This window comes from Toxotes jaculatrix, chromosome 18 (genome assembly GCF_017976425.1).
Source record: "Toxotes jaculatrix isolate fToxJac2 chromosome 18, fToxJac2.pri, whole genome shotgun sequence".
Taxonomy (NCBI): Eukaryota; Metazoa; Chordata; class Actinopteri; family Toxotidae; genus Toxotes; species Toxotes jaculatrix.
Genome location: NC_054411.1, coordinates 11,343,788 through 11,482,284, shown reverse-complemented (window position 1 = coordinate 11,482,284; position 138,497 = coordinate 11,343,788). Strand labels below are relative to the sequence as shown.

Genomic DNA, 138,497 nt, shown 5'->3' with positions numbered 1-138,497 from the left:
TGAGTACTTGTGTGTACGTGTGAATGAGTGGAGGGATCGAATACATGGGAGTGGAACACACTATGAGCCCCAGCAGGGTTGTCACACCAACCCTGCCCCAACACAGCTCCCTGTGCTTCAGTGGAGCGCTCCACCCCATTACCTGGAAAGGGCGGATGTGTCTATGTGCTTGTGCGTGTGTGTGTGTGTGTGTGTGTGTGTGTGTGTGTGTGCGTGTGTGTGTTTGTGAGGCAGGAAGATGTGCTTTGCTGGACCAAACCAAAATGGGTCACTGCGAGATATGAGCCATTTCACATCTGTTTTCCGACCTCAAAACACTGCACCTTTGTTGAAGAGAGACAGGTACTGAATTTCTCCGCATCTGCTTTTAAAATACGCAGTCGCACTGGAATTCAGCCCGCAGTGTAAATGAGAACTTACCAGACACTCTCGGTTCTGACTGCTTTGCTTTTGTCTTCTTCTCTCATCCTATCTTCCTCCTGCATCATTTCTTTCTTGTGCTCCACACTCTCCCTCGCTGGAGGATTCTGACGGAATACCAAGTAGCTCTGCGGCCCACTTTACAGGACCCCAACTCCCTTGTGTGTGTGTGTGTGTGTGTGTGTGTGTGTGTGTGTGTGTGTGTGTGTGTGTGTGTGTGTGTGTGTGTGTGTGTGTGTGTGTGTGTGTGTGTTTGCATGTATGACAGAGAGACCTGTAGAGAGAAAACAAGAAAAAGTGTGTGGGCACGGCTGAGGTTATCAATACGATGGGAACATGAACCCAAAGATCATCTCTTTGTTCTTCTTCTTCTTCTTCTGTGTCTGTATATCTCACTCCCTTTGCGCTCTGGAAGGTTAGCTGGAGTCCACCACCAATGCCCCAACATACACACACACACATATGTGCACACTCTTACACATACACACATTCACACACTGCGGGGGTGTTGCAGGCAGTCCAGCATGATCAAGAAAGCTCACATCAAACCTGTTCCCTCACACGCACACAAACACACTGATGCTAAATGCTTGCACGTATGAGCACTTATTAGCAAACACTTGTATTCGTGTTTGTAGTCACCAACCTACACACAGGCTCAATTGCGCATAAGCACACAGACACATGGCAGGTAATGAGCAATCAGTTTTTGTTTTTCTGATTCTTGTCACATGCCCAGGTATCCACGACAACCCCCGCCAGAGACAAACATAACCTATATGCTCGATTACGTGTGTGTGTGTGCCTGTCATTTTCTCTCGCTCATCCCTCTCTCCTTCTCCATCCCCACCCGTCTCGTCACTCCGTTACCATGTCAACAAAGCCAGGTTTAGTCCTTCAAAGGGCAACGCTCGGCAGCTGTCCGCTGGAGGTGACCGCACTGAAAGACAGAGGGAGAGACAGAAAGGAAAGATAGATGGAAAAGGAGATAAAGGAGAGTTGTGCGGAGGAGCAGAACAAGGGAGGGCTGAATGATTTTGGGTCAAGGCTAGAAGGCTGGAAAAGAGAGAAAAAGATATTCAAAGAAACAGGTCTACAGGATTTGTCCTTTCACAGCCCACATGCTCATCATCCGCCCATTGTTCAGTAAGAAAGTGAAGTGATTCAGTGTTATGCCCTTGAACGCCTATAAAGTGATATATGTAGATGGAGCAGGCTTAAATCAAAGCTTGTCTTTCAAAAGAGCACACAATGCTGACTTCATGCCGCCAGTTTAAGTCTGGAGCGTGAGGCAATGAACACATACAACTCTCCTTCTCCCTTCTGTGAGGCACAAACCGGTCAATGTGTAGTTCTTCAAGATGCAAGGAGGAAAAACAGATCCTCCACTCAAGCTTTTTCAAAACAAGAGCATGACTGGCTGAGCTGGATTTTTACAATTGCCAGTATTCACACAAACAGTGAGGTGCTCTTTTTCCCAGGACCCAATTAACACCAAGCGATGGTCAGCCGTGGCTGCACAAATGAAATAAAAGAAGCCACCACAAATCATATCTCTGAAATGTCAGCTTTTAAACAATCAATTAAGAGATTTCTGTTTTCATATTAAATTCAATTAAGTTTGTTTAATGGCTTTCTGCTTCGATTTCTATGCTGCTCTGACTGGATGTTTCATGCATGAGATTCGCCTCATCAGCTTCATAATCAATCTCTGACTGATTTTTAAAAGAATTTGATTATGTAAAGTTGAATTTTCTTTTGAAAATGTGTTGGAGTCAATACAACCTACAACCATGTGATTTTCCTAAGCTGTAATTGTGTTTACGTACGCTTGCTTGCACATTTGTTTACGTGGGAGAATTTCCGACTTCCAGCAGGTTCCCACCATACAAATGTGTGGGTGTTGCGTGTGTTCCTGTCATGTGTCTCCTTTGAGACCCCTCATTGTGCTTCCCAGGTTTACTTGTGTGATCTCTTCATGCCACATGCATACTCAAGGTTTTTTCACTTGACTGAGTGGCTCTGCCGTTGCCATGGTGACCATGGACCCTGTTTTCGCTCCTCCTCTTGTTGTTTTCATGGCGTAACACGTCCCAGTGTGAAGTTGTTCCTTTCCGAAAGGTCACTGGACATCACCGACCTGTCAGAAGGGCGATAGAAAGGTATAGATGCACATCCAGTTCAGTGTTCTTAATGAATTGAATTTCTTCCTTTTTTTCGTCCCAGAGACAGAGAAAGGATGTTGTTCTACAGCAAAGAGGGATAACATCGCCTCTGCGCCCTGCTTTCAGAGCCAAATAGGAATTCTAAACCTAAACCGCAAAGCAGATAACTGTGGTGGCTGATGCATTTCTCTCTCACTCACAGACAGACACATCTGCCTCGCTTTCTCTCTCTCTCTCTGACCTTTATTTATTCTTTCATGCTGAGGCTGCAGCAGTGTGTGTGTGTGTGTGTGTGTGTGTGTGTGTGTGTGTGTGTCTGTGTCTGTCTATCTGTTTTTCAGCAGTAAAGAGTTCCCTCTTCTCTTCCTCCAGGTTTCTGAATTTGAGTGATGTCTGTTTCAAGCGTGTGGTTGGTTTTCATGATCTTGTGTGTGCGCACAGACATTTGTGTCTAGAGTGTCATCTTCATCAGAGATGAAATAGACAGCCATGTCTGTGAATGCCGATGACTCATCCTAAAACCCCAGAGACAAGACAGTTGCACCTCACATACTCATATACGCGCGCGCACACACACAGACACAGACACAGACACAGACACAGACACACACACACACACACACACACACACACACAAAGAGACCTTGTATTAACCGGCCTCCCTCACAGAACCAAAATGGTCTTCCAGACTGACCTGGGAAAGGCTCAGTTTCCTCCCTTTTAGACGCTATTGAGCCGTTTTTAGCCAGAAAGCTCAGTCAGACACCTTCCAACAAAAACCAAGTGCTGCATTTAATGAAGGGGGACAGAGAATTTGTTAGGAAAACACAGAGCCTAGTTTTCATTCACATGCATTTGGCAGCATCGTTTGTTTTTTTAAACTGTGATGCCAGTGTATCACATTGAGTTGGACCGAGGGAGGAAAACAGCCAAAAAGATGGAGACGATGGAAGGTAGAGGAATGAAAGAGTCAAGAGGAGTTCTCTGTTTCTTATAAATCAGTGACATTGAGACCCTTACATTTATGTAGGACATGACCATCTTGACGTAGTGGATGTTCATTGGATGCTTACATGCACACTACTCCCTCCCTGTCAGCCCTCCAGTCGAGTTTATTTGCCACCTGTCCAGTGGCCTCAAAGTGCCATCTGTCCATCTGTCTGTCTGTCTGTCTGTCTGTCTGTGAGTGTCAATAGCTGGTCTCCGCCCCCTCTATGTCTCTTCCTATAATCTATGTGACTGGCTGCCAGTGACCCCCTGTGACCTCCAGCTGTGTGTCATGACAACGGGACACTGACAAATGTCAGAGCAGATATTGGCTTCCTCCATCTCCTAAGCCTCTCCCTTGGGTAGGAACCCACCCACACAGCTTGGCCAGACACTGCAGAGGAGAAAAGGAGGAGAGAGACAGAGAGAAGATGTGTGTCTGCCCGTCCATCTGTCTGTCTGTCCTAGTGTGTTGAACCTGCGGTTATCAAGTAAAAGGGCACAGAATCCACTGAGAGGGGAGGATACAGACAGGCAATCTGAATAGTTGGAAGCATCTGAATACTCTCTGTGCCTTGTTGAAGTGTGTGTAATTAGGAAGGGGATAGCAGCGTGCTGATTGGGAGCAGCGGCAGGGCGGGTTGCTGTGTTATTTTGGAGCATGCTGTGTTGAGCAGGGTGTTAAAGGCAGATGTGTTAGACATGAGTGTGGTGCAGGCGGGTGGGGGGCATAGAGTGTGGCATGTTTGGGTTATTTTCGAGTGCGTTGTCGGGTTGTCGAGGAGCATGTGAGCTGAGCTTTGGTGTCTGTGGTGCTGGGGCGTGTTGTGATGATTCCGGTGGTGGTGGTGAAGTGCGACTGTTTGTGAATATGTGTGATGGGGTGAGTGTGTATGTGTGTGTTTCCTCCCAGGCCGCTCCACCTCCCCAGCAAACTGCCTCTGCATGCATAATTAACCAGGATGACTGGGGAGGTAAACACACAGGGAGACGTTCCATCCCTCCACTCTGTATGCCTCCATTTATGTGTGTGTCAGTCTATGTTTGTGAGTGAGTGTGTGTGTGTGTGTGTGTGTGTGTGTGTGTGTGTGTGTGTGCGCGTGTGTGTGGGGGGGGGGGGGGGGGTATCTGAGTGTGTGTGTGCACATTTGCATGTGTGTGTTTGTTTGAGTCAGATAGACAGAGAGCAGGAAAAAGATTTGAAGCGAACGTGCTTCAGAGCCAGAGATGGAAAAAGAGAGCTGTTTCTCTCTTTTTGTGCGTGTGTACATGTATGTGCTTGTGTGTGTTTGCGTGTGTGTGTGTGTGTATGCGTGTGTTGAGAGAGAGAGAAGATAAATCCCATCTCAAGCTGCCTCTGAAGATGATGCGATGAAAGAGAGGGAGAGAGGATAAAAAAAGAATGAAGGGGGGACTGTAACCAGTCGCAGCTCTGCGCATTATGAACCATCCAGCGGAACAATCAGATTCACCCTCCTTTCCTCCGTCACCCTTCCCTCCCTCCCTTATGCTCCTCTCCTCCTGTCCTTCCTTCCTGACAATATTTTTTTTGACAGACAGACCCATTCTAATGCTTGAGATCTGAAAAAAGCCCTCATGGGTACATTTTAAAAAATGCATATAAGACACACAAGAGAATACACAATGACAGAAAAGCCGGTTGTGAGGGCAGCTGCTTTGATAAGATTTGAAGTGGGCAGAGCCCAAGGTAATCAATCAAGCATCTGGCAGCTCATGTTCATCTGTGGAGGTGAAGCATTTGGCTAATTATGGACCCCGCCGCCTTGTAAGCTTGCGAACAATCTACCATTTTGCATGCATATGTCTCTGTGTGTGTTGAGTGCCTGTACGTGTGTGCGGTGATTGCAACAGCTCATATTTCCCAGGAGCCCAGGTTGTAAAGCCCACTCAGTAAATCATCTATCCTCCTCTGTCTTCCGCGCCCCCTTGTCCTCATCCTCCTCCTCCTCTTCAAACTTATCATTCCATCACTCTTTCCCTCCGCTTGCATCCCCCACCTTCAGTCTCTCCCCCAGCCTCAACTGACTCTCTCTCTCTCTCTACCCTCCCATTAGACCCCCAACACCTTGTTGTCTTTCCCCTTGCGTTGCCATTCCCCTCTCTGATCGCGGCACAAGGCCAGAGAGAAAGATTTGAGAGTGAAAGAGAGAGAGAGCGATAGGAGGAGGATGAGAAAAAAGGAGAAATGAGAGAGCATAAAAGAGAAAGGTACCCTCTCAGCACAGATAACATTGTGTTGTGAGACAGAAACAGGCAGTAATGGAAAGAAAGAAAGGAAGGAAGAAATAAAGGAAGAAAAGAAGGGAGAAAACATAAAAACAAACACACTCGCAACAAAACAAGAAACAGTCAACGTGGGTGTCTTTCCATGTGTGCAAACGAAAGGCAGACAGTGAGCAATATGTGTGTTTGCTGCTCCTCCATCCCTCTTCCTCTGCGTTTGAGCAGCAGCAAAATCAATGCAAGCTCCACCTAATAAACAGACAGACAGACAGACAGATCAACAGAGAGGATTTGGCGATCTCAGCATGTATCCGTCGTCCTCTCTCCTCTCTGACCCCTACTGAGGCGGAGAGCAGCGCCATGTGACGTGGTGCATCCACAAATACAGCAGTTGGCCAACTACACAATGCCGGGGCTCTCTGTGGAAGATAGAGGTGGAAGGAGGAGGTGCATTGTGGAGGTGGAGAGGAGACGTGATTGGAATGCAGACCCCACTCGCGTACACACATGCACATATGGATGTTTGAGTACAAGAGAAAAGACAGAAGGAGGAGTGAAGTGAATTGATTTGGGAGAGGGTTTGTTTGTTTGCTTGCTTTGTTTTGTTTTCAGTGAGAGACACAAACAGTAAAAAAAACCCCATTAATTATTCTTCAGAATAGGCTATTGTGGAGAAGAGTGACAGTAACACACTCAAATGTACAGATGTGACCCATGGCATCACAACACTTGATCACAACAGAGGTGCGCTCCTCGGTCCGTTCTCTCTGCTGAGCTCGGCAAGCTTGGTCTGGCAGAATCCCACCCCTTGTCTCCTATAAGCATCTTATTTAGGTCATTGTGTAAATAAGCATCCTCAAACACACATTCACACACGCACACGCACACACACACACACACACACAAACACACACACATCACCCAGGGTGAAGCACAAGTAGGCTGCAGGCAGGGGAGATAGGAAGGTAGGAGGGAGGACGGAGAATCTCCAGGGGAATCTATAGGTGTGTGTGTGTGTGTGTGTGTGTGTGTCTGTGTGTGTGTGTGTGTGTGTGTGTGTGTGTGTCTGTGTGTGTCTGTGTGTGTCTGTGTGTGTCTGTGAGTGTTGTGTGTTTGTGTTAGTTGTATATTTGTGTGTATATTTAAGGGCCTGCCAAAAGCTGTGGACCTGCATACATAAACACAAATAGACCTACTCTTTCTCTCTTTCTCTCTCTCCCTCTCTCTCTCTCTCTCTCTCTCTCTCTCTCTCTCACACACACACACACACACACACACACACACACACACACACACAAACTGTGTTTCAGAGATGAATAATGCTACTGTGCGTCTGGTGGGATGCACCACTGTCCCTGGGGCGGGTTGAATGCTGGGATATTGTGGAACTGGAACTGGCTGACACACACGCAAACACACACACACACACACACACAGGCACATCGCTCTGTCTCCAGGTGACTCTATTCCTTTTATAGAGCTAGAGCTCTCTCCACCCCTCCTCTTTTCCTTTCTCTTTTGTATGAATGCATAAACACACAATCACAAACACACACACATGCACAGGCAGTCAAAAGACTACAGACAAACATTGCCACATGCACTCACATACTGGAACAAACACACCAAACACAACACACACAAACAGACTTTATGACGTCCCTACTGGTATATCGAAAGCATGCACGCAAACACACACACTGTAACACTTCCCACTTCCCCTTGAAGGAAATTGGAGTTTGCGTCTTTGAGGGAGAAGACAGGGAGGAGAGAGAAGAAAAACAGGGCTCAGCTGAACCTTTTATGAAACACTGCATCAAAGCCAAACCAGAAAATATCGCTTTGTATTATTTGCTAAGGTAATAAATTGTGATATCTTGGAGTGGTTCGAAAACTAAAAGGGGGTAAGTCTAGGGATCATATCTGATCCTGAAACAGTTATGAATAATGAATCATACAAAATCAGCTGGTTCTGTAAGTGAGTTGAGTTCAGACTCAGAGCCAGAGTTATGACCCGACACAGACACCCCTCAGATGCCATCTTGCTGCTGTGACCTGCAGTATTTGAACATTTGCCTGGCCTCAATCGTGGACCCCTACATATTCACACACATACACAGAGGTGAACAATTGTTGTGACTACCTATTTACTTATGACGGACAGTTAATTAAGTTCCCACATGCCCCTCGCCCTTTTTCCTCTCTCTCCCACACCTGTCAATCACAGCACCAGAGACTGCATCGCGTCTGCCCCTCCATCTTAAGAGGCTGAAGCCAATCCTGAAGTCTGCACTATTGTGGGGCCATTTTATTCACATACACAAGAGGGCATAAACACGCACACACACACACACACACACACATGCCCAGTTTCTTCAAATCTGGACTGTCTGTGCTATAAGCATTGTAAATGACAGTTATTGATGAGAAATCAAATAATGTTCCTGAATATATTTGGGTTGTGGGTGAAAAAAATCCACATAATGTATCATATCTCTACATGGGATCTGCACACGTGTGTGTTTGAGTGTTTGTGTGAATGAGTGTGAAAAAAATATCATTTTCAGTGATTCTCAGCAAGGAGGAGAATTCAGCTTTGACTCCAGGCGGATGTTAAAATAGAATTAGACATTGAATATGAAAGGAGAAAATGCAGAGTGGATAAACCGTAGGCTCAACAGCTCTAAACCTCACAATTTCTCCCTCTTTTCTCTCACTTCCCCCTCTCTCCCTGCCTTCAGAACCCCTAACCCCCCTCCCCACTTCCCCGTCTCACCTCACCTCCCCCTCCCTGCTCTGGCTACAGACGGAGAGAGTAATGCAGTCCTTCCGTGAGCGCAGCGGTGGTTACCACAGCAACCAACCCTGCTTCCAGCAGGAGCCCCATGAATTATCCCGCCTGGAGACCTACCGGCAACACCCGCATCATCCCCACCCTCAGCACCCACACCCAGGTCCCGGTCCACATCCAGGTCCAGGCCCAGGGCACTCCAGGTCAGGCTATGAGGCTCATTCACTGGCAAACCCCACAAGCATGCCTCCAGCTGGAGGACCAGGAAATGGAGGAGGACCCAAGGACTGTTACAGCCAGCAAACCTATGCCTACCCAGGCAATGGTGGAGGGAATGGGAGTGGAAATGGGGGCTCAGCATCCTCACAGGCAAAGAAATCATACAGAGGAAGCAAAGTGCCTCCACCAAACCCCAGTCAGCACCTGCAGGGCCCTGGGGGCTATGGTAACCATATGGGCCCTGGGAATTACTCAGCCCAGTACATGAGTGAGGGCCACCTCCAGCAGAAATGGGAGGACCCAGCCCAATTAGCACAGTATGACCAAGAGATGGTGGGGCGTATGGAGGCTGGTGGCACCCCTGCACCTGGTTCATCCCAGTATATGGACCAGAACATGCTGGGTCATTCCCAGACCCAATGCCACCAGCCCTCTACCCCTGCCTATACTAGCCCCCACCACCAGTCCCACCCTCCTAACCCTGCCCCCTCCTCTCTCATGTATCCCCAGAGTCACCTGCACTACCCCCAGCACTCACCCTCTCCTTCACCATACATGGAAAAATGCAGTCCTATGCCCCACTGTTATAAAGGTTACAACATGCCTCCGAATTCCCAGTATGGCAGACAAATGAGCAGTCACAGCAATCTGAAGCAGGGGGGTTACAGGTCGACCCAAAACAGTTATGGTTACCAGCAGCCTCCCTCCAGAGGTTATGAGCAGCAAGCTCCTTTACAGGGAATGGCCAACCCCCAGGAATCCCATCCTAAATACCAACACTACAGCCAACCACAACAAAACTACTGTCTCTCAGAGCTGTCCGTCAGATCACCAGAACAGTATTATCAGACTTGTAGCCCCTCCTCAAGCCACTCCCCCGCACGCTCTGTAGGGCGTTCCCCTTCGTACAGCTCCACCCCTTCACCACTAATGACCAATCCAGAGTCATTTCAGTATGGCCAACCGCCCATGACCCCTGGGGCAGCATCCTCCTCTTCATCCTCTTCAGCTGGTATGCAGGAGCAAGCCAGTACCAACACCATGTTGATGCCCCCACGCTCACACCCGTCACCCAATGTGCCCCATGCTGCCCCGCACAGCTACAGTTCCACACCGCAGGTCCCCACCATGAAAGAGCGCTTTTCAGAGAAACTGCTGTCAAATCCCAGCTTGTGGAGCCTGAATGCCCTCACCTCTCAGGTAGAAAACATCTCAAATAATGTCCAGCAGCTGCTGCTTTCAGAGGCCCTGGTGGCCAACAAAAAAGGCAGTAAGCGCAGTAGTGGAGGGAGCAACAGCAGTGCTGGAAGTGGAGCATCCTCCAAAAAGGGCGAGGAGTACAAAAGTCCTCCTTATCCAGATGGTGGTGGTGGAGTTGGTGGAGGCCCCATACAGGACCCTTACTCCACCCCACAGCACCAGCCGCTGCCCATGGAACTCCATGAGGGAGGCTACTCCAGCAGTAGTGATGAACAGCTGGACAGAGGCTTCTACTACTGCGGCCAGGGCCGAAGTCCAGCACAGGCCCCTAACAACACACAACTCAGCCTGGACACAGCCTCTTCATGTTCCATGACATCTCCTGATGATATGTCCACCAGGTCTGGAGACTCAGGTTTGCACAACCTTACCCCTGACCCTACTAGGTGTCAGTCAGGGCAGGGAGGAGATGACATGAGTACTCCAGTGAAGAGCATTTGTGACGAGAGGTCTCCTACAAGCATTACAATCCCCAGTCCGATGAAACAAGAAACAGACTCCCCTTCAGATATACAGCAAATCAATGAGCCTGTCAAAGAAAATTTTGAAGAATCAGCTTGGACAGAGAAATCAGCTGACAAAGAAGAGGTGACAACAGAAAAAACTCCTGACCATGACAGAGATTCAGACACAGCTAAATCTACAGAGAGGCTGGAGAAATGCCCTACTCTCTACAGCAAAGTAAACAAAGAGGTGACAGAAAAAAGCTATTGCTATGAGGAGACAGTGTACCAAGAGGTCCAGAGCAAATATGACCCTGATGCAAGAGACTCAGCTGAAAAGTCCCCAGCAGCTCTCTCTGACTCCAGCCACAAGGAACACTTTGGCCAGGAGATAAAATCAGAGGCATTTAAATCTGAGTCTCCAACTGCTTCTGAGAGCTCAGTGAAAACATTGCCTTTCATTTCTAGAGGTGACCTTGAACAGGATCAATATTCTATAGAGAAAGAGGACAGCTCAGAGAACACCTCTCCAACCCCCCAAGTTGGGGCCTTGGGCGAGAGTAATTTAGACAAGAGAGAGAGCAGAGATGATGAGGATGAAGAGGAGGGGGAGGGCGATGAAGAAGAAGAAGAGGAAGAAGAAGAAATACAGAAACAACAGCAACATACTCTTTCCCCTCCTCTGTCTGCAGACGTTAAGGAGGAATTGGGGGAGGGGGAGAAAGTGAGCCAGTCATCGACTGAGGACCACATGAATAATAGAGATGGGCCAGAGAAGCCTCCTGGAGATCTCTGCAGTAGGACAGAGAGTCAGAGTACTGAGCTCCACAATGAAAATGAGTTTGCAGGTGCACCTGCACATCCAAATGCAGCAGCAGCAACAGCAGCTGCAGATACTTCTGCAAGAGAGACAGCCATTGGTGACACTGCTCCTCAACCCCAGTCTGCTATGCCAGTCTTCTCAGCTCTCAATGACAAGGTGATGCCGCCAGCTCAGACCAGAGATCATATTGATCACAGTGATGCTAAAGTGCTGGAGCCAGACTCTCCTCAGCTGCCAGGGAAGTCAATACTTCCCTCAGCCCCCTCCTGGGCAGACACTCCACCCTCCCCAAAAAAAGGTGATGAGGACATGGAGCCAGGCATCAGCTGTGCCAGTGCTGTGACCCCCTTGGCCAAGCCAGAGCCTGTGGCCCCATCTGCTCAACCGAGAGCCTTTGGACGTAAGCATGCCAGGGGCAGAAGGAGAATCATGCATTCAGGTGTGGGAATCAGGCGACAGCTAAGCTTGGAGAGGGAGGGGGAGAAGGAAGAAGAAGGAGCCCCCTCGCCTACACAGAAACCCTGCATGCCTCCAAGCAAAACTGTGCTATTCTCAGATCAGATGGACCTAGCTCATCAGGAATCTATTGTGAGCCAGACTCCCAAAATGGTAAATGATGGTTTTCGGTCGAGAATGTGCACTCGCTCATTCAATGCACCAGACTTGCCACCCAAGGTTGAGCCTCATGTGAAAAGAAAACCAGGCCCAAAACCAGGTTCAAAGCCTGGGCCCAAACCAGGGCCAAAACCTGGACCAAAACCTGGGCCAAAACCAGGAACAAAGCCAGGGCCAAAGCCAGGGCCTAAACCAGGGCTAAAGCCTGGACCAAAGCCTGGGCCAAAGCCTGGACCTAAACCAGGCTCTAAACCAGGACCAAAACCTGTGCCAAGTGAACCAGAGCTGCCACCGAAAATTGAGACTCCTGTTAAAAGAAAACCAGGACCCAAACCAGGTTCAAAACCTGGGCCAAAACCTGGATCAAAACCTGGACCAAAACCAGCTTTAAAGCCAGGTCCAAAACCAGGACCTAAGCCTGGATCCAAGCCCACAGATGTTTTGCCCCCTGCTGACTCTGCTCTCATTAAGGCCCCAGTAGGTCGTCCCAAAGGCTCAGTTTCTAAAGCAAAGCTAGTACAACAAGAAGAGACCATTCAACCTTTGACAGGACTGCAAAGCAGGGGCAGGAAGAGCCTAAAAGCCACAATATCAGAAATAAACCAGGATGTAAAACCAGAAAACCAGGAGGAGAAACAAGCAAACCGTGAGGCAAAGGCACCAGAGAAGGAAGGTAAGAACATGGTCTTGAGATCTAGAAAACCCTCGCAAGAAAAACTGTCTAAAGAAAAGGAAAAAATCATACGGGAAGATATTCTACCCCAAACACTAACAGAAATTAAAACCAGTGATGTTTCTTCGAACCTAGAAGAGCCTGTAACTGTAGAACAAACAGTCCCTAATGCAGTCAAAAACACAGATGTTCCAGTAGACCCAACTGCACCACTTGCCCCATCAGTCCCAACTGAACAATCTGAAGAAAAGACACCACTGCCACTAAAACGGAAACCTAGTGCAGAAATTTCCACCCCACCAGTAAAGAAAAAGAGAGGTCCAAAGCCCAAACCAAAACCTTTGCCACCTCAACCCCCCCTGCTGGAACAGGTTGTCTCTAAACCTAAAGAGAAAGCTGTTCGGGGGCCCAAAAGAAAGCGAGGGCCACCCAAGAAAGCCTCTGTGGTCACTCACCCAACCAAAGACACTCCTCCCAACATCAGTGAAACTGATGTCACTAGTGATGTGCCTGTGGTGCCCCCTCAGTGCCCCACTAAGACAAAAGTTCTCCCACCACGAAAAGGCAGAGGACAGAAATATGAGGCCATGGTGCAGAAAATCACATCTCCCAGCTCAAAGAAACACCTCCCTGTCCCCCAGATAGACAGCAATCTAACTGATGATGTTACAACCAAGGCTTTGTCTCAACATGTCTTAAAGGAAGGTGAGACATCTATGCTCATAAATAGCACTGAGCCGATAGGGGGAGAAGTGAAAGTCATAGACTCTAGACAAGAAGGAGTGAAACAACACGAAGGGGCAGTAAGAAAAGAGGAGGTGACACAAGAAAGAGAAAAGCATGAGGTGAGTAAAATAGCATCAACACCAGATGAGGCGAGACAAGGGGTGGAAGAAGAGGCCTTAAATAAGGAGACAAGACAGGAAAACATTAAACCAGAGATACAGCAGGTGGTCGGCGCTGACAGGGTTTGGAGTTCAATGGAGGCCCCAGCCGATGTCAGGGTTCCAGGAGAGTGGACACAGCAGGCTTCAGAAAGTGTGTCTACTGCTGCAACTAAGTCCTCCAGAACTAAAAGGAAGAGATGGGCAATGGTGGAGAGTACAGATGCCTCTGTAGTAGCCTTGGAAGCAGGGAGCCTAATAGTTACAACACCAAGGCTAGCCAAGCAGAGGGCAATTAAAAACAACCATGAGATGCACCTAAAACAGAGGAGGAAGAAGAGAAAAGGCCAAACCCCTCTAGAAGAAACAGAGACAGCTGAAGAGACAAATATTGAAACAACAGAACAACAACAGGAGAGGGTAGAGGAGAAGGTATCCCCTACAGAGTCCACAGTACCTCTGCCAATCAGCCCAGATGAGATCACAGAAGCCCCCCAGGTTCTCAGCACAGAACTCATCCAGAAACCTAGGAGAGGCAGAAAACCATCAGCAAACCCAACCAAGAGGAAACGAGGTAAAGCCTCAATAGAGCAGATTCCTGGCATGCCAGTGAAGGTCCACAAAAAGCCTGGGCCAAAACCTGGGATGAAAGATGCCATGGAGGTCATTGAGGCAGTAGTGAGGGCTGCAGGATGTGAACAGGCTGAAAAAGAAGAGAGGGAAAAAGAGGAAATGGAAAGAAGGGAAAGAGAGAGGAAGGAAAAACCGAAGACATGTATTATGGGTCCCGTAGTGACAATATCAGAAAAACAGACTGAGACAATTTCTGTGAAAAGAATCAGGCGCAGACCCGTTCATCAAAATTCTAAACTGTCTTTCTGTCCTTATGTACGGATTAACAACTCCAGAGATTTTTCCTCCTGGTGTGCCATAGTCAACAAGCCTGAAGATGCAGTAATATTTCAGAGACGTAGAAAAAAGGGCATACTCAGAATGAGGAATCCTTTCACAGTTGCAAAGGTAGTACCACACACTGCTGCCATGCTACAGGGACCCTTGGTAAACAATAATCTAATTGGCAGGTGTCTTACATGCTCCTTGTGTGGAAAGCCAGCAAATTACAGAGACTTAGGTGATTTGTGTGGACCCTACTACACAGAGGATGGCATTCCACGGAAAATTCTGACGATCAGACACACAGAATCCCTCAGGGAAGAGTCAGAGAAGAGCAATGACAGCAACTGTAGCAGCAGTGAGAAACCAGGCAACTCCTCAAAGGATGAGGGCGAGGGCAGCACAGAAAAGGAGGGCAATACAGAAACGTCCATTCAGGAGGGCAGTAGTAGCCGGCACCATCACTGGCGCCACCGACGGGCAGAGAGAACAGAAAGAACGGGTCGGGAGGGTGGGTCACGAAGATTAACTCTCCGAGAGAGGTTCAGGAGGATCAAGCAGCTCCAAGCCATCAGCACAGGGGCCTCAAGTGACCAAGAGGGCAGTGACAGCATGTTCCAAAGGCTACAAGTGGAGGCAGAGGCTAAGGAGCACTGGGCCCATGAAAACTGTGCCATCTGGACCAAGGGGGTAATTATGGTCGCTGGGAGGCTATATGGACTGAAGGAGGCTGCCAGCAACTCAGCCCAAACGGTACGATAGCAATTACCACCAGTGAGTCTTGTACTATTCTGAAATGTGTGCATCCTTATGGACGTTACAAGAGATACTATGAACAGTCACTTTTGACACTTTTTCCTCTTTTTCTCTCTACCCTTATGTGCCTCTATTGGTCAATTTGTTTCTTTCTTTATTGGTCTCGGTCCATATGTCCGTCTGTCTGCCTAACCCCAGAGCTGCTACAAGTGCCAGATTGTGGGGGCGTCCCTCAGCTGCTGTTGGAGAGGCTGCTCTCATAAATACCACTATGTCTGCGCCAAAGAGATAGGTAAGAAACCACAGCCAGAGCGGAAGACAGCAACAAGGGATGAAAAGGGAAGAAAAGCCAGAGAGAGGGAGGAGAAATGAGGAGGGCAATTGAGAACGGGAAATTGAACGTGGGTTGAGAGGGCAAGAGGGAGGGGAATGAGTAAGGTAGGTAGAAAGAAAGGATGAAAATGAAAGCAGAGGGAAGAAAGAGAGGGGTGGGAAAGTGGATGTGGGTAAAATGAGAGAAGGAAAATACATCAAGAAGTAACATTATTGAGTGCAAGAAGAGATGTCTAAGAGTGCTAGGGGAGAGAGAAAGAGGAAAAGAGGGAGGGAAAGAAGGAGGGAGCTTTGAATAAAGGGGATGATGAGAGGAAAGTGGGACCCTGGTGTGTGCAAGAGGGAGAGAGGGAAAAGATAGGAGGGAGGAGGGTGTGTATGTGTGCATTATTGACCACAACCCCTGTGGCTCCATCCATCCATTCTGCTGTCTGTGGATTGAATGTGCATGTGTGCACGTTTGCATGCGTCTGTGTATGTGTGCCTTCCTGCCCGAATGCTTCCCTACGTGGGTCTTCCAACCATGTTGCTTATGTATGTTCCCTTCAGAGCTTATGTGTGTGTGTGTGTGTGTGCGTGTGTGTGTTCCTGGTTGTTGTTGTCAATATAAGTGAGTGTCTATGTGTCAGCACATGTGTTGTATGGCTTCCCCTTACATTACCTCATGCCAAGGAAGTACAGTGTGAGGATTAGAAGGCCTGCCACGTCTGCCGAGCCAGCACAGGGAGCAGAGCGAGGCCCTTTTTAATCCTGCTGAGTGCACCAGCCATATCTGACTGCCTGCCTGCATCGCAACTCATCCACTCAGTCTCTCTCTTTCCTCTGTTGCTCCCTCTTGCTCTTTCTCCCTCTTCCTCTTTCTTTCTCAATTTTCATTTTAATCCAAACCTCTGTCATTTATCTGGGTTTTTCAAGGAGGTTTGTAGGGGGCTGATGTGTGTATCCACCTCATTCTGTGTGTTTCATTTATTGTTATTGTCTATCTGTGACACTTAAGCTTATTCTCTCTTCTTCTTCTTCTTCTTCTTCTTCTTTTTTGCTCTCTCTTTCCCTGCCTAGGCTGCACATTCCACGAGGATGACTTTTCCATCAAATGTCCTAAACATGAGGTAAGAAAATAAAAAGCTCAAAACTAGTGATGCATACCAGTCTTTCACATGATCCATTTTGATGGCTCAAAATCATCTACTTCTACTAATTGGCACCAAAGGTTTAACAGTGAGAGATATTAGTAATGTCTCTTAGCATTTCCCAGGGTAACCTCTCAGATAGTAGTGTTTCATATGTGTTTAGGAACAGTAGGTCTGAGTAGGGTTTTGTTCCCATCACAGCACTTACAGCCTCTCTGCTTTAAGAACCACTGTGCCTTTCGATTTTTTTCTCCCCTCCTCTTGCCTCAGCCCCCCGCCCCCCTCACTCCCCTCCACTCTTCATCCCTCGCCTCAGAAAAAAAAAATTGAATTCACACATTGCTGTCACAAGCAGCCGTACCATGGCTGGATAGATGATACAGCGCCGAACAGAAAACACAATTGTCAGCTCTTGTAAAACACAGACAGAATCAAAGAAGAAAACCTGAGGGTTCAGGGTGATGTTCACTGTACACTGGCATCAAGTATCCTACATCTGTGCCAGTATATAACCCATAAAGGCCAGGATCTCATCTTAGACTGACCCATCTTTTGTTACCGAATCAATATGTACTCAGTGACCTTGGCAAGCAAACCCATATCAGTCGCCAGTAGCTGTGTAAACACAGTTATGTGCCTTTTGTGTATTACTGTCACTCAGCACCCACCGTTATGACTGCAGACCACTGCAATTACAATGGGACACCGTTTTCATGTTATTATGAACGGTCCGCTCCACAGTCAGCTTACCTGTAAGACAGACACCATCTGGTGGTAGTGTGTTTACACTGCAGCACAGAAAAGGAAGGTCAAATGCAGAGGAGGGTGGTGGGAGTAAAGAGGGAGAGATGCTGACATTCAGCAGGGAGCAGCGGTGCACTGAGGCAGCAATGGTAGTAGCCTCCCTTCCTCCCTCCCCTCTCTGCATCTCTCCCTCCCTCTCTCCCTCTTCCTTTCCTGTTCTCCTCTGTGCAGACTGACAGGGATGAAAAGCTGGCTGCTGATCAAAACACCCCACCCACCATCACTGCCTGCTATCCTCCCCACATGCTCTCTCCACCCTTTCTCTCTCTTACTCTCTACTTCTTCCTCTCGTTATTTTCTCTTTCCTCCTCCTTTTTTTCCGTTTCCCTTATTTTGCTCCTGCGCTCCCCTGCTGTTCCAGCTCCCCGTCTCTCACTCTGTTCACCTCTCATCTCCTGTGAGCTCCCTTTTCCATTTTCAGTCCTCCTCCCTTGATCCCTCCTCATCCCTTCCTCCCTCTTTCTCTCTCATCTCCTCTCTTCTCCTCTCCCTGTCTCTCCTCACCTCAACTCCCACGTCTAAGTAGCAGAAATAGAGTGTGAGAAACAGAGAGAAAAGGAGAGCAAGACAGAGAGAGATTGTTGTTAGCGGGCTGAGGCAGAGCTGTCATCAGCTGAGGGATCTGAAGGTCTGTGCGTGTGGGTCTGTGCTGTGCCAATTTACGCTGAGCAGCCTAATCAAAGGGAAGAGCAGACACACACGTACACACACATACACACACGCAAGCACGCAACCGCCCCACCCATGGGTCCCCCTCAGAAATTCTCCCTGTGTTCACTTGCTTTCAGGGCTGAAGCACACATATCGATGAAATTGCACACACATGCTGCCCTCAGCTGCAGATACCCCAGTGCTAAGGGACACACACTGTGTGTGTCCACACAGGTTCATTAACGGGTTACCTGTAAGCTCACACACATACACATAGCGAGCAGGAGAGAAAACAGACGGGGAAAGAGGGAGAAGAAAAACTGACTGTTTTGTGCTGCGGCTGAGTGGGAACAAAAGACGAATGGGGGCAGTTACATCAGAGAGCGACCGAATGAAAGAGACAGAGATAGAAAGAGAAAAGAAGGGCAAGAAGAGCACCAAAGGGAGAGACACTCAGTGATGGAGAAGTAGAGAGAAAACAAGTGAGACCGAAGGTGTAAAAGAATGAGTTACTCAAGGGAGGTAAACAGAGATAGAGGGAGTGAGGGAAGGGAACTTCAAAGAGGGAGAGGAAGAAAGAAAGACTGAAAGAGAAAGAGATAAACACAGAGAGCAAAGCTGCTGGTCTGAGTCCAGGGCATAAGGATGGGCAACTGGCAGTTCAGAGGAAGACAGAGAGTGAACGAAAGATACTGGGGGGCTGCAGAGGAGGATAAGGGGAAAGAAAGAGCTCCACCACCACCACTACACCAGCGCAATTAGTAGGCGTTCCTGCTGTGTCTTTCACAGCGGAGCTGGTTCACTGGCCAGCTGCATCCATCTCTCCACTCCTGCACACTGCAGCCAGCTCGCTTTCATGTCTGCACTCTGCAGATCTGCACAGAAACGCTCGCATACAGTCTCACACAAAGACGCACAGACAGCACGTACATATAGGTTGAGAGTGGCACGCCTGCACAGGAGGCACCTCCACCTGCAGTACACCTGAATGTATATGTAGTCCATATTTTGTGTTAAAACGTATACCAACAGATCATTCAGGCTGAGAAATTACAGGAAATGCTATATGCAAGTATTTTTGTGAGTTTAAAGCCAATGCACAGAGAACCTCTGGCACAATTCGTGCTTTTCCTTCCTCTCTGTGTATTTGTGATTTGTATTTATGTCAGTCTCTTTTACCCTTTTCCTACAGGACCTGTAAGATATTCTAGTGTACCACCTCCACCACCAACAACACCACTTCTCAGCCAGGCAAGCACCACTTATCCAGCAAGGCAAAGGAAAATGCTGTCCTAACGGCCACCTATACCTAAAAAAAAAAAACATGGTGACGACTGATGATGGACAGGCACATCGGCCAGCAGGGGCTGTGGGAGGGCAAGAGGCTGCGCTGAGGTGGAGCTCGGAGCAAGACAACCCCGTGGAGAACAGCTCCACAGAGAATAGGTGCTCCCTGAACCCGGCCTGGAAATGCATTTTCTCAACTGAGCCCCTTACTGGAAGGCAGAAGGCCGCAGCACTGCTTAACAGGAGGACAGACCGAGCTTTAGAGACTGCGTGCCTGTGGGCCCAGTGCACAGGGGGGGGCTGTTTGAAATGCAGAGTGAGGAATGTGTGTGTGTGTGTGTGTGTGTTCTGCCTTCGGATGGGTTGCTATCATATTCAGACACCTGGCGGACACTGATTGGACAGGAGCATCCCTCTGGCCACCTTGTCTGTGGGCCAAGAGGCATGTATGCGAGTGAGTGTGTGTGTCTGTGTGAGAGTGTGATAGTCACAAAACACTCATTCTACAGCCACATCATCAGTGTGTTTGTGCATTTGTGTCTGTGTGAGTGAAGAAGTGCATCTCCAATTCAAGATGTCATGCATCAAAAATATACAGCAGCCAACCACTGGATGTACTATCTCAATGTGTGCGTTTGTGTTTAAAACAAGAGACAAAATGAAACAAAAAAGGAAACTGTACATCATGATGTGCTTTCCAGGTTCTAAATATTCTGATTTTGAAGAGTTAAGAAAAAAATGGACGCAGTATTTTAATATAATGCTCTTATCTTCGGAGATGTATTTTGATGTGCATTATGACTATACAACATCATTGCGTCACCCTTGGTATATGTCAGGCTTTGTGTTATCCAGAGATTAAAAAAATACATATGAAAAAAAAAAGAAAACTCTGTTTAAGAGTCCATTCAACTGTGTGCACATTCAGTATGTACAGTAGACGCTGCCATTATCACTTGACAGGTTGCAGATCAGGACTCCAAGGGTCCGACCGGGAGTCAGGTCATCTCACTTCATATCTATGTACAGTTCAGAAGTATTACTGTTAAACATTGCCATGATGTATAATTACTTCACCTACCACAGCCGTGCAGATGTACATTCGATTCAGATTTCATAACACACCTGTCTGTTTGTGTATCTCAAATGTAGCCTCTCTCACTCTGCCATGCTATGTAACAACGCCCCGTACAGGGTGTCAGTACTGGTCCTATCAAAAGGAGACATATTTAAGTATTAGAGCATAAAAGAAAGTGCAAAAACGCCACACCAAACTTTCTCTTTTATGAAACTCATTATTTAATGGTGTATATAAGTATTTGATGCTGTTTAAATGTAAGATGTGATGTACTAATATAATTGTGTATAGTATTTCCTAGAGATGTTTATTTTCTATAAAATGGAATATGTTATTGCTTATAAAATGTTATTAAAAGAATCCATTGATGAAAAAAATAACGACCTTTTTTGGGAATGTCACTTAAGTTGGAGCATGCCGTTTTATTGATTTTCATGTCTATTTGTTTGGAATCGATGACACAGCATCACTTTGTTTGAAATGTTTTTTGTAACGCCAATGTTAAATATACCAGCACCTTTCAATGCTGCTATGACCAGTGCCTGCTCTTTTTGTCTTTACTACATGTGCACAGACTTTAACACATTGGAGACACAATTTGGATCAGCATATTTCTTAAATTGTGTTGCTGTGCAAAGGGGTTGGGTGGGGGGGGGGGGGGGGGGGGCAACAATATGGTACTCAAGTATGCACCAATTAAAAGGAGCCACAATGGAAGAGTCATAAAAGCCACATTTTCCATTATCAGGACACTTAGGCACAACATAAAGATATTAAGAAATTTTATCACTACTGTCACATTTTAAAGCTTCCAGTCTGGAATGTATGAATGTTAATCATTCAAATTAGAAAAATAAATGCCTACTTTAACAACCTCAATTTAAGAAAGCAGATTATGGGCAACTATTACAATTAATAAATTATTATTATTATATATATATATATATTTTTTTTTTTTTTTTGATTTTGCTCACAGAAATCATGCTGGACAAAATAATCGTGCTTTGGCATATAGTGACAGATGAATCTATTTAATTATTTTTCCCAAAAAATAAAAGTTTGATCCCATTTTACACTGTAAGCTCATGACCTACTTGCATAATTTTGAGGTTGGTGGAGGGAGACTTATCTACTTTTATTACCATCTAGTATCAAACTGCATTACCCGCGTTGCAACGACAGCACGGCAAAAAGCACTATAGTCTTCTTTACAAAAGGTTTTAATATTTACATTCAGAAAAGGATGAAACCGAACAACAAAGAAGAGATGAAAAGATGTCTAAGGACACATGAACAATACCTTCAGACGTGGTTGCACTTCATTCATCTCAAACCATCTTTGAGTCTTTCACATTAGTGACACTATAAAAACATACTGGTCCTGGGGACAAAAAAAACACATGCCAAAGTTTTTTTTTTGTTTACTTTTTACATTTCTCAAAAAATTAATAAACAGTGTTTCTCTAGGAGCATGAAACTATAATGACTGAGAGAACGAGTATTGCTCTTTATGTTGGAGCTACAAAAGAAGGAGAAAGATTCACTACAGGCCCTCTTTGGGAAAAACACAAAACGGTCAATTATTTTGACAGCGACTGCACGACTTATGTAACTTGTTGCAAAGGTGCCAAAGGCTGACGATACAGTTTGAATTGTCAGTTGGCCATGCCAATGTTGAACGCTGCCAACTTCTTTTGATATCATAGTTGCATACGTGTGCAACAGTGCAAAAGGTCAACTGAGTCACACCATGTGACGCAAATGTCACCTTGATAATTTGACGCCGTCTCCATTTTGACACTCATCACCGTTGCAATACAGTACGGTAACCACATTATTTGGACCTGGTCAAAACCTACCAAAACCTACCAAATAAAACAGAATTAAGGGAAGAAAATAAGCATTTTTCACTCTGCTTATGCAAAATACTGCTTAATCAAAGTTCATACAGATTATAAATACATTTTAAAATATATACACAGCAAAACAAGAAAAGGACCTCTATGAAAATAACCTCATAAAGCCATATTATTACTTATCATTGAAATCAGCCTCATAGGGCTAGTGCAGATAGAGACACAGAGCTTATACAGTGGGTCACCTCGCCTCAGATTATCACCAGTGAAACATGATTCAAATCAACTTCAACACTATCTGAACAACCTGCGGAGTGGCTTCCCACTGAACAAGCCCACGGTCGGACCAATCCGAGTTTGGTCGTTTTCCTCCCACGCGCAAGAAGATACCTCACTCTGCAGCCAATCAGAGCTGCCCGCCACTCCAACCCACTCCTGCCTTTAGAAGGTGCATCTATATCGAAAATACTGGGAGTGGGACTATACCGAGTAAATGCAGAACAAATGCTGTATCTCTTTCATGCTTCACACACAGCATCGACACACAATCAACCGGGAGGACGTGATGGCTCCTCTTTGTGGCCAAACTGTGGCACTGCAATTCAATCTCGCAGGGGATTTAGCTCAATAAAAGGGAAAAATGCTTCCTGTATTCTGATATTATTCTGTAGAAACAACAGTGTGAACTCTATAAGTGCCTCCTCATGTGGGGTTGGGGTGGTGGGAGGGACAATCCACGAAGAAAATGCTGTCAGGTTGATATGAATCTGTTTAATAAATCTGTTCAATAGCTGCACGCCAAAATGCAAGAGAATGCATGGTTGTGTGTCTGTGGGAGCATCTTTCTTGCGTGTGTTTTTGTATGTCAGAGATGTTTCTATATACAGTGTCCATACATGTCTCTCAGCCCCCTTCCACCCCCCTCCCTGCCACCCCAACTCCCTGCTCTCTAGCTGTTGGTGACGGTGGTGCCGCTGCCCAGCTTGATGATCATTTGCTGGCAGTCGTGGAGGGTCCTCTTGTCTCCCAGCTTCTCCAGGGTGCGGGCTGCGTCTGCCAGCATGCCCACCCTTTGGCCAGGGGCCGACAGAAAGGAGGGAGGAAGGTAGCGGCACGCCAGCATCACGGCCTCCGCCTGCTCCCGCTGGCCAGGTCGCGTCTCGCACTCCTCTGCACACAAAAACACAGCGAATGTTGTTACTGTGCTATTTAGAGTGAACCACCAACAGCCAATCAGACTGCAGCAGCTTCTTGTTTAATTACTGGAGGGATTTATTGCAGTGAACAATTGGGCAAAATAGATGAGAAGCTGATTAGAGCCACTGATTACAGCCATTCAGTGTCACTCAGCTCTCTACAACTTTTATTAAAAACGCTGTAAGGAAAAAATAAATAAATCTGAAAATCAATGCTTGGTGAAAAGCTGCATAAGTGATTGAGGTTTATTAGCAAGCTTTCAATTTTCGATTCTTTCTTTTTAAAACCTACTTTAATGCTGGCTAATTAGAGCTTTGTACCATATTAATTTAACTCCAAAAAAAACAATGTAAAGTTGTGATTATCCTAATCAGAGTATCTCACGCTTTCCACAATACCTCAGTGTACAGGGAAAGAAAGGTTTGACAGACAATCCATTAAAAGCAAAACACTACAAAATATCAATCTTCTTGACCTAATTGAGACCCTCATGAAAATACAGGTTTGAGGTATGTAGAATTAACAAGCAATAAGGCACACAAATTCAAAATTTCAAGAGCAGCAAATGGTGATAAAACACTGCTGCCTAAAGACAGAATTACTTGAGTAACAGTGGATGAAAAATACAGATCAGCATCCCCACACACCTGTTTTGGCTCCGGGCGTTGCTCTGCGTCGCAGCGAGCGATCCAGGAGCTGATGTGTGCGGGTGGGACTGGCCCCCGCCATCAGCCTGGCTGTAGCTTCATGGAGGAACAACTGGAAAGAGATGGAGGGGAGGGAGAGAGATGAGAGAAGCGGAGGAGGAGGAGGAGGATGAGAGCGAGTGATGATGACTCATACAGAATGTTCAGCTCTACCTCAGAGAGACTTTGAAGCCTTGTGAACAACGCTGCTAAACACTTGCCTCAGGGGTGTGTGTGTATGTGTGTTTCAACACCTCCCAGCTAATTTCCACAGAGAATTGTGCCGTGGACTGCCTGCAAATATGTGCACAGGAGGTATTTGTGTGTCTATATAAGTGCTTCTCTTAAAACGTTGGATTTTGTACCTGAATTCTACATGCCGCTGTCACGCCAGGTATGTGCAGCATGTATGGATCTGCCTTGATGCCTGTGCATCGATCACACATTAAGAGCATTTTAAGGCACATTCTAATAATAAATACCTGACAATACAAATACACCAACACGAGAGCTGCGTTGGCGCGTTCATCCTGTTTTAATAATTCCATAAGTGTGTGTCATTCAATGAGTATTGTTGTTTGTGTGTTCAACTGATTGGAAATAAAAGATTGACCATATGTCAGCATGACAATGGATCGCCTTGCTCACGGTAAGTTTCACGAAAAGCATGAGCTGATCTACTGTAATGTAAATCTACAATGTAGTGACTAATACTGTTACACATACTCTTCGCATTGCAGGTCTGAAGCTGTGTGCCAGTTTGCGTAGGGAGCTGAGATCTTGCTGAAAGCCTTGGAGCTCCGGCGGGGAGGCCTGGTGGACCCCTGCGGGGCCGCTGTTACCCACCGACCCCGACCCTGCGGGACCGGTCCCTTGCTGCTGCAGACGCCACACATTGGTCCTCATCACCAACAACAGATCACACAAGAGCAACTGGATGACCTAGAGGGAACACCAGGATCAGGACTGAGACTTTTTAATGCCATAAATAGACGTAACATTACACCACTGCAGTTGTAAAAAGCCTGGACTACTGACTAATGATCTGGAAACAGAAATGTGAGAAATTTGTATTTAGTTGTCAAAAGTCAAAGTTCTTTTCATAGATATGGTGAAATGTTTGAAAAGATAACTGATAAATAATACCAATGCCCAGCATGAACTCTAGAGCTCTACTCAAGGGTGAAGGACATTTTCACCACTCACTGTGTGTGTGTTCTGCTGTGAGTGGCCCAGCTCTGTGTTGCACTGCAGGTACATTGCACTCCGCTGAGACACACATGCAATGCAACTACAATGCACTACAGCTCTGGCCGTAGACATACACACACTGTGAGCTACCTATCCACCAGCATCACCATCTGCTGAACGCCAGAGGGTAGGACACCGCGGTATCACAGAGTGGGACCTGCTGTTTGGGAGTCGCTGTCTGCGGTTTAAGTGTGTGGCTTTGTATAGTGAAAAGAGTGAGTGTATACTGGAGTGATTATGCGTGGGCAATTTCCTGTTTACAATTTTATACATGCACATGTGCAATCACATCTGTCGCTTTGTGCGTTCGTGTGTGTTTTTTTTTTAGATTTTTAATGCAGATGCTGTCGCCATCATAAAATTTTCCTCATAGGAGTAATAAACATGAACATGACTTTTATGTGCACAAATCTGCAAGTGCTTGTGCTTTTGTGTGTGTGCGCGTGTACCTTGTCTAAACTGGAGCTGTGGCAGTGTGGTCCTAGGTTGAGGCTGTCTCTGAGCAGGGCGCTGGCCTTGTCGCTGTAGCTCAGACTCAGCTGGCAGTTTTCTGGCTTGGACAGCAAAGCCCGCACTGCCCTGAATGTGTTCAGACACGCCTTGGGCAGAAGACTCCTGACAGAGCGAGGGGGGAAAAAAGACAGAGGACATAGGTTAATGTAGTGGAAGTGTGTATGTGTGTGTGTCCTCTGCTTGGCGTTAGCAGGCACGGGTTATGCAACACACTCTTCAGCCAGCTGTAGAAGTTCCAGTGTGTCTATGTCCAACTTACTCTGCGTTCTGAAGGCTGCGAGGCAGGTGCTCAACAGTCGGATACAGTCTCTCTGCCGCAGCATCATCTCCTTGGAGCCAGTTGATGATCACCACAGCAACAGAGGACCACCATTTGGAGTGGGGGTCGCAGCCTGGAAGGTGGAACAAAACAGTTAAATACGAGACACCCGCAGACAAGCAAACATGCAAATATTTGAATCCCCCACTGCCCACTTTCATATTTAACATGCATGAGAGTGCTCGCACACACACACACACACACAGCTGCTGTCTGTATTTTGACCTCTGAATCAATCTGTTTCTCCCCTCTGGCATAGTCACAACATGCTGAGAGAAAGCAGCCATTTTGACGACTCCCTCATGAGGGAAAACTACTCCATTTAACATCGGGCAACACACACACACACACACACACACACACACACACACACACACACACACACACACACACACACACACACACACACACACACACACACACACACACACACACACAGACTTCTAACACTGTGTGTGAGCAACCTGGGGCCCTGCCAAGAAAAGTCTCCTATTAAAATCCCTGCACAGCCTCCCTTCCCTCCCTCCTCTCAAGGTGATCACCGATTTGACAGCACTGAAGATAGATGAAGCAATCTAGCGGATGCCTCCCTTTCACCTAGCCCCCTTTCACTCAGATCAGTGATCAGTGAGGACAAAGGCAAGTGGTGGGTGGGAGGAAGTCAGCCCAGCGGAAATCAAGCTACTCGATCTCAATAGCGCAAAAATGAACTTTATCTCACGGCTTCTTACTTTGCAAGCACATTAAGGTAATCGAACAGTCGCTGCAGGTGAAGACAAGATGCAGGGGCAGCAAATGCAATACTCCCTGAAGAAGATTAGTAGCAATGAAGTAAGGAGTGCAAATCTGAACTTGAATGTGTTGATGTACTCAAGCAACAAAAGTAGTTTCGCTCAGTGAGTGTTCAGCTCCCAAGGTTTTAGAAGCAGATTTTGGGCAGTGATTCAAAGGACTGCTGACACATAATTATAGTTAGATCATAAAATATAATAAAATAATTTATATCATACTTAAAACAGACCAACAAATGGCAGCTGCCATAGTTACCTACCAGTCACAGTAGCCATGTTGGAGCCAATCGCAAAGGACTGAGATGTGGCACCTGCAGCATCTGATGCGCTAATCAACAGCTGGAGGTACTCCAGGGCATCAGCATACTCCCTGAGGAGGAACACATACTGAATGGTTACTGTGGTGTTTCATCAACATACAATGACAATATCAAATTGATTATTACCAAAGGCATTCTTGAATGATTTCAGTGGATTTTGTTATAGTCCATTATGCTATCCTTATTCCTGTTGTTATTTTCTTAGTTTGTCTCTATTCACACCTAAATTGGGTGAAGAGTATCAAAAATACAGTTGTTTGGAGGTGTGTTTGGTTTTCTCACCCCTCGCCCTGGCTGGGACTTTTCTCTCCATGAGGCTGGGCCACACAGTACAGAGCCTTCTCCAAGAGGTGCTCTCTGAATGCCTGAGTCACCTGGGCCAGAGGATCCACTGTAAGAGTACCAGCAAACCAATATAACATGAAGAATACATATATATCAGAGGTCGGGGCTTCAAGTGACACATCTCCAGAGGATTCAACAAAGTCACTAAGGAATTACATAAATCAGTCACACTGAGTGTTTCAGTTTTGAATACACTGACCTGTATTGCCAGCCTGGCTATAGATGCTTTCTTTAGGAGTGCTGCGAATAGCCCAATCTCCATCCACAAAGAAGCGGTGGCCTAGTGGGTGACAGAGCCACTGCATGGCTGGAGGCACACTGCCACTGGATGACAGGCACGCCTGCCGGGCACTGCTCAGGAACACACGCTATAAAAACAAAACAAAAGAGTAAGGTGCTCAGTTAATTTCTGCACTCTCCTTTCTTATATAAGTGGAATGTGGACATAATTACCCAGCTTACAGTTCACTAATGATGATTTGGTTCAGTGTCGTTCTGTTTATTTCAAGTCCCAGGGTCATTAAGAAATCAGTTCATGTTGATTAAACATGGACGACAAATGAACCAAACTTCAACTCAAAACTGCTTGCTGGCTAAGGCTGTTTAAAAAGTAAGGGGACTTACAGAGGTGAAATGCAGGATCCTTGGCAGGCTGGCTTTGACCCGTAGAGCTGCAGAGACGTAGACCTCAGCCAGAGTGGACACAGGCAGACAGGAGCCAGAGCACTCTGCCAGGTTTACTGCACTTAAAGCCATGTGCACTGCTGAGAGGTGGCTACCATTCAATTTACCTGAATACACAGACAGAAAACAAGTAAAATAAATACCATTTTTACAGAGAATTTTACAGAGAAGAATAGTGATGTAATAATCACAAAAAAGAGCCAAAGCAGTCTGGTAATAATTACTTAAGCCCACTGATTTTGCAATCTTAGTCTTAACCTTTTATTGGCACTGAATCAACGTAAACTGACCCTTATAGCTAAAAAAAGGGGGGCAAAGTTGCTCTTTAATCACCTGAGATTTTTCACTTCAATATGCCACCCTACTGTGTTCAGTCTACCGCACTGATTTAATTCAGGAACAGGGTTTTTCCCACCGACCAACCTGTCATGTGAAGCTGGTGCAAGCGGTGGTAAACTAGGGCGGCATCACGGCTGCTTTTGCAGGCATCCTCCTGCAGGGGGCGGTCAGATCGCAGCCCTCCAGCTCTGGCAGCCAGCCAGCGGCCCACCCAGAGGCGCTGGAGGCAAAATCTTAGCAGAGACCACAATACAGCACAACCCAGGTCCAACTGAGATGTGGGCAAGGGACGGCCGAGAGCCTTTAGACAGGTCCACAAGTTCTGACTGGCTTGGGCAAAATCCCCCTGAGGAGGGTAAAAGAGAATGGTGAAGATGAGGTAGAAAAGATGGAGGGTGACACAGAATAGGTTGCTAAAGACAAGTAGACAGCAAAGGTAACTCCTGAGAATGCTATAAGCTCATAGTTCTTCCTTTTTAAATGAAATGAAAGTCAAATGTCTCATATATATCAGTACAAAAACATACTCTCGCTAGGTCCAGGTCAGCCTGCTTGCGGTGCCTCCAGAACAAAACAGAGGATCCAGAGTGTGGTCTGGTAACAGGTTCTCCATAGACCAGCAGACGGATCAGAACTCCAGACACCAGGATACCATTCAGTAGCCACACAAGTATAGTTGGTAGCATCCAGTCCATCCAGCCCCAGGAGTCAGCTATGAATGACACACATTTTTGTCATTTCACAGTAAAAACTTTTATTCTATGTGACAGTGTCATATTTCAGAAAACACTGCACGAACTCATGAAGTCCTATCCTCCTGACATTTATCCCTCCATACCTGCAATATCCACACCCAGGACGCTCCTGCCTGCGTGATGGGTAGTGGTGGCTGCAGCGCTCCCAGCTGAGCTGCTGCTGGATGAACACAGCAGAGTGGCCAGAGGGTTGAGGGAGAGGAACAGGAAGGTGAAGGCACACAGCGCCATGCGGGAACGGTCTAACATGCCGCCAGCACTGCCGCCTGCTGTCGACCTGTCCAACACGCCCACATTTGGCTGAAGATAACCACAAAGATAAATATGTGTTTAACAAAACTAAGATACAGAGTAACTACAGTTTTTCTTCATAGTTTGCTGAGCCTTTCTTCAACCTGTTTCATGTTGATTCTCTATGTACATACACAGCTACAACTCTATTTAAATGCAGAGGCATAAAACAGCCTTAAAGCATATTAGATTATGGCATTAAGGTAATTAAGTGTCTTCCTTGAGGACATCTCAACAGTCTGCTGGGATAAAACAGGAAGCTAATATGAAACAATGAATATCAACCTCTACTACTAAAGTTACAGTTTAGCAGTTTCAGTGACACCTGCATACCTTGGTGTCTTCCCCCATCGGACTGTCAGGCTCTGAGTCACTGCCACAGTGTGAGAAAGAAGTCGGGGAGCCCACGTCAGAAGCTGGGGGTGTGGGCAGCTCACTCTTCACATCAGATTGTCCATCTACCTCCATAGCAACCAGGTCCTTGAGAGACTCTGAAGAAAAGATGACAGGAAAGATGAGGAGAGCAGTTAGAGGGTCAATCAGAGGTTCAAAAGCAACCTTAACTTCCACTTACTTAGAGGCTATAGAAGACCATTTCCACATTTGTCATTTCAGGATAACATGACTATCAACTGACCTCATCACAAAAGGTCACCTGAATGACTTACTTTCGAGGAATTGAAAAACTGCAGAGAAAGAGTCAGGGATTAAAGATACAAAGGCTTTAAGCACATACTGTTTTTTTGGGCTGCCATTTTAAGAGCCATGTTCTCCTGTTTGAGTTTCTGGTTGGCCTGCTGCAGGTAACGGATGTAGTCAATGGCTTTTCTCAGCACTGCAGACTTGTTGAGCTAAGAAAAAAAAGGGAAAAAATAATAAGACTAATTGAAACCAAATGCTATATATGGAAAATTACACAGGGAAGTATTACACATCTAGTTTTTTGAATTAGCATAAAAGACCCAACAAAAACATGATATCATAACAGATCAGATTATTATACGTTAGGAAAAACAGCAGAGAGCATGCAGTGATTTAGATTTAGATTTAATATAAATATGTGCTTTTGTTTAAACAATCTCTCTCTCTTGCCTTGGCCTCAGTACCAGCCACCAGGTCTTTGAGCTCCACGATTTTGTCGTTGATGGAGGAGCGGTAGCGCTTCTCGATGGCGTTGTGGGCAGTGCGCTTCTCCCCCTTGTGAGGCTGGCCGGCCGGCTTACCGCTGATGGCGATGCGGTTAATCGGCAGCTTCTCAGCGTCCACCATGACTGGCACCGTGGTCAGGATGGTGCCACCGCCCATAAAAGCCTGGGGAGGTAAACAGGGTGGCACAGGAGAGAGGAGAAAGGGGGTCAGGGTCGGATAGTGAAATATATGTGTGCTAAGTCAGCGGTAATGGCTTCAACAAAGGTCATAGAGCTTAAGCTGCACACTAGGTGCCTACCTGCAGTGAGGTGCTCTGTACTGGGGTGGTGGTGGCCAGGGATGTGGGTGATGCCACAGTAGTGACCATGCAGGGGTCATGCTTCAGAGTGGTCAGCAGCAGAGACTCAGCCTTGATGAACTGGGGCTGTAGCAACACCTGAGAAAGACACAAAAGCTTATTTATAAAGATATACAGTTCTGCTTTTCAATTCCATCATACACAAACAAGGACTACACTGCATTTATTTTGTTTGTGCCAGTACATTCAAGTTCGTTCACATGTCAGCCTCACACACTTACAGGTACTTGCTGTACGTGGGGTGCGATGGTTTGAGCCGGTGGGCTCGCTGACGTGGCCAGCAGAGAAGAGGTGGTGGTCAGCCCTTGGAGCTGAGTCTGGATGGCCACTGGCTGAACACTTGGAGGTGAGGATGACAAACTGGTGGCGGGCTGGCTCACGCTGCCAGGGCTGCCAGCTGCAAAACAGTTACGCAGCTGAGATTTTTTTCCAGCCTTAACCAAAGCATGAATGAAATATCCACGACAGCAACCCATGTCATTACATGCTTTCTTTTGTAACTGCACAATAGAATTTCAGATATTCAACAGGAAGTTTTACCGTGCATGAAGTCATTACCAAACTGTTTTCACCTAATTATTGCAGCGAGTTTGAAATACAGTTCTTTCATGCAGACAAAAAATATCCCTGTATCCTTTTGGCTCCTTTTGGTATCAGCCAATATTAGCTTTAAAAGGCATGTCAAGTAGGAATTTTTTTTTTAATGAGATGCAATGGGGAAGTTTGAGGAATATTTTTATGATCTTTTAATTTTTTAAAAACATGGTATTAGCCAATGAATGTGAAAAAATATTAGTTACTTGTATTGATTTTTTTTTTTTTTAAATCATTGGTTATTGATGCAACTCTAAAAAGCAAATACTTCTTTAGCGTCACTTGACACTGAGCATGCCACTGTCTATGGGTTTGTAGGCCAATAGGTGACCTGCAATCTCACCAGAAATAAGCGAAAGCAACACTCAGTGTCACCTTTATATTTCTTATCAGCTCCAACTGGTCTAGTGATTGCAAGTGCCTCTCAGTACCAGGGTTGGGGAATTTTCTCAAGGAGTAATAAAATTTTACTGCATCTCAGAAAATTCATGAGCATTTACTGCTTTTTTTCTCCTACTAAAACAAACAACAACAATCAGCTGCCAGAGTTTTCAGTGGACATAACTGTAGCCTGCCTCGGGTTTTACAACTATAAACAAACACAAATATGAACATAGAGTCCACTATATACTGTATACATATACTGCAGTGTGCATATACAATGGGTGTTGTCCACACAAAGCATTTTCATTTTGCCAACAGACTCTCACACAGCTGAACAAAGTCTAATCAGATCAGCACTCAGACATGTGATCAGCTGAGATTGAATAACCTAGTGTCCTCGCTTGGGAAATGTAATACACATGAAGAGCCACCTTGCTGGGCACTGGAGTTTCATTTGTGAGAGATTTCTGAAGGCACACATGCATGGAAACACAAATCTGCTTTAAGCTACACTGACCCTGGTGTTGTAATCATTTAAAACTAATGAACTGTTTTAGTTGAAGTGTTTAGTTACAAAATGCAGCTGTCAAAATTTAAACCTGTTAACATTTAGCAGACAAGAGAAAAGAATACATATAGTGAAACATTCAGTGGAATCACTTTTAAAAAAAAGTGAATAGATGCTGTTAACATTCTTGCATTGTTTACTGTACATCAGTATGTGCTTGTGGGGTTGTAACATAAAGCTGTGAAATAATGGGCTGGTGTGAGTAAAGAGCAAAGGAGTCTTCAACTTGCGTCTAAAGGTTCAATAACAACGCATGCAGGAAAACTCCATAAAAACACTGTTGAGAGGGAGTATTATGATCCAATCACTGAAACGTAAACACTGACAGTATTCCTCATCTCAAACCAAATATTATAGCTCACATTTGCTAAAAATGAACATAGAAGATTACGATAAGGGGCATCAGGAACCTGACTGTTATAGGACAAATGTATTCAGTGAAGCAGACAGAATATATCATGGAAACCAGATTGATCCAATGCAAAGTCAAGACACCTGTCATGGCATGACAAAAGCAAGACTACAATGACCCATGTAAAAATATCCCAAGCCTTTTATTTAGATCGTTTGCCATCAGAGATTTTCAGACATTTCTGTAAATTCCCTATACTACTTAACTGACAAAAAAGCAGCCACTATAGACACTACAATAAACTCTCGTCACCATCAAAGAGTGCTTACCTGTGTAGCTATTCTGGCTGCTGTAGTTGGTCCGGGCTTGTTGGGACTGAGCCTGGCCCTGAAGCTGTGTCTGTGTCTGGGGCTTAAGTGTAGTTTGCGGTGCGGGTGATGTGAAGAGAGCCTGGGACGTGGAGCCGTGAGGTGAAGCGGCCTGAGCCGGGGGAGACTGGCTGAGAATGGGTTGGGGTTGTTCCACCTGGGGCTGTCTGAGGGTCTGAGCCTGCTGCGGGGAGGCTGGCTGCTGCCGTGGACCGGAGTTGGGTACCTGGGCCAGGGGGGACTGCTGGAAAGTGGGAGGCTGGAAAGCCTTGTCTGGGGTGGAGGAACTCCGGGTGATGGGAGGGCCCAGGAGTGCATCCAGGTGGGGGCTACTGCTCAAGATGGAAGATGAAGATGGAGGTGTGGTAGTGGTGGTTGGAGGGGCAGCTGAGGCGATGGACTGGGTCAAACCAGGAAGCTCTTGAGTGGGTGGGGGCCCTGTGTATGGAGGGTTGTCAAAGAGTCCTCCAAACTCCATGTCCTGGTTGTTGATGAGCTGTAGCATATCTGAAGAGGAAGAGAAATGAAAATCCACCACAGCTGTTATTGACCAAGTAGAAATATATAAAAGCTTTTGTCAGGATGACTCTGGTACACACACACTGGAACTCAAAAAAAAACAAAGCCTCTGAGATAGGTCTGAGTACCAAATGCAGTTCGGAATTAGAACTTTATAAGCACTGGGCATTTGTTGAGAAACACAGTTTTCAGTTTGGCTTACTGATTCCTGAAAACTTTATTGTTAAATGTCCGACTGTCAGCTAATGTTAGGATGTCAAATTCATATAGAAAATATTAAAACTTGTTTTTTTTCCATTTTCATAGATAAAAGAGATAATATAAGATATTTATATTATTCTTTATTTTGCATTTTTCCCCAAAATGGACTCAAATAGTTTGATTATGTCAAATGATTCTGGAAGACTAACCAGGATTCAGTTATGACCAAAATTCCACATCAAATTCACAGTACATGCTGGCACACAGTACAAACACAAAAAAGCCTTGCAGAAAAGACAAACTGTTATGGAAAGCATGCTAAGCACCAGGTACAAATGTATTGTACATTTAATGTTGGCCAACCCATGTGCAGTCAGGCTATTTATAGTATCCCTGCAGCTGTGGGTCATACTACAACAAAAAATGAGCATACATATGAAAGAGTCATGAGACTAACTTGATTATAATCTCGCAGCTACTGACTCATGGGTTCCCATTAGCCTGGTCTGAGAATAAGAGAACAAACTTCTTTACTGTAAAACTGATATGAAAAATACAAGGTTCAAAATAAATCTGACAGCATTGTGCTTAATGGTTTATTCAGGGCACTGTTATATTGTGCTCTGGAAAGAATTGAAAAATAATAATAATATAATAAACGTCTCTAATTCTGACATGATGAAACTCACTAGGAGTATATTGCAAAAAAAACAAAAAAAAACCTGACACTGTGAGTATGTTGTGTCTGCAGTGAAAAGCAGCAGCCTGGATTTGTAAACCAGTGTTTTTGTATGAGGTGATCGCTCTTGACCAATCAGAGCGCGTCTCAGAGACTTGCTATGCCGATCAGCCCAAGACAGGAAAGAGAGGGAGCGCTGTCTGTAGCTTCACGCGAGGTTACCATCGAGCAGCATCACCGAGGGTTACTGTCGGTCAAATGTAGGAAGATGGCGAGCATGGGGCTGCAGTATGAGCGTTACCGGCTACCGTTTACGCAGTTCAGCTCTTCACAAGAACATGTTGGCTATTATGTTTAAAACATATCGGCCATTACAAGAAACATTTCCAGAAACAGAACATATTGCACTACTACTATTTTTCACACGTTTTCAACACAAATGTTAACTTTACGTTCCTACAATTACATGTGTGATGAGAATGGGGCCATAGCAGATACACCAACCGGTGAACTGCTGCGAAAATGTTAAAATATGGCCAAGCCTTTATGCAAAACAGTGTATTACTGCAAACGCAAAGTACCATGCTTTTACAAGAAATCAAGAAAAGGGACGAAAGGTGTAAACGGAGCAAGTAATTCTAATAATATATTCTTTTATTTATTACTTTGACAAAAAAAATCATACATGAGATTTGTGTGTTCGGTCAACTGAGGCACCCTGAACCCAGCAAGGAGGAATGAACTACAGTAACCCCTGTTTATGGAGAAGACTGGGGGCGGGGCGCGATCACCACAATTTAGAAGCGTGTTAGCTTAACCTATTAGCCTATTAAACCCGGTTTAATAGCCGGTTAGTCTTACAGTATAGAACGATTATGACAGTGAGTTATGATAGTACAAGAAACCCCACCGTGAACGACTAATAAGACCACCACCAACCTCTGATGGATACTAGCTAGCTATATGGTTAATGTTAGTTTAGCTAACTATTAATGGCTGATGTAAGGTACGCTTAACCTCCAAGACGGTCACTGCTGTTGCTAAGTGTAAATTAGATAAATATTAGATGTAGAATACAGGAGATAACACATGAGAACAGATAAGTGAAAAACACCGGTAGTAGCAAGCGGTGTTGTTCCTGTTTAGCAAACGTTAAACGCGACCGGGTCAGCAAACAACCACCGTTATATTTCCTTACCATCTATATCGCTTAAGAGGGCTGTGTCAATATCGCTGGGGTCATTCAGCGACAGTGTTGGATCCAGGTTATCCAACGAAGGGTCGTCAAAGGACAGGCTGTTCATCTTTACTCTTGTCTCTGTCTTTCCACTGTAGACTTTGGCTGTCGAATCGCTCAGAGGGGAAAAAATCGGACACTTATCACGTCCCTACATTTGCCAAAGCGCCAGGTGCCAAAAGGTGTACCTGAAACACACACAGAGGGATCTGCAACTTTCTACTGATGTGTCAACTAACTACTCACTCCTACCGCCATGATCATCCAGGGAAACTTGTCAAACCAAGCCAAACACTGAGGCTCATTCCGTAATTACTAACATGCTTACGGCGGCGGCCGAACGGACCCACCCACCCAGAGATGATTGACAAGCAAGCTAGCCAATGACCGCCATTGAACTGGATTTCCCACGTCCCTGTTTCTCGGGGTTGTTTTGATTGTCTGACTGAAGAGGTGACAGCATGCGGAGTGTATGGCCATAATTGTGTTGACGATGTACAATAAGACTTGATTATTAATGTAATAGACAAACGTTATGAAAGCTCCAATGTGCCTGTATGGATCCACCTGAAAAGTACCATAAAATGTATCTATTCACCGAGCATAAATGTAATATGTTATATGCTAAAATTTAATCTGTGGTGTTTTTTCCAGTCATGTGCAGCCACATTCATATCAAGTACATATTTCACCAAGCTGTGTTTTTTTACTGAGGGAAACAGCATGGATGTGTTTATTGTGGGCTTGCCCCCAACAGCCAATCAGAGACGAGCGGGCGTGGGCAACCGAAAGCCAAGTTTGTTTGACTCGGAGCAGCGGCTCCGCCTGTAGAACCAGAGAGCTCGTCCAATGGAAAGCCCAGGAACCGAGTGGGGTGATCTGACGTCACAACTCTGGGTCTAGTGATTACATCATGTGTTTCTCTCTTGGAATTGTGGTGGCAGCAACAGGGAGGTAATCTGGAAGGATGTATGTGGGAAAAAATAATTTAAAAAAGGGTGCAAATTGCTAAATTAATATTTGCCCAATAAGACCCACCCACACACCTACCAAAAAAAAAAAAATCACATCCATTCCCTCAGTAATTATATATTTAATTTACCTTAGCAAAGTAGTAGTCTTCAAGTAGAAAACACACTTAACCTACTACTAAAACATGGGCAATATAAACCTGTTACTGATAAGCATCAGCTAAAGTAAAACTATAACATGAGCATACTGGGAAACAAAGAGCGAGCCCCACAAAGACATGACGGGGAAATAGGTCACTGACCTAAAGTAGCACTGCAAAGTTGTTGTCAGTACTGGGGAGATGGGTAATATTAAAAGCCTGTCAACGAACTGGCATTGTTGGTGGTGTGGTGTGGTGTGTTTGTATAAAAGTGCACATCCTGTTCAGTTGCTTGTTTTCGATTTTGGATGCACAACAGGTGACTGACAGAAGAAAAAAAAACTAAGAATTTCTATAAAAACTGTGAACAGATTTTGTTTACATTTTACATGTGCTGAGCTGTTGGGGCAGAATCAGGAAGAATGGGTGAAGTGCCCACTATCCACCATATGGGAGGGGGTGAGAGGCTCATGTGACAATGAATGGCCAGTACAGTGCAAGACTGAGGCCAGGGTTGCATCAGCTTCTGCATGAAGAAGAAGCATGACATTGTCACACAACCCTTTAATGTAAAATAACCACAAACAGTTGTGAGGTAGAGGTCACACATTGCTAGTGTTTTATTGGGCAGTTTTATACGTGCATTAGGTCAAACAAAAATCTGACCATTAGTAATGGCAGCAGACGGCACAGCCAAACAGACACGGGACACCAACCAACAGAAAGCAAGCCTCTCTTCCGTGTCTATGACATGTTCACAAAATGCTCTGTCTCCTCAGTATTAAAAGACATTCAGTAACCATTTTGAGATAGCCACAATTTCGAGGAATACATGTTGCTATCAGGACTTAAGCTTCATAAAAGCAAGTAACACAATACACTCTGACAGATCTAGAGCTACATTAACACACAAACGCAGAAAAAAAGTTCCCTTTTAAAGGATCTCCTGTTACATTTTTAGTAATCATCTTTGTTCAGCCTGCATGGTTAAAGTTTTTCAAAAATGACACAATGTTTGATTGTAAATTGAATGCTATCATCTCAGTTACCTGGCAAACATTTTGAACCTAGATAACCCTATGTAACCATACTGCATTAAAGAAAGTTAAAGCTTATTTATTGTTAATTTTTCTCAACTAATATACATTTAAATATTTAATCATAATGATTACATAGACACAAGTCATTCATGAATGTTTCCTTCCAGGACTTAACTGACAACGGATAATTAAAAGTAAGTTTGATTAGGCTTTTACAACTTGGGAGGAGTTTCAAATGGACTGCCACTGATTGACAAGGCTTTTGGTCTTAAATGGGTTAAAAGAAAAATAAAATCTTTCAAGAGAAATGATAAAACACACCAGAGCATCAGCAAAAGAGCTGGAACGAAGACAGGATTGCTTTTTGCCTCAAAGTGTGTATACCAAAGGCAAACTCCAGTCAGAGCTACTTCGCTGAAATCAGTCAATCACACAAATCCTTGGCAGCTGCTCCAACCAGAGCAGATGAATCATACCAGAATGAAAATACACTGAGAATTAAAATATGTCTTTGACTGCGCAAATCAAAGAAAATAAAATTGTGTTTGTTTGCTGAATGCTTCAGCCTGAACCACAAAAAGATGAAGCAGTACAAGGGTACAAACATGTCTTTTTCTCTTACATGACCTATAAAAATACAATTAGGGGATCAAATAATACATACACCTCTCTACCTTCTGGATGTTACTATGAGCCAATACATTTTAACCAGATACAGAAACCAAAATTTCTGTATTTTGAGGTATATAGATTATATAGTATAGAGTAACTGAAGATCTACCTATATGAATATATCCTTTACAACAGCGCATAATTGTAAGCTATACTTTGTATTGTAGTCATTTATGATGCAAGCGCTAAGTCATGATGATAATTTAAATGCCACATGTTGTCTTGGATCTTTATGCAATTTCTAATACTCCTAAAAGGTTTTGCAATCATAAATTTGACCGTTCATCCATCCATCCACTTCTATGCGAACAAGCGCTGCAATTACACTGTTAGAAAAGTTATGTGCAAAATGAAGTCAATCTAAAGACCATTTCCCATCCCCTAGAAAAATAGTAACCATCTTGTAAACACAAAGGACAAAATACAGATTTGTTTTTGCTTCAAAGTGCACAGACATTAATTATAGCAGGGGAAGGAAAATGTTCATGATCTCTTACATTTACAACACTTGAACGTGATTATTGTTCGACTGGTAGCATTAAGTGCTAGTTGGTCATTAAAGCCTTCATATTCTTTGGAATGGCTAAATATGTTTGCAGTTGTTCAAGATCATATTTCTCTTAGTTAATTTGTTGTAGCTTTTCAGGTAACTGAAAAGATTGATAGGAAATATTCCATGGGCATGTTCCTTCCCCTCAGCCATTTGAAATACATAGCAGAGACTCTTAGCTAGTGCTTTTTAGATTTTTTTTTTTTTTTTTTTAAATCCCTTTGGTTAAAGGAATGTTGACATACACTTGTCACGATTAGCTATGATTTAGCTATTATGTTCCAGTTAGCAAAAATTACCTGCTAACATAACTCTTTTCCCTACACTGCCTCAGGCAAACTGGGTAATAACACGCATTGCCATTTCAGCACATATTACAGTTTTAAAAGCATGACTAAAACCCTAACTGGAGTACTTGTAATAAAAAAAAATTTTTTACATGGACTGACCATATCCACAGCGCTAGTACATAGTACAGAACAAACCATTAAAACAATAAATGCATAAATTAGCAATTAGATGAATGTAGTAAAACGGCACAACATTGTCCTAATTGTGTACTTCTATATTGACTCAATGCATGGACCTGCAGTGAAATTTTCCATTAATCTCGCAGTAATATACCAAATTTTTAAACCACATTAGGCAAGCTGGGTCATTTTCCTTTGGTGGAGTGTTAAAAATGAGATGCAGGGCTGCGAGTAGTACATCCCACACTAACATTAATACATCCATATATAGTTAAATGCAACACAGTAGTGTGCAGTACACATGTCGGACCTCCATAAAGCCGTTGTCACATATAAACTCCAGACAATGTCCGGAGAATCAGGTCCGGACATTGTCCGGAGCTGAGCTTTCACACATGCAGCACACAACCGGTGGAGATTGTCCATGTGAGACGCGTTCACACTTGCTTGGTTTAGGTGAGGGGTGGCGCCTGGGTAGAGCATGCAGGAAGGATAGAAACATCATCACCATGCCCACTTGCTCACAGTGGCATGCTCTATTCACACATCAGCTCAGTCAGACTTTACACGGACTTTGTACTACGGAGCTGACAGGGTAAAGTCCGTTTAATGTCCAGCTGAACTGATTTGGACATTTGCGCGGTTCCTCCGGGTAATGTCTAGAAGAGTTCATGGTTGCAGTGTATGTGTGAAAGCAGCTTATGTTGGAGCATCACTATGGCATGAAAATGATAAGGAGGTGGAGATCGCTTGCTGCAGCACTGCCAGTCAGCGATGAAATGGGACTGGAAGGACTGTTTGGAGGGGATCATCTGGGGTTAGGACCTTTAGATTCACTGGAGAGACATCAAGGTTCTTTGAGAACAGTCTACAAGGCAAAGAGGGCATCTTCCGTCCGTTCAGCCTTTTTGTGGGAGCCGCCAGGGGCTCGGGCAGGGTGAGCAGGGTTAGCTCCGGGGGGAGATGGCAGGGTGTCTGCTGCCTTTGCTCGCTCCTCCAGGAACTTATCAAACTCTGAAAGAAACAAATTGAGCTGTCTCAAAGTCATGTACAGTCAAAGGCTTATCAGTGTTATATTATTATTCAATTAGTGAAAAATACAAATAAAACCTCCCACATGTTTGAGCTAGTGGAACATATGCAAATGTTTACATTAATTGTGATCAGAGTCTGTACCTTCACTGGTCACCCCTTCCTCGGCAGCATCCCCTTTCTATTAAGAAGAAAAAAATCATAGGATAGTATACACATTTTGGCAGAAACTATTAGTAATTGAGCTGTCTTTGTTTCAAAAGACAGAAATAACCTTTAGTATACTATGAGCAGCACAATAAGCAGATACACAAAAGCGTCATACAACTCAAATGCCTATAAAGTTCACACAAACTGAGTCAAATCCATACAAAGTTGCACGTGAAAGATCCGTCAGTCATGCATCCTTCACACACTTTATTCAGGTGTACACAACAAGAAGTCTTCTTGAGCTCAACTCCACAACCTCTGCATGCATATGTTAATTAAGATCATATCATCTGCTTAAACTTGAGTATCATTAGCGCCATATTAGCATATGAAAGCCAGGCCTCACAGTAAACTGTTATATGTCAGTCATTGGTGGAAATAAAGTAGATGAAAGGACGTGAAGTTAAAGGAAACTAAACTTTAATGTATCCAGTTATATGAGATGGATGGATGAAATGTGCTATCTAAGAGAACAAAACAAAAAAAGAAGGTAGGAGAGAAAGAGAAAGAAGAAAAGAAGACATAAATCAAGGTAAAGAAGTCTCACCACGTCAGCACAGAGCCACTCCTCTATGTCATCCATGACAGAGGACTGCGATACGGGGATCTATGGAGCAAAGCCATGGACAAACCAAGGGGCAGCACCAAAGCCACACAACAAAGACACCCAACCCCGACAAACAAAAACAAAAATTGTAACACACACACACACACACACACACACACAAAAATAACAAGAATAGGAATCACCAAAGGCTCAGAAGGGAAGATAAAAATAAAACAAATCAAAATGAGAACAAAAAAGAAAATTTGCTCTGCCAACACTCAACCCCTCTCGACTCTGTGCTCTTACTGTTTTATCAAGTGCAACAATCTGCTACTCAGCTGTCTTCAATGAGAACAGGAGATCCCAGGTTGTATATTGTTCTCATTAGTTCTGTAGAGCTGACATGGCTTAACAGCTGCCGACTAATGTCACGCAGCAGTGTTAATTATTCCACATCATTAGTTAATTAGCAAATCGCTAGAACGTGATTAAGAGATTGATTGGATGGGAAAAGCTGAAAGCACAGGGACCGTCGAGAGGCAGGGCAATCCCATGGCATACACATACGTGGAGCATACACACACCACACAGGGCGCACGGAGCATGAGCAACGCTACATGGCGTGCAGTGACTGTGATGACGGAAGCCATGTTAGAGTGGATGGTGCGCATATGTGTTCATGTAGGTGTTGGGTATCAAACGATCAGGACTCCTAGGAAAAGGGGAACTTTCATCGTTGCTCAAGAAATTTGAAGTTCGTCCATGAGGAGTAACAATCAGGGAAATTAGAAGTTACTTGCATGGAAGTTCATTCACAATACTTAGAAGTCTAGCCCTTTCCCTACACCCTTTCACTGTCTATGGGATGAAACAAAGTCCACTGTTGACGTCGACCTGATATCAAAGTTGAATAGCGAGAACAAAAACGCTTTTTCCGAAGCCCTCTTATATACTACAAAAACACTGGTGGGGTTTCCTCATGAGAGCACAGTTGACGCAGTGAAGGAGAAAACCAAAAGACAGGCCAAGGCAGTGGGGCAGTGAAAGTCATACACAGGGAAAAAAAAAAGAAACGCAAACACGCATGCGGCTGTGTGAAAAGAGGAGAAAATTTTGTAGAAAAGTGTGCAATAAGAAGTCTGTCCCTATCAAAGCTCATATGAATTACACAGATCAAAGTGTAATCCTTTATATTTAAATCATATCATATCATCACATCAATTTACTTGTTATTCACCTGTTAGTTGATCTATTTGTTTAGAGTGAGACATGAGTTTATTAATAACATCTAAAGTATTATCTAAGATCCACAGACCATTAGAGAAAAGCTGACAAATACTCACCGCTACACAGCAAACCACCATTCCTTTCCTTACTATTTTTTATTATGATATGTTATCTGTACTATTCATCACTGTCGATATGACATTGCTGTGTAGCACAAGTATCTGTACTCCTCTGCTGTTTTAATGTGTGACTGTTAAACAATGGATCTAGCTGATGGATGCTCCTGGGGACCAGTTAGGCTCAATATTTCATCCACAGAGTGGATGTACTGTTATTTTCAGTATTATTATTAATTAATTATTCACCTGGGGACCAGTTAGGCTCAATATTTCATCCGCAGAGTGGATGTACTGTTATTATCAGTATTATTATTAATAATATTAATATTATTGATATTATTATACAGGGTACAGTGTTTAGTTCCCATGCCTACAATAGAGGTGAGCAATATGGGAAAAAATCTTTTATAACAGTATGTCATGATAGATCATTTTCTGGAAATTCGACTCTTTAAATAAAAATAACTGGAGAAGAAAATCTGTTTTTGGCTTATCCACTGAATGAAATACCTGACAAATGAAAATACTTCATCATGCAAATTAAACTGTTCCTTTTTAAAAAAAAAAAAAAATTGCAACACTGCCTGTAATGGCTTAATAGAACCAATAAAACATAAACATATTGCCCAACACTAAAGTATCACATCTGTATTAGACATGGAGGTGGATGTTTTTAAGGAGGAAAAAACTTTATTGGTTCTAGTCGTCTTTGAGCATTCTAGGACAGTGCAGTGAGATGAAGCTGAAAATGAGGTGCAGCTTATGAGGATTATGGATGATGCCGGAGGAGGGTGACAGCAGGGGTGATGGTGGACATGAGGGAGGGGTAAGAGGACACACTGAGGATGGAGTCCTCACCATTCCTTGGGTAATAAGCCAGCTGTCTATGGGCAGCTCCTGATCTGCTGGGTTATCATCCCCTTTTACCCTCAGCTGAATCAACAACAGAACAACACCTTACACAAGAGAAGAAAGGTAGCAGCCACCCACCACAGCATAGCATACAGTGCAGAGAGAGAGACAGAGGAGAAGTCAAATATGCAAGAGACGACTTTCATTTAAACAGAAAAAATAAAGAGAGGAAAGAAAATGGCGAAAGGTTCATTCCATAAAGATGAAAATGAGGAAAATAAAAGGGGAAATAGACTTTGAACTCCCTCAAGTAAAAGAACTGCAGGAGAAACAAGAAACCTGAGGTAAATAAAAAGAAGGGATGGTATGCACAATCACCACTGTGTGTACGCTTGTGTATGTCTGTATGTGCGGGTGTGTGGCAGTTCAGGTTTCAGAATCATCTGTGTACCTAGTGATAACCATGCAAATATATTGCAATGTTTGCTCAGACAGGGAGAACGACTGAGAAAATATTGAAACTAACGTGACTTCTGTGTTTGATTTTCTGTGCAAACTGCAGATGAACAGAGGCTGAGAAAGAACTGATATCAGCTTTGAGGAATGCAAAACCCGATTCAAAGTTTTTTTAATGAACTGCTGAGACTAATGTTTGCCATGACAAATGCAAAAAGTGACAATGGTTTGGATATAGAAACTGCAAGTCAGACATTTTGCACCCATTTTGAGTACCTACAGTACTTACTTACTTACTCAACTCATCTCCATGCTTATTACCTGAATATCTATCCAAAATGTGAATTATGTATTTTAGCTCGTCAGCTCTAGAAATAGTCAACACAAACCTACAACTTCCTGTTAGGTCAAAGTTCAAGTATCACTGCACACTGTAGAATATACTGTATTACAGACCAACGCATGCAGGAAGTGGGCTGAGGGCTGAGGACAGACTGGAACAGGAAGCCCTGTAAAAAACACAGCACCCACAATACATATATGGGTGTAACCTGTATCAAACCACATGCCTCAGTGTACTCACCCCTCCTGTGTTCTGCTGTCTCACATCCAAAGCTGAGGCCAGGCCGCCCAGAGCTTGTGGGTCCTCATATTTTACACTGTGCATGAACACAAAGACAACACTGAAGCAGCACAATGACAACTTCAAAATGCCAACAAAAATAAAACGACAAATGTGACAAGTGACTCCTTAAAGCCCCTTTTCTTACTGCTGCCAAAAGCAGCAAATCAATAACAATACCTGTCATTTCTGACAAGTTTTGATTATATTTAAATCACTTAAAATGAGGGATTTTCATTATTTTTGGCCATACTGCCTCAACAGAAGAGAAAGGAAAAAAATATGTTGAGAAGGAGGAAGAATGAAATGAAAAGTTGTCTTTCTTCCTCTTACTTTATTCTCTTCACCTAAATGTTAGAATTACAGCTGAAGGCAAAAAGCAATTGGTAGGAAAAAAAATACCATATTAACATCCACACCCCTGAATGTATTCAAAGGTCATTCTGGGAAATCATAAAGGAGAAAATAGTTCACTTAAGAAGATGTGCTAAGGGCAGGTTGAGGGACAGTGGGCACATCAAAGAAAAAAAAACAAACTTGCATGCCATTACTATCACATCGTGGAAGAGACAGTGTAAAAGTGCCCATGGGTGTATTTAATTTTTAAATTGTTAAAGGTGGTTATGAATAGCTATTTAATTAAAATAAATGACACCCTGAATAACAACCTGAGAGGACCTAGGCTGCACCAGAAGCAAAATGAAATCTAGACCTACTTTTTGCGTTGTTCGGCCAGAGAGCTACTCCTGGTCTGGGCAAACATGTCAAAGTCATCCTGGTTGTGGCCTGATAGAGACGACAGGGTGCCGCTCACGCTGTCTGAACCTACATCTGGAGTGAGATGGTGACAGAAGACAGCAGTGAAAGGGAAGGGCAAAGAAGATGGAAAAATAAATTATGAAGAAAGATTTTAATACGCATAACGAAAGAAGTGAAAAAATATATATGCAATGCAGATTTATAGTCTTCATAATTACAGGCAGGTCATTCTTCACAGCGCTCCTATTCAGAACTGTGTGGCTGCCTCTATTCCACCACCAGAATTAAACAGAACACTACAATGTGCACAGGCTTCCCTGAAACCATCAGGGGAGCAAGCAGTGGTAGCAGTGAGTTATGGTGCTGGGCTTATTTCCCATTAGCAGCCAGATTATGAGCCTTTTTTACACTCTGCTGCTTCTCCATTGCCAGGTCTGCAGAGACTGCGGAGGAGGGATGTTGCTGCTCTGGTGAGATTAAGTGTATGTGTATGATAGTTGCAATTTTGAAGAAAAAAGTAGGTTCACACGCTAGTATGTGTGGAATACGTTCCTTCACACCAGAACATAGACTTAATACCATTCTGTTCTTACCAAGGCCAGCTAGTGCAGTAGACAGCGATGCTGCACTGGGGTTGTGGGCTGGGGATGCAGTGGCCCCGGCAGTGGACTGAGGTGGAGGGCTGGATGTGATCCTGGGTGTGACCACAGCAGGGGAGCCTGGGCCCAGGTCTATCAGGTTGTCCTCTGTGGCCTCATTCAACATCTAGGAGAGGGAAAGAAAGATGGCTGTCAGCAATTATGAATGGATGGAAGTATGCACCGTTTTGAAGTTTTGCTAAAAGTGATTAAAGTAACACAATCTGAGACAGCACTGTGGGTCACTAGATGTGGACTGGAGACTACGAACAGGAACAATACGGGGGTTTCAATAAACAGTTGTACAAGACTTCAGATGAGTGAGACTGAAGGCAAGAAGGAGGGCAGGGGAAGACATACAGTCTATCTAGATTCACACAGTGATACTGATGGTGACATGTCATATGCAGACGTGTTAACATCCATCACTCCGTTCATCCCCGCACTTTGGCTTGGACTGAACGTGGTGCTGGTGTCATACTTGCCTCCGTCAGCTAGCCACAACACAAACAGACAGAGCACACAGAAAGATCAACAGAATGCACAAACACAAACAGCTATGTGGGATGTAGTGAGTGATGCCCCAGTCCTCTGGCGTATCACCGATACTGGCAAATGTACACCTTAAATAGCAGATTGGAACATGTTCTGCTTTGCTCGTCCAGTTTTACAAAATTAAAAATGCAATCCACTGCAGCATAATGTATTAACGCTGCCGTGGAATGTGTATGCTATTATAATATAAATAGTTATTAGGAGTTCAGATACTGACATAGTAGAATAAACAACAATGGGCAGAGGTATGAGTTACATTTGACATCTCTCATAGCTTCCCTAATGTTAGACAAACTGCCACAGGTGATGTAGCTGCATTAAAACGTAAAAAAAAAATAAAAATAATTCTGAAAACATGCTAAAAGCAAACAAAATAGAGGCAATCCTCAGTGAGAATTTTGTTGGTACTTACCCCGTTGTTCTGTGCAGCTCTGCCCGACCTGTACCTCTCATACCTATGAACAGAACAAAAACCTTTGAATGTTTTACCACACGCTTTGTGTGGTACAAATTCTTACACGTCTTTCATCTTCTGAAGCCTCATGAAAGAGAGATTTTAGCAGTTTGAAGCCACAGAATGTTCTAAAAAGGAATAAGCTCTCTAACTCTAAATGTTTGGATTTGCTCAAAATGTAAAACCAAATCTGTGTCGAGCATGGTTTCTCCAAAAACAAAAACAAAAACAGAGAATTTTAAGATTACAAAATAAAGTTCTGATGAGGTTAAAAAAATATACATAAATAAAATAACTTTCTGATAATCATAGAACCTTGAGAAAAACAATCATGTCACTTCAGCCCCTGTTTTGCAATACAAAAAAATTCTGATTGATGGTTTGGCTGACTGTACCTCTCATATCGGAGGAAAATGTTGTTGAGGTCGTCATTGACATGTAACAGCTCCTCAGTCACTTCCTCATTAGAAACACGTGAAATCAGCTCAACCACTCTCTGCTGCATAGCCCTGCACGTCCTGTTCAGCTCCTTGACAGATTGGCACATCAAAAGGTTGAGCAACAGATTCAACTGATAAATCAGTACATACAAACAGAAACAACGGGAGATGGAAAAAGAAGGGACAGACACACACAAATAGGCAATTGTATGCTGACTAATGGCTCAACCTCTTGACAAATTGTTTTGTCAGACACATATTGACAGCTCAGTTTTGACAGAATGGCTGGAAAGCATTGTCTAAATCTGGGAAAATTCACTTTTCAATAAGTGTCTATCTTTTTTAAGGCCATCAGTGTTGAGCACCGCAGCAATATTTGTTGAACTGCATAGAAATTCTGTAAATGTTTTCGTGTTCAGTAGCAACTGGGGAAAAAGACAGCTAAAACGAAAGTCAGAAAAGGTATCACATAACCATTACAGCTAGCAGGGGTTCCTAAGCAAACAGCCAGATCCTTGCAGCTGACACAAATACCTGAGAGGATTTGGCCTTAGGAGATTAAACTCTACATGAGTTTCTATACCACTGGTTAACTGCCAACTCCAGGAATTTTACAACAGCCAACTGCCTCTTGATAAGTTGTGAGTTGAGCATCCGCTGAAAACTTAAGACACCGCTCCCCCTAGTGGCTGCAAACAGTCACAACATTTCATAGCTGACATGCGTTGCTGGAAAGGTTTTTGTTTTCTGAAGCGAGTATCTTTTACAATGTGATGGAATTCATTTAGAACAATATTTTGCAGGAACCTGGATTCACAGTGTTTTGTTTTAGAGTATGGGTATTAGTGGGGTCTCCTGCCAGACCGTTTCATATAGAGAACAAAAAAAACAAAACAATTGCTCCTGAACACCTTCTGATTTGGATATGCCTTGATAATTTAAGCAACATTAAAACCACAGTAAACAGATCAAATCATGTGCATGAATAAAAGCCTTGTCAGGCACAGCATAAGCAATAATGTGTGAAGAAGCTGCATGTGTGTGGTAAAGACGGACTTCATAGCATACTGATCTTACCTGCAGCAGCTCTAGGTCAGAGGCATTTTCCTGACCAGGGACCATCTCTGTTAGCATCTCTGACATGACTTTGATGTTTCCTCTCACTATGTCCAGCTCACTACGCAGCCGGGCGATCTGAAAACACAGACGGTCAAAGATCATTTAGGACTTGCCCAGTGTCAGCAGCACAGCAGATGTTCTTGAAGGCAGTAGAATGAATAGATGTGAAAGCTTGTAATCTGCTTTAAATCATGCACTTAATTACTGAACTCTGGATAAATCTGCACAGACGCTGGTGAAATGGGCCATCTAAATAAATGAAACTGACTTCACTTTACTAGCAACACGTCCAGTAACAAATCAATATAACACGTCAAAGGGTTCTGTTGATGCCTGTCACCTGTTCAGGGGTTGCTGTGATAGGGCTGGGAATGTGGGAGACCTGCGTGGCAGAGCCAGGTGTAGAGGCAGGTTTGGGAGCCCCAGCAGCAGGTGATGCAGGAGCCAGGTACTTGATCATGGCTGGATCCACCTCAGGTGTACCCTGAAAGAAAAAACAACCCTTTAGAATACTGCTGTGTGAATATACACGTGTTTATACAGTATGTGTATTTCCTTCCTCTCACCCTCTGTGGTGTGTGAATTGGAGACAATGCATCCAGATCTGCCATTGGGAATTCAATGCCTTTTCTCTTCAGCTCCTCATAAATATGGACCACCCCAGTAAGATCAGGGCTGCTCCTGAAGGCATCAGCCCAGGCCTGCCACAACACACACACACACATTATAAACTACAATAAAAACAAAGGACTAAATAATCATTTTACTTGTTACTGCCCTGAGTGTAAATCCTTAACAAAAATAGAAAACTGAATGGTCAAGGATCTCTTGCATCCTCCCTGAAATGCAATACACTGACTGACGGTGTAAACAGACCGAGAAAAGTGCCTAAAAGAGGAGTGTCCCTTGGGGTATCCTTCAACAAATTCCTATAAATATTTAGAGGACAGCAGGAAGAGAAACAGGGAATACCAGATGTTGGCTGAGCTGACCTCAGGTAACTGGATAGCAGCACCAGAGGCTGCAGTCTGTGGTACAACACCTGGGAAGTGGAGCATACAGTGCCCACCTGGCTTTCCAAAGACCATGACTGAATGCAGTACTGAAAACAGGAAAAAAAAAAACAGAGAAAGCGCCAATACCTGTATGAGTGACAGCACTTTGTCTTGTACGATGGTTGGAGGATTATTTTTGGGAGAGATGATTTTGACCAAAACACCATCAATGAAATCTCTGTTGGCCACCTGGACATGAAACCTGTGACCACAGTTCTTCACACATGTTTCCAATACCTGCAGAGAGGGAGAGGATTAAACAGAGACAGAAGCATGACAAAAAAATAAATAAAAGTTGAAGAAAAAAGTTTGTCTGTTAGAGGCTGCGAAGAAAGGGAACACTTTGCTCTCTGGTGTCCACAAAACATCTCAGTCAGGATGCTTTCATCACACAGAAGGGCTTTTAACTAGCAGAGCTATCAAAGATGTGGGTGGATGCGAATTGAGAACAAAGCTCAAAAGGCATGGCTGCTATAAAGAAAATGAAAGGCGAGTAATGTCAGACAGATAAAAAAAAAACTGCCCTAGCAGTGTCTGGGAGAAAAGACACAGTGGAGTAAAATGACGAAGAACGGAAGATCAGGAGAAGTCAAGTTTAATGCAGGGCGCAACCTTTTAATGTGGTGTACACAATGAAAAGCAACAACAGCATGGACATGGCCATCACAAACTGTCCCAAGGTTCAAAGCCACTTTTATGACACAGTGCCCACTGATATGCTGGGTGAATTTAACATCAGTTTTACAATTTAAAAAAAAATTCTGCTAAAAAGTAAGAACTTCTTACCGTCAGCGCCAGCATCACTTCTCTGTAGTTCTTGTTGCCACTGAGTCTCTTCTTCAGTGCCCGCATAGCATCTTTTGGCCTAGACAAAAACAGCAGAGAAGATACAGATGCATGAGGCACCCCACTGAGAGTAGGCATAACATCCTTGACTCTGTAGGGATTAATGATTTTCTGTGCCACAATAACACGTTAGGCGCTCAGCCAGTGGTAACCGTTTGACTAAGACAGAGAAGTATCGTCACACCATCTGCTTCTCTCTTTTCTTTCTGCGTGACTATGTGTTTCTCCTGAGGCAAGATCAAAGCTGTCCATGCGTGAAGAGTTCAGGTTGGCTTTCTGCCTCAAACTGTCTGTCTCTTCACTGCAGATGAAGCATAATAAGCTTTTTGTACATTTACTGAGTTAACATTTATCTCTGTCTTCTGTCTACCTAGAAGTGGTTGGAGACAGAGCATAAATTCTGACAGACAGGCCTCTGTATGTGTGTGCTCAGTGAATACAACGTCCCTGGTGTGTTTTCGATTCTTCATTTAGAGTTGCCTGTTTTTTTGTTGTTGTTTTGTTTTGTTTTTTTTTTTGATAGTTCCTCAATTTTGTTGTATATTGTTTCTGTGCCTATCACATGTTGCCACACTAAAATTAGGTATTTGATCATTTGAAGGCACACAGGAGCTGAGGCAAAGTTATTTCAGTTGCAGGACCTTAAGTCCAACTCTGAAGATAACCAGACATCGTCTAACTTGCTGAACATCTCGAAGACAAGAAGTTCTGTGTTCTGCGAAGCTAAACTCCCTATCTCTCGTGCTTTCTGTGTCGCTGTGTGTGTGTGTGTCACTGAGTGTGACAGGGAGGGCCCCATGTCGCATGCCAACACAATGAGTGTGCGTAGGCATGAAGAATGTGAAAAGCAGGGGAAAATGGAAGAAGGAGAAAGGGAAAAATAGAAAAGCACAGATTCTGAAAAAGCCATTTTAAATGTTCTTCCACAAAAATACTCTCTTTCCCATGGAGCTGATATCTGCTGGGATCCCCTAACAACCACATTTCATCAGACTACGTAACAACTGCTAACTTACTTCATGAAAAACTTTCTCTCTAAGATACGTTAACCACAGGTGGATTTAATGGTGTTACGGAAGAAAGTCACAAAAGTGCTAAAGAAGAACTATGTGTTTTATTGTACATGAAGATTTTAGATTTCCATTATATGCTGCAGTGTTAAACCTGATCTAGGGCTGCTGCACTCTGATAAAAATAGAATTCTCAAGCAAAGAAATCTCAATTTTCAACTCTAAATGCTCGAGATACTGACATACTGATAATGAAAAAGAAAATTATGAAAAATATAAATGCAAATGTTATCCCTGAGTCATTTTTGACTATTTCAGTCACACATTTGTAGAATCTGTCTTGCAAACCATAGTAGTCTGGGCATCTTTCAGTGTAGGAGGCTGGTTTAAGAATTTGATTCATTCAGTCATTCATTCATTCTGTCAGTGACACCTAAGGAAAACAAAAGGCTTTCTGTTATGTCGTGTCTGTTGGTGAAGCACAGCAGCCAGTGTATTATTTGCTTGAGTCACTCAGTCAGCCAGTGTGTGATAAAACAATGAAAGTTCCATTATAAACCAATGTACCACAATGGACCACAAGACTTTTTGGGGGGGGGGGGGGTTATTCCCTGAAGGTGCAGAAGCTCACCCCTCGTCTGTCTCGTTTATGATGTCGCAGATTTCCATGTTGAGGGTCCAGTCCTCGTTCTGTAGGCCTCCATCTGTAGCCCTCTCTGGAGGAAAACACAAAGAGTTCAGCCGGATTACTTATTACATTTTAATTCATTGTAGGCTCCACTGTAGTATTTCCTGTACAAAGATAATGTTTGAGGGGCACAAATTAACAGTTACAACAACAACAATAATAAAAACTACAACAGTTTTTATTTGACTCTAATCATGGTGTTGTGACACAGGAAGCTGGTGGCTTTTCTGCACAGATACAAACTGTTCACAGCCCAAAATAATGTCGGTTAAAATCAGACAACAGCACTAGCGAAGAGAAGCATATCACAGCCTAAAGGTACTTTATGCTTTAGTCGTGGTTACTCAACAACCCAAACCAGCACTGTGGCTGACGCTGAAGAAAATTTTAGTTTTGACACCCAGTCCTCTGTTTGCAACCTGCCAGCTGTCTCACTAGCGAGGGTGACGCTGCTTTTTAGTCAGACTCAGTTGCTGCCCATGCTAAAGTCGATGTGCACTAATTAAAGCAACTCATGGTTTACATAAGGGTGAGAGAAAAAACTGTTGTGTAAGCAAGTCAGCATGTGGTGACAGAGTTCAGTGATCTGAGTCTCTCTGATGTTCCTTTTTACTCAGCCAAACATTTTATGTCCTTATATCACTTAACCTTATATAGTCATAACATTTTGCAGCAAGTTGAATGGATGTGTGTCTGCACTTTAATGCTCCAGTAAACTTGCTTTCAAATGTATGTATGTCTCTATAATATTATATATTTATAACTAAATGAGCAACAATTAAAGTAAAAAAAAAGAGTTCAACACACAAAATCCTGACTAGTTATACGTGTTGGAATTAAGCATTGGGTCTAGGATCAGGAGGCAGATTAAACAATTCTTCATCTAGTTTAGCTTTCAAGAATCAAGAGAATCTTTATTGTCATTATGAGAACATAACGAAATTTAGCAGAGATTCCCGGCTTAAAGTCACATATATAAGTAACATATTTACACATAAAAAAAAACACTTATGAAAAATATGTAATATAAAGTAAATAGAGTGCAGCTTAGCGCCAGTCCCAGTCTGAGATGCTGTGAGTGAAACCTTCATTTGCTATAAAATACCGTTCACCACCTGTTGCTCTGATGTCTCCAACTCCAGGAAACTGACTGAAAGAATCAAACAGTCAGCTGGAAAGTGGGAAGCTAACATCTCAGGAGAAAGTGAAGCTGAGTGTGGGTGTGATACGTCTGTGTACTTAGTCATAACTGATATAACAGTGGAAAAACAGAAGCCACAGAGACCTGTTCTCCCCTTCACACTCCACCCCACCATTTAATAGCATTTTGGCAGGAAATAATGTGATCCGGGCTGTGAGAAGCTACAGCGATGAACTGGCACTGGAGTCATCAATTCGTTCCTCGCTCTGTCTCCTCCTTGCTCTCCTGTCCCCTGAATCCATCCATCATATCTGTGAATGCTTATATCTTTTAGTATCACAGTTATTTGGGGTGAGATCCACAGTAAAACAAAAAAAGTTTTTTTTTTTTAACTGAAGCGAGCCATGACAGAGTTGCTGTGGCTGACACTCAATAGATTCTCATTAGACGATTCCTGAGCTTGGACAGTTGGAGCTCCTCTTTCTGAAGCCCAAAGGCCCTGAGCAGGCTGTCATGCCCAGGCCAAGAACCTCGCTCTGGGCCGTGTTGCCTTCCTTTTGGGAGGCTCAGAGTTGGACAAGCCTGACAGCCATGACTTATTCATGCTCTACCTCCCCTCTCTAATCAACTTGTCACAGACTGGGATACCACCAAGAGACAGGCGTCTTTTTGGGGGGCAAACTCCCATCTACAAACACTAATTTCTACAAAAATAAAGAGAAATAAAATTCATTTCAGCATGAGCAGCATTTTAAAAAACAGTGTGCTGTGCCTTGACGTTAGGCTGTAAAGTATATAGAACATGAGTTTGGAAGAACTGACCTGCCACTTCCACTGGGATAGCCCTTGTAATCCCCTCAAGTGGATTGTTAGGTCGAGAAAGGGCAGAACACAAGTGGCAGGGGAGGAAAAAGAAAACCGATCTCTCCATGTGAAATGAGCTACAACGACCCTGAACAATCAGAGCCTTGCTAATGAAGTTAAATGCTCGCTGAGTGCATTCATTCGTGGTGTTGTGTCAATCTCCCCAGCCCTGGGAATCGACACCAACTACACCAGTGAAGCCAGTCGATCACATGGCTTTAACAGTGGCAGGCAGTGCCACGCACTGCCAACAAAGCAACAAATCTCTGTCCCTCTATGGCCCCATCTCTACATGTTTTGCCCTTTTAAGACACTTCCTTTTTCTTCGCATTTTCCCCTTGTCCCCTCTTTATTGTATTTGCTTGCCTTTTCCTCTCCTACATATCTCAGGAATGTTCAGAGCTCCTTGGCAAAGAATTAAATAGTGGAAGAAATTCTTAAATATAGAATTTAAATTTTTGCATCATATTCTGCAAATGACAATAGTCAGTGGATACTAGAGTTGTATAAAAGGATGGCATGGCAAATTGACCAATAAGCCTATCTGCCGACTCCAATACTAAATCTGTGTCATTACAAAAAGGGAAGAAACTGTTTAATGTACTCACTTGAAATTTGAGAACGTACTTCTGCATTGTCAATACTGAATGACAGACAGCATGGCTTTTGCTCTGTGTAATAATATCCCCTCACCCACTGTGCTTACTTTCTGGAAAAGGAGATACAGCAGAGGAGAAAAGCCATCAAAGTGCCTTGACCATGAAGCTACAGCATGAAGATGAGAAAAAACACAAAAGAGAAGCATAGCTTGAACGTCCACATGGCACACACCTGCATACATCATTCACCACCTCTAACCCCTTCAGTCACTTAGGAAATGAATAATGCCCAATGCATTCCTCATCAGCCGCTCTCTGTCTCCTCTGCCTGTTCCTCTTTCTCATTGTGTCAGGTAAGACGATCCTTTGCCATGCTGCTGTGGCACCACGGCAAAACAGACACCTGTACAGCTCTTCGTAGTGCAGCAATTCAAGCTATAAGATCAGGATGATACGGCCATGTCTGTCAAATCAGGAAATCCAAGATGTACTGCATGTAGCCCACTGTATGACCTCTGTTGAATAAAACACTAGAGAGCTCAAAATGCTCAAAGTTGGCGCCTTAGGGCTGCCTTGGACGACATGGCACACAGCAGTGAGCCTGGTTACCCAGGCCCTTTAATTCCTGAAGACTTCCTCCAAACTGTTTCTATCAGGTTGCATCAATGAGCTTCAGTTAAGCACTTCATGGTTATGTACTTTCTATCTTACAGGGAAAAACAAGTGTGGGAAGAAAATAAAGTCTGGGATCTACACAGACATGCCATATTTATGAAAGAGCAGCTTGTCCTGTGACAGGGAGAAAAAAATATGTAATCAACAGATGCTTCTATGACAGCTGTTGCATTTACATAAACAGAAATCAGCAGTGTGAGAAATTATTATTTGATCCACATCTGTTTTGCAGGGGTTTAAGTAAACATGAATGAAACTGGAAATGCTGCATAAATGCCTTAGGAATGTTTACACAACTTCATAAACACTGGCACAAAACTCTTTGCAAATAAAAGGGTTAAGACTAGTAAGGTCAATGTAGGAAATGATCTAACAACAGAAGATGGTGGTCCCTCTATAAACAGGAGCAGAACAATGTTGTAAAAGCAGTGCAGCAGGGTGGGTGATATTCACTAATATCACTGAGCCTTGTTGGATTTCATTAAATTTATAGGGTATCAAAACAAAAGAAAGATGCCAGACTTCTTTTACATTATCAAACAAAAGCTATATTCAAGTTATTTTCTGCAGCTCTCACAAAAAAAAAAACCTATCATCATTTGTGCCATTTTCTCGTGATAAGGGAACATCAGGGTTTGGAGACAAGCGGTCTGGGTCAGAGATTGTTTAACTCTCAGCACTTTTGCAAACAATACGCAAGTTGCAAAGACAGATGCAACCACACTAATGGGATGTGGTAAACCCCATGTTTTTCGTCTCTTCTGCAGCACGAATAAGCACCATGACACAGCGCCTTGAGATTCAAAACTAAAATCAAGCAGGTAGTTGACCATACAGTGTGTTCTTCAGGAACTTAAGGAAATGCTGAACTTCAGCTTGGCAGAGGCTCTACATGCGACTTCAAACCGTGTCACTACGCATGCCCATGCTGCTTTCATTCTCTTAAAAACTGCATTGCATTGTCCGCACAAATGCTGAGTGATTTGGCGTAATGACCTGTGATTACAGCGGACTAAGTTTAGGTGGACAGGTTAGCAGGCTAACATTAGCTGGTAGCTAAATCCAAATAGATGACGTTTGCTGCGATGATGCAGGCTAGCTCGCTGTTCCCACTGGCGAAACCTTAAATAAATCCTTGCGGAAAACGCCAAATATTTGCCCACGCTTAAATTCTTTATGGCAGAGGAAGCATCACATCTCTAGTCAATGATTTCAAGGCTAACGTACCTATACATTGGCCCACGGGAGTACTGTACGGATTTCCAAGTAAGAACTCCATTTTGACAACAAACAATCTGCTCGGGAATGACAGAGGCTGAGGCCCAGAGGCGGTACAAGAAAGTCCCGCCCATAGAGGAATTCTATTGGTTAAAATATCCAAGAAGCTCTATATGTATGGCTAGAATCAATGCCAGTCATTGTCACCAGCTGAAGCTATGTTCAAAAAGCACTTTCATACATATAAACGCGTTTACTTTGTTAACATAATTGTACAAAAGCGCATAGAAATAGACAAATAAGAATAAAAAACAAACTCACGCATGAAACATTAGAAGTATAGACTATAAATATACTTAATTATTGTCTGGATGGAGCAAACCACACACGTTTGAAAAAAAGATGTTTAACGAAAGAAAAAAAATGCACAAAATCTTAGTGTGATCATAGCGAACCATCATTTTGATTTGTGTTGTCATTACATACATTAATAAACCAAACAAGTATATTTTGAAGTTCAAAGATTATTTTGACAGAATCAGTTGACTGTACTTGAACGCAGCTTAAAGCCAGCCAGTTGCTATGTAACAGTGTGTAAACAACAGAGACTTTATTAAGGCGCTAGTGCAAGTACATTGGATTGGAACATCAACAGTAGCGGGGTTTTGCGGTTGTCGTTGGTAGGTAGTTACTTTATAAGCTTCTATAAGCTTGTTGACGTTAGCTAATAACGTTTGTTTCGCAAGCTCATTTATTCACGCTTCTTAGTAAGCTAATAAAAGCTAACATTTTCTTATCTACACCATCAGTTTTTTTTTGGTACTTTATTGTTTATCATCTTTAAGTGAATGTACTAAGCTCAAAATGAACAAAATATGATCTACTTTTCTTCTTCGAGCAGAGGGTTAAAACTCCACAGCAGCATGAACGGACTTCATGGGAAATCTCAGCCCATTTTAATTGATGAGGAGATTCTGCAGAAGGCAGTTGCAGAGCAAACTGGGTGTATTGTCAGTGCAGAGGGAGTACACTATGATGAAGTCCTTAAAATATGCCTGGAATACAGAAGTGAGTAAAAACCTGAAATTACCAATCAGTATATCAATGTATGAATTGGGTTTAGGTATGTGAGAGGTTATTTCTTCACAGACATCCTGAAGATTGACCACTTATGGGACTTCACATCCTTGGCCAGGCTTGATTTGAACAACAACCTCATAGAGAGGATTGAGGGCTTGGACCGTCTGATTAATCTGACGTGGCTCAGTAAGATGAAGCTTTGTATTTACATTCTTGTCGTAATGGTGCAGGTACTTACAAACACACAGAAAACATTTATCAGCCCAGTATCTACCAGTAATAATTACAATAATTCTGAATGTGTCTTTCAGATCTGTCATTCAACAGAATAGGGAAAATGGAGGGTCTGGAGTCTTTGCAGAAGCTTGAATTGTTGAATTTGTCCAACAACAGAATCTCTGTGATTGAAAACTTGGATAAACTTGAGAACATCACTCATTTCTGCATTGCAAACAACCACCTCCGCCAGCTGGACAACGTAAAATAAATTTCTTTCATAAATCTGTCATATTCTGTCACACACTACAGTTTCAGAGTATAACATTACAGAATGTTTACATAACCTAATGCAAATCTTATGCATTTCAAAGGTGCTCTATCTCAGGAAATTTAAGAACCTGTTCACCCTCAACCTATTTGGGAATCCTGTCTCTGAGGAGGATGATTACAAATTTTTTATTGCTGCCTACTTTCCAAACTTGAAGTGCCTAGACTACAGATTACTTAATGAGAAGACGGTAAGTATAAACAGTGATGTGTTTTGACACAAGTTGTCATCTACTGTAATCATATAAATTTTGTACACTTCTTCGTTCAAGCAATAGACATTCTTTTATAGATAATTTTCTTTAAAACCATTACTGTGCCTAAGCGTGTTTGGAAACTGTCCTCATAGGTATTTATAACAGGACGTATTTATATTGTATAACTAAATCATGTGTCTCTGTGCAGAAAACTGAAGCATCTATCAAATACCAATATGCCCTTGAGGAAATGAGATGTGAAGAGCTGAAGATAAAACAAGCTGTTGATGCTGAGCAAATCCAGAAAGCTGAACTCCAGTTACACACGGTAATATAAAGTTCTCGTTTGGTGATGCAGTCATTGTCCACAGAGCTCTCAAACTTGAAATGTGTATACAGTGTGTCAGTTCAGTTCTTCCTTCCTACAGGACGCCTTTGTGGAGTTCCTCAATGGCCCTTATCTGTTTAAGAGCATGTTCAAAGATGATCCGGAGGCAGAGACACTGCACCGTGTGACAGGGGTGGCTCATCTGCTTCAAACATATCCTTTGTTTCGTAGCTTTCTCATCCATTTTGGTGTATTAATGACATATAATCTTTGAAATCAGTCCTTGAATTCCTTGACCCTACATTTACATTTGAGCACCAAATGGTGGAACTGTGCAAGCAGTTATTTGAAATAGGCTTGGCTGAGCATAAACGAAGAGAGACAGAGGTAAACTCTTTCTTCAGTGGTCAGACAGAGGCTGTGACACATTACCAGCAGAAAGCATCACAGATATTGGCAAATTTTGAGAAGCAACACAAAGAGGTTAGTTAGGAAGAATACAAGATACCTGCACTTGGTTACACTCAGTGAACTTAAGTAGATAACTCATTAAATCTGCCGTTAGAGATCAGTATCTCTTTTGTTCACGCCTCTCTAGAGGATAGTGGAGTTGCAGCAGTTATCAGACCCAGACGAACAGAAGGTTAAGACCCGCCACTGCAAGGATGAAATCAACCAGCTCTGTAAAAGCCTCATGTCACTGGAGTTTCAGCTGGTCAGCCAACTGGAGGTAGGTGTGTGTGCAGGTGTGTGTATGAGTGTGTTTGTTTGAGTTTGTGCCTGTGTGTGCATCTTTTCTACCTTGTAGGCATCTGATCTCCAAATAAACTTCTCATATAACTCTATGAACAGAGGTGAAATAGTTTAACGTGTGATTGCATGTCAGACACTATGCCACTTTGGTTTAGGCTGACATTTGCTCACAGTGATGCTGTCTGTTCATTTCAGGATATCATTAAACAGTTGGACATCAACATCTCAGACATGGTTGGCAACTTCAGCGAAACAGTTCAAGGGACATATCCTTTTCCACTGCCCTGGAAAAGTTTTGAATAATTTCCAATAACTCTGATTCATTACTGTTCTTAATGAACTGTTTACTATATTTATATATTGATAAGTAAATATGCTCTTGAGAAAAAGATCAGGATACATCTTAATACAATGCCAGATTAACCTATCAGAGCATGATGGCAAAAGCTACCTCTGTTATAGGCTTACCCTCAACAAGATTTTCAGAAACTCCCTAGCTTTCTCTTAATCCAATTTGAATTGGATTCAATTAAAATGAAATCTTTGTCCGAGGGCAATTCTCTGTTTTGCCTCGTCAATAATGCAGTCCTATGAACGTGAGTTCTTTGACGCACTCATACATTTGCCCATTGTCGAGATCTGGAAGATAATTATCACCAGAAAGTGCGAGAGATTGCTGTTGCAACTCTGGAGAAAGTGGCCAACAGCAACATGGAAGAGGACATGCCAGATGATGTGAGAATGGTAAGCGTTACCTCTTTTGGACCAAGGTGACTCTCTAAAGGATAGGATTACATTATGGTCACTGTAGACTATTACAGCCTAATAGTAACTGCTGACGACAGCTTCTCTCTCAAGTTTGCTCTGTTCCCTCTCAGAAATAACAGAATATGACTGCAAGTATATGTTATAACATTAAAGCATATTATTGTCTGCACACGCGTCCATATTGACTCTCCAGTGTTACATTACAGTCAAAACTCTTCAAGGCCTGAAAGGCATTTGTTCAATTTAGCTTGCATATGAAAAGATGTGGAAGAATAATAGCAGTCTAATGTGACAGAGATTAATCTGAATTGGTCAGGTGATGTGAGGACATGGTTCATTACCAGTGTCAGTGCCCTCAGCCTTACACACCTGTGTTTTCTCTGTGTAGCTGTTTACAGACAAAGACACAGTGATGGATGCACTGGCCACCAGCCACGATAACCACCTGCTGAAGATCAATGACCGAGAGACTCAGTTGGTTACACGTGTCAATGCCTGGAAAGTGGCCCTTATTAAAGGGGTAGGGAGCCAGAAGTCCATCACAGCAAACACCCCAATTCATATTTTAGTAAGAATAACAAACCTCACCTCTGTACCTCATTGTCTTCTTATTGTTTGCTTTTTGTCTTCATGGATTTCTACAGATTCAAGACAAAGACCTGAAGCGGAGCCGCATGCGCATCTCAGACATCCACAGATATGTGGACCATTTGTGTGAACCGCTGGAATAGCTGCAGAAGGGTAATCTTTGAGACAGCTGAGTCCAAACATTCATTTTATTCATGAAATTTAAAAAAAAATGGAGAAGCCTTAATGGACAACTGTAACAAATTTTATTGTGTCCAAGTAAAAATATTTATCTGTTTTCTGTATTTGTTCCATAACCAATGACACATATTCCAATTACTTGCTGCCTGTTTTGATGTAATAAAGAACTTTAGAATATTATATATTATACTGTTTCAGTGTTTTTCCTTGTTCCCCAGCCAAACAAATACACTACTCTCATCTTTCTTTAAAAACAACTTGATTTAAGGAACATTAACACTAGAACTAGAACTAAAACAATAAAATAAGCAAATCCATTTCTAATTATATAACCCCCCCCCCCCCCAAAAAATATATATATATATATAATATAATAATCATATAAATCCATATGCATGTATATATATATATATATATATATATATATATATATATATATATATATATATATATATATATATATATATAGATAGAGAGAGAGAGAGAGAGAGAGAGAGAGAGAGAGAGAGATGTAGTGGGATATTGTGTCCAGTGCTCCTAAGACTGTTTAAAAAAATCTTCTGTGAACAATAATAATAATTATTATTATTATTATTAATAATAATTATAATAATAATAATAATAATTATTATTATTATTATTATTATTATGATAATAATACATATATTAAGGATACTTTCTAAAACAGGGACCAAAACATTAAATTTCCCTCATTTCTTTCATGGCAGTAGTCGTGTAGATAATTGAATACTTCTCCCAGAATGCGTTTTGGTACACTATCCAATAAGATTCTTGCTCAAACCGAGCACCAATGAGATTCAGGGACGCTGGATTCTCAAATGAGACGTTGCAGTACGCTTTCCCAGGAGCCAGTCCATGGACAGCTCACAAAACTGAACAAAGTTTTGGATCTAGGGGATTTCTGTGCAGCTGGCAGACGCTCCTCTGTCAGGGGCCCTTCACTCTGTAGCTGCGGTGTGATCAGTCACAAAGTTCATGACGGTTGCTGACGGTGACACTTTGGCGCTCATCATGCCTGTCCGAGCAGAGTGCTGCAGTACTACCGACTCGGCCTGCTCATCCTCGGCGTCTCTTGTCCCCCCTGCCCCGATCAACACCTACCAGCCGGGGGTGGCTACCTCGCTGCTGTACAGCGGCTCACAGTTTCGGGGTCACCAGAAAAGTAAAGGCAACTCGTACGACGTTGAGGTTGTTTTGCAGGTAAATTTGTCTGTGACATGCGCTATTTGTTGTTAACATTCGTTTTTTTTAAATTTTCGAATCAAAGTCAGCATGTATTTGCAGCTCTAGTTGCTAACTTGCTAACTTCGTAGACGTTAGCTCTATTTCAAACAACTAACACGCTGAACCAATATTGAGTCAACACAGGGGACTGTTTCTCTTCTCTGGCATTTCATTTTGAATTATAACCAAATTTCACCAGTGAACGTTTTCGTTACCTTTTTTGCAGTCCACATACTACCCAAACACGTTAGCATTTTGTGCAACTAGCTACCTAAATGAGTGAAATTGATGTATAAAATCAGCAGGCTTGCTAGAACAAAAGTATAATGCCTACCTGTCTGCCCACTTGTAATTCTTGTTTCTGTTCACACCAATCCTACTGCCATTTCTTTCATCATAAAGAAGAAGAACAATTTTTGCACCTGTGATTTCAGGCCAATTATGTGATCCTTAAATCTGTTTGTCTTGGTCAGCATGTGACTGTGGAGGACTCATATTTGTGTGGATACCTGAAGATCAAAGGCCTGACTGAGGTAAGCTTTGAAACTAGGTCAGATGTAGTATGCCTGACCTTTATTCAGTCAGACAGTAAGCACAAACTGGTTTATGCATTTTAACTGTGTTTAATCAAGTAAAAACTGGTTTCCACTTGCTTGATGCAGGCTGAATTGTGACAAAGATTAGAGGTAGAAAACTGAGGGGACATTAGGTTCAAGCCTCCTCTTTAAGGTGTAGACTCTAGTCCTTAGCTAAAGTGTGTCAACTGTATACCCATTACATTATGTAACATGTGGAAGGGGAGAGGTCAGCTGGATGGTGGAGTAAAATTTGGCTGTGGCAGAGAGGAGTGAAAGATGAGTCATTACCCATGTTGTGTCTGTGTTTGTTGAAGAAGTAAGTTATGTTTGAACTGACAGGGTGTTAATGGGAGATTAAACTAAGAGCTTATACAGTTACTGCAACATAATCCAGTACGTCTATATACATGAATATAAAGCAGCATGCACTGCTATGCACAGCTGCATCTTGATATCAACAGATATGAAAGACATGGGGAAAAAAATACAAAATGATAGGGGTTGCATCACGATTGCTGTCATGTACTATGTTCATGACCTGCTGCACAACAGATCCCCAACCATCGTCATGTCGCACAGGGATGAATTGACGGAGCCTGTTTTACTGTTTTAAGCAGCTTGAAAACAAATACAATCTGTGCTCAGAAAGTTTAGAAAACGTTTCACTGGCAGCTTTGTTTCAACCCTTTCTTCCTGTCTCACTTTTGTTTCTCTGTGTGACAGGAGTATCCCACTCTCACAACGTTCTTTGCTGGTGAAATTATCAGCCGAAAGAGGCCTTTTTTAACTAGAAAGTGGGACGCAGATGAGGATGTGGACAGAAAGCACTGGGTATGTTCTGTTGATCTTTATTCTGTCATTTTACTTTGTTGCAGGTAGGTACGGCTGTTAATAATTAATTGGTGAATTAAGAATTTGATTAATCTAGTGTACATTAAATGGCAGTGTGTAAATATGGTGCAGTATTATTGGTGTTATTGTTCATTGGTTAAGTATTTGGAGACGTTTTCAGCGGCAGGGCTTGTGTTAAATGATCGCTCAAGTTTAGAAGACTGCAGGATGTATACCATGAGCAACCACAACAGTTTTCCATATGATGGTAAAGACACATGATACATGTTGGAGGTTTAAGTTCACCCAAACTGTAGCCTGCACCTCTTAATCTAACCAGTTCACTTTCACTTTGTAAATTGTGAAAATTTAAGTTTAGTCTTTTATTTTCTGTTCTATAAGCATGTAATGGTTAATAATGACATTTTACATGGCAGACACTCAATTGAGAAAATGAAAAACTGCATCCTTAGCTGTGGTTGTTGTCTCGTTGTCATGTCTTTAGTTTCTGTTCTCTAACAAGTATTTCATGTGCTCTTAACCAGGGCAAGTTTCAGCCTTTTTACAAATATGCCAAAAGCTTCAACTCGGATGACTTTGACTATGAAGCACTGGACAACAGTGATTATGTCTTCATGAGGTGGAAGGTTAGTGCATGATCTCACTGTCACATCTCATCTCATCTCTCTTTCTCTCTCTCTCTCTCTCTCTCTCTCTCTCTCTCTCTCTCTCTCTCTCAGTCTCTCTTGTGTTAGCTTTGAACTCTAACCTGTACTCTTTTGCCTTCACTCTCAGGAGCAGTTTCTAGTTCCAGACCACACTATCAAAGATATCAGCGGTGCCTCCTTTGCAGGCTTCTACTACATCTGCTTCCAGAAGTCCACAGCCACTATTGAGGGTTACTATTACCATAGGAGCTCTGAATGGTAATTACCAATCCTAATTGAAGCTCAGCAGCATTACAAACTAAATTCAATAAAAGTACATGTAATTTTTCTTATGCTGATATTACTCTCTTCTTTTTTTTTTTTTTTTTTTTTTTAAACTTAATCTGCAGGTACCAGTCTCTAAACCTAAACCATGTTCGAGAGCACAGTATGCCCATTTATGAATTTCGGTGACACAAACATCCTGGGATATTGAGCGAAGTAAGGGACAGTACGTACTGCCCTGTGCTTAAATGGGATGGGGACAGAGGGCCCTTTAATGTCAAGAATGGGGGTGACCTGTTTTCCTCACTGCGTGGAAATAAACATGTGGTCAGACTCCTCTTCTGGTGGTCTGAAGGAAAGACGGTAGAGTGAGACAGAAGACCTGAAAGGAAGACAGATGGACAGTTCTCACAGTGGCTGTAGAACTGATGCTTACCTTGGATTTCATTTTTAATTTTTTCCTTTTCTGGCTTGATTTTATTTCAGTTTTGTGCAACTGATTTGTTTGCGCTCTCACAGGATCTGATCAAAACAAGTTCCAGTTTTCCTTCAGTGAAGACACCATAAACATAAGAGTTTTGTTAAGTAATGCTCAGTTTATTTCTGGTTTTGTTTTTGTTTTTTTTAATGTAAAGTATCTTTGCTATATCGCTTTGACGCACTATAGTGATTAATGCAGAGTATGATGGAGAGGGTCTTTCCAAGGTCTGTGGAAGTGTTGATCAGAGATGGTATGAATTAGAACTGGAAATGGTCATTAATAACCAATAACCAATCATTTCCAAGCTGCTGTGCTCAAAACATTGATGTCTCAACAAAAAACAAAAAAAGTCTGAAAATGGCTTCACATTGACTTTTCTCTATGCAAGTCAAAGTTCACTAATAGGAAGGATTTCTTACACCACGTAACTTATTATTTTATTTTTGGATAATTTCTCTATGAGAGTGATTTATTTATTTTTTTTAATCAAGATGGGAAAATGCAAAGAAAATTAAGAAAGATGAAAGAAAATATAGAGGCTTATTTAATTACAGTGACCAGCAATTGAAGCTCAGATATGTGACAATATATAATTAATTATAATAATCATAATTATTTTTGAAACGCAAGGTTTTCCAAAATTTTGGTCGCATGAAAGGTGGACCAGAAGAATAGAGAGACAAATTTTAGTTTTCTTCAGTTTCTGTCTACTCATGGTCATATTCATTTGTCCCACATTTTTTCCATGTGTAGAAGCAGTTAAAAAATTTGGCTCTATTGGTTTATTTTACCACATTTTCCTCTTTTGAAAAAGTCAGAAAACACGTAGAGCCTCGAGTAACATGCTCTTCTACAATATGTTACTGCTCTGTCCTCAGTGGAGAACATTATGTTAAAAAAAAAGCACCTTGTGTGGCTCGATGAGTATTAAGCTGGAAAAAGCGATGGAGAAAGAATAAAACCTCTTTTGATGCTTTAAGAAAAACCTGCTGCCTTACAGTTTTAAATGTTTGTAAAGATCTTTTTTTTTTTTTTTAAAGAAAATAAGACTACTACTATTTGAAAGAAATCATGAAAGTACATTTCTGTGTTTGAGGGAAATTTTTGAAGATTAATTAAAGTTTTCTGAAAAGGGTTGATGGAAATGTTATCTGCTGGAGAGTGCATGTACTCTGCCTGCCTCTTTGTTGCCTGTAGACTTTCAGCGGGCTTGGTGGCCTGCAGCATGACATGTGGACTTGATGGGTTAGGTGTGAAAATACTGTTTGCATTGTCTTTTTTTTTTTTAACCCAAGTAAGTGGATGTGAGATGTTACAATCTGAGTGACTTAATTTGCTTTTTCTTTTTAATTAATCATATAATAGAGAAAACAACAAAATGTGCAATGAAAGAAACTAATGTTTGCATGGGAGCGTGTCACTAAAAGTATTGACTATGCCTGATTTTTAAAAAAGGTAAGTTTAAAGAAGATGATGTATGATAAATCTGCTATGAATGTATTGTATGAAGAGAAATAAAGAGAAAAAGTTTTATATCATTGCTTTATCTAATTTTTTTCAATAAACCCAGATCTGATAAAGTTCAGTCAAACCTCCCGTGTAAGAGACTTTCACAGAGATCAGAGCAGCCAGCACTAGGTGTCAGCAGTGGACCATGAAAAGGTTCCTTTATCTTTCAGACACATGTCAGGGAGTCCAGTGAATTACCTAAACGCACATGCATACATGCACATACTATAAATATATAATTAAAATATACATGTATATCGATCTTAGTGTTTTATTCTTTATTGTATACTTGGACAAACTGTATTTTGATGCTTTGGCAACATTTGTTGTTGTTTGTTTTTTTTAAATCTTCCTAGTTCTGTTGTAAAGCTTTGTATTGTCTCTAACTTAGCTGGCGAGAAGTAAATCGACAACCAAAATGTTGTGGAAAAAAATATTTTTCGCTGCTACAGGTGAAGAACATAGATCTGTCTCCCTTATACACGCCAGATAGGACAGATCGATTTTTTTAATTAATTAAATTAAATTCACACTTTTGATGTCAGATGTTAAGAGGGACTCTAAAACATGGTTTGGTTGTCTTCAGGCGCCTGGAGACCAAAGGTAGTCTCATATTAACAATGTGGCTTTTTCAAAATTTCAACAAAAATGTGCTCAGAAACAATGGATATGTTCTTTTTTTGTTGTTGCTATTGTAATCAATAGATGTGGCTCATGTTTGGCGTACGTGCCGTAGCTAATGCCAGTCGCCTCAGCGGATGGGGAAACATTTTTCCACTGAACCACACAAGGAAAGAAGTGTTAAAAATAAACGTGGACAAGCCCTGTGTTAATCCAGGATGTACTTAGCAACATCTGTATTACTGAATATGTTACAGTTCACTGAACTAGTGTGTGTGTGGTGAAACTAACCACAGTGTTGGGTTTGTTATGGTTTTAGTGGCTGGTGAGAATGATGGGGATGAGTGCAGCTCAGTCAAAATGGGGATCGACCTCATTAGAAGTTCACTCAGTTCCTGTTTTATTCTCTATATGTACTTTGTGTTGCTTCGGCTCCTGCCAACTACAATGAATAAATAAAATAAATACATTAATTAATTAATTAATTAATTAATTAATTAATTAATTAATTAATTGCAATAAATCTAATCTCACGCACTCAAATGAGGGTTTGAAGTCATACTTTCTTTCATAAATATTACTTTGTTTCTCGTCAATTTAATTTGACTCTTCTCTGTTTACTATTTAGTCTTTTTATCTGTTTGTAGAGTCAAATGAAATTGACTAAATTTACATCTTATGTAAAGAAACACTTAACTAACTTTGTATTTCCAAGGAGTGACGGTCAGTGGGTTTTCTTTTCACCTTTCACAATGACAGAAATTTAACAAAAACTTCATTTATTTGTTTGTTTGTTTTGACGTGTATTTTTAGCGAACCATAACTCCATTTAAGTGAACACTGAATCTAAAAACTGCTATTTTCCGATGTGATGGGTCTGAATAAAATGAACGGATGGGAGCTAAAAAAGAAAAAGAAGAAAAAGAAAGAATAAATTTAATCAATTGAATCATCTCATCACTCTGGTGCTTATAGATAGATAGATAGATAGATAGATAGATAGATAGATAGATAGATAGATAGATAGATAGATAGATAGATAGATAGAAAAGGGGTAGAAATACACACACACACACTACCCCCTTTCTTTTTTTGTATTTATTACATAAAAGCACCTTAGAGGAAAGTGCCACTGTAATTTCGTTGGACATTGTTCAATGACACTAAAGGCTATTCTATTCTAAGAGAATGGACAGTGTGAAGACGTTTACCAGAGGAGACCCTGAGTGTTTCACACTTATCCGCTTTCATTGTTTGAATATTTCCTTCTGCTAAGGCATCCTAATTTAGAATAAAGGCCCGTTTGTGACAATGGGGTTATGTGTCTTATGTTACAATGCCAAATATCGCGGTTTTGGAGCAATGCTGGAGTTTCCTGTATGTGACGAGAAATTTTTTCCACCTCCGAGCGTGTGACTCACGCGGCCACACCTGCGCAGGTGGAGCAAATATAAATTCACCTGCAGAGCATCACCGTTTCAGTCTCATACTAGGGACGAGGCTGAGAGGATTCTGTTGCAGGCTCACAACTCGACTCTTTAGCACACTTTGCCTTGTCTCTGCCTTTTCATAATGGAGGCCCAGCGGTATCCCATCAGTGTCCGTTTCGTTGGAGTGATGCACAAGGAGAAGAGCAAAGTAAGCGCAGACGGAATCATTGCTCGTTGTGTTCTTTATGCAAAAATCGATGAAAAAAATCTGTTGCTTTTCTGCGCTGTGATCAAATCTGCATTTTCCTTTTCCAGATGTACATGACCTCCGTGCTCTGGTCGGATCAGAACGACATTGTTGTTTACAGAACTTTCGGGGATTTCAAGAAATTGCACGTGAGTATAAAACACCGAAATCATGTCAAAATCATGTCACGCACATGCGAAAAAAACAGGTATGTTACCTTGATTCATTTTTTTGGTGACAGAAACAATTGAAGAAAGCATTCCCAGCCGGAAGTAAGCTTAAGAAATCTGACAGAATCATCCCCAAATTTCGAGGTAAGTGCGCAGGATTTCCAGCTGCAGTTTGTGAAAATCACAATCGCAATCACAACAGGCTGTTGCACATTTTGAATGTGTGAAATATTCCCTGCAGGCAGGAGAACGAAGCGGAGCCAGAAGAAGGCCCCCACAAAATCAATGATGCGCCTCAAGTTCTTGCAGAAATATTGCAATGAACTTCTGAGCTGCGACCCGCGGGTCATTCAGTCTCAGGAGCTCACCCAGTTCTTCCAACCCAAAGAACAGGACCTGCAGCCGGAGTTCGCCAGAAACAGGTAGGCTAAACCTCTGTCTGTACCAAGAACCTTTCAAATACAGCACTGGCTAGTAAACCAGCAATAATGCACAATGTAATTGCACAGAAAAATGAAATGAAATAGAAAAAAATCAGACACATGCATAAAATCTTTTGTGTCGGCCTGTTTACCTCCAAACTAACCTGCAGCTCTTGTCTTTAGCATCATGATCATGCCATCAGAGGATGAAATGAGGACAGACGCAGGGCACGGCAACGGAGGCAATGTGACCCAGCCGTTTGTCACAGAGACATACAGATGTGTGGCCCCGTACGAGACCAAAGACACCAAGAACAAACCTTTCAAAGTGGCGGTGGATGAAAAAGTGGACGTACTCATCAAAGACAAAGCAGGTGAGCAAACAAACTCCCAGTCATCGTCCTGTTAGTGGTTGTATTAGGCCCAAATACATACTGGGATGGGTTTAATGTGGGTTTTGCGTTGGTTCAGGGTGGTGGCTTGTGGAGAATGAAGAAAAACGGATGGCCTGGTTCCCTGCCCCCTATCTGGAGAAGCTAGATGATGAAGATGAGGATGAAGATGACTCAGATGGGATTCCTGAAAGAGGTAGGTTGCGGGACCCCATCCACTACAGTACATACAGTTGTTAGATGTCACATCAACACCTTAAAGGGTTATTGTCAGTGACATTAATTTCTTTGCACATTTCTCAGGAATGCCGTACACTGCAGTCAAGAGCTACAAGGCCACTAAAGATGATGAGATAACCGTGAGCATTGGTGCAGTAGTGGAGGTTCTGCAGAAGTCTGACAACGGCTGGTGGCTCATCAGGTATTTATTAAATCTTTTGACTTTGGCTGGAACTTTTTACATCAGCCCTGTTCATTATAGATTGGCTCACTAGACCATATAAGAAAAGTGTTTTCCACTGGGAAAGAAAAAAAAAATCTTTGTTGAGAATGGTGCGGATGAGGAAAAAAGATAAGAGAAAGATAAGGAAAAAGACATTAATCAGACTCAGGTAAACAGACTACAGTGTAAACAAGATTAATTATCTGTTGAATACCAGACAGTGTTTGGGCCTCACATTCCTTTCTTAAATTCCTGAACCAGCCTGTAAAATCCAGATTTTCAACCCTGCATTCTTTCCTTTCTCTTTTCAACAGATACAATGGCAAAGCAGGCTACATCCCCACCATGTACCTGCAGCCCTACAGTTACCCACAAATCCGCATGACAAGCCACCATCAGGAGCGTCGTGCCTCCTCCGTGCTCCCGCTCCCCTCCTCCATGCTGGAACAGTCCCAAGAGCTCAGCCGATCTCAAGGAAACCTGCTGCAGGTTCCACCCGTCAGGTCCTCCTCACCCCACCCTCTCCAACCACACACCAAGGAGAGGTCGCACTCACTTGACATCCCGCCCGAACAACCTCCTGCTCAGCCTGCACGGAGTACCTTTGCTACCAACATTGCTGTCACCGCAAAACACTCCCCTCCACCCACCATCATGGTGCAGAGGGACGAAGAGGAGGAACAACGTGACAGGCGACTGTCGGGAGATAGCGAGGGAAGCTTTGAGAGCAGCGGCAGTGACTTCAGCTATGACGACCTTAGCTCCTCCTCAGCAAGCTCATCCTTCAACCTGAGCCACGGCGCCAATGACGAACGGCTGCGGTACAGCCGCACGCCTCCACCCACGCTAGGCAACCACCTCAGCCCAACAAGCGGCCTTGAGGGGAAAATAATGCCCAGCGTCTCTGATCCCAACCTCTACAAGAGGCCCACAACACCTAAGGTTCCGCCCAGGCCACAGGCTCAGGAGATCCTCACCCGCTGCTCCACTGTCACCCGCAAGAACGCAACCAGAGGCAATCTGTCACCCACACAAGCTGAGATACTGAGCCGATGAAGTTTCTGTTCACGTTTCATGTTAGCTTTACGCTTCTATTAAAGAACCTCATCTATTCTGTGGAGGAGGAGGATAGAGGTCTGCCAATTACAACTGCTGGTTAAGACTGTTCAGAAAGATAACCATAAGAGGACTGTGGGGAAATGTTACAGGATTTATGCTGTCAATACTGAATATATAAAGTGCATGTTTACAACTTTCACCAAATCTGCTAAATTTAATCACTTCTTTGCTGTCTGTTTTGAATGATTTATTTTCCATACTGGAAACCTCGTGTTGTGCCTTATATGCATTTTCACTGTGCTCAGTGCACAGTGTGTGATTGATCTGTTCTTGTAATTGCAGGGAAAGTTCATGAAAATAAAGTGTGTGAAATACCAGTGTGTGTGTTTGGCCTGTTCTCTTTCCTGTTAAATCATGTTTTTACAGCAAACCCCTCTTCAGGACTGGGATGTTATTCATGCTGCATGTACACCCCAGATTAATCACTGAGGAGCTTTGAACAAATAAAAGCATGGATTGAAAAGATAAAGCTACACATGCCCCACTTGAACTTTACTAAAGTATGAGGAAATCAAAAGTCAACCCACAGACACTGTCACCATGTCCATTAAACTATTGAAATCAGACACTCAGCATGTGAATGACTGATGGAAAAGTTAAACACAAAATACAGCTAATTTTTAACCCATTTTAAATCACAAGGAACACATTTTTATTTTATAAACATTTGTAGTCGAGACATTTAAAAAAATGCATGGTAAGTAATATAACTAGCCTGTTGTGTTGTGGTCGAGCCAGTAGATCAGGACTATGCAACATTGCAGAGCCAGACAGCGGGGGCTGGTATTTGTTGTGAGGGAAGATAACTCCGGCTCAAACCTGCCTGACTCTTCATGCAGCTCTTTTTACGCTCTCTTTCATCTCTCCTTCCTCATTTTTTCCCCTCCCCTCTGACCATTTTGTCTGAGGAAATCAGGATAGAGAGACATGTTAATCTGTCTTATCATCCCCACACTTTTTTCTTCCTGCACTACCACACATTCAGTGTGTCGCTCCGGCTAATGGCCCGAGATAAGAGGGCCTCCTGGGTCATTTTATTTTCCACCTCAGGAGTCAGTCATCTTCAGTTCAGTGATCCCTGTCATCTGGCAAAGGTCTGGCACTGAGGAGTGGAAGAAACTGGGAGACGTTTCACCGTTTTAGTGTGATCGCTCTCATCTTCTTCCACATCTTCTTCCTCCGAACTCTCCTCACTTTCAGAGTGGCGGTTGCCATTATTTTTGGTGCTGTTTCCATTTTCCATTCTCTTGTCCTTTGTGGAGGCTTTCTTGGTGACGCTGACCTCATTGTCCTCCTCCTCCTCCTCTTCAACAGGGCAATTCGGATCTTCATCTTGTCCACTATCGCTGTCATCCCCGGCATCCCATCTCTCCTTATTGCTGCCCTTTCCTTTCTCCTTGTCAATCATCAAGAAAGGTTGGGTCTGAGCCAGAGGAGAGGTGTCCATTTCTTCGTCTTGGCCCAAACTAGATGGATTTAACAACATGGATTAGATTCATAAACTGCAAATTAGTTTTATCATGTAATTACATACATACAATAAGTTTAAGCTCCACATATGTTGAGTGAAAACTTTATGTCAAGGGATTAACCTTGCAAACTGCAAATTATTTACAGAGGACCATTTTAAAGTCAATCCTGCAGGATCTTGTATTTTGTGAACAGTCAAAGCCTCTTCTCGGAAAAGGAAAAATGTGGCAGCGTGCCCAGTTCAAAGCTGAGAATGCTACTCGGTAGCAAATACCACCACATTTTCCTCTTCCTGAATTCCCATGAGACAGAATTACAATCACAGTGGCATGAACTGGAGGCTTTGACTACATTCATCACATTCATACAAGGTATGTTTGACCCATATATAAAAATAACTGAAGGATAACAAGACAACATCTTGTTACTAAGCGGGACAGACAGGGCAGTGGACTGTGATGGGTTCATGAACTCCGGTGTGTGAGAGATCAAATAAACAGTCTGAGACTCCACGGCTCTCTCACCTGGAAGGTGCTCCAGCCACCCTCATCTTCTGCCACATGTAGTTCAGGAACATGGACGCCTGTAGCAAACGTCCAATCCTCTGCATGTGTCTCTCTGTGGGAGAGAGAAGAGGAATCAGTCACTATTTGAGCCAAAACTGGTGTAAACAATTGTATACTGTGCCCCACAAAAAAAGAAGAAAGAAGACTCTTAAAACAGGATCACAAACTATAAACTCTGTCTTCATGACACCTATGTCTCAAGGGGAACTAAAAATAAAACTTCAGGTCCTTTTCATTTGCCTTGTGGGAGAGTCCCTCTGCTAATTGCCCTAGCAAATGTGAAAGACATCTTAAAACCTGTTCGTTTCCATCACACAGAGTTAGTGTATAGTGGAACTTTGGCACTTGTTCAGCTCTTCTGCTTTTGCCAACTATTCTGATGGTGTTTTTAGTATTAGGTCATTGAAACCGGTGGAGATCACAATGTGTTGTTCTGCATATTATGTATTTGTATATGTTTCTATTTCGCTATATTCAATCATTCAGGTTTGGAGAGGATGTTGTTTTCATATGCAGACCCATTAATGTGGGCATTTTACAATACTTTGGGCATATAACCTGGATTAAAGCCACATAATTACACTCCATTGTCTCCTCTACCACACCATTATCCATCTCATTTAAGACACTCATGCCCTTGTCTGACCTGTATATGGGATGAGTCCCTCCAGGTGTGTTCGGGCACCCTGGTACTGCAGCAGCTCCTCAGGCGGCACGTGTGTGAGGAGCACCTGGAGGACAGCCTGGGTATCCAGACAGTTTCTGGCGTTGGTGTTCCACACCACGCAGTAGCGCAGGAGCGACTCTGAGTGGGAGTTAAGTCATTACAGGGTTGAAAGGGAGGGAAGATTTGAAAAAAAAAAAAAAAAAAAAGGAGAGAGACGGGGGTTTATCACCTTCTCCTCCTTCTCCTCTGACAGGCATTGTTTCCATGGCTTATTGTGTTTGAAAGTGATTCATGCTCTCTTTGAAAAGACAGCGGGCTTGTGAAATTCCAAAAATTTCTTTGTCTATCTCTTCAAAAATCTGAGACCTCACATGTTTTCACATTCAGTCCATGGACATTGTTAAAATATCTATGTACTTCACCTCCAGAGGGGCTTTTTAAAAGACTATACTAGTTTTAATCATTTTTATTTTGAAGAGATAATTTAACTTTCAACTTTAAGCCACTTCTAATGGATTATTTATTCAAATCGCTTGACTTTCAATATGAATCAGGCATTTCCAGTCCAGTTCAGGCAGCCTGCATATTTTCACCTTATTTTTTCTTGATGTTTCCACTCGTCATCATTAAAAAGATTTAAGGACATTATTGACCTGTTACCTTTCTGATCCAGTCGAAGTTTAAGCAATGTCTTCTCCAGCAGCTCACGGCTGTCCTCCCCCTGACGGATCGCTGAGAGAAACAGAGAACAACACGTATGTCAGAGGTGGCAGACAAACAGTGACTGAGGAACATTTGGTCTCCTCGAGTACGTAGCAGTGACTGAGCATGTTGTCCTCATATGCACATTACCATTTACCTAATTCACAGATATGTGAGGTGTTACTACAGACATATACAGGTCTCATCGTAATACTCAGACCAAAAATGCCATATACCAAAATATAAACAATATTATTTTTGTGTCATGCTTATGATACCAAAATCACTGTTGTGGAAACTGTTATACAAACAATGCCAGCGTTACACAACCAGATACTAGGCGTAAAACCTCCCTTTGAGCACACCCGGGTTTGACTAAATTGATTTTCTTTTCAGTGTGAGCACTGCTGGGTGTGATCGATACCACGTTACAGAACATTGCAAAAACATCTTCCTTTTGTTTGGCACATGTACTGACAGATATGTATGCTGATCTACCACCTGTAGCACTGCCCATGAATGATGTCCTACATGTAATTTAGACTGATACTTTCCATTGTTGAAAAACAATGGAGAGATGCAATCACTGAGAATCAGAAAAAAAAACGCCTTGACGTCTTTTTATTGGATGCATTTTCATTAAAAGTGAAGCTTTTGTGGACTTTAGCTTAAAAATAGAGTAATTATGATAAGATGTCATGTTGACTACTATAACATGACTTTTACTTTTCTAGTAGTGTCACAGTGTCGGCTTTAACTTAAGTTCAGAGAGTTCACAACAGTACTAATATTATAAACAGCCTGTGTCCCAGAAACCTCTTTGTCTTGTGTCACCTGCAATGGTGTTCCCAAAGTACTGAGCGACATCATAGCTATTCAGCGTGAGATTAGCTAAATGTCACTGCACTTATTTGTTTTGAAAAATTACATGTTTTTTCTTCCTCTGTGTCATCAGAAGGGAACAAAAGGGAGTGTCAAGTGGAGTTTTTAAGTCCATGGAGCATGACAGCGTGGAATCCAGGTGGGTTTTTATGTTCACGGGCCGATCCTCTAAGAGAGCAGTGTGCCGTGTACTTATCAACTTATCAGTGCCCAGATGACTAAACTCTTAAAGCGAGCTATGACAGAAATGACAGAATGACAAGACGACAGCTTGTCAAGATAACCCCAGGTGAAAACATGAAGGACAGACATGAATTACATGCAGGAGGATCTAATGTGTCAAGAAGGACAACACAATACCTTTTGGAATGGAAACGCTGTACCTTTACATAATCAGTGAGGCTCAATGGAATAAGAGTTGTACAATAAAGTACCTTTGATCACAGTGAGCACAGTGTGAGGCTGGTCCAGTGAGATGGCAAGACCCAGGGCCTTAAGATACTTCTTCTCATGGAGCAGGTTGGACAACTCCTGCTGCCTTCAGACACAATAAACACAGGATCATACACATGGCAGGCACATGCACCTGTATGCTCTTTTGAGAATCTGTATAGTGAACACCAAAGGTCACGAAGTATAAGCTAAAAGGGGAAAAAAAAAGAAATTCTCAACGATGGTTTGACAAATCAGTCACATTAGTTGTACGTAAACATCATGTGTGCCTCATGGTGGGTACAGCTGTGGTATACCAAGCCTTTTCCCATAAAATACACAAATGTAAGCACATTTTTGATTTTTCATGTAAAAACTACATCAATGGTTCTCGGTTTGCGGTTAAGCAATAGTCTCATCAATCAAACCGACCTTACAACAACCACACCAGACTGTTTTGGTAAGCCAGAGTCTGGATGGAAGAAGTTAATTATTGAAGGAAGTTGATGTTATTCAGTTATTTTATTATTTTTTTTGAAAGGTGATACTAAAAAAAGAGACAAACTTTGAGATAATGTTACCTCAGAAATTAATTGCCTTTAACATCAACATACACACAGTACACATAATTGGTCTTTCCTGTGTGTGGTGCTGGCTGGTAATAATCCATTTGTTATCAAGACTGGAGTTTAAATAAATGCAGATGTCTGTGCATGTACACACACACGCACACACACACTCCAGAGAGCAAACACATTCATACAGTAAACACATATAATCAATCGTCTGAGACCTGAAAGTCCTTTGTGCTTATCAGAATAGCAGAGCACACACTTGTGCACACAGGTACAGCCCTGATCTTTGCCAGGCCTGACCTCTGACAAAGTGAGGTCCACCAGCCCAACAAAGCCTCTGTTTATTCATCAAGCAACACGCAGACAAGAGGCGGAAAAGTAGACCCAGCTTTGGTCTGGGACTGAGCAACTCATCCAGGACCTCTGCCCTCCACCAAAAAGACAACAAGGCTGTTTGTCCACCACTTCAGCCTGAGGGAACAGATGGGGGGGGTGGATTTTTCACATCTAAAAGATAATGTTGTGTGTAACTTACTTGAGTATCTGATCCTCCTGTTTGGCCTGCTCCTCCGCCAGCTCCACCTCCGTCACATCCTAATGGTGGACAGGGGACAACATTTTTTTGCGATAATGACAATCCCTGCAGGGGGCAAATTCCTCCAACGAAAAGAGAGAGGCCAGCTAAGGGTCAGCTAAAAATAACCTGCTAGATAAGTGTCTCTTATGCTGACCACACAAGCCCTGAGTTCACTGTTAAACTACTACCAAACATTTTGAAATATCCTGATATCTAAGCTGTTAAATACAAATTTCTAATCTAGTTGCTGTAACGTTCTTACCCCAACCTGTCTTTTTAAATCATTATATGTTTTCATAACTTTTATTTTGTGAATTTTTTATTTTGTGTTATTTCCAAGCATAGCATGTAACTACATCCAAAGAACCTGTTGCATCCTGCCAGGACATTTATTTATTTTTAACGCTAGAGAGGGAAAAAAGCAACACTAATGCAATTAATACTTTCAGCTTGTTTAAAGGTTTGATTGCTAATCAATCCAGCTTAATCCTCTCTCTGTGTCCTCTGTTCAACAGATGGCTGTCAGCCAAACCCCACTTACCAGCCACACAGTGATGTTAGAGTCCGCTGACCCAGTCACCATCTTGTCATCTTTGCGGCTGGCGTGGAGACCCCACACCTTGTCCTGGTGGGCATCCAGCGTCTTCACACACTCATTGGTTTTTATGGTCCACAGCTTTACCAAACCGTCTGAGCCACTAAGGATAGGAAACAGGGGGACAGGGGGGTTTCTCAAATGTGATGATTTGACATCTTTGGCCTTTTACTATTAATTACACAAAACAAGGCATTTTCATGGCATTTTATAGACCATACAATGAATCCTTTAATCTAAAATTAATTTACATATTAATCAAAAAGGAAGCCCATTAATCAAAATAGTCAGTGTGCAGAATCATTTTTGATTTTTGAGTGTTTATTTGATTCACACTGTTCCCCTAAAAAGAACAAAGAAACTGGAGGAGCTGCTCACAGCTGATTAACTGATTACAGCTAAATGCAGATGGTGATGAAACAGCTCCATGAACCAAAACAATGCTTTTTTTTTGCCAAAACATTTTGTTCTCTCTTTAAGTTCTCACTTCCTGATATGTGGATTTATTGTCTAATAAATGCAAACAACAGCAGCAATAGTATGCATACTGTATACAATTAGTATGTAGTGTACTACTCAGATGAAAGGCAAACAAATCAGGTCAAGCCTGCAGCTTTGTTTTCATATCATTGTTCCTGTTTCACTTTCTCCAGTCTTATTTAAAAGCAGGAAGGGCAGATGGTGTTAAAGTCACAGACATGGATCATGAGAAGCAGACATCTGAGATTCTATGATAAGCAAACACCAGGGTTTCTTAAAGCTTGGTTTTCCTAATCCACAGCACAATGTGAGCTGAGGTTTAAAACGTTAATTCTACAGCTGCTTAATAATCTGAGTTGTGGTTTCAGAACAAAGCTGTCACTTCAATCCAAGACGAAGGGGAAAAAAAGATGTAATTCTGTTTGAGTTAATTCATAAATTAAAAGCTACTCATGACCATTTTTGAAAAAAATCCTCTCTTTACTTCTACTGCCTAAAATGTCCACAGTGCACAGTGCCGTGTATCTGAGCATGTATGTTTTATAATAATTGTATCATGGGGAAGAGCTTTACACGAGAGGCAGCTGGTGGTTACCTGGTGAGCAGCTGAGTGCCTCGGCTCACAAAAATGACCTTCAAAACTGAGGCATCGTGCCCCTCAAATGTCTGCAGAAGGGAAAAAACACAATCACAATCATTCACAATCACATCATTTCTACTTCACAATAAAAAACGTCACTGTAATGAAATAAAAAGCTCAAAATCACAGTGAGTTACATGATAAGCTTGAACAGTGCTGTCATACTTCAAGTGTTGTCCTGACATAATTACTTGAGTGAAAGAAAATCCACCTGCTGAAGTGAGAGATATTGTGTCATAACAAGTGTGTCAATGTGAAATAAAGCTTACTGGGAGCTTACTGTAAATACATGACTAATGTATCCAGTCAGTCATGACTTACTGTGATGAATAAACTTTATGACAAATTCACACCCAGCCCAGTGGCCCACCTTGAGGCAGCTAAAGTCCTGCAGGCTCCAGAGCTTGGTGGTGCCGTCTGCAGAGGATGTGGCCAGCACCTGGTCGACGGGAGAGAAGCAGACGGCCCAGACGCCGCGACGGTGGCCTCGAAACACCCCCAGCAGGCCCACGTTCCCTTCCCCTGCCAGAGACCATAGCTTGGCGGTTCGGTCCTGGGAGCCCGAGGCCAGCAGCTTGTCATTGGGCGACACCGCAACACTGTTCACATCCTGGAAAAATGACATGGGAGTGAGATGAGGAAATGAAAGACAACTTTCCACTAAGTTAATGAGATTTTAATAAATACAAGTTTGTAAAAAAAAAAGAGAGAGAGAGAGACAGTGCTGAGAAATGAAAAAGGGTGGTAGGAAAAAAAAAAATCCAAGAATGTACAAGAATAAATCGCATTTTTTTCCAAGGGAAACCTGAATTCCTCTCATTACACTGTCTCCCATTGTTACCGCACTCAGTTGAGACTGGCATCTCGCACTGTTTAGATCTGCTATTTACTCAAGAATGTTGTGAACATGAAAACAAAAGAATAGTTAGGTAACCAGGCACTGCTGACTGACAGTCAACTGTTATTATCTTGTATCTTGAGTCAGAAGTATGGAGATGTAGAAGGAAACTGTGGTGTGGTTTTTACTTCTTCAACACTTCCTTATGGGAAAAGACACTTTTAATTGGAACATTTACAAAGAGACAGCTGGAGAGAGACTCACTGTCTGACTCACTGACACACTGTTAGTGTGTGTGTGTGTATCCTTCATTAAAAACCTTTTTGGGCAATGGTCAAAGAATCCTATAAAATATACTACTGTTTCTTTATAAGATGTGCACATAAGCTGGCTTTTTACAAAGATTTTTTTTTAATTCAGATGCTTTGTTACACTATATATACATAATATGTGTAATTCTGAAGTTATTTGATGATGAAGTCCATACTTCTACTTGTCTCCAGTATAATTCCAAGAACGGCTGCATATACGTGCACTTAAGTAACAGCGTTACTGTCAGACTTCTACAGTAACCCCGATTTACCAAAAGCCCAAAACCTCTAAATTACTCATAATTACTTTACTATAATTTAAGACAGGGAAAAGCAGCAAATTCTCACTTTTGAGAAGCTGAAACCAGGAAATGTTCAGCAATGTTCAGCATTTCAGCAAAAATGAATCAATTATCGCAAGAGCCGCTGATTTTTTTTCTCCTGATTATCAACTTATTGTTTAATCAACTAATTGTTTGAGCTAAGGCTTTACAAACTGTTCAGTAGTTTAATATTTTATAATGAATTATATTTTAAAAGGTCTTCACATGTTTTGTATGTAAATTTTTTATTTGTAAAGTAACTGTAGTGGAGTAACAAGTACAATGTCTCCCTCTGAAACGTAGTGGAGCATGTCAAAATTGCTTTTATGTCTGCTTTGTAAAACTCTGTGGAGTAAATGCTGTGGAGTAAATGTTACATTCCATTACCGTTTACATGTAACAAGACTTCTAACAGGGCTTATAACATGTGCATTTGCTCAACAGGTTTCAGACAATGAAAGGACACTGGCTGCTGTGACAGCAGTGCAGCCGGAGGAAAGAATAAAGCCACAGACAAAAACTTAGGATAATAGCTTTTAAAGTGGTCCACAGGCTGAACAGAGGACCATTTGTGAAATTCTAACATTTCACACTGTCAGGACAGACTGTGCTCTCTCTCTCTCTCTCTCTCTCTCTCTCTCTCTCTCTCTCTCTCTCTCTCTCTCTCTCTCTCTCTCTCTCTCTCTCTCTCTCTCTCTACAGACCCTGTCCTCTCTCTGCATCATCTCTACAGATGCTAACACAAAAAAAAAGATCTCTCTTAACCTGATTTCAACAAGTGAAATCAGGTTACATATTGTTCAAGGTAAACAATATCCTCCTTGCTCTGTTGGAGAGAAAAGGAATTTGGCTGAGCAGACTAAACAGAGACATTATGATAACTATAACATCTTTTTTTCCATCGTAGTGTAGCAGTGACGGGAAAGAAATGTATAATGTTTCAATGCCCTTTCTTCAAATTACAGAAAGGATGTAAAAAGAGGTGATAATGCAGGAAATGGAACACTTTGAAAGACCAAAATTATGTTAAAGTGATTAAACATCTTGTACTTCCAGCAACACTGAGTATAGAGAGGAGCTAACTGAAAGAATAGACCATTGTCACAGACTTGGGTGGATAATCTGTTGCATCATCTCTAAATATCTGCTATTACTTTGTCTGTATTTCCATACAGAAAAAAACACAGTGACAAATGCTTTAAAACTGTGATCTGACTACAGGACACAAATGGAAACCAAAGCTAATTATATTATCTGGGCAGCTGCACAAAGATCTTCATTCAAAACTATATTTTAAACACATTTGAGAACATAGAGACACAGCAGCAAAAATACCTGTAATATGTAACCAGCTATGGGGAAAAAAAAGCAAAGACAAAAGGCTGGAGGTGACCAAAAGTTAAATTACGGCAAATGTTACATTCAGAGTTAAAGTTTAACAGCATAGCATTTATATGTCAACAAAAGTTTTTTTTTTCCTGTTTACATTAAAATGTATAATTTCCTTGTCAATCTTTGGTGAAGAAGGAAACTTGTTTCTCTCCTGACACGTTTAAAAAGAGTTGGGATTTAAACCTGTAGAATATGAGAAACTACTGAGAAGTGCTCTCAGAGATTTAACAAGAGGCAAGCACTTAACTCTCTAACACCAGGATTGTGTTTTCCTTGTTTCTGTCTCAGAAACAAAAGCCTCTGAATCTGAAGGGGAAATATCTCCTTATTCACAAGCAGCATTTGTCTACTTAGAATCAGATGAAGTCTGGCAAAAAAAAACCAAAACAAAACATGTAGACACACCCTGAACCTGTTTCTGTCTTTCTCACTTGTCTGTGTTTTATTATTTATTTGTAATCTCAGGAATCGGTTTTAGTTTTGTTTGACAGAAAACACAACTGTTTCTCTGATAAAAATCACATAAAGGATATTTTTGTGAAGAGATCCTGTAACCTCAATGTTCTGGGCTCAAATCTGGACACAGATTATTATCATGTGGTATCTGATAAAAGGTAAATGCATTAGAAACAATACTTTGCAGGGAATGTAAACACAACTCTAAACTGTTGTGTAATTCATCTTCTGTTCTGTACAAAGCTGGTAATCTCCAGCTAACAATGTTGATCTTCACGAAACTGTGTGCAGAATAATTTGTTGTGTACCTTATCATGGGCCTTCTCTGTGGCGCGCGCGGTCAGCTGATGTATGTCTGCCCCCGTCGTAGACAAGTCTGCTGGCAGATCCCACACCTTCACGGTATAGTCCTGACTGCCAGACACTATGAAAGATGCTTTCATCCTACACGCAAAGACAAAGATGGAGGATCATTACTGCCACGCAGATTCACAAAAGCTTTCTTTTTTTGAACATCTGCCAACTAACTCTTTATCTGTGTTCGTAAATATGATTGCGCGGATGTTAAATGTTACCTGGAGCAGGTGATGGAGCCCACAGCGTTAGCATGGCTGGAGCCCTGGGCCACACATCGCACCTGACCACTGTCAATGTCCATCTGCCACACACGCACTGACCTATCCTGAAGACAAACACACACCATACAAATGTTACTGTCTGCATAAATGTGGTTTAATGTGCCTCTATTCATAGAATAACTTATTTTGAGTATGTGGACGTGTTGACATTTCTGGGTTTCAGTTGACTGTGTGGAATTATTGTTTCTTTCTGTTTCTATTGCTGTGCAGTGGAAAAATAAATGCTCACCTTCGCACAGCTTGCAAAGAGAGAGCCTTTTTTGAACACATCCAGTGAGAGGACGGTATCTGTGGAAGATAAACAGATAAAAGCAGGAGGACAGATAAGAACCACAGGAAAAAAAATGTCTTTCCGTCCTGCTCAGCAAGTCACCTATTAACAACACAAAGCTGAGATAGTCTGATTGTCTCCGTTTCTAGTTCCTGTAATGACAGCTTTAATTTTCACTAATCCTATCATTGTTTATGTTTATGTCTTTAAGCTTTAATTGTCACTTTTGACAGCTGCGTTATTAAAGATTATATCAGTCGAATTTTCTTGTTCATTGTTCTTCATTCACTTTAATGCCATTTGTCAGTCATTCTTTGTGAAGCACATTCACTTTCATTATTATTCAGTCAACCAACTGTAACAGTAAGCCTAGCCTTAGTCAGTCAGCCCCAAAACTTGCGGCTTCCAGAAACTGACTGTTTAACCTACAGTAATTATTACAGTTTAAAAAATGCTTTTGAAATACGTTCAATACAGGTAAATGAACAAGAATAAGAAAAATCACTATGTCATTTGTTTGCACATTTTTGCAAAAGGTCAAATGGCTGTACCATGGAAACTTTCTGCCCCCTTGTGAATGAGTAAACATACCGCCATGTGTTTCACATGTAGATCTACACGAGCAGATGCTGCCCTCTGCTGGTGACTGACCTGTGTGTCCGTAGAGGATCTGGCAGCTGTTGGTGAGCAGCTCAAACACCTTCAGCTGGCAGCTATTGGTGGCCACCACAATGTGACTGTCACCTTTACCCAGAAACTTCACATCCAGCACCTCATCGCTGTAACCCACAAACTGAGAGAGAGTGGACAGAAGGAGACAGAGGGAGCAACAGAGGAAGAGAGCCCATTAGTTCTGCATCAACGACAAACCAGGCTTTGATGACTGGGGTCTCCAGTCTGACATTACACAAGTTGCCCATAATGATGTGCAAGGAACTAAATATCTATATATATAATATCACTTAGGAAACTTAGTTTAGCTTACAATAATAGATTTTAACTTAAACTTAATTCAGTGGAAATTTAAAATAATGTAAATACATGATTTTATAATTTACTGGGAGATTGGTACTGGGATCTAACATATTATTTCTTAATAATAAATATCAGTCCTAGATCCAAATATTGCACATAGGTGTGGTCCCATTATCCACCTGCTGCTGTGTGGTGAGGTCAGGCAGCTGGTAGAGCAATATGTTGTGTTCTGCGGTGACTGTGGCCAGTCTGGAAGAGGTGGGCAGGTGAAGCAGGTACGTTAGACTGCGGGGGTCATCGTCCTTCTCCTCCTCCTCTTCAGAAACAGGGGTGAGGGTGGAGGGGAGGGTCTGGGTGTAAACACAACGTGCCGTGCTGGCCTCCCACACTCTTAACACACCTACAGAGGAGAAAAGGGAAAAGAGGTGAGTTAAAGAAAGCATAGAAACACAGTGTAGATTTTCAGAACAGTGCAAAAAAAACAAACCTTTGCTGCCAGCTGTGACGAAATGCAAGTCTTGGCTCTTTACCCCAATCTGAGAGAAGTCTTTATTCTCAGGCAGCAGCACAACACCCTCCACAGCCTGGAGACCAAAACAACACACACAGCAACAAACAAACAGAGTTCAGAATCACAGCTGCAGCATTTTCCCAACATGGGGATTGTAAAAAAAATTTGTGTGTTAGGAGTTATCCTGCATTATTCAAAAAAGACGTCTTTTAACGAGGCACCAATATCTTTCAGCTTCACAGTCTCACCTCATAGACAGGTACAGTCCTCTTGGCTTTCCGAGTCTTCAGGTCCCACACTGTACAGATCTTATCTCTGCCAGAACTACAAATAAAGACCAGGGAACAGTTACACACAGCGAGCAAACAGCTTTAAAATACACAGCTTTAGAAGCCAAAGTTTCACTTAAGATAACAGATGGGATCTTGCAAACATTTTTTGTGGAAAGATGTATGTTACAATACCTGACCATGGTGCCACCATCTGAGCTGAAGCAGAGGGAGGTGACAGCGCTGTAGTGGCTCTGCAGCACACACACACACTGACTGGAGCGCAAGTCCCACATTCGAATGCCACAGTCCAGAGAGGAGGAGAAGAGCTGCAGCTGGCTGATGTCTGGGTGGAACTGGACTAGGCTGCAAGATACACAAACATAGTGACAATGGTTATTTGTTGTTACTAAATGTAGTTACAGAATCAGTAGCCTCCACTTAAACCTGAAATCTCTAAATTGCGAAATCTGTTTTTCCAATTTCAACCTTATCCCTCGACTGAGTGTATAAGTTTTAAAACCAAACTAAAACTTCTGTATTAACAAATAATTTTAAGAAATAAGCTCCATGCTGTTTCTAGTTCATAGATATTTGAACTTACTGCACAACACCAGATGACCCTTTCAGATTATGAGTGCAGTACTGCTTCACCACATCCCAGAGCTTTATGGTGCCGTCACAGCCACCTGCAGGACAACAAGAGGAGAGGCTTGGTAAACTGTAAAATGTCTATGCAGCAGGTGTAGCTGATTGCTATTAGTCCAGTGGTAACTGACCTGTGGCTAAGAGTGTAGAGGTGGAGTCAAAGGTCATGCTGGCTACAGGCACAGTGTGAATGGCCTTCCAGGAGCGAGTACACTGAGCTTGCCTCCAGTCCCACTGCTTCAGCAGCAGAGCCCTGCTGGCTGTTACCAGCAGCTGTGGTGGGACACAGAGCAGAGACACATGCATGTACTGAATACTCTTTTACAGGCTGATATTAGAACATGCAGCAAATTCACACTGACATAATGACGAGGTGGTTGAGGTGGTTGCTTTACCTCATCGTCACAGCTGAGTGTAAAAGATGTGATGTCCTCTTGATCATCCTGCAATTACAATATGGACAGAAAAGACAGAAAGGATCTCAGGATAATCAAAGATACAAATTACTGACGATTATAATATCCAACTACAAAGCTATAAATATTATAGATATTATGGCTAATATCACATTCACCATAATTTGATCTTCCTTTAAAAATTACCTGTGCATTTTATTTTAAAAAAATGAAATTGTGGCTCCATATAAAATAACAACCCATGTTGGCAGGTAAAAGTCAGCAACTGTTCTGCTGTGCATGAGTTACCCCTCAACCCTATAAAAGTGGTCTTCGACATACTAAGGGTCACTGTTGTAAACATCACAGTTTTATGGCTCAAGATTTCAAGGGTAACCACCCACTGTGGACTCACATGCTCAACACTGTGGACAATCTTCCCGGTGCTGATCTCCAAAACATTGACACGAGAGCCACAAGTGCAGAAGATGTGTTTCTCATCTTTGCTGATCTGAAAAACAAACAGACAAAGGGCTTAAAGGCACATTCATACAATTTAACAGCCAAAGTCAGTTCAGTCAGTCTGTGAAAACAGCTGCACAGTGGCTTCTCTGGAGAAGTCTGTTTTTGGAGCTTGACCCATGATCAGAACTAAAAGTCTGGACATTTTTTCCTCTGCTGCATCGCTTTGGGCCTTTCTTGTTTTAATCTGTGAGTCACAAGTTGCCCAAACTTTACAGCACTGCGATATTAAATCACTTTTAAGGTGAACATGATTACATTAATAACAGTCATTGATTTTAGCAAGAAATAAACTCTCGCACAAAGCAGACGACTCACCTGCACTTTCCCTCCTTTGTAAAACGGTTCAATCTTGCTGGAAACCGCATAACTGTAAGGAAATAACAGAAACATGACTGTAAAGTGCGACAACTTTAAGTGACACATTAGCTTAGCTTGTGTTAGCCGTCCGGCAATGTTTGCAGCCCGCACGTGTCACGCGACATCAAAAAAAGAACTTACTTTGTTTTGAACTGAAGGTTGGTATTTGCCATCTTGCTCGTGAAAGAAATCCCCAAAACTAAATATTTTGACAGCTACAGCGATGAAAATGACTTATTTCTTACTTCACACGTTGGCTACAGTTAAGACATACATCCCGCATGTTGATAGCCGTGTCGCACACATTGGGCGTCATCTGAACGCACGGAGCTGTGATTGGCCAGAAGGTTTCTTTGGCCCACAGCACAGTAAAATCGCGCTTCCATTGTCAACATGTAAATAGATAGAAACACACAAAATAAAACATATAAGCTTGTGATTTGTAGAGATTTCAGATTCCATGTGTAAACTGGGTGAATGCCACGTGTTCACCCCACAGCCTCGTAATTACTAATTATAATTAATAATCTCGTAATTACTTTTAAAAATTTAAAAACAATGGACTCAGCTGGAGTCATTCATGTTTCAAAGTCCCTGTTTGACATGTGGAGGCTGAGCTCTGATGCTAGAACTGCAGGGAAAGGACGCGCTCCATAACGAGCGCCGTTTTTATAATTTACTGTTTTCATTTGTCCACACAGAGACACACACAGAGAAACACAGTGTCCCTCCTTCATGTTTTGTCAGGAATGTTCATGTGTGTGTTGCATTGATAACGAGGGTGTGTGTGTTCCGTGTGTGACCTGTGAGAGGATCGATACGGAGTAAACCAGCGCCGGGAATGGAAACACGGTGAGGAAAGGAGATTATTATGGTAAGTAGACAACAGCTTCTCTCTATTTGTTTAATCTAGGTTTTATTTCTCACTTTTATTGACGAATGATCGTGGTTATTTTCTGACAAACGTACTTACATCCTTATTATTGGAGCAGCTACCTTGTTGATGTCTTTGGTGAACTCTGAAATGTGTTTGCCTTTTGAAAAATATATATTTTCTTGTAAGAGTATCATCTTTTTAAAAATTAAATATCTAAATTAATTAAAAACAACAACAATGATAAAGCCCATGTGTTTTAAGCATTTTGTAATTTCCACGTTTTTTCGTGGAAAAAAAAAAGTTTTTGGCAGACGTATTGCACATGCTTTTTGTAATCATGTGATCAGTCATATGACTTTCCAGAACAATTCTGTTTTGTTGCCTCTTGCCTTTATGTTTAGAACACTGTGGACGGGTCGTAGGCAGCTGTAGAGCCACGTTTTACAACTGTAGAGAAAAACGTTGATACACAAACGGTCACCGTCTGGCCACGTCCTTAGCTGTCACTTCTTTGACTTATAATATCTCCCCAAAAAACAGAATGATACACAATGATAACCCAAAATAAAGCAGTGTTTATTTTGGCCACATCCAGGCAGACCCAGAGGTGTCAACACAGAGCGGTGGCTATGATGTGGAGCTGTTTGTGGACACCCCAGACTACGATCTGATCTGCACCATATGCCAGGGGGTCCTCAGGTGTCCAGTAAGAGCTGCATGCCACCACATCTTTTGCAAGAAATGCATTCTACAGTGGCTCAAGAGGTACTGAACACAATGTGGATCAATACCACTGGACAAGAACACTGTAAAATTGTGCCGTATTGGATTTTTATTGTCATTGGTCAATACAGAAGAACAAGACTAACTCCTTGTTTGTTTTCTATAGACAGGAGACATGTCCCTGCTGCAGAAAACCTGTCAATGCAAGCTTGATCTTTGTCATGTTCAAGCTGAGCAAATCTATTGGACGCATGAAGATCAAGGTGGGGAACTGGAAACAGAAATGTTGAGCCTATTGCACATAAACTATACCCACCGGGGATGAAAGTTATGACAACTTACATTTTTGTAATCGAGTGGCTACATTTGGGAGAAAAAGTGGGCCAATGAAAAATAATATTGTGGCCCTGCACTATCTAGCCTTGAAGTTCTGGGGAGGGGGTTAGTATGAGGGTCAGCAGTAGATTTTTGCCCTGGATGTTTATCTGGCTGGGTAAACTGGTTTGTAATCATCAATTAATGTATCAATTATCTTTCCAATTAATCAGTTGGTAAAAAAAAAAAAAATAGTGAAAGTCAGCTTTGACTAATTAATGAACTTATTTCAGCTTTATGTAACTAACCCAGTGTTGAAAAGCTCTAATTTTACCTGAGTTGTTCTCAACACAAATGGTGGAATGTGACCAAGTTTACTCAAGTAATTAATAACAATAAATAGTGTAGTGGTTTCTTTACAAATTAATATTGTACCTACAAAATAAATGATGTGCTGTCATATACCACATTGTGTTTCTCTGTTTCTGGACTCTTACAGTGTAAAAATGAGATCCGTGGCTGTGCCGAGACCTTCCCCCTCTCGGAGCAGTACTGCCACAGTATGAGCTGTCTGTTCGAGCTCATCCCCTGTCCATACCAGGGCTGCCGGGCGCAGCTCCTGCGCAGGGACCTGGACACCCATGCACGCCACTGTGAACACTGGCGTCAGCCCTGCCACATGGGCTGCGGGACGATACTCTCCCACCGCACCCAGGCCCAACACAACTGCTACAAGCAACTGAGGCAGGAGTACGAAGCCAGACAGAGGAACCACAGGGCCATTGCCACTGCCCTGCAGAGGAAGATGAGGAGGATGCAGAGCACCATGGCCCACATGAAGAGGCAGATAGGGCTGATCTGTGAGAGCCTGGAAGTGATGGACGATCTGCACGAGGTAGAGGAGGAGGACCTCGGTGAGAGCAGTGGCAGTTCCAGTGGGACTCCAAGTACCAACCACAGCAACTGCTGAGGGACGAGTCAGTCACTACTGCTGGTTGGCTACTGCTGTGTATAATTTCCATGTGTTCACTTCTTTGAAGGTGTGTGTTTTTGAATATATAGGCAGGATTAAAATGAGTGGACTTGTAACAATTTTGAGCTGTAGTTTCATCGATTTTGTAAATAAAGCATTTGACATTACGCTGTCATTATACTTTGCTCCTGATCTTCATTCAAGGGAGAAGTGGTGACTGAATCTTTGTTGACAAGGGATGAATGACGATGATTAACACTTTAATGCCTCTCACTAGCAAAGGATAAATCATGAGGTCAGACCACTAATAAATTAATCAGTTAATCAATTTAGCTCTACAGGGGCCCAACCACGAAAACCTATTGCCATGTCCGTTTACAAGTTATAAAATTCAACTGATACCAACCTAATTTTCATTCAACATGTTTTTTCATTCAATAAGTACAGGCCATGTGCGGAAAATCTGCCAACAGGGGGCAGTTGTTAGTGCGTGTTCCCTTCGAGGAAATATCGCGATAACACCTCTAAATAAAAACCGGTGGAACTTCTCACGGGCCTTCTTCCTGTTATATTGATCACGTAAGTTGAGTGTGGACGTTTTTGTTGTGACTAAAATCCGTCTTTATCTCAGGCATCGTTCAGCGAAAGACATTGAATTTACTTATAAATATATCTGAGAACATGTTATGTCAAACACATAACATATTAATTAACACGATGAAGCGAAGCTCGAGATATTTATACATTTGGAGGGACATTCACGTCTTTCAATATGGCGGCTATGCTCGTGTTCTGTGAGATCGTGAAAATAAATGTTAACAGATATATACAAATTTAAGCCTAGTCATGGGTCAGCAGTTCATAAATAAATTTTTAAAACGTGTTTTGTCCTGCAGCAAATGGCGGACGACGCCGGTGGTAGAGGAGGTTTTCGCGGAGGTTTTGGCGCTGGTGGCCGCGGTGGCCGGGGCCGTGGACGCGGCAGAGGCCGTGGCAGGGGCCGTGGTGCACGGGGCGGCAAGTCCGAGGACAAGGAAGTAAGTTTCAGACCCTAGACCTCCTTTTAATTTTATCGTACATATTGTGTGTGCGAAATGGATGTCACGAATAACGTTTAACGGAAGTCATGCTCTTTCATCTCTTAGTGGGTGCCAGTCACCAAGCTGGGCCGCCTTGTTAAGGACATGAAGATCAAGTCCCTGGAGGAGATCTACCTGTACTCTCTGCCCATCAAGGTAAGCACTATGTGAGGATGAGACTACAAACTATAACATGAAGAGGTTGCAATATTCACAAGAGTGAATATTGCATGTAAAGATATACGTCTCCCCACAATGATCCTTTAATTTTTTTTATGAAGAATGCCATTTTGTGTATTGTTAGACCCTTTTTGCGCCTTATATATTGTCACATTTAGTCACAGAGGAAAGTGCTTGTAAACTTGTGCTATTTACAGGTAGATATACTTTATTCATCCCTCAGAGGGAAATTGTTACATGTCTTTGCTCATTGTGTGAACACGCTACGTGTTGTAGAGCTTCAAGGACTGAATTAATCAAAATTAAATTATTTTGACCTGTCTTTTTTGTAAAGTAAAATGTCATTTGGTGTTACGAGTTTCTCTGATATAAATTTTTGATACTCTTTGTCAGACGTAAAGTAAGCTGTGAAATAACGGATAGAAAAATTGTTAATCCCAGCCCTAATAATAGTGATATAATCTCACATTTTGAGTTGCTGCACTGTTATAACTTAAAGGCAATATGTATGTGTTGATATGAACTGGAAGCATGTAAAACGATATAAGGGTGGATATTCTCCTTTTGCAGCTGCAGTGGACCCCTGTCTCTAATGCACAGCTCTCCATTTCTTTCCTGCAGGAGTCTGAGATCATCGACTTCTTCCTGGGCTCTGGTCTGAAAGACGAAGTGCTGAAGATCATGCCTGTCCAGAAGCAGACCAGGGCTGGTCAGCGCACCAGATTCAAGGTGAGTTTTTAAAGCTCTGTACAGGTCTCCTGTGGTTAATCAGTGTTGTCCTCTCATAATGCTATTGTTTAAATCTAACATTGTTGCCCTCTGACTTTGTTTACAGGCCTTTGTTGCCATTGGTGACTACAACGGCCATGTGGGTCTGGGAGTGAAGTGCTCCAAAGAGGTGGCCACAGCCATCCGTGGAGCCATCATCCTGGCCAAGCTGTCCATTGTCCCCGTCAGGAGAGGTTACTGGGGTAACAAGATCGGCAAGCCCCACACCGTGCCCTGCAAGGTGACCGGCCGCTGTGGCTCTGTCCTGGTGCGTCTCATCCCCGCCCCCCGTGGTACTGGCATCGTGTCTGCCCCTGTGCCCAAGAAGCTGCTCATGATGGCTGGTATCGATGACTGCTACACATCTGCCAGGGGCTGCACCGCCACCCTCGGCAACTTTGGTAAGTTTCATCTGAGGTGTTTGTGTCCTTATCTGTTGAGTGTTTTTGATTTTCTCCTTGCTCTGCTCAGCTTCACCTCTGCAGTGGTGTAGTTGTCGTTATCAGGAGAGAAAGAAACGAGTATTGCAATGCACGGCAGAAAGACTGTTTAGTGGTCTCCTCTGTTCCCTTTTTCAGTGCTCAACAATTTTAGCAAGTAACATTGCAGCACTATTATGTGGTGGGAATCCATCTTAATCATCTACTGATGGTTTCTTGTTGTTCCCTCCTCAGCCAAGGCCACCTTTGATGCCATCTCCAAGACTTACAGCTACCTGACCCCTGATCTCTGGAAGGAGACTGTCTTCACAAAGTCTCCTTACCAGGTACAGTGCACAGCTTGGACTCATTTATCATGATTTTTTTTTTTTTTTTTAAAGCATTTAAGGTTCATGCATTAACGGACTTTCCACTCTGTTCTGATTCCAGGAGTTCACTGACCATCTGGCCAAGACTCACACCAGGGTGTCTGTGCAGAGGGGGCCAGCTGTCCAGGCACCTACCTCCTAAACTTTTTGTACAGAGAAACGTTGAATAAACGTTCTGAAACACCATCTTATGTGCTTTACGGCTTTGTGTGTGTGTGTGTGTGTGTGTGTGTGTGTGTCTGTACTGAGCTCATGAAAGGGCAGGTGTGGATTAGACATGAGAAGCAGCGTTAAAAAAATGGATTAGGTGGCATAAAATCTATGAATGTAAAGTCACAACATTGATATATGAAGAATATGATGAAATTCTGAAAAATGAGATCTGTATTATCATAAATAACAGCTCACTGATTTGCAGTGTTATCCACAACAGCCTAATGTGGACCTGCCACAAAGTGATTTCACTATCTAGGTTCTCCATTTCAAATTCATCCTCCATGATGTGTTTGCAAGATAAAAATCTAATGGAAAAAAATTACATTAATATAAAGTTGCTTCACCACCTTCCAGAGTGGCATCATACTTTTTGATAACATTTTTCATCACTGAGGACAGGGCATAAAGAGACTGCTGCATGAATTGTGACATAAATTTTATTTTACAATTATTACACAGGACAGACAGTAGGACTGTTCTTAAGCACTCTGGGCCTGAGCTGCCACCATTCGTTCTTTTTGCTTCATTAGACATTTCCTCCCACTGGCGTATGCTCCCAGGTCTCCATCTGAAGAGAGGCAGGTCGCAGATAAAAAACATTTAGTGCCAGCCATGCAAAAATTATATGACAATAAATGTCAATGTCCATATAATAATTATAAAAAAAAATCTTCCACATTTTCCTGCTACTGCACCACACATGCTGAGGCCCCAAACGGCACAGTACTTACAGCGTGACTGGAAGTTCTTGGTCACCTCGTTGAACTGCTGTATTTCTTTGGCACAGTTCTGGTGGTAGCTGGCTCCTTCTCTCTGCTGGCAGGCCCTCAGACGCTCCTGGATCACCTTCACAATCTCCTGGTCAACTTTACTGAGGAGTGAAAACAATAACAGAATGATTTTCTTCTTCATTCCTGAAGAAAAAAAAAAATCAGTTTCATAATGGTGCTGCAAGAGCACCATTATTCCTGGAGCCAAAGAAACTTTACATTTAGAATGTCATCCTCTTTTGTCTCATGATAAAAGTCTTACAATTAAAAAAGGTCCTATGGATACACTACATAGCCAAAATAACATGCAGTTACTGAACATGCTAATGATGAAGATTTGTGAACGTGGCAGCAGGGATTTTTTCAGTGATTGCTTGGTGCAAATATATTACAACTAGTTTTTATGTCAGGGCCTAAAATTAGGTAGAAATGCACGAGCTGACTTTGGCCCTCATTCAATCAAATTACAGCAAAGAAACTGGAGTTTGTTATACTGTGTTTGTTGTATTATTATTATTCTACTGATCATCGCCCTCTATCATCTTGGGCACTATATATACAGTATATATCTCCCCCAGGGTGAGCATATCTGAATGTGACTCGTTACTTACTAGTCTCTCCTCCACTGCATCTCTGCCTCATAGTAGCAGAGGTAATCTCCCTGCTGGCACTCAGTCAGGTCAGGGACACGGCGGAACTTCTGGTGGTAGTACACAAACTTGTTTTTAGCCCGGATGCTGTCCACAGCATCTGAATGAGAAGAGAAACAAAGCACAGAGCACGGTTAAACCTGGGCTAGGCTTTGCGGCATGGGTATCTAGCACAACACATCGCTCAAAGTGCATACATAGCTGGCATTAACTCTGTCCGTAAATGTACTTCCTCAAAGCAGAGTCTTGTACTTGTGTTGCTATAATATCCTGCAAGGCAGCAATTATGATATGATCGTTAAATGTTTTGTCTATAAAGCACCCTCGGGTCCTGATAGCTCTGTTGTTGTCCTATTAGCACGGTTAGCTCCGTTAGCTTCAGTTACCTCTAAATGTGGTGACAGGCAGGTCCACGGAGTAATAGAAGAGTTTAGACAGAATCAGGGCCGGGTTTGGCAGCGCCGTCTGTTTGTCCACAACCGGGGTCTGCCGAGGAGGCTCCGGGTATGCTCCTTTATCATAGTCTGACGGCATTTTGCCTTATTTTAACGAAAACTGAGGAAATCCTACAATTCGACCTCGACAGCTCTCCTTTCGAGGTGGCGCATGCGCAGAAGGGACAGTGTAAATGGCGAAATGGAGGTCAGCAAATGTAAAACTTTTTTTTATCCAGTTAATCTTTATTTTATATTATTCTGAAATCATTGGCGGTTACAAATGTTATGATCGAAGAGTAACAAGGCTAATAACAGTATTTTTAAAAAATATGAAGGTTGAAGGGTAAAGGTTACAGGTGGAGTTGTTGTACCGTGTAAAAGCAGCAGGTGGCGGTGCAGAGCCGACATACTTCCACCGCGGGCACATGCCCAAGGGGTCTGCGGGGAGGGGGGCACCTACAAACTACATTTTGTGTGTCTTTATGTCTGGCAGTCTTGCACAGGGCTCTTATAATTTGTCCATGCCACTAGTTCACGTTCTAAAAGCTGATGATAATTTCTGGATCTGAAAATGTTAAGATATTAGTGATCAAATACATACTTACATACCAAGTTTCCAACCACTGACTTCAGTATCCTCTAAAGAAAGAGAAGAGAATGTATAATTTCTAAAGCAGACCAGGTGGATGCTGCAGCCACATGGAAATGAAAACATTCTTGTTCCTTTCTCTCTCCTTTCTTGGCTATTTGGTTCCTGTCCACTGGGCCTCCCCACCGCCTCAGAGCTCAGACTTTACCCTCTTCCCTCCTCCTATCTTCTCCAGTCAGAACTTGGCAGAGATTACCTTGTTTGAAAATGAATACAGCTCCTCAACAGGGCCAAACACCAAATTAGAGCGCTTACACTGTGTATCATCTTATGCATGACCCTTACATCAGCACTGATTCCTCTCTCTTTCTATCCCTCGACTGGACAGTGTGCGGACATGGTCAGTACTCGCTGTGTTTTCGGTTATTTTCTACTATAAAGGATACATCATTGTGCAGTTTCATGTTTTTTTGTCTTTTACATGTAAACATAGTTGTGTGATTTATGAGTTTGTTTGGCCATCTGGGTTTATAAGGGTAGATGAAGTGTTTGGACAGTTATCTTGTAATGGCTGCCTTCGAGGAGACCACATGGAATACTGAAACGGAGACTACTTTCTTACACAACATGCTTAGCTTTATTTATTACTTTATTGATCCCTCAAGCTGGGGAAATTTATTCTCTGCATTTTACTCACACTTGCAAAGTGTTCATGACATGCATGTGTGTTGCCCGATGCCAAATGCCAGAAATTTTTCTTTTTTAGGAAAGTTCTTCTGGCAGTATTTTGAAAAAACATCACTATGATATATCAGGGATTGTCTGAGTTTCACGTTAATAAGTAATGACTCTGTGTGGCTCATGTTCTTTCTAGTCTCATCGCAAATTCCATGCACCCCGCCACGGGCACATGGGGTTTCTGCCCCACAAGCGTAGCAAGAAGCACAGGGGGAGGGTGCGTACGTGGCCTAAAGATGACCCCAGCAAACCTGTCCACCTCACTGCCTTCCTGGGATACAAGGCTGGCATGACCCACACCCTCAGGGAGGTGCACCGCACTGGCCTCAGTATGTATGGATGCAGGGGAGGCTTTAGATGAACATAAAACTTGAATGATACTTGCTGTTTGCTTGGTAGATGGTACAGATTTCTGGGTAATGGTCAATCAAGTATGACTCATACTGCTATCTGGTAGCTCAGCCTAAAATGAATGCTTCAGTTGTCATCTCTTTTCTTTTGTATGTTTTTGCCTTTCTCTGCTGTATGTTGTTTTTATGCATGCATACATATCTCCTGTTAAAGATTCTGTGCTTGACTGAGTTTTACCAAATACTGACAATATCTCAGCAGATGGATATTTCCCATGTTCCTTCCACAGAGCAGTCTAAACGAGAGGAAGTGGAGGCGGTTACTATCATTGACACTCCTCCTGTCGTCGTGGTAGGAGTCGTGGGATACATTCAGACTGTGCGTGGCTTACGTTCTCTTAAAACCATCTTTGCCGAGCATCTCAGCGATGAGTGCAAGCGCAGATTCTACAAAAACTGGTGTGTTTAATTATGTATTTATCCCCTACATATACCATTTACAGTCAATTCGCTACACACTTTGCTTTACTGACACGCTAAATTTATCTAGTTAAACTAAAAAATGCAATTTTCTCTGCTGTCTTAAAAATGTGATTTAACTGAATTTAAAATAAGTTCTGGTATTAAGTTGACTCAACAACTGCTCAGTAACACCACCAAAAAAATTAACACTTTTTGAGTTGAATTAACTTAATAAAACATATATTTACTTATATATTTACATGAGGTTAATGTGATTAGTTGATTCCACTAAGTTACTGCATGATGCTTTACAGTGCACCTGTGTTTCAAACGTCTGAATTTCAGCTTGTCTTTCTGTGTTGTGTTTCAGGTACAAGAGCAAGAAGAAGGCCTTCACCAAGTACAGTAAGAAGTGGCAGGATGAGACAGGGAAGAAACAGCTGGACAAGGATTTTGCTGCGATGAAGAAATACTGTTCAGTCATCAGGGTTATTGTTCACTCCCAGGTAGGCCAGTGTTTCTTTACACTGGTGAAACACGCTGTTTTGAGTAACTAACTTGAAATTACCACCCCCAAGCCTTCTCAAAGCCCACTAGCTTTTAGAAATACAACAATTGTGGTCTCTTATCAGTTTCCACCTTTTCTAATCTTGAAGCTTTCCAGGCAAAGGGGCAGAGGTGTTAGACCACAAGCAACTGACTGAAATCAAGATCCAAATAACTCTGCCCATGACGCCCTGTCTGTGAGGATTACTGGAGGGTGCCGTTTCAAATGGCAGTTTAAAAATAATTTTCAGGGTAGAACCTGGCTGCTTACCCAGACTTTGCCAAGGGGAAACCTTTATGTTGGCAGCCAACAAAATGAAGAATAGCCAAGATCTCAACTCTTAATGGAGCTGCTAAGACCAGTGTTTCTTTGTGAAGTGCAGATTAGATCAAAATGTACTTTTAAATATCAGAGCTGTGGTAATTGCCTGATGTTATTAGTGGGAATTCAAAACATATTCTCATGCTGAATAATAAATCTCATTATAAAAAAAAAAACAAGAACTGTAAACACAATATGTCTTCCGGCTTTTGAATCTCAGAGAAAACCATAGCTTTTCTAAGCTTTTACAGCCTTCACAGTTATTTCTTCTCCATTTCCAGATGCGACTGCTGCCCATAAAACAGAAAAAAGCCCACATCATGGAGGTGCAGCTAAATGGGGGTAGCATCTCAGACAAGGTGGACTGGGCAAAGGAGCATCTGGAGCAGGCTGTGCCTGTGTCTGCTGTCTTCTACCAGGATGAGATGATTGATGTCATTGGTGTCACCAAGGGACATGGCTTCAAAGGTAGGAAACATGCAGCTGGTCCTGCTAGTCCAAGGACTTGAAAAACAAATGTACTCAGATTGAATTGAATGGTCACATCATCCATTCAATTCAGGCCTTTTCGCTCTTTGGGCTGATAGGTGTGACAAGCCGCTGGCACACAAAGAAGCTTCCCAGGAAGACTCACAAGGGCCTGAGGAAGGTGGCCTGTATCGGAGCCTGGCATCCAGCCCGTGTGGGCTTCACTATCGCTCGTGCTGGTCAGAAGGGATATCACCACCGTACTGAGCTCAATAAGAAGGTGAGTTGATGGTTAAGAGTCCAATTTCACTCAGAAGACTCAGCCTCAACTGAAATAAACTTTTATTGAGTAATACTGAATGAGCATAAGCTACATTAGCATTAATATATGTAGATAGGTTTACCATAGTTTTACGTGTCCATGTTTGAAGCGCCCTCACTTGTGTCCTCAGATCTACCGTATTGGTAGGGGTGTCCACATTCAGGATGGAAAGGTGATCCGGAACAATGCCTCCACTAACTATGACACTACCCTGAAGACCATTACGCCCATGGTACTCCCATCTTTCTGTAACAAAATCATAATGAAACAAGTGGATTCTCAAATCTTCCAGCATCTGGGAATTCAAATAACACTTTCTGTGAAGCCCATTTCGATAATGTACTGTATCAATGACTATTCTTTCTGTAACCATACAGTAAGAGTCTTAATTAAGTCTTAATGGATGTTTCATTCTCTTTTTTATTCACCATGATTGTTTTACTGGGTATTATCCCTGTAGGGAGGCTTCCCCCACTATGGTGAGGTGAATAATGACTTTGTCATGGTGAAAGGCTGTGTGGTGGGGGCTAAGAAACGCATCCTCACCCTCAGAAAGGTACAGAGTGATGTTGAAAGTCTGTTGTTGTACTTTTCTGACTCTGTAAGTTGATTTACTCTCAGAGTAAAACAGCGAAGCTCCTTGTACAGTGTTGCAAGTATATGTACAGTAGATGTATATTTTTCTGTGTCCTTCCTGTCCCCTAGTCTTTGCTCGTGCACACATCTCGCAAAGCCAAGGAGGCCATTGAGCTCAAGTTCATCGACACCACTTCCAAATTTGGTCATGGCCACTTCCAGACTGCCCAGGAGAAGAGGGCATTTATGGTGAGTGTGAGAAAAGTTTGTTGTATACTAAAATCTGAATACCAGGAAGTGAGGAGAAGAATACTCTGTGCATTTACATGAATGAAGCCTATATTTACACAAAAGGGGTCTATTTTTCTTTTTCTCACGGTGGTGACATAATTACTCCGGAATCTTTTTGCCCTGTTTTCACCTCTGACCTCTGGTTTGCCTGCAGGGGCCACTGAAGAAAGATGCCCAGAAGACACTGCCAGAGCCTTTGCCCGAGAATGCCTGAAAAAAAAAATTGTATTATGTGATCATTACATAATAAAAATACACTGTGAGGTTGTAAATTAGTTAAATGCAACATCTGTGTGTTTGTGTTTTAATTGCATCATCTACATATTTATGCGCAGTTTAAGTTCAGCAATTAACTTAGATTTAAAGTTTTGAAATTTTTTTTATTGTTCACAGATGAATCCATGAGCATATCACAGTAACACTGTTCAGGAATAACATGCACCATGGCAGCTTGGCTGAACAGAACCAAGTACTTATCGGGTTATTATTTCTACGTTTTTCCGTTTCTAGTTTCTTCAGCCTCACAACCCTTAACTGAATCAGAAGATTAGAAAATTGATGGGTGGATAGTTTGTTGTTCAATCTGCGCTGTTTCAAAACTGTAACCAACACCTTGTTTTTGTGCAGTAAAGAGACAACCAGTTTCTTTCAGTCTTGCATCTATTTCAGCATCAGCTTTAAAAAAATGTTGCCTTTTGCAAATTCAGTGGACTATGTGCTCTCACCGGTGAGGGTGTTAGTCACAGTTAAATTATCTTCACAGTAGGGGGCACTGTAGCACCATTGTCACAGTCTCGAGGTCAATACCATGTTCAGTGTGCCATCAGGAGGCATCTATCCTGCACTGGTTAATGAACACACTCAGGATAAACACCAAGCCAGTACCCAGCTGCAGCAGCCTCAGAATCCATTAGAGATTCATGGCAATAGCTGTACAATGGCATTTTTTGCATCAGGAATGTCCCATCTGTTCCCTCAAGGGGGCATTATTCTGACATGTACTCCTGGGACTCCATGGAGGATTGTTGGGATGTGGATTGGACTGAAGAGTGGTGGGATGCAGGTGGGTTTTCCAGGCCAGATGTCATCAGGGGCAGATATAGATCATCCATATTGGGCATGACAAACACTTTCTGTTGAGCAGGAATGATTACAAGTTAGGAGACTGTCTACTGTGCTTCTCATGCTTCACTTATACAGTCACAAAGAAAAATCAAGATTAAATTATTCTGAATTAATCATTTCAGAACATTAGCATAATGCTTTATGCACTGACAAACAGATTCACAGATGGACTCACCTGGAACTCACACTGCAGTTTTTTCTCGATCCACTCAGTGACATGGGTGAAGGTGACCTCCCTCTCTCCCAGCATGGGACGCACATGAAGGTCTAACCTGGGAGGCACCCGGAAACTGTACCTGAGAGAAAAAGAGTATTAGTGAAGAAATATGCAGATAAATAATGAACAAGTAAATGTGCAGTTAGCATTGAATTAGCGTGTGAAATCAAAGTACCATATCCTGTCAGTAGGAGGAGGTGGGATGTTGATGGCCAGAGTACCAGAGAGCTCCAGGACCTCTACGCTGAGCATCAGAGGCATGTTGGACACCTCAGCGATCTTCTTCCTGATGTACTCGTTCTCTGTGGCCTTCTGGAAGTATTTGGACTTTGCTATCTTGTCCACAAATCTCAGGATTTTCCTACTAGTGCTGCCGCCAGTGTGCCTGGGGTAAAATAAGGACAAGGGAAAATGTATTATATATATTTCTAAACTGGAAATCCCAGAATGGCTGAGAGTGGTTTGTTTTGTTCAAGTTGCTAATGGTAAACTGTCTGAATTGGCAGCGAAAACATTTTCTGAAACATACATTACATCTGACTTAGGATAAATTGGTGAGTCTGAAGACTTCTCAGTGCAAGCCCAAAAAATGTCTTGTCCTTCCTAATAAAATGACTGACTGTGTTTATACTGACTGGTAAAACTAATGAGGGAACTAAAAGGAGCCAAATTAAAAGTTAAATGTACAGTGAGGTGCAGTGCAAGTTTGTGACCTATGACCCATGATGTATTTGATCTCTGTGATAGAAAACAACAGTAAAGTTGTTAATTTACCCATCAGTTGCTACTACTGTGCTCTTGTCTCCCACAGATCCCTGGGACTCAGATAGGGGGACTTCCTCTTCATCAGACGAGCCTGCGCTCGATGACTCTTCATCACTGTCAGCCAGTATACACAGCCTGGGCTTAGAGCTGTAAAACATACCAGTGGTATCTCTTAAAACAAGCTTAGAAAACACCTTTCTCCTTGGTATGTTCACCTTTGCCTCCACATACTCTCTTTATATATTAAGAAATATGAACTGGAGACAGGCCTCACCCCACTTGTTGCGTCTCTGGGACATTGTGAGCCTCGTCCTCTCCCTCTTTACCCAGCTTACACAGGTTCATCTTAGTCTCCAGGGTCATCTGAAGGCAACCTGTGTACATCAACTCCATTTCCAGCCACAGGCCTTGGAGACAGAGGGAGGGAGTTAAGCAGAGAGAAAAGAAAAGCCAATAGGTAATGCTTTGCTTTGGATTTCTTAAGGAACTTTAATCTAAACCCTGAGTTTGGTTTGGAGGCTGAGCCAACATCTCTTCTTGATCTAGTCTGGCCCAGTGTTGTTGCAGTGGGAACATTAGACAAATAGGGGATAGCTTGGCCGTGTTATTGTTGGTTGAGCTTAGTTCAAGCCTAAGAGGATTGCTAATCTCCTCAGAAGGAGACAATATAAAGCTTTTAGGGTGGGCACAACGAACTCTGTAATGAAATAAACAGGATCATGGCCTGAGCTGACTGCAAGAGAGAGAGAGATCTGGGTAGAGACTGTCGGGTAAACCTTATTTGGTGACTCCTCAGATGCATAGTGGTACAGAAAAGAATATAATAGAATATATATACAAATTAATGACACACATACACCTACTGTACCTCTGCGGTCCAGTGTAGGTTTGGAGGTGTTAAGGACCTGAGGTAGGCAGGTGCCCATGTCCAGATCCGCCAGAGTCAGCTCATTCATGAAGTATGGCAACTATAATGGGACAAAAAAGAATTTAATTAGTGCACACGCTGTGTTCATGACAGACATAAAAACTTTAAAATTAAATCTGTGTAAAACAAACACAGAGACCCGCAGGTAGCTAATCACTTCAAACAAATGAGCAAGCAATGGAAGCCCGCAGCAAGTGTGAGTGTGTGTACGTGTACGTGTGAGTGTGTGTGTGTGTATGTGTGTGTGAAGGAGAGAGAAGCAAAAGAGAGACAGAGGAGTAAAAAGGATGGTGCATGTCAGAGAGGAGAACAGGAAATGAGTAATGGGATGCTGTGATGCCATCAGTGCTCCCCCACCTGCTTGCCTTTGGAACCAGAGGGAGTGCATTATCAGCAGACTCTCTCTCTCTCTCTCTCTCTCTCTCTCTCTCTCTCTCTCTCTCTCTCTCTCTCTCTCTCTCTCTCTCTCTCTCTCTCTCTCTCTCTCTCTCTCTCTCTCTCACACACACACACACACACACACACACACACACACACAGCAATGAGGCAGGTAATGACATGTCTTTGACTTTGTGCAATGATGTGAGATGATGTTCAGGTCATATCATTGAGTTCCACAGTTTATAGAGCTCTGACCTACAGAGCACTCATGTCATTTGCCATCATAACACTGATGATGCAGTTGATGAGTTGGTGTGAATCTGAAGATGAATGTGCATATGAAAAGTGAGACAAAGAGAATCAGTTAAACCAATCATTTTTCACCCAAGGACTTCAGTTACCCTTGAAAAATAAATCCCCATCCTCAGCCACCCTCACCTTGATCTTGCTGAGTTTCTTCTGGATCTTGTCCGCCACCTGATCGGTCCAGTACTTCTCCCGCAGAAAGTCCCAGAAGATCCTTCCCACTAGGGAGTTCACCCAAGTGGGCTGGCCCTCTACGGAGCATGCCCCTGCTCCTGAACCTGCACTGGACTCCGCTCCAGCTTGACCTCCAGAGCTGTGCTCTTCATTGAGAATCTGCAGGGAATTACAGAGAAATAAGTCATTGGAAGGTATATACTTCAGCACAAGAATTTTTTAAAGGTTATTTGACCTGATAAAACAGAGATGCCAGATAAAAACTTTTGCCATATCTATTCCAATCGATAACTAAGTCCGGTGTTCACTGTTAATTTTGCAGCTACCTCCTCTAAACATCAGGACAGACTGTTTTTCCATGAGGTGCTAATTCCAAAACACCCAAGCCAGAATTAGCAGCTGAGCCTGGTATACTGCAGATGCACCACACTCAGTTCCTATTAATATCCTTCCAGCTAGGTGATAGCTGATATTTCTGCACATTGACATTTGGTCTGGTCAGCAAGGATGTGTTTGGCTGAGCCAGCATCCTGGAAAAGGCTGATCTGTGCAGAGCAGAGCAGTAGAACAGTAGCTGATATCGACCAGATTTGATCAATGGGAACTATGTAAAGTATTAGCATGACATCCAGAGGTTAAGCAGAGCAGAAGCAAAGTTGTGATATCTGATCAAGACGGACAAGGCTTCTTTAAATGGAATCCGATATACCAGGGGGGACAGTTTAAAGTCCACATAATTTTATAACACAAGCTAAATAAAAGTGTTGTTCATTGACCTTCTTGTGGGTCGTGGGGCTTCCCTTGTCACTGTGGCAGGGACTGGGAGTGGCATTGCAACTCTCTGAGCCAATCATTTGAGTCATGTAGGTGCTGTAGTCCACGAGCGTTCTTGTTTTTGTGGCTCCTGGCAAATCCTGCTGCTCCTCTGTGCTCTCTTTAACTGGATCTCCACCTGATGGTGTTTCTGAATGACACGTTTAAGACAGATGAGCAGGTGATGAGTGGGCTGAAGGAGCTGGTATACATAACCAGTCGCCATAAACCATCAACATCTTCTTACCTGTGTTCTCCTCACCGCTCACACTGCCCTTGGCACCGGTCCTGGAAGCAGATAGGAAGTGCTGGAACCACTCCTCCTTCTCTCTTCCTGTGCGGCCAAACAGGTAGAGGGTGACAGGAAGCTGGTGGTCCAGGATGGTGTACCTCTCTGCCCTTTCTTCTTCCTCCTGCCCTTCAACCAGATTCTCCTCCTCTACCTCCCCCTCAGCCAGAGTGATGCAGATGGGATATTTCTTGTTCCACACCCTCTTGCGAGCCAAACCAGGAGGCAACAAAGACACCTTGGGTAAAAATTAACAGAAAGGACAAATAAAAGGAAAAGTGTCATTCTCTTTTTATCTGTATTTTCATTACAAAGGATATGCTGGCAGGCAGAATTTGTGTTGACAGTTCACTTTTGCCAAAGCACTCCCCACATTGATTAGATAGTGTATTAGCTTTATTCTATTACCCTACAGCAAACTAATGTAGCCTGTTTCGATATGCGACCGGCAGAGTGGAGGGGTCAAGTTTATTCAGAGCATCATCACTTCAGTCGTAATCCTTCTGGTCTTTCATCTCCGTGTTAGATGACAAAGTGGGTGAAAAGTGATGTTGAGTGAAGAGTTCAGGCAAGAGGTCGCCTTGCCTCTCACTCTTTTACTCCCCTCTGAGGGACATGCCAGCCCTGCTGGGACCCAGAGATGAGAATATTTTTTTTTTGCAGACACACTGACCTTACAGTTAGCCAGCTGATAAGTCCGTGAATGCAAAAAGATGGCCTCGCGGTGCATCTCATCAAATGCCGCCCACCGAGGGATGTTGGTGCGCGGGTATGACAGGTGCAGCCGGCTGCCCTCCAGTGTGACATAGACAGAGTGCGTGATGGAGGGATGGAAAGTCTCAGGGTCGTAGCTGTGCGTCTCATTCATCCAGCCCTGGAAGTAAATTATAATAGTAGTGACACAGCCAGTCACAAATTGCTTCACATTCCAATTTCTGAACTGAACAATCTTGCCAGCTGTGTTGTGGCTATATTTACGTGCATTTGACAAACTGTTAAAATCAGTAATGAACAAGTAAATGTGCAGTCTCTACTGAGGCAAATGAAATTCACAGTGAGTGGTGCAAACTGTGACAATGCAGCTCAGCAGGAGGGGAAACATGAGCCTCAGCAGAATACATCTGTCTCATTTAACACTGTAGACGTGTCTTAGAATACGGCCTCATGGTAGTAACTCCTCTGTCCTCATAAACTTTACCTTATTTGAACCTGCTAACTCTGCATTTATCGAGGCAGACGGCACCACTCAGCTATCAAGAAGTGCTTTGTGAAAGCAATTATCAAAATAACCCTCTCTTTAGATGCTGAACCTGCTGTGCCTGAGGGTAATTTTTCATACAGTAATTACCTCAAAACTAATCCATTAGGCACCACTGATAGTCTTTATCTTTAGTGCAATCCAGTGCCTCGCATGGCTGCTGTTGTTTGCTGTTCTGATCTCTCACCCTGCAGAGCAAACACTAGAGCTTCAAGCTCATTTCCATGTAGCCAAATCAGTCACAGGACAGAAAAGTACTTACTGCAGGAGCCTCTGCAGAGGTTTCTCTGCACATCAAAGAGCAAGGCTAACAGTCTACAGCCATGCTAGCAGCTCTGTCAGGCCGTACTGACACACAATGGTATTATGAACATAATCAGTGGTGGACTGGCCAACACTAGAGCCATGCTGCTAGCATGGCTTAAAACTTATGAGATATGTGTGGATTCCTTTTTTTCTCGAAATTAAATTATCAGGGTTTTTTTTTTAAATCTAAACTAATTAACAACAGAATTCTGTCCCAAATAAGAGAGAACATGCAAAAAACTGCTGCAGGTATGACCATCTGTGAGTTCACTAGGCTGAAGGGCTGACAGAGAAAATGTTTGAAAGAGAAAACAAAACACACTTTCACCCACACCAAAATGTCAGCCTGAAAAATCACCCACGCTGTTTTCAGTCCAGTGGTTTTTCCAAATCAGTGCCTGGGCCTTTGCTCTGATACACTTACATGGGCACTACACTGCACAGAGACATGTTTGGGTAAAAGTAAAGAGACACAGAGATGCAACGTCAGCATATCTCTTTAATGTTACCCCTTTCTTTATATATACTTATACGTACGTAAATATACACCATATTTTACAAATTTATTACCTCTAGGATTTCTGGATCTGTGTGTTTTCCATCAAGTGGACCCATGCTGGAATTGAACTGAGCACCCTTGCCCTTGCCTCTGGAGTTTGAGCGTCGTGGAGCAAACATGAATACGACCACCAGACCCAGCAAAAAGCCACATGCGACCCCCACAGACAGACCCGTCAGATAGGAGGGGAGGGGCAGCACAAAGAACCCATAAGCTAGAAGACCCACAGGAAAGAGCCAGCGGATAGGCAGCGATGAGCCTGGGACTGTGCCTTGAGACTGGGTGTAAGTTTTGTGATGTGTCCCTCTGGATCCATTCTGGAGTTCCACCACTTGAATCATATCTCCATACGTGCGAATTTCATAATGGCTGTCTCTGCTGTGGGTGTGGCGTTCTGGGGAGACAGAGGATTTTATCATTGAACCCTTCTGGAGTCTTCTCAGAGGAGTCTCACACACACCTCTGTGCTCACCATCAGTCCTCCTCCGGCACTTAAAGTCCGCATCTTCACTGCTTCCCTCTCTTCCACAGCTCCACTGGGAGGCTGGTGAGTCTCCAACACCACAAGACCTCCCCTGCTTGGGGCTGCCAGAGCTTTCATCCCCCATGATCTTACTCAGCATGCTCAGAGGATCCTGCATGGCCTCTGAGAACTTCCTCCGTGTGTCCTCCAGCTCAGCGATCAGAGAGCTGCCCCGGGGTTCAGTGGGAGACATGCTGCCCGTGGAAGGAGGTGACATCCAGTTATCATTCTCATTAAGTACTCCTGCTTCAGGCCTTGCCTCTGGGATCTTTGACTGGGTAACCTGCTTCCAGGGATGCAAGTGCAGTTTGGAGTCAGACTTGGAGAGGTTAACCTCTGGCTCAACCCGACGGGAGATCTCTGTGCTCAGGGACTTGACCAGGCTAAGGAGTGGTTTGCCTCTTAGAGAGTTGCTCTCCCTCGGCTCCAAGTCCGTGGAGGAGGATTTCACCAAGTTGGTGGTGACGAGCAGACCTGCTGATAATGCTGACAGATCAGCTAAGGAGCCTGGGGAGGAGGGGGAGTGAGGCAGGAAGGGGGGCTGGGAGCGCTGGCCTTGGCTCAGGTCCAAATCGATCCCCAGACACAAGCTCTCTCTGGCTTGTGGTTTGTCTTTAGAGAAGGCCACAGTGGGACCCTCATCGTGGCGATCCAGGCTGAAGATGAGCTTGCTCTCCTCCATGCTGACCGTCGGCCACGAACTATGGTGAGAATGCAGTCAACCAGGAGTAGCAGACTTCCAAAACATGGAGCATGGTGCTAACACTGTTAGTCTGAAACTGGATGTAGACTTGTAAGATCCTCTTTGTGTGGCTCATAATGTTGGATGCTGGAAATGGAGAAACAAGGAAAACATATTATCATAAATGTGACCATTTAAACAGCTTCAACAAATCCTTTGTAAGATTTCTTTTAATGACAGCATAACAGTTAATGCAAAACCTCTGTGCAGCTTCTTCTTGCTCTGATTTTCTTCCCATTTCATTCTTCTCTGTCACTTTTCTAATTTTCTCTCTCATTTCACCTTTAGACCTTTCGTTTCTAATCTCCTCTGCACTCTCTCCAATGTCCCTTTTACTTTTCCTCTGCAGGCATTTTGTGTTTCACTCTGTGTGCGCTGTCAATTCATATACAGTCTGAGTTTGAGGTAAGGTAGGGATGGAGTAGTTTGTTTCTGGAATAATCTAGGGAGTCATTAGCATGGAATGCCACAGCTAATCCCAAATTAGATGCAATGATCCAATCCATTAGCCATGTTCCATTAGGCTGCTTGTGCCAGTTCGACATGTTTTGTCTTAATCTTAGGACCCGTGAAAGATGCTCCGTAAAACAACAGCCTTCTTTTCTTGTCATTTTAAATATTTGTGCAGTTTTCTTCCCACCTTGCTTTCAGAAGATGGAGACTGTTACTCATTTGCATCCTCTGCCAAAATTCCCCCAGATGGTTCAGGGATTCAAAATGGAAACTCTTCAATTACAAGATCACATCTCTAAACTCGTGGCCACCTGAGGTTTGATTAAAGTGAAACACAGAAAAAAAAACTCTATCTGTGACAGCATCTGCTTGTGTGGATGATAAAAGTGAACACATGCTGCTGTTCCTTGTGTCTAGAATGTCTGATTTTAGGACAAACTACTAACACTTGACCGAGCACTGAAGATGAATATTACAGTATATGCACCCTCACTTCAATTATATATACAGGCAATCGCACATGAAGTCCAGTTGTCTGCATTGAGAGAAGTCATGTGTAACTCGGAGTAAGAGCTCAGTTACATTTAGTAAAGTTTAAGCTTCTCCATGTCATGAATGTAAATGGTTATGGTCTGCAACCAGACCATAACCACTGTCCATTATGCCTTTGAAAGCACAACAATTAGACACTCCCTCGAGAAATCAGGGCTTTGAGAGTGTATGGCTCTATAACACACCCTTCACAGCTTGTTTACAAGTGACAACCACTGACATGTATCGTGCCCGACATGCTGCACAGCCCAATTGACTGATAGTCAACAGCTAGGTTACAGAGAGTGGATTAACTCTAATCCTCCATATTAAAGAGGCTTTTACAATAGGAAATTAAGACTTGGGACATGAATTAAATCTGATGAATGGGCAATCAGCATGACTTTCAATTTTAGATACATTTTCAGATTCACATGTGCTAGCTGTCAGCTGCACATAATGCAGTGTCATGTGATCACCAGCTGGCTTCAAGAGCAATACAAAGTGTTTGTATTTCTGAGGCCAGATTCCCTACACATTAGAAAATAAAACAGAGGGCAACAATGCTGTCAAAAAACGTTCCTGCCATTTAGCAGCTGCATTTTGACATAAAAGCAGCAACACAAAATATAACAGTAGGAAGACACTGGAGCAATGACTGGCCGTTGTCCTGTGTATTATAAATTCTAATCCTGACATGGATGAAATCAATTTTCAAGGTCACAAATAGTCATTTGACACCATGTTGCTAGCATAATTTAACATCCCATGCCTGTTGGCTCTTTCCTTATCTCTCCACTTCTCTGCACACTGCTCATAAGAAGAGATGTTAATTTGTAGCATCAACCTGCTGGGCTCTTTGTCAAATTTAATTAACCAAAAGCGCTGCTACAGACAGCCCTGCATTACCCTAATCAATTTCTACTTCGGAGTCAGTTTGGATCAGTTCATGCTGACAGCGAGAGGAAAACCTTTGCTGCTCAGTGGAATAGTCAGCAGGGACTTGGCAGCTTTCCAGTCAGGACTGTGCATGAATTTCTGCAGAAGTAAGGAATTAAGTAAAAGTAGCCACCGGAGGACTGACACAGGGTTACAAGGGGAAAAGTCTGGAACCCTTTTAGTTTTTTGTTTGTCCTTGGAAAATGGAAAAGAAGCAAATGCTGCTATTTTATATTTAGCAATAGAGGAAAGCCGATTAGTCAACTAAACATTTCATCTGTAATTTTTAAAAATACAAATACAGTGGGTTACTCAGAAGTGTATATAGGTTGAGGATTTTGAGTACTACATGAAAAAGTACTTTGTGAGTTGATACAATCAGATAATAAGTCATTCCACAGGTTAATGAAGTTAGTAAATTAAATTTTGAATGACTGAAGGTACTGGAGGCTTATTTAGACAAAAAAGTTAGTAAGCCTTATGACAAAACCATGTTGGAAAGTGTTATCAAATCCTACGTATTTGCTTATGTTGTGACAGGTAGATTCAAGAGTCTACCAGTGAGCAGAAGATCACCCAGAAAGGATTAAAATGGGGAGGGAGAAATGATGTGACCAGCAGAAAATCCCATTTTTAATCCTGACATGAGCATGGGATTCAATCCTGCCAAAAAGTCATCATGTCTTTCCCACCCTGTCCTCCTCGTGGCCTTTCTATCCTGGCTTAACAAGAACAAACAGGACACAATATTCTTTCTTTGTGAGATGCACTTCATTTAAAACCCAAGTGTACTGCTGTCTGAGATCACGTGAGGAGACTGTCCATGCCATGGCCTGGCATGACAGCTTTTCATCCTTTTTTTCTTAACATGCCATTCCTTTGCTTCATCCTGTCCTCAAACTACTGTTTGGCCCCAATGACTGACACATTTGGCACAGGGCTGTGTGTGTTTGTCTGGGTATCACAGGGTCAGTGTTAGTGAAGCTGTACTTTATCTCATTAGGCCAGAGGTGTCCAAACTGTTCCACAAAGGGCCGTGTGGCTGCCGGTTTTTGTTCCAACCAAGCAGCAGCACACCAGACTTCACTCATTTAATCAACTGATCTCAGTCGTCAGACAGTTGATTGGTCAAGCTGTGTGCTCTTGATTGGTTGGAACAAACACCTGCAACCACATGGCCCTTTGTGGAACAGTTTGGACACCTCTGCATTAGGCAAATCATTAAGAGACAATATCCCCTTCGCTAAAAGCGGTTGATTGACTGTTTGTAGACAATGGACATACAACTTTCCTAGGACATCGTACCATTTGAAGAAACGCTAAATTCATCACTACATTGTCAGTGTAACTACACCGGTCCAAAGCAATAATGGCCACGCATCATACTGATGTCTTTCGAGTTTTATTTCTCCGTACTTCCTCCTCCGCAGACACCGTGAAAACTACAAAATAAAGACAAACATTTTTGAAACACACATCTCTTGCTCTTCAGAGTCTCTCAAAAATGTCCAGAGCCCAGACAGGCTCCACAATAGCATGGGCGCTAACACCCGAACACAAACAGGTCCCGACTAGCCAGCAAAAACATATAAAATTGTCCATTCAAGGCCACACAACCATCACAAACAATAACAAAACCATACAAAAATGCAAAATAAAGGTTACCGTGTGCGCCTCTTGGACCATGCAGTACTAATATCTTGCGGCCGTATGCACTTCTCCTGTAGCCATGACGGCGTCCTACTCTTTAGCCGTGATGGCGCGCTCCGCCGCCCCACAATGCCACAGGTGCGACCTCCGAACTACGACCATGTGACCAATTACTACGAATCAACCTCGTTCTTACATTCCTTAAATCAGTTTTAATAACCATGAATTGAAACACTAATGAAATTGTTACAAAATGTAAAATAAACATTTCAATTAAATCTCAACTGTCTTTCAACTGTCTCTCAGACAGTTACACTCCCACCAAATTACTATGATTTATGATAACTTTTGTGAAAACATTTGAATAAATCAAGTAATTTCTAGAACAACTGGTATCTTATACCTCTCACGTCTGAACTGTTACTTTTGACTTTCTACACAGATATGTGTTTACAGATTGGTTACATTGGAACACATTTTAGTTGTTTTCTACAAGCACAACTAATTTATGAATAGGACGTTCAAGGATAGATAGATTAGTAAGTCCTTGACCCTCTTTCCCTAGCTTACTGTTTCCCATTTGTACAGTGGCCTTTCGAACCAGTCCATCCTCATCTCTGCAAACATCTAGCACCCTTCCAAGTCTCCACTCACTGCGGGGAATCTCTTCCTGTTTGACAATGACAATATCTCCAATCTCTACATTTCGTCTTGAAGAATGCCAGCGTTGTCTGAGCGTGATGTTTGCCACATACTCCTTCCTCCATCTACTCCAGAATTGCTCCGTCAGGTACTGCACCCTGCGCCACCTTTTCCTGGCGTACACATCTTCAGCCACAAATTTTCCTGGGGGAGGCAGCGGAATGGAACTTTTCATGGTTAGTAAATGGTTTGGTGTGAGTGGTTCTAGGCTTTTGGGATCATTAATACTGTTGGTTGTGAGTGGGCGACTGTTAACAATTGACATTGCCTCATAGAAAAATGTCCTTAAAGAAGCATCATCTAGTCTTCCAGCACTTTTGGAGAGGACCCAGCTTAGGACACTCCTAACTGTCCTGATCTGCCGTTCCCAAACCCCTCCCATGTGACTGGCATCAGGTATGTTCATAGTGAAGTCACATTGTCTCTCAGCCAGGTAAGCTGTCAGTCTGTCTTTGTCCAGTTCTTTCAGAGCTTTTGTCAGTTCATTTTTTGCTCCAGTGAAATTTGTGCCTTGATCCGACCTGATTTGTCTTACAGCTCCACGAATTGCTATAAAACATCGCAGTGCATTGATGAAGGCATCCGTTGTTAAATCTTCCAAGATTTCAATGTGGATTGCCCTTGAGGATAGGCAGGTGAATATAAGCCCATACCTTTTGTACTCTTTGCGTCCCTGCTTTGTGAGAAAGGGTCCAAAACAATCCATTCCACAAAAAGAAAATGGTGGTGATGGATCAACACGGCTAGCAGGGAGATCTGCCATTTTTTGTTTTTCTGTTGGTCGGCGAGCTCTCCTGCATGTGACACACTGTCTGATGTAGTTAGCTACAACTTTGCTGCCACCAACTACCCAGTAACCATTTGCTCTGAGCTCATTGAGGGTCTGGCCTCTGCCTTGATGCTGAGTTTTTTCATGACAGTAGCCTAGGATCAGCTTCGTGACCACACCGTCTCTTGGTAAGATCACTGGATGTTTCAAATCGTAAGGTAAGGAGGCGTTCTTTAATCGCCCTCCCACCCTGAGAACACCATCTTGCAATACTGGGTTGAGCTGAAACAACTGATGGCTATGAGGCAGTTTGTCATGGCTCAGTGTTTGCATCTCCTCTTTAAAAGCATCCTTTTGTGCCAGCTTTACAAGCACAAGACTGGCTTGTCTTTTATCTTCAACAGATATGGGCTCTGCTGTTTTGTCTCGTTTTGCTAGTTTCTGGATCCGAGCAACCACATTTAATGCTGTATGCCATCTTGAGAAACGCTCAAATCTCTCCAAAAACTTGTCCTCTTCCATTACACTTGTTTGTAATGCTTGTGTTACTTTGACTTCTGGATCTCCCACCATAAGCTGTGGATTTGGTTTTGGTGTCAAAATCTCTCTTTGCCACAGGAATTTTGGTCCAGTGAGCCAAGTCGAACTAATCAACTCTGCCACCCTGAGGCCTCTGGAGGCGTGATCCGCCGGGTTTTGGTCAGTCTCAACGTGGTACCACTGTGTTGGGTCTGTTGTTTCTCTGATTCTTTGAACTCGATTCGCTACAAAGACATGAAATCTTCGAGCTTCATTGTTAATGTAGCCTAAGACTACCTGTGAATCTGTCCAAAAGTATTCTTGGTCGACTTTGAGCTCCAACTCCTCCTTCAACATCCTGCTGACTGCTGAGGAGACCACTGCAGCTGTTAACTCCAGTCTAGGTATGGTTACAACTTTGGTGGGGGCGACCCTTGCCTTACCTATGACTAGAGAACAATGTACTTTGTCTTCTGTTACCACTCTGATATATGAACACTGGCCATACCCTTGATTGCTTGCGTCTGAAAAATGGTGCAACTCAATCCTCTGAACCTTCCCTAGGTTTTCAGGGGCAAAGCATCTTGGGATCTGGAGCTTTTGCAGATTTTGCAGGTCGTTCAGCCAGCTCTCCCATCGTGGCTTTAGCTCTGTGGGCAGTTGTTCGTCCCATCCAATGCCCTTTTGGCACATTTCCTGTAGTATTTTCTTTCCCAGTAGAAGGAAAGGAGCCAAGAAGCCTAGTGGGTCGAAAACAGAGGCAACTGTGGAGAGTATTCCCCGCCGTGTTGCAGGCTTCTCATCCAGGGCAACTTTAAAGGAGAAGGTGTCGCTGTTTACACTCCATTTTACTCCTAACACGGTCTGGACTGGGAGTTCATCATGAGTGAGATCGACATCTTGAACTCCACTAGCTCGTTCCCTGTCAGGAATAGATTCCAAGACTTCTCTGCTATTCGAGATGAACTTGTGGAGGTGTAATTTTCCTTTTGCACACACATCTTGTGCCTCTCTCACCAGTTTGATGGCTGTGTCCACAGATTCTACGCTGATGAGGCCATCATCAACGTAGAAATTCTTTCTGATGAAATTGGCTGCTGCCGGATAGTCCTTTTCGTTTTGGCTTGCAAGGTGCTTAATTCCATAATTTGCGCAGCCAGGAGAAGAAGCTGCTCCAAAAAGATGGACTCGCATGCGGTATTCCTTTGGCTCTGATTTTGTATCGCCGTTTTCCCACCACAGAAAACGTAAGTAGTCTCTGTCCTCTGGACTTACATGGAACCTGTGAAACATTTTCTCTACATCACAGATCACTGCAATGGCATGTTTGCGGAACCTGCAGAGCACTCCTGTCAGTCCGTTGGTGAGATCAGGTCCAGTAAGTAAGTGATCATTCAGAGCTGTGCCCTCATACTTGGCAGAGCAGTCAAACACAACCCTAATTTTTTCTGGCTTTCGAGGATGATATACCCCTTGGTGGGGAATATACCAAACATTTCCTGTTTTGGGTTGGTTGTCAGCTCTCTCTGCATCTCCATCCTTAAAGACACTGTCCATGAACTTAACGTAGTCATCCTTAAATTTGGGATTTTTCTCAAATTTCCCCTTTAGCTGCTTCAGCCGCACCAGAGCCAGCCTCTTGTTTTCTGGCAGTTGTGGGCGTGTCTTAAAGGGGAGAGGCATTTCCAGGTGCCCATCTGCATTCTGATATATTCTTTCATTCAGTAACTGTGTGAACTGTATGTCACTTTGTGAAATAGTCTTTTCCCCAGGGTTAGTATCTCTGAAGTCAGCTTCAAGGGCTTTGATGACAGTGGCTGGTGTCAATAGTGGTAGTTCTTTAACAGCTATGCGATGGCACAGACCTGTCACTTCAGTTGACTTTGCTACCTGTGGTGAGCTGCCGACAATGCTCCAACCTAGGTCAGTCTTGATGCCATACGGCTCATCATCACGTCCTGTGATGACTTGTCGTGGAGCCAAGGCTTTGGGGCAGTCATATCCTATGAGGAGTCCAACCTCACACTCCATCAGCTCTGGTATTTCCTGAGCTATTCTGCTCAGATGTTTCCACTTTTTGGCAGTTCCAGGGGTAGGAATGTGAGAACGCTCCAGTGGGATGAAATCTCTGGTATAAGCAGGTGGCAAGTTGACAAAGCCTTGTGAGGAAAATCCTCTGACTCTAAGACCACTGACTCTATCACTCTTAATGATGGAATCTTTTTCCACCATAGTGGTTAGCTTCAACTTAACAGGCTCTAAACCCACCCCCATCTTTTCACATACCCCTTGGTCTACAAAAGTGTTGCTACTCTGTGTATCTAACAGGGCATACACTAAGGTCTCTGTTTCAGGAGTGGTGCTTGAAGACATCCATACAGGCACTATCATGGATGTGCTCCCACCTTCGTTTCTGCTCACATAGCAAGAAAGGGCGGATGTGTTTTCTTCTGCTTGCTTGGCATGTGAAGAGGATGTGTCTGTAGCAGCAGGACGATCCTCATGCAGTGGTGTTGGATGAGGTTTCTTACAAATGCCACAAGTGGCTTTATTCTTGCAGTCCTTTGAATTATGTCCTCTTCTAAGACAGCCAAAGCACAGGTTATTGTCCATTATGAACCTTCTCTTTTCCTCTACAGGTTTACTGGCAAGCTTCTGGCATTTGTGAATAGAATGACTTTCTCCACAGAATACGCATGGGACTGAGTTTGGAGATGTGAATGAGGTGTTCACTTTCTTTGATCCATTTGAATCCTTTGAGCTGTTCTCCACAGCACTGTGTGTTTTCATCACTGTAATTGATTTATCTGATGCTTTCATGTTTGTAATGAACACATTAGCCTTTGGGCGATTTATGTCTCTAGTTGGCTTTTCTTCAGCGTGTTTTAAAGCATGAAATGATGTCACAGGATTGCATGCAATATCTGCCTCCTTAGCCACGAAATCAGCAAACTCCCTGAAATTGGGATATTCCTCTGTTCGTCGCAGCTGTTTTGTGACATGACGATTCCAGCGAGAGACCAACCAATCTGGGAGCTTTTGGAGCATCTTTTGATTTTCCTCACAGTCATTTAGCACCTGAAGCCCTTTGATGTGTGGCATAGCGTTGCTGCAGGCTGCCAGGAAATCACTGAATTGTCTCAGTTTGAGCGACTCTCTTGAGCCAATCTTTGGCCAGTTATTCAGTTTTTCTCTAAATGCACGCTGGACCACGAAGGGGTGACCATACCGAGTGTTCAATGCCTCCCATGCTTGGTCATAGGCTTCGTCATCTTTTCTGAAGAAGCTTCCTTCCACTGCTGATCGTGCCTCACCACTGATGTATTTCTGTAGGTAAAACAATCTGTCTGCTGGATTTGTGCATCGCCGTTCAATCAGTGCCTTGAAACTTGTGCTCCACTCTAAGAACTTAAGTGGATCTCCTGAGAAGACTGAAGGCTCAGGTGCAGGAAGTCTGGTAAGTACCATTGTGTCATGAAGAGCTTGTACTAATGATGCTTCATTGTACTCAGTATTGTTTATTTGGTCTTTGTTATTGTTGTGATATGTTTGTTCCCTTTTCATTTCTTTACAGGGCACTGGAGGACTGGTCACCTTACTGTCTGCTGCTTTATTTTCGTTGCAGACCTCACTTGAATCAGCCTCAGAGTACGCTTTAAGCTTAGCAGCTATCACATCAAGATCTCTCTGATTTTCCAGTCTTTTAAGTTGTTGCTTTTGTGCAGCAATTGCCTCTTCCATGTTCATTTCAGCCTTCTTTGCGGCTAACTCTGCAGCGCATTCTGCTCTTCTTGCTGTAATGCTTTGCTGTTCTGATGAATGGCTTAAGTGGTGACTGCGAACAGTAGATTTGGTGATTGTAGACCCAAATATGGACTGGGCATACTCTCTGTCAAGCACCATATGAAGCCTTGCATTTTCTGCTTTAGCGTCAAATTCCTCTTGTCCTACTTCACTCATGCGCACTTTCATCAACTCCATCAAATCTCTTGTTACTGCTGTGCAGGAGTCCATTTTTCTTCTGATCTCAGTAGAAGGTGCTGAATGAGATCGTATATTTACATATGCATCTTTCACTTGTGACTCCAGCTCCTCAACAGCATCCATCATGTCACCCAAGTCTCCATCGGAGCATTCCTCCTTCAGTTTGGTGCGTGAGGCTTTAACCTGCTGTTTCCATTTTTCATACAGTGTGATGAATTTACTCTCTCTTTGAGAAGTCTCTTGTTGCTTCAGTTCCAGCATTTTAGGGGTTAACTTTCTCTCTCTTGAAGATTTCCTGAGTTGATCTGTTTTGGAGGTGGCGGAGGTAGGCTCAACAGCTGATACTCTGAGTATTTCTATTTCAGCATGAAGATCACCTATAAGTGCCTCTAATCTCTCCCTTTCAGTGCCATCAGTTTGTGATTTTAATTGTTCATTTAAACTGGTCAGTTCTTCTTGGAGGGACTCTATTTGTTCACTTAAATCAACACCTAGTGATTTTTCCCCATGAAGTGACATTGTACATTTTTGAAAAGACACTATTTTAGAAAAAGCACCCCTTTTTACAAAGTTGTTGTTAAATATGCAAACAAGCAAATAAACCCTTTACCACTATGTGGTTATCAGTGTAGTCAAAGTACTAATGTTTAGCAACAATTAACTCAAATAAACCTCTTAATGCACTTCTTTGATTATGAATTCAAACTCTGAAGTAGAAAAACACCATTAAAACATTAATAACAAATACACTGACAAAACAGGAACAATGAAGAAAAATCAATTACTCTTTCAGTAATGAACTAGTATTTTTTTTTTTTTTTTTGTTAAACAAGTCTTTTCTTGCACAGTACCTCTCTTGAATAATTGCTTTCTTTGAAGTTGTATAAACTATCCATAAGGAAGTAGAGATGGTACAGTCAAACCTGGCGCCGTCAGTAGAGCCGCCCTCTGTGTTGACAGCTATGGGATGAAACAGTCACTGCACGCTGAAGCCTGAAGAGGATGTTTGCAGAGCTGTAGTCGCGCTGATGCTGCCCTCTAGTGGCGAAGTCGCGATACTCTCAATCCGGTATTAGGAGCGACTCTCCCGTGTCCTCTCTATCGGCACGCCTCTTCTCCGGTCTCGTCTTTGGTCATACGCTGCTCCGGTGATTGCGCTGCCCTCTCTCTCCTGGACGGACACCCGCTGCTCTGGACTCTTACTCTGGATTCTCGGCCATACTGGCGTTACGTTTTCACTGTAACTACACCGGTCCAAAGCAATAATGGCCACGCATCATACTGATGTCTTTCGAGTTTTATTTCTCCGTACTTCCTCTTCCGCAGACACCGTGAAAACTACAAAATAAAGACAAACATTTTTGAAACACACATCTCTTGCTCTTCAGAGTCTCTCAAAAATGTCCAGAGCCCAGACAGGCTCCACAATAGCATGGGCGCTAACACCCGAACACAAACAGGTCCCGACTAGCCAGCAAAAACATATAAAATTGTCCATTCAAGGCCACACAACCATCACAAACAATAACAAAACCATACAAAAATGCAAAATAAAGGTTACCGTGTGCGCCTCTTGGACCATGCAGTACTAATATCTTGCGGCCGTATGCACTTCTCCTGTAGCCATGACGGCGTCCTACTCTTTAGCCGTGATGGCGCGCTCCGCCGCCCCACAATGCCACAGGTGCGACCTCCGAACTACGACCATGTGACCAATTACTACGAATCAACCTCGTTCTTACATTCCTTAAATCAGTTTTAATAACCATGAATTGAAACACTAATGAAATTGTTACAAAATGTAAAATAAACATTTCAATTAAATCTCAACTGTCTTTCAACTGTCTCTCAGACAGTTACAGTCAGTATGCGCTCTTTCTGTCTTCACCTTTAGACAATTAATCAGGTCCTGGGCTGTATTTGAAAATGAAGGCAGGTATCATATGGTCATAATAAACAAGTATTTGCCGCAATCGGTAAAAGGAAAACACTCACATGAATCTGCCATATTTGACCAGCTGCTCATGAGAGATCACTGGCACAGGCGAGGAGAAGTCCATAGTAAATAAGGCATCGGTTTGTGCAGAAATGTGCTTCAAGTGCAGGCTGCAGTGATCAGTCTGGTTGCTGCAGAGTGCGGTGTGCTGCACACGAGGAGATGCGCACCATCCACCCACCGTAGGTAACAAATATTCAGTCAACTTTACTCAGATTGTCGCCTGTGTTCGTCGCAAACAGAAAAACATAGACACAGCTGGCCAAACTCCTTAAAAGATCGTATACAAATACAGTTCATCTTTAAGGTGAAAGCGTCAGAGATATTGGCACCCTTTAATATCGCTCCTCCTTCCTTCCGCTTCAGGAGGCGTCAACCCAATGCAGAATAATGTGATTATTGGAGTCCTGGCCGTAGACTGGACGAAACTCTAATCCAGATTAGGCTTTAGGGGCCAACAGTTGAAAGAGCGACGACTCCTCTCTGCTGCTCCGCGCTCAGCGTCAAAACACAGACTGAGCTCAACTCTCTCCCCTCTGACACCGCAGTCCTGTACGCAGACTTATGTAATTGCACGACCTGGAAAAATGCATGTCAGAGTTACTGCTCAAAAGCCTCTTATTTAAGAGCCAGAATCCATTTTGACAACCATTATCGCAAGGACACACATTCTGAACCCCCCTCTAATTAAATTTAATCCATTTTTTTCTTATCTCTCAAAAGAGGTGTATAATATATCTCACTCACATCTACTAAGACTAGATTTTCTTTAAATATGGGAAACATTTGTAATCCTGATCATCGCGTTTTGACATGAGACTGAAAGAAGTAAATGCAGAGAGAGAGAGAGAAATAGAGTAGCTTAAACGTTTATGCTGTGAGGGAGGTAATAACCTGACTTTCTATAACCTGACATTTACCTGCTGGATGCACTTTCTCAAAAACATGGATAAATTTACGGGCACTTTTATCCTCTTGGATTCTCAGCAGCATAAAAATGTTGCTGCAAGGCTTCTTCATGCTGAAGAGCAGAGATTGATGTTGCAGGGATGCTGCCGTCTTCAGTGACCCTGCTTGACATTTACTATTCTACATGATTTAGATTATCAGTGACACACAATCTGTTCTTACATGAACTTTGAAGGATGCTGCACAAAGATAATGATTTTTCTTTTTGCAGTACATAGTAGAAAACTGTAGTAAAAGCCCAAATACTACTACAAATATACGGTTATATTGATACAAGTATGATCCAGTCTTCTCAGTTAATATCTTAAATATGAGCCTTTACAGACTGATAAGATCATGTTCATCTAATTATCAGCTAATGTTACTGACAGCGTCATGTACCTTCAGTACAATTTATACAGAATAACTGGTGTGTTTGCTGCCATCTGTTGGTCAAACTACAGAAGAAATCACTCTTAAAATGCAGTGCTGCTTATCATTATGGGAAACTATAAAACCTCTATCTACTGAACTGTGATTGATCTTAGGAGGCTTTACAGTCTCTCTAAGGTCGTTTGAGGCATCTTTAAAAGGCCCTGCTACAAGGCAGAATTTAGCCTGAAAATACTTCATGTAATGTGTTTAGATATGATAGTGTGAGCGTGAACCTTAGCATGAGGAGTAATGAGCCATGCTGCGTAGATTAGCAGAATAAACACTGATATGCTGTTTTTTAGATGCTGGTTAGGGCCAAGCTCCAAAACCACCAGATCCTACAACTCACATAATACATTTTCATGGAAGTAATCCTCATGATAAGTAAACTAAACATTATGAAGAGTGCCAAAGTCATAAAGTGATAAACCCTGCTGTAGCTCTTTGCAGGGTACATTTGGAAATCAACAAACAATATGGTGGTGATCTATATGTAAAGTGACTACAGCTGTCAAGTCATTTAGTTTCCATGTATCTTCATTAAAATACAGAGAGGAGAGACTTCTCACACTGGTTTGCAGATGATTTATTCACTGAGACAACACTGAGATTCTCTTGACTGGTGTGTTAGTGAAAAATGACCTTTAAAAAAAACATCTTATCCATATGAGTTTTTCTACACATGTATTAGTTACTCCATGTTCCCTGCTGCGTGTGCATTTTCGTGTCGAATCATCCGTCCCCTTTGACAAAACGTTTTACCGCAAACATGACAGGAGTAGGGCTTTTCCCCTGAAAAACGTTTCATGTGTTTTTTGAGTTGACCGCGAGTGTAAAAGAATTTCCCGCATGATCCACACTGATACGGTCTCTCTCCTGTGTGTGTCCTCCTATGAACCGTGAGGTTCTGGCTCTGAGTAAACGCCTTCCCACAGATGTCACAGTTATACGGTCTTTCCCCTGAATGAGTCCTCATATGCACTATCAGATGCTCTTTTCGGACAAAAGACTTCCCACAGTCTTGACATTTAAAGTCTTTAATCCCGGTGTGTATTTTTGAATGTATATGTAGACAGCCGGGGTTGGTGAACTTCTTGCCGCAAACATCACACACAAGCCGCTTGTTGTGAGCACTTTGCAAATGACTTAGAAGTTCCTTTGTAGACTCACTTGCCCTATTATGTGTTTTTAGATGCTTCATGAAGGGACGGATGTACTGGAAACCCTTCCCACACACAGGACAAACACTGCGGTCCTTTTGGCTTTTAGCACAATACTCTCCACTGGGTGATGCCGCTTGACCCTCCTGCGTCATGCTGCCATTCTGTCTTTGCAAAACCTTCGCCTCTTTGCTCTGCACCCACTCCTCATCACTGTCACTGTTCTCACTCTGGGCTGCAGAGCACTCTGAAGGAACAGGCGGCAATTCATTAATCACGTCTGTCTCTGGCTGATCTTGTTCAGTTTTCACAGCTTCAGGAGAAGGAGCAATAACCTCCAGTGTTTGACTATCATCCCCAAGTTCCTCCTGCTCCTCTTTTATTTTGAAGTCTGTCTGAACCAAGCAGTAGTTCCCATCATTGGTTACTGTGTCTGCACTCGTATAAGAGGAGCCCAGGATCTCAGCTGTGCTCCAATCAGACTCTTCTTGTGTTGAGGTCTCCTGCAGCACTTCCTCTCCAGTCACAGTACTGTTGGTGAGTGGAGATTCTGTAACTACAAAGGAGATGGAAATAAGTTGCTTTACAACTTCTCAGATGTGTATGTGTGCTGGACCAGGTTTCTGGAGAGGCTGGAGGCCAGACTATTCTTTTACAACTGTCTGGGACAACAACAGATGAGAGAGATTGATTTACAATCCCAAAGAACAATGAGGCAATGACCCCAAAAATGTCTTTGAACAATTCTGAAGGTAGAATATGAAATTTACAAGATGACAGATTCATGTTGGACACAATGAGTGAGTTTATTGGCACACATGTATCGTGTTATGATCAGGTTTTTAGAGTATCCTGGTTATGTGTTGCACATGTAAATACCGGTACCTTATCCTGGATATGCCCTAATCCTGGTTTTGGGAAACCTGGATATACTAGCTGGAATACTTGGATAGAAACCGGGATACCGTGACATGTAAACACATTATCCAGTGTTCTGACCACTCTCTGCCGTGTTTGTGGATGCACAACAGTTATTCAATACAAAAATTATAATTAAGAAGAAAGGTCTGTTGTTGCTCTTGTTTTCCATCAGCAGTAATCAGATAGAGTTGAAGTTAATAGCATAGGTTACCATGGTAATCTGCCCTGGTTAGGAGTCAGCCATCTTCGAGGCACCAAAAAACCAAAAGTGAGGCAGCCCAAAGAGAGCTACCAAGACCCAAACCTGATATCTGGTCGATAAAGTCCGGTTTCTGACGCTGACCGTGGGGCTCTCCTTTCGGTCGGCGCACCTCTGCTTCGTACAGCGCTAACGTTATGGTTTTCTCCACCTCTCCGAGGATCTCCTCTGCCGCCGCGTACAGCCGCCGGTGAACAAACGACCTCAGCTGAAACATCGTGCTCTCCTCAGTGGACAGAAGTGGTCGGAGACAACGCTGCGTGTGAAAGACAACGGAAACGCGATCACCATGACAGCGCTGTCCAATGTGGCGGTTAAAACGCAGGCAAACATTAGTCACGTGACCACCGCTGGGAAGATCACATATTAAACGCACTGTTTTCTGTCCATATATAAAGCTGGTTAGTACAATGTGACCATATCTACAAACATATCTGAGATAAAAACAAGTTATCTTTTTTATTAGAATTTCATAACAACATATCCCACAAGTCTTAGCAAAAAAAAGAGGCAGTATCCACACCTCATGGGAAATGTAGTTGTGCCCAGGCGGAAAAAAACTGTTCTTTTTACTTCGACTCTGCTTGTTTTTCTGAAAGTTTCGCTTTTAAATTCAGATTTCAGTGTCTATTTAAGAAAACACACAAAAAACTGCAATGTATTATGACAGAATATTAAAGTTTATTGTCCCCCATGTGGAAATTTGGTTTCACCATAAGAAGACATTGCACAGAACAACATACAAAAATACATATATGAAATGTGAAAAAGAACAGCTAGAGGTGCTGCCATGAACTACGATCAACAAAGTGAAACTGGTTTTACCTGTGATCCCCACAGGTAAAACCAGTTTCACTTTGTTTTACCTGTGGTTAACCAAAAGTTAACCAATTTGTGTGCCAACATATTTCAGCAAACTAAATCATATGGAACAGAAACCTAAAGGGATTTGTAAACATATTTAGACTGTGTGATTTTTTTTATTGTAGCTCTTTCAATTGTTCTTCAAAATGAAACTAACTTACAAAAAAACTTCACAACAGGACATTCACATTGTTATAGATGTGTCTGTTTGAAAAAAAAAAAAGACTTCCTTAGCAGACACAATCTACTGCCTGGATGAAATTACCTAAATTTAACACCATCATTACATGCAGACAATTCCTTTGCTAATTTGGTTTTAGATAAATGTATGTAAATGACAGGTGTAGAAATAACTTGGCTGATCATCATGATACACAGTAAAAATGTCTGTCTGAATTCTGTTGTTAAATTATCACCGCAACAAAGATTCATCTCTGCCACATTCAGCCTGAAGATGTAATAATACGAGTGGACAGGCCATTTGGCAACCGAGAAAAATGAATGAATGTAGTGTAAAAGTGGTTTAAGAGCCTGATTAGACTCAGAGCTGTGCTGACACCTCTCATTTTCCAATTAAAGCTGTAAGGCCACGTTCACGCTGTATCATTTAAACCGTACTTGTGAGCGGCCGAGTGAGGAAAAACACTCGCATCAGCTCTTGACTTGTCATTCTGAGTCAGGGATTTGGGGAATTTCAGCCACACTGATTGAGAACATCTGTGTGAGTGTGAAGGGTCTTTAAGGTGGGAAAACTTCAATTTTGTGGTTCAATCTGCAGATTGAAAAAGCTCACGGTGAGATGACTTATCTCAACCGTCACAGTACGTTTAACAACTTGTGGTATGCTTCTGGAAACAACTGGCAGTAATGTAAGTATATGTGATTTCCAGATAAACTGCTTTCACTCAGCGGCTGCCTTTTCATGAGTTTGCAGGTGCACTTTAAGATTAGGTGCAAACCTGTACCTCATGCCACAAATGTGACAGGCATATGGTCTCTCTCCTGTGTGTGTGGTCCTATGTCTTGTCATCTGTCCACTTTGGCGAAAACGTTTACCACAAATATCACACGGGTAGGGTTTTTCTCCCGAATGGTATCTCATGTGTGTTTTGAGGTGACTGCTTGTGTTAAAAAGTTTGCCGCACAGGCCACAATGATAGGGTCTCTCCCCTGAATGACTTCTTTTATGGATTGTGAGGTTCTGGCTCTGACTGAATGCTTTCCCACAGATGTCACAGTGATACGGTTTCTCCCCAGAATGGGTCCTCACATGGACAATGAGGTGCTCTCTACGGTAAAATGTTTTGCCACATTCTTGACACGCAAACTCTTTTATACCTGTGTGTATTCTTTCATGCAGCCGGAGACAACGATTACTGGCAAACGTCTTGCCACAGATGTCACAAAAATATGTTTTGTTGTGACAGCCCTTCAAATGAGTTATCAACTCTTTTGTAGACTGGAGTGTCATCCCACAAACAGTGCAATCAGTTTTGCTCTCATGTGTTTTTATGTGCTTCATCAAGGAGCCAATGTACTGAAATCCCTTGCCACATAAATGGCAAAAACTGCGGTCCTTTTGACCTTTAGCAGAACGATTCTCACAAGGCAATACTGCTTGGTCCTTCTTGTCATCATTGCCACTTTGCCCTTCCAATACCTTTCCTTTCCTTTTCATAATTTTGGTCCGTTCTCCTTTGCTGTTCACCAAGTCCTCATCACTGTCATTGTTCTCGCTCTGAGCTGCAGAGCAGTCTGAAGAAACTGGCTCCATCTCATATGATACTTGAGTCTCTGGCTGATCTTGCTCACTTTTCACAATTTCAGGAGATGGAAAAACAATCTCCTGTGTTTGACTCTCGTCCTCGAGTTCCTCCTGCTCCTCTTTTATCTTAGACATCTTGAAGTCTGTCTCAACCAAGCAGTAGTTCCAGTTATTATTGTCCAGGCCCGTGCTGGTTTGTGAGGGCCCTGGACACTCTGCACTAAGACTGAAATTAGACTCCTCTGGTGTTGAGGATCCTTGGTTTTCCTGCAGCGGGAGGGTGTCACATTGGTCTCCATGTTCTGCAGTGCTGCTGGTGAGTGGAAGCTCTGCAACTATAAAGGACACAGACACAAAAGTTACCAAACAGCCCCTAATGTTACCACTTGAAATGAGTAATTTTATATGAAGGTACACACAATATAAATAGCTCCAATTTGCATGGGTACCCTCTTGTGACTCTTCTGAGTTTCTGGAAAAGTGCTGCTCTGTTACTCCTCTTAAGATGTGCAATGTGTAAGTATTTGTACTATTGCTGCATCAAAGCTCTCACACCACTTGGGAGAGTGGATTGAATGCGTGCGCGCATGCGTAGACGAGGAGCAACGTCCTAAGCTCCACTTCTTCGTCCACCACTACACCACAGGACCAAAACGCCACCACGCAGCACATTAAAGCAGAGCCCCAAACCTGAGTTCTTTCGCAGAAGGCCCAGCTGGTGTCGCAGACTTTCGACCTCCTCTTTAGATCGACTAACTTCGGCTTCGTACAGCGCTAACGTTATGGTTTTCTCCACCTCTCCGAGGATCTCCTCTGCCGCCGCGTACAGCCGCTGGTGAACGAACGACCTCAGCTGAAACATCGTGGCGTCCATGTCTCAGGAGAGAGTCACGGCGCAAAAACATCAGCGACAATCGCTGGAAAGCAAGGAGATTAACTCCGTTATCCCACCTCCAACCCGTCAAGCCCTACAGGCTGTGATTCCCCCAGCAGCCACAATGTTACATCCGGTTTGAATCGTTCGCAATAAAAGCGTCAAAAATAAATAGAAACTAAACAAAACTAAAACTTGATCTTTTTCTGAAAGCCGTAATGCGCAGTTGTATGCTCGACACTGATAGCGCGGGTTACAATAATAAGAACTGCTTTTTGTTGTGATTTTTGACCTGAAACTACTAAAGAATAGTAAACATTACTGAATGGACAGAAGATACTGTAAATAAGTGCCTCTTACATGTAGAGACTATGTGTACTTTTTAGAATTCATTTTGAAGTCTGTTTCACTCTGTCATGATCCAATACAACAGTTCCTCCGTATTTTTTCCGTATTTTTTACAAACATTAGGAAAACAAAATGTTAGAAACACTTCTGATATACTCCTTACGCCTCCTTTTGACACCACCGACAGAAGTTGTCACCCATTTGTCCCAAATAATTATTTAATTATTACAATTACTTCAAGTCAATCAACCCATACTTTAAAGGGCAATGGGCAAGAATACACGCAGGTAGGTAAGTGCACAAAGTATTTTTTTCCACGGAAGGCTTCTTGAAGGTCTCTGATTTTATTTTGAAGGGCAGACTCAAACCGGAAGTGTTATTGTTTGTAATGTAGTGTTTCAGTTCAGGGCAGGAGAGTGGTGAAGCACATCACGACTCGGAAGCCGAAGTTATGTCATTTTGTTCTTTCTTCGGGGGAGAGGTCTTTAAAGACCATTTTAAATCAGGTACCTGCACGACTTTGACTTCTTGTACTTTGTCATACATTTCTGCGTAATAGTTGCTGTTTAGCAGAAGTGGAGTAAACGATAACTAGCTGTCCTGTTAGCTAACTATTCATTGTAGCTCAGTAACTTTGCAGACACTCCCGTGTGGGACTAAACTATCCATTCCTGTTCCTTTCGTCTGTAGTTACCAATAAAAATCTTTTAGGAGGGCTTGACGCTTTTCACATCGCCTAAGAAAACTAAATTAATGTACATGGAAATCCTAGAAAAAAAACCTTGTGAGCTTGTAAACTTTTGTAAGCCATGTTCAGGTTACACAACAAGTCTGTTACAAAAGTGGATTTAGGTTAGCTTAAAAATGAGAAGTTACACTTCTATTTAAGAAATGCTCCCTTAAACAAATACAAAAGCAACGTTATAAAAATCAATATTAGAAAAACATGGAATATATAAATAAGATAAATTGATTTAAAATAAGTCACAGAAAGAAACCAAACATTGTCACAAATGTCCATAATAAAAAGATAGCATAGCACCATTAATTATTACGAACATGATGGCCAGGGTTTATCTCACATTATCTCACCTTTTACTCCTCAGGGATTTATGTTTGTTCCAAGTGTGATCACCAGCTGTTTTCCAGCCGTTCCAAGTACGAGCACTCGTCTCCCTGGCCGGCCTTCACAGAGACCATCCTTGAGAACAGTGTTTCCAAACATGAGGAGAGACCTGGAGCATACAAGGTACCTTCAGTTACTTTGTCTATTAACTGAATTGCTCAGAGGAAGCTGAATGTAAATGTATGATATTTGTTTGAAGACCAGGTACCATTCAAATAATTGAGTACTCAGTTAAAGCTACCTCTAACTGGTTGTAAGCAACTTTTAACCCTTGATGACTTTCTCAAGTGAAGGACTTTCTTAATGCATTAAATGACAATTCTATGAAAATGCACAAAGTTCTGATTAAGATGTATGACATGTTGCTACAGGTAAGGTGTGGGAAGTGTGGAAATGGACTGGGCCATGAGTTTGTGAATGATGGGCCAGCCAAAGGGTTGTCTCGCTTCTGAATATTCAGCAGCTCACTGAAGTTCATCCCTAAAGGTACAAACAGTCAGATTATAACACAGAAGTTTCTACTTTGTGTTACATGAACAATAGAAATGCACTGACACTTAAGTGTAGTACTTCATTCTCCAGTACAACTATTTTTCCTCTTAAAATGTGTTGTGTGATTGAGAGAGATTCTGCCAGTACCGTCTGGTTTTCTAAAAGGATGTGCCCATCAAGATTTTGATGTGTTTTCTGGAAAACGACTTCTTCACAACCCTACATATCCCTGTCTCTCTTTGCTTTCACCAGATAAGGTTGATGGACAGTAAAGTGAGCTGTCAGAGGCATGAGTTTCTGGACTTGTAGAAGTTTCTTTGTGCTGCTGAAGGTGCGGCCAGTGGATGATGAGCTCTGGTACAAAGCCCAATCTGGGAGCACCAGGCCTCTGATGAATGGTGGCCACACCGGACAGCAAGAACAGAGAACTCTCAGCACCATTTATTATGCAATCAGCACAGACTCAATAACCAGGATCACCTCACTAGTGACAGTCACTGTCTCATCGTTTTTACATTGACACTTGAATTGTCTCATGGGGAGAAGAGACTTCATGATTCTGTAAGCTATTTTTTACAGGGAGAGTAAGAGTGTTTGTTTACCTTCACAGTTTCCCCTGTAGTTCTGCATTCTCAAAACTGTCAAAGTAAACAAACAATTATACCAGGCTTGCGCATGATGCTCTAGATGCAGAAAATGACTGGATATAAATTCTGTTTTCATCAAATAAAATAATGCTGATGCAGTCTGCATCACTCTTGAAGAGCTTTATGTAAATGGATCTAAATTACTAATGCAAAGAACTGAAATAAATATATTTTAGACAAATATATTTTTAGACAAAAAAACCTGATATATTTTGCTGATAGTCTTGTTTTCAAACATAAAATCACTTTTTATAGATCAGAAAGTAATATATTATTATTTTTTCCATGATGAATAAATAAACCACTTTAAATCCAGTCACCTATTTCTGTTTTTCTCTGGCTATCATTCATTCATATTTAATCATTCTTCAAGTTAAAAATGGCACACTCTGCCTCACTTTGACACTGGCTACTGCTCAGTGATCTAAGTACTGCCATCATGTGGAAGTAATGAGAAAAAGATTGGGTGTTACACAAGCAAGACAGAGCTGTTGACACTTGATCTGGACACACAGGTTTTTTTTTTCCAGCTTAGGCCCGGTGACTCTTTCCAAACATGTTTCTTAACTAACTAAAGGCAAACTACTTCTGGTTGTAAGAGACTAAGACATTTGACATGGATGAAATGTCATACTGTTCTTTTTCTGGTGGAGAAGAATACAAAAATCACTTCCAGCCCGGTGAGTGACAAAGAAGCATGAGGTTGCATGTGAACGGAGATCGAGTCCCACTGTAGTAAAAATAAAAGTCTGTGGCTCTTTTTTGCCTCTCAGGTATATATGTGTGCTCTGAATGTGGCCACGAGTTGTTTTCCAGCATGTCAAAGTTTGAGCACTCTTCTCCTTGGCCAGCCTTCTCAGAAACAATCCATGAGGACAGTGTCTCCAAACACCCTGAAGCATGGGGACCCATAAAGGTAGATCACCTCTGCTAAAGTAGCACAGCTGAATGTTTATTGTAATAGGTTGGCTGGACTAAATGTGATTTACTTCAGCACTGTACGTGTTATTATTCATGTGATCAATCGGTATAGAGTTATCATTCCAACCCTCTGGATTTAAATATCCCAGGTTTGCTGTGGAAAGTGTGGCAGTGGATTGGGCCATGAGTTTTTGTATGACGGACCAAGAGAAGGGCTGTCACGCTTCTGAATATTCAGCAGCTCACTGAAGTTCATCCCCAAAGGTGGGCCTATCAACAGTTTCTATGTAGCTGGTTCAACCATAGCTTACACCCTTATCGTCCACCTTTAACCCAATGTTTTGATCCCTTCTTTCTCCACAGAAAAGCTTGATGGACAGAAAGGTGAGCCGTGATAGAGTAGGCAGTTTTCTGCTGCTGTAGGTACAGACAGTGGATGACGTGCCCTGGGATAAAGCCTAATAGGTCTCCCAGGCACTGATGGACACTGGCCTCGCTGGGCAGAAAGAACAGACCAATCTCAACCAGTTTTTTTTAAAACCGTGAGACACCGTTTTTTTTTTAACTTTTAATTTCTGGCAAAGAGTTTGAGATGTTTAACAGTTATGAGTTAAAGTCTTAATAGACTATGGAGTCTCAGCTTGCTTTTCTTAGTTTTGTACATTGTTTGCAGACCTCAGTGCAAATTAATCTACCCCTCTGGATCTATGAAAAATCAGATAAATGTACTGTACATGAAAGATCTCAAGTCATTCTTCAAGAGTGCAATTGTATCTTTCCATCAGTTGATGGTGCTATATGCCTCTAAAAAAATCTTCAATGAAGCATGTTATCTACTCAGTTAATGCACCACTGTGGGTGTAGTTTTTTTTTTTTGATCAAGGAATAAAGATGTATAGTGCTGTGCAAAGGTTTTAGGCACTAAATGTAAAGTGAGGATACTTTCAAAATAATATAATAAATAGTTTTTATTATCAGTTACCTTCATACAAAGTGCAGTGAACAGAAAAAAATCAAATCAGTATTTGGTGTGACCACCCTTTGTCTTTAAAACAGCACCAGTTCTCCTCAGTACACCTGCATACAGTTTTTCAAGGTACTTGGCAGATAGGTTGTTCCAATCATCTTGGAGAACTTGCCACAGTGCTTCTGTGGCTTTAGGCTGTCTCAGTGTCCTCTGACTCTACAATACCAGACTGATTCCAAGATGTTGAGATCAGGGCTCTGTTGGGGCTAGACCATCTGTTGCATGTTGACTCCATGTTCTTCTTGTTGCTGAAGATACTTCTTTATGCCTATGCTTGCTATGTGCTTGGGGTCATTGCAGAATGAATTTGGGACCCATCAGACGCCACACTGATGGTACAGATGAGAATCTAAACAATTGAAGATTTTGCACAATACTGTACATTGCAATCCCACTGTACTGTACATGTGAATAAATTTTGTGCAGTTGGAATAAATATCCTCTATCATTTTGTGGCCAACAACAAAGCCATTTCTATAGTACTGCTTCTTTTGGTTGCTGTGAGTTCATTTGTAAGAATTTTCCCGCTCAGTGTTTACTAAGGAAAATGTGTCTTCTTTGGAAAGCAGATGCACTGAGTTATCTGTGCAAAAAGCTTTTTTGTATCAGTCCATGTTACAGACATGAGGAGGTGCTGTGTTTTTCTATTCAGTGAAGTTTTCTAGATAACTGAATAACCCGTTTCTTGGCCAGTGGAGCGGTGGAATTATAAACAAAGTGAGGATGCGGGGGGTTACGTTCAACAGCTCCACTGCTGTTTAAGTGTCTGGGATGAGCAGGTGTGTGGAGCAGCTCATTTCAAAGGCTGGAAGATCAGAGGGGGAGATGAAAGCCTCAGTGTCAGCCAGAGGATTAAGAAAGGAAGTGCAAACATTCATAGACTGTAATATTGTGTAGTAGTAAAGCATTTAAAGCAAAGACAATTTTACTCATCTGATGTGATAGTGGGTTTGTCTGTAAGGTATGAACAGAACTCTTCAGTTCGTTTCAGAGGGAGCAGCTGCCGCAGATGTGTGAGTGTAATGTGCTTCTGTGGGTTTGTCTGTATGTGTTTGTTTCTAAGAGTAGTATTGTCTTTTTATATGTGTTTTGCATAAAGTGATGTTCAGTATGTTAAAAGTCTCTCATCTCCCCGACTGTCAGCTCCAAACCTTATATTGCCTCACCTCAAGCTGTTTATTAACTGAGTAAAACTTTCTTTGTTACTGGTTAGACATCCTTGTCGTGCATACTTTGTTGTATCACCACACAGCTGGCACACAGACTGAACTGTCCTCGGGGGGTGAAGTCTGGAATAAGACAGGGGGGAGTCTGAAGAGGGATGAGAGGCGAACCCACCAACAGACAGACAGACAGACGAAAATACAAAGATAAACGAGATGTGAGAATGAGAGATGGTGAGGAAAAGGAAATTGCTCAAAACACAGGACTGTAATTAACAGTTGCTATCTGCAAGAACACTCTTTCGGGTTGGCATCTGAGCACAGCTGTATAGCCAAGAGGAAGTAAACAGGAAGGAGGAAGTGGTAATCCTCTGATAGAATCATGAGACAGACCCCACTTTTCTTCCACTGACCTCTGGGGCTCATCCTGCTCGTGAAGCAAACATGAACCTTAATTACATTAAACCAAAGCCTTCCCCAGTCCCCAAAGGCTGAGCCTTGAGGTCCGACCAAACCCTCTGACTCATTCACAGGACATCTTGTTTTAATTGTAACCTATATGAGCCTGTCGCTTAGATGTGGATGTTTACGGGCACTGCACCTGCTTCTGTTTTGAGCCACGGGGAAAAAAGTGTCTCATTCTGCCGCTGCATGTCACGACAGTATATTCAAATTCATCAAGGTAGTGTTCCCTAAAAACGTCTGTCATCCAGTGGCTCTGCTTCACTCACCACAGAAGCTGTGATCACTTTGTGGGAAGAATAAAGCTCCTGAATGCGTGACTGTAACAGAAAATAGAGAAAAGTCCTTTCATCAGGGAGGCAGAATGGTAGTTAACCCATTCTATATGATGTCTCCATCCATACATAGTGGGGCTGCCCTCCACATGTTTCTGACATGCATATGTTGGCCAAACATCTGTCTCCTTCTGAGTAATGAATGAAAGGATAAACAAAGCTTTTATACTTGACACTGGAATGTGATTTCCGCTCTGGATAAAAGAAAACTTCTGGAAACTGAAGGCAGTCCAGGTTTAGGCATTGTTATAATCCTGTCCGGACAACATGTGTTTCAGAGAGATGGAGTGTATGAAAACCAAAATGAGAATATTTTTGCCCATCCTCTCTGACAGGCCCCAGCAGTGAACCACAACATGAAATGATGTGTAGTTTACAGAGTGTATAAACAGATTTTATGTGGTGTGGGTATATGAAATGCATATCTTGACGGCCCGTATTGGTTATAAACACTGTAAATGTGGAATGAGGAGTAATAAAAACACAATTACATTAAGGAAAGAACAATGGGAACCCTCAAGTTCCTGTTCATTCCAACAAAATGTCAGCAGTTTAAACATGTGAGAGATCGTTTTGCGGGATGCGAACTTGCACTGTAAAGCCAAAAAGCGCTGTGTACAATCCCAAGTATACGGGCTCCCGGTGAGAAAATAAACAACATGCGAAATTTCAATGGCTTCTACAGCTTTATTGTCATTTTTATCACATGATCACATTCCTGTTTTTGAGCTCCACCAGCTTCAATAACACAGGGGGGGTTTGAACATATATGCATTTGCAAACATCGCTCCCTTATCTGCACTCTGATCTGTTTAAGGTAGACAGGACCCCAAGACAGAAGAACAGGTTGGTCTGAAAGCTTCAAAGGAATACTAAAGGTGTGTGGCACTGGTATTGTTCGCAGAGATCAGGGAGAAGGGTCCTTATTTTCAGGGATGGTGGATTGACTGAGGGATAAGAAAGACTTTTTTTTAAAACTGGAGAGTAAGGCTGGCTGATTGTGTGCCCACATTTTTTTTTATCTGCCTTGATCAGAGACTATAGGGGATTTGAAAGGCCTCAAAGGTAGGCAGACTAATCCAAAAAGAAACTGTGGACAAGCTGTGTGCATCATGTCAAACAACTATTCTTCCCTACTTTATGTTTGCTGTATGAGTTTCAGAGTAAGGGGCTAGTAAGAATGATCAAATGGAGTCTCAGATAAAAGTGTGCCAGAGGCCAGGAAACATTTATCAAACGCACTGTCTTCAGAGTATGGAAATATCAGGACGGTTTTGGATTTCAGCTGAACGATTTAAAAGGAGGCTCGGTTCACAGATAGTCAGAGCAGTGATGGACTGTGGAAAATGCCATATTTGTGTCAGCGCGTGTCCAGAAATGTCAGAGGCCTTTGACGTCTGGAGAGGTTTATAGCACGCTAAAACATCTTTACGCAGACAGAGGTTGAACACTGCTGAGGAGAGGAAAGTAATTACCTCAGTCTTTCCCTGGGTACGATGCCACAGACTGTCTCACTCCCATCCACCCCACCCGCCCAAAGTACACCCACCCACCCAGCTAAACCCAGCTCCCTGCAATTTGTGGCTGCTCATCCTCTGTCATCTTGGTTAGTAATCCCAGTGTGTTCCACATGAGATCTAGATCATATTATGTGTGTGTTAGAGAGAGTCAGACTGCATCTGTATGTGTCAAGGATAGGATGACTGAAAGCATGACACTATTTTCCTTATTGCACTTACTGCACTTTTTTCTTTCTGTGCATGTGCATGTGTATGTTTGCAACACATACATAAATCTGCTATGTACAGAACTTTTGAGAACCCTGTAACCCCCAACAAGCCCCAGATGGGTGGTCTTAATGGTCAAAATTGCTCCCTTGTTCATGCTGATTGCTAACTTCTGTGCAGAAAATGTTCAGAGGTGCCTGAGCTCTTTATTCCCCTCAGAAGGTATAACTCAATCAGGAACCTATAATCTACATCAATCCCACTACTATGAGAAGGTTATGGAGGTGTTCTGGCTTTAGTTTTACTCTGTGGATGAGGCGATAGATGAACAGAAGGTGACATTTGTTTCTTTTACTAAAGATCAACGAGAAAGAAGAAATGCTTGTAGGGGCAGATGATCTGCCGGAGAAAGCCTCCCTTTGTTTTTATCTGAGTCTATGTATGAGTATATTTGTGAGCATGTATGTGTGTGTATGTTATAGTATATGTTGTATGTCAGCATGTCCTTAAAGCAGTAGTTTGACATTTGGGAACTATGCGTATATACTTTCTGGTAGAATAAAAGATCAGTAACAGTGGCTACCCTGACTCCTTGGGCCCCTGAGCCTTTTCCCAGTTGGCCCATTCTTACCTAATCTTACCATGAATATGAAGATACATCTTGCAGCCAGTTAGATTAGCTTTGTACAAAAACTGGAAACAGCTCGCCTGACTATCCAAAGGTCGGCTTTATTTGTGTGTTTAATCTGTAAAAAAAAACCCCGATAAAAACAGTGAAAAAAAGTGTAAAACCTTTGACTGGTCAAGTCAAATAATTTAGAACCAAAATAAAGGAGAAGGAGTTTGGCAGACCAAAAAACGGGGATCAGTGATTTGTCGTTAGGTACTTCTCAGCTCATTTGTATTTCTGTCTGGCTGCTGCTCTTTGCCACTCACTGAACACAGTCAGGCACTTTTTTTCTGGAAAAAAAAAAGTTGCTAATAGGGTCTTAAAAGTTCCCCAAAGTCCCCCAAAATCTAGAGAGAAAGTTGTTAAGCTGACAACACTCCTGACACTCCAGATTAAATGAGCTATAACATTTTGATTAATGAGCTTTAGAGGTACTGTTAGGTGGATTTTGTTTCCTTTGGACAGAGCCAGGTTGGCTGTTTTCCCCTTGTATCTCAGTGTCTTTAAGCTAAGCTTAGCTAACCAACTGCTGAGTCCTCTCCACCACAAAGCGAATAAGTGTGTAACTATTATTTTTAAAGCACACCTAGCATCTGTAATATTGTATTTTGCCCCAAAGAATAATAATTACTGGATTTAAATAAAGTATTTAACGTGTGTATTTGTTTGCGTGATCACATCTGGATCCCCTCATTGCATGAATGAGGGGAATTCCACATACTTGTACAGCTTTATGCCCCTCAGCACCTATTGTGCAACACATAGACACACACAGGCACAAACACAAACTGATTTTACCTTTTTCCAACAACTCCTCAAAGTATGCAACATTAGAGCCAACAATCTTTCTAGAGTTATCACTCATCAGTGGCTTTTATATTTCAAAAAATGATCCTTGAAAACATGATTAATATTTCTTCAGCATCAATATTTGGCCCACACAAACTTTAATTCTCCACATTTGCACTTTATTCTTTTACTTTTGTGCCAGAAAAGCAAACACACCCTAATCTCACCTGTCAGTCACTCTGCAGTAATTGTTTCTCTTGATCCCTCAGCCTCTCCCTTTTGGCTTGTCAGTGTCCCGGATTTGTGTGGGGAACACAGTGTTACGCCAATACTAAAGATACAGTAAAGACACAGAGTGTACTTTGTGTTTTCCTTCTTATGTATCTGTAACAGTTATTGCAGAAAAGTGAATGATTGCTTGGTCAAAACTGAATCCAAATTAATTTTAAATGTATTTTGGGGAAGTCCGCAGAAAACCCTTCCGAATGTCATTTGGACCAGCAGCTCTGTTGTGTCCCCATGAAACATAGACCTCAAAACCTAAAGTGAGACCAGATGAGAGCTACAGGAAGGAGAGGAAGGTTTGTGTGTCAGTGTGCGTGACAGTGTGTATGTTGGTAAGGTTTTTTTTTTGTTGTTTTTTTTTAAAGAAGACTCAAAATACTTTCCCACAAGCATGAAGCTCACAGACAACCCAACGTGACTCTCAGCTTTGTGTGTTGGTGGTGGTGGTTTTACCGCAAACCTGGGCTGATTTGTCAAAGTCTTGAGCCAAATCTTTGCACCATAAACTAAAGAAACAGTTTGACATTTCTTTCTCAGAATTAGGTGAGAGCTTTGTCATGGTAGGCTACAGCCAATTAGCTTAGCATAAAGCCTGGAAACAGGGTGAGACAGCTAGTCTGGCTCTGTCTAAAGTTAACAAAATCCACCTTCCAGCACCTCCAAAACTAGCACGTTAGCTATACCTCATTTGTTTAATTTGTACAAAACCAAACTGTAAAACTGACAAGTCACTGTTTAATGACCAAGAAATAGCTGGCCACATGTACTGTAAAACTTCTTGCTAATTGGTGAGCCTTAGAAGTGCTGGTAGGGCGGATTTTATTACCTTTTACAGATCGTTTACCCCTCTTTTGGCTTAGTCTCTGTATTAAGCTAAGCTAACTGGCTGCTGGTTGTAGCTACACATTTAGTGTGCAGGTACGGGAGTCGTATCAAACTTTTCATCTAAAACAGCAAGAAAGCAAATAAGTGTATCTGTCAGTGTCGAACTATTACTTTAACTTTCTTACATCCCAGTCAATTCTTCTTGTTGTATCTGGTTAAAATCAAGCTCTGAATGCTGATAAAAGCACATAATGCTTAACGTATGTGTCCAAGCAATTTGAACATTTTACAGTTTATAATTCAAATGATTAAAACTAAACAACATGTCAGTCTCTTTAGAGAAATGCCCCATTTTAACATCTTATTTATCTCCTAACTGGCCTTTTTTCCCCCTGGTAGGTCACGTATTTGGTACACTCCTGTCCCCTTTGGCCAAAACAACCATCAGCACCTTAGCTGATGGTTTGCTTGTTTGAGACGCACATGATTTCACATTCCTGTGAAATGCAGACTGCCCCCACAGGGTAGA

General features: G+C 42.5%; 15 protein-coding genes and 1 pseudogene across 21 annotated transcripts; 9 read left to right on the top strand and 7 right to left on the bottom strand.

The window, feature by feature from the left end:
- The first annotated feature begins 8,634 nt into the window (after positions 1–8,634).
- On the top strand, positions 8,635–16,628 carry LOC121198595 (retinoic acid-induced protein 1). The gene is made up of 3 exons (XM_041062852.1): positions 8,635–15,171; positions 15,373–15,466; positions 16,567–16,628. The coding sequence occupies exons 1-3, from the start codon at positions 8,635–8,637 to the stop codon at positions 16,626–16,628; spliced, it is 6,693 nt and encodes a 2,230-aa protein (XP_040918786.1).
- Positions 16,629–23,091: 6,463 nt separating this feature from the next.
- Positions 23,092–36,504, bottom strand: srebf1 (sterol regulatory element binding transcription factor 1). Its single transcript, XM_041062853.1, has 19 exons — positions 36,175–36,504; positions 33,539–34,084; positions 31,533–31,708; positions 31,252–31,389; positions 30,897–31,115; positions 30,541–30,655; positions 30,138–30,295; positions 29,597–29,813; positions 29,286–29,470; positions 28,843–29,104; positions 28,360–28,526; positions 27,935–28,103; positions 27,673–27,781; positions 27,331–27,440; positions 26,220–26,352; positions 25,897–26,062; positions 24,923–25,138; positions 24,158–24,269; positions 23,092–23,483 (listed from the first exon to the last, which is right to left on the bottom strand). The coding sequence occupies exons 1-19, from the start codon at positions 36,278–36,280 to the stop codon at positions 23,263–23,265; spliced, it is 3,525 nt and encodes a 1,174-aa protein (XP_040918787.1). The 5' UTR covers positions 36,281–36,504; the 3' UTR covers positions 23,092–23,262.
- A 1,416-nt stretch (positions 36,505–37,920) lies between these two features.
- LOC121198605 (TOM1-like protein 2) lies at positions 37,921–57,254 on the bottom strand. Of its 5 annotated transcripts, none has more exons than XM_041062868.1 (16): positions 57,192–57,254; positions 52,629–52,713; positions 50,928–51,006; positions 50,229–50,378; positions 49,653–49,787; positions 49,427–49,570; positions 49,045–49,161; positions 47,923–48,056; positions 47,486–47,528; positions 46,474–46,645; positions 45,838–45,952; positions 45,083–45,158; positions 44,050–44,124; positions 41,846–41,905; positions 41,233–41,269; positions 37,921–41,070 (listed from the first exon to the last, which is right to left on the bottom strand). In XM_041062868.1, the coding sequence occupies exons 1-16, from the start codon at positions 57,241–57,243 to the stop codon at positions 40,925–40,927; spliced, it is 1,620 nt and encodes a 539-aa protein (XP_040918802.1). In that variant the 5' UTR covers positions 57,244–57,254; the 3' UTR covers positions 37,921–40,924. The 5 variants fall into 5 exon arrangements, 4 of the variants coding, with proteins under 4 accessions (XP_040918802.1, XP_040918803.1, XP_040918804.1 ...); XR_005896350.1 differs by having other exon boundaries at positions 41,019–41,070; positions 41,846–43,355; positions 43,438–44,124; XM_041062869.1 differs by lacking the exon at positions 44,050–44,124.
- Positions 57,255–58,105: 851 nt separating this feature from the next.
- Positions 58,106–61,585, top strand: drc3 (dynein regulatory complex subunit 3). The gene is made up of 12 exons (XM_041062876.1): positions 58,106–58,250; positions 58,332–58,448; positions 58,574–58,740; positions 58,853–58,999; positions 59,214–59,333; positions 59,434–59,546; positions 59,642–59,816; positions 59,932–60,063; positions 60,282–60,352; positions 60,707–60,830; positions 61,243–61,374; positions 61,499–61,585. Exons 1-12 carry the CDS (start codon positions 58,106–58,108, stop codon positions 61,583–61,585), a joined length of 1,530 nt encoding a protein of 509 aa, XP_040918810.1.
- Positions 61,586–62,465: 880 nt separating this feature from the next.
- Positions 62,466–67,197, top strand: gid4 (GID complex subunit 4 homolog). The gene is made up of 6 exons (XM_041062890.1): positions 62,466–62,843; positions 63,341–63,400; positions 64,169–64,276; positions 64,822–64,923; positions 65,072–65,202; positions 65,334–67,197. The coding sequence occupies exons 1-6, from the start codon at positions 62,619–62,621 to the stop codon at positions 65,395–65,397; spliced, it is 690 nt and encodes a 229-aa protein (XP_040918824.1). The 5' UTR covers positions 62,466–62,618; the 3' UTR covers positions 65,398–67,197.
- A 2,117-nt stretch (positions 67,198–69,314) lies between these two features.
- Positions 69,315–72,358, top strand: noxo1a (NADPH oxidase organizer 1a). The gene is made up of 8 exons (XM_041062872.1): positions 69,315–69,457; positions 69,565–69,645; positions 69,738–69,810; positions 69,908–70,088; positions 70,272–70,462; positions 70,560–70,676; positions 70,784–70,901; positions 71,237–72,358. The coding sequence occupies exons 1-8, from the start codon at positions 69,392–69,394 to the stop codon at positions 71,976–71,978; spliced, it is 1,569 nt and encodes a 522-aa protein (XP_040918806.1). The 5' UTR covers positions 69,315–69,391; the 3' UTR covers positions 71,979–72,358.
- Positions 72,352–87,825, bottom strand: tbl3 (transducin beta like 3). The gene is made up of 23 exons (XM_041062856.1): positions 87,678–87,825; positions 87,495–87,546; positions 87,070–87,165; positions 86,655–86,702; positions 86,391–86,532; positions 86,216–86,300; positions 85,807–85,977; positions 85,591–85,666; positions 85,319–85,415; positions 85,011–85,231; positions 84,508–84,649; positions 83,815–83,873; positions 83,523–83,629; positions 83,256–83,391; positions 79,998–80,237; positions 79,583–79,653; positions 78,454–78,610; positions 77,871–77,929; positions 76,763–76,866; positions 75,405–75,476; positions 74,724–74,882; positions 74,036–74,129; positions 72,352–73,507 (listed from the first exon to the last, which is right to left on the bottom strand). The coding sequence occupies exons 1-23, from the start codon at positions 87,707–87,709 to the stop codon at positions 73,123–73,125; spliced, it is 2,805 nt and encodes a 934-aa protein (XP_040918790.1). The 5' UTR covers positions 87,710–87,825; the 3' UTR covers positions 72,352–73,122.
- Positions 87,826–88,342: 517 nt separating this feature from the next.
- rnf151 (ring finger protein 151) lies at positions 88,343–90,565 on the top strand. Its single transcript, XM_041062888.1, has 4 exons — positions 88,343–88,410; positions 89,009–89,178; positions 89,303–89,399; positions 89,951–90,565. Exons 1-4 carry the CDS (start codon positions 88,408–88,410, stop codon positions 90,419–90,421), a joined length of 741 nt encoding a protein of 246 aa, XP_040918822.1. The 5' UTR covers positions 88,343–88,407; the 3' UTR covers positions 90,422–90,565.
- Positions 90,566–90,959: 394 nt separating this feature from the next.
- On the top strand, positions 90,960–93,445 carry rps2 (ribosomal protein S2). The gene is made up of 7 exons (XM_041062885.1): positions 90,960–91,003; positions 91,321–91,461; positions 91,570–91,659; positions 92,305–92,412; positions 92,519–92,852; positions 93,126–93,217; positions 93,321–93,445. The coding sequence occupies exons 2-7, from the start codon at positions 91,324–91,326 to the stop codon at positions 93,399–93,401; spliced, it is 843 nt and encodes a 280-aa protein (XP_040918819.1). The 5' UTR covers positions 90,960–91,003; positions 91,321–91,323; the 3' UTR covers positions 93,402–93,445.
- Positions 93,446–93,894: 449 nt separating this feature from the next.
- ndufb10 (NADH:ubiquinone oxidoreductase subunit B10) lies at positions 93,895–95,506 on the bottom strand. Its single transcript, XM_041062892.1, has 4 exons — positions 95,282–95,506; positions 94,857–94,995; positions 94,207–94,346; positions 93,895–94,043 (listed from the first exon to the last, which is right to left on the bottom strand). The coding sequence occupies exons 1-4, from the start codon at positions 95,427–95,429 to the stop codon at positions 93,955–93,957; spliced, it is 516 nt and encodes a 171-aa protein (XP_040918826.1). The 5' UTR covers positions 95,430–95,506; the 3' UTR covers positions 93,895–93,954.
- Positions 95,507–96,236: 730 nt separating this feature from the next.
- On the top strand, positions 96,237–100,282 carry LOC121198611 (60S ribosomal protein L3-like). Its single transcript, XM_041062877.1, has 10 exons — positions 96,237–96,321; positions 96,796–96,988; positions 97,300–97,468; positions 97,842–97,977; positions 98,621–98,807; positions 98,927–99,087; positions 99,260–99,361; positions 99,590–99,685; positions 99,835–99,954; positions 100,151–100,282. Exons 1-10 carry the CDS (start codon positions 96,256–96,258, stop codon positions 100,208–100,210), a joined length of 1,290 nt encoding a protein of 429 aa, XP_040918811.1. The 5' UTR covers positions 96,237–96,255; the 3' UTR covers positions 100,211–100,282.
- Positions 100,283–100,413: 131 nt separating this feature from the next.
- Positions 100,414–120,300, bottom strand: LOC121198597 (testis-expressed protein 2-like). 2 transcript variants are annotated; one of them, XM_041062854.1, is made up of 12 exons: positions 119,925–120,300; positions 107,129–108,469; positions 105,668–105,868; positions 104,953–105,232; positions 104,669–104,856; positions 103,851–104,051; positions 102,963–103,071; positions 102,378–102,510; positions 102,113–102,250; positions 101,514–101,723; positions 101,297–101,417; positions 100,414–101,129 (listed from the first exon to the last, which is right to left on the bottom strand). In XM_041062854.1, exons 2-12 carry the CDS (start codon positions 108,320–108,322, stop codon positions 100,983–100,985), a joined length of 2,922 nt encoding a protein of 973 aa, XP_040918788.1. In that variant the 5' UTR covers positions 108,323–108,469; positions 119,925–120,300; the 3' UTR covers positions 100,414–100,982. The 2 variants fall into 2 exon arrangements, with proteins under 2 accessions (XP_040918788.1, XP_040918789.1); XM_041062855.1 differs by having other exon boundaries at positions 102,972–103,071.
- Positions 120,301–121,797: 1,497 nt separating this feature from the next.
- Positions 121,798–124,026, bottom strand: LOC121198613 (zinc finger protein 436-like). 2 transcript variants are annotated; one of them, XM_041062879.1, is made up of 2 exons: positions 123,694–124,026; positions 121,798–123,024 (listed from the first exon to the last, which is right to left on the bottom strand). In XM_041062879.1, exons 1-2 carry the CDS (start codon positions 123,863–123,865, stop codon positions 122,000–122,002), a joined length of 1,197 nt encoding a protein of 398 aa, XP_040918813.1. In that variant the 5' UTR covers positions 123,866–124,026; the 3' UTR covers positions 121,798–121,999. The 2 variants fall into 2 exon arrangements, with proteins under 2 accessions (XP_040918813.1, XP_040918814.1); XM_041062880.1 differs by having other exon boundaries at positions 123,733–124,026.
- A 395-nt stretch (positions 124,027–124,421) lies between these two features.
- On the bottom strand, positions 124,422–127,263 carry LOC121198609 (zinc finger protein with KRAB and SCAN domains 8-like). The gene is made up of 3 exons (XM_041062874.1): positions 126,968–127,263; positions 124,515–126,612; positions 124,422–124,473 (listed from the first exon to the last, which is right to left on the bottom strand). Exons 1-2 carry the CDS (start codon positions 127,149–127,151, stop codon positions 125,414–125,416), a joined length of 1,383 nt encoding a protein of 460 aa, XP_040918808.1. The 5' UTR covers positions 127,152–127,263; the 3' UTR covers positions 124,422–124,473; positions 124,515–125,413.
- Positions 127,264–127,872: 609 nt separating this feature from the next.
- LOC121198628 (methionine-R-sulfoxide reductase B1-A-like) lies at positions 127,873–130,525 on the top strand. Its single transcript, XM_041062893.1, has 4 exons — positions 127,873–128,005; positions 128,606–128,748; positions 128,997–129,111; positions 129,370–130,525. Exons 1-4 carry the CDS (start codon positions 127,951–127,953, stop codon positions 129,387–129,389), a joined length of 333 nt encoding a protein of 110 aa, XP_040918827.1. The 5' UTR covers positions 127,873–127,950; the 3' UTR covers positions 129,390–130,525.
- On the top strand, positions 130,309–132,776 carry LOC121198626 (annotated as a pseudogene).
- The last annotated feature ends 5,721 nt before the right edge of the window (positions 132,777–138,497 follow it).

Bases quoted from the DNA above. Each gene is read 5' to 3' on its own strand.
- LOC121198611 (XM_041062877.1), top strand. From the start codon at position 96,256: ATGACCCTTACATCAGCACTGATTCCTCTCTCTTTCTATCCCTCGACT. The intron at 96,989-97,299 runs GTATGTATGGAT...TTCCTTCCACAG, and splicing joins GGTGCACCGCACTGGCCTCA to AGCAGTCTAAACGAGAGGAA. The intron at 98,808-98,926 runs GTAGGAAACATG...TTGGGCTGATAG, and splicing joins CAAGGGACATGGCTTCAAAG to GTGTGACAAGCCGCTGGCAC.
- tbl3 (XM_041062856.1), bottom strand. From the start codon at position 87,709: ATGGCAAATACCAACCTTCAGTTCAAAACAAA. The intron at 77,930-78,453 runs GTAAGTGGGGTT...GTCCACCATTAG, and splicing joins CTAACATCACTGTGTGGCTG to GATGTGACGGAGGTGGAGCT. The intron at 75,477-76,762 runs GTACTTTATTGT...TGTTTCTCTCAG, and splicing joins TGTGCTCACTGTGATCAAAG to CGATCCGTCAGGGGGAGGAC.
- drc3 (XM_041062876.1), top strand. From the start codon at position 58,106: ATGAACGGACTTCATGGGAAATCTCAGCCCATTTTAATTGATGAGGAG. The intron at 59,547-59,641 runs ATATCCTTTGTT...CCCTACATTTAC, and splicing joins GTGGCTCATCTGCTTCAAAC to ATTTGAGCACCAAATGGTGG. The intron at 61,375-61,498 runs GTAGGGAGCCAG...GGATTTCTACAG, and splicing joins AAGTGGCCCTTATTAAAGGG to ATTCAAGACAAAGACCTGAA.
- rnf151 (XM_041062888.1), top strand. The intron at 89,179-89,302 runs GTACTGAACACA...TGTTTTCTATAG, and splicing joins ATTCTACAGTGGCTCAAGAG to ACAGGAGACATGTCCCTGCT. The intron at 89,400-89,950 runs GTGGGGAACTGG...GGACTCTTACAG, and splicing joins TTGGACGCATGAAGATCAAG to TGTAAAAATGAGATCCGTGG.
- LOC121198613 (XM_041062879.1), bottom strand. From the start codon at position 123,865: ATGTTTCAGCTGAGGTCGTTTGTTCACCGGCGGCTGTACGCGGCGGCA. The intron at 123,025-123,693 runs GTTTGGGTCTTG...TCTCCTTTGTAG, and splicing joins CTTTATCGACCAGATATCAG to TTACAGAATCTCCACTCACC.
- LOC121198597 (XM_041062854.1), bottom strand. From the start codon at position 108,322: ATGGAGGAGAGCAAGCTCATCTTCAGCCTGGATCGCCACGATGAGGGT. The intron at 105,233-105,667 runs GTCAGTGTGTCT...TTTTTACCCAAG, and splicing joins ATCAGCTGGCTAACTGTAAG to GTGTCTTTGTTGCCTCCTGG. The intron at 101,724-102,112 runs GTAAATTAACAA...ATTTTACCCCAG, and splicing joins ACAGTAGTAGCAACTGATGG to GCACACTGGCGGCAGCACTA.
- LOC121198605 (XM_041062868.1), bottom strand. From the start codon at position 57,243: ATGGAGTTCTTACTTGGAAATCCGTACAGTACTCCCGTGGGCCAATGT. The intron at 47,529-47,922 runs GTACAGTCAGCC...TTCTGTTCATAG, and splicing joins ATTTTCCTCCGATATGAGAG to GTATGAGAGGTACAGGTCGG. The intron at 41,071-41,232 runs GTACAGACTCTG...TGTTTCTTTCAG, and splicing joins GGAAGGGGTGACCAGTGAAG to AGTTTGATAAGTTCCTGGAG.
- LOC121198595 (XM_041062852.1), top strand. From the start codon at position 8,635: ATGCAGTCCTTCCGTGAGCGCAGCGGTGGTTACCACAGCAACCAACCC. The intron at 15,172-15,372 runs GTACGATAGCAA...GCCTAACCCCAG, and splicing joins CCAGCAACTCAGCCCAAACG to AGCTGCTACAAGTGCCAGAT. The intron at 15,467-16,566 runs GTAAGAAACCAC...TTCCCTGCCTAG, and splicing joins TGTCTGCGCCAAAGAGATAG to GCTGCACATTCCACGAGGAT.
- rps2 (XM_041062885.1), top strand. From the start codon at position 91,324: ATGGCGGACGACGCCGGTGGTAGAGGAGGTTTTCGCGGAGGTTTTGGC. The intron at 91,462-91,569 runs GTAAGTTTCAGA...TTCATCTCTTAG, and splicing joins GCAAGTCCGAGGACAAGGAA to TGGGTGCCAGTCACCAAGCT. The intron at 92,413-92,518 runs GTGAGTTTTTAA...CTTTGTTTACAG, and splicing joins GTCAGCGCACCAGATTCAAG to GCCTTTGTTGCCATTGGTGA.
- ndufb10 (XM_041062892.1), bottom strand. From the start codon at position 95,429: ATGCCGTCAGACTATGATAAAGGAGCATACCCGGAGCCTCCTCGGCAG. The intron at 94,996-95,281 runs GTAACTGAAGCT...CTTCTCATTCAG, and splicing joins GCCTGTCACCACATTTAGAG to ATGCTGTGGACAGCATCCGG. The intron at 94,347-94,856 runs GTAAGTAACGAG...TTCACTCCTCAG, and splicing joins ATGCAGTGGAGGAGAGACTA to TAAAGTTGACCAGGAGATTG.
- noxo1a (XM_041062872.1), top strand. From the start codon at position 69,392: ATGGAGGCCCAGCGGTATCCCATCAGTGTCCGTTTCGTTGGAGTGATG. The intron at 69,811-69,907 runs GTAAGTGCGCAG...TATTCCCTGCAG, and splicing joins AATCATCCCCAAATTTCGAG to GCAGGAGAACGAAGCGGAGC. The intron at 70,463-70,559 runs GTGAGCAAACAA...GCGTTGGTTCAG, and splicing joins ACTCATCAAAGACAAAGCAG to GGTGGTGGCTTGTGGAGAAT.
- gid4 (XM_041062890.1), top strand. From the start codon at position 62,619: ATGACGGTTGCTGACGGTGACACTTTGGCGCTCATCATGCCTGTCCGA. The intron at 62,844-63,340 runs GTAAATTTGTCT...TGTCTTGGTCAG, and splicing joins ACGTTGAGGTTGTTTTGCAG to CATGTGACTGTGGAGGACTC. The intron at 64,277-64,821 runs GTATGTTCTGTT...GCTCTTAACCAG, and splicing joins ATGTGGACAGAAAGCACTGG to GGCAAGTTTCAGCCTTTTTA.
- LOC121198609 (XM_041062874.1), bottom strand. From the start codon at position 127,151: ATGGACGCCACGATGTTTCAGCTGAGGTCGTTCGTTCACCAGCGGCTG. The intron at 126,613-126,967 runs GTTTGGGGCTCT...TGTCCTTTATAG, and splicing joins CCTTCTGCGAAAGAACTCAG to TTGCAGAGCTTCCACTCACC.
- srebf1 (XM_041062853.1), bottom strand. From the start codon at position 36,280: ATGAACAGCCTGTCCTTTGACGACCCTTCGTTGGATAACCTGGATCCA. The intron at 34,085-36,174 runs GTAAGGAAATAT...CTTCCTCTTCAG, and splicing joins CCTCTTAAGCGATATAGATG to ATATGCTACAGCTCATCAAC. The intron at 28,104-28,359 runs GTAAGTCCCCTT...TTGTTTTTATAG, and splicing joins GGATCCTGCATTTCACCTCT to CGTGTGTTCCTGAGCAGTGC.